The 121896-nt window shown below is 39.9% G+C and overlaps 4 protein-coding genes and 1 long non-coding RNA gene across 10 annotated transcripts; 3 read left to right on the top strand and 2 right to left on the bottom strand.

Moving 5' to 3' along the window:
* Nucleotides 1-5532: 5532 nt before the first annotated feature.
* FAM237A (family with sequence similarity 237 member A) lies at nt 5533-12637 on the top strand. Its single transcript, XM_077885007.1, has 3 exons — nt 5533-5633; nt 7507-7928; nt 11944-12637. Exons 2-3 carry the CDS (start codon nt 7517-7519, stop codon nt 12081-12083), a joined length of 552 nt encoding a protein of 183 aa, XP_077741133.1. The 5' UTR covers nt 5533-5633; nt 7507-7516; the 3' UTR covers nt 12084-12637.
* A 2307-nt stretch (nt 12638-14944) lies between these two features.
* DYTN (dystrotelin) lies at nt 14945-61534 on the bottom strand (the record flags this gene model as incomplete). The annotated part of the gene is made up of 14 exons (XM_077884890.1): nt 14945-15141; nt 21845-22349; nt 24624-24783; nt 27904-27974; nt 35155-35305; nt 41549-41697; nt 43383-43494; nt 48374-48537; nt 48787-48858; nt 54041-54141; nt 54649-54734; nt 56663-56864; nt 59905-59979; nt 61423-61534. Coding segments are annotated over 14 exons (2064 nt in total), but the record flags the coding sequence as incomplete, so codon positions are not given.
* Nucleotides 61535-61563: 29 nt separating this feature from the next.
* Nucleotides 61564-62930, top strand: LOC144305694 (uncharacterized). The gene is made up of 2 exons (XR_013372695.1): nt 61564-61745; nt 62560-62930. It is a non-coding gene; the product is annotated as an uncharacterized LOC144305694 (long non-coding RNA).
* Nucleotides 62931-75586: 12656 nt separating this feature from the next.
* On the bottom strand, nt 75587-100849 carry MDH1B (malate dehydrogenase 1B). 3 transcript variants are annotated; one of them, XM_077885369.1, is made up of 12 exons: nt 100602-100756; nt 96251-96363; nt 92584-92718; nt 92250-92392; nt 89756-90252; nt 86075-86216; nt 84689-84852; nt 81999-82138; nt 81641-81692; nt 79962-80042; nt 77147-77215; nt 75587-76266 (listed from the first exon to the last, which is right to left on the bottom strand). In XM_077885369.1, the coding sequence occupies exons 1-12, from the start codon at nt 100621-100623 to the stop codon at nt 76226-76228; spliced, it is 1599 nt and encodes a 532-aa protein (XP_077741495.1). In that variant the 5' UTR covers nt 100624-100756; the 3' UTR covers nt 75587-76225. The 3 variants fall into 3 exon arrangements, with proteins under 3 accessions (XP_077741495.1, XP_077741496.1, XP_077741494.1); XM_077885370.1 differs by lacking the exon at nt 100602-100756 and adding an exon at nt 97595-97725; XM_077885368.1 differs by lacking the exon at nt 96251-96363 and having other exon boundaries at nt 100602-100849.
* A 68-nt stretch (nt 100850-100917) lies between these two features.
* On the top strand, nt 100918-116268 carry FASTKD2 (FAST kinase domains 2). Of its 4 annotated transcripts, none has more exons than XM_077885366.1 (13): nt 100918-101106; nt 101387-101521; nt 102411-102628; nt 104749-104852; nt 105538-105646; nt 106149-106272; nt 106535-106674; nt 107771-107943; nt 111785-111948; nt 112940-113149; nt 113565-113643; nt 114951-115065; nt 116072-116268. In XM_077885366.1, the coding sequence occupies exons 2-13, from the start codon at nt 101410-101412 to the stop codon at nt 116189-116191; spliced, it is 1668 nt and encodes a 555-aa protein (XP_077741492.1). In that variant the 5' UTR covers nt 100918-101106; nt 101387-101409; the 3' UTR covers nt 116192-116268. The 4 variants fall into 4 exon arrangements, with proteins under 4 accessions (XP_077741492.1, XP_077741493.1, XP_077741491.1 ...); XM_077885367.1 differs by having other exon boundaries at nt 100918-101215; XM_077885365.1 differs by lacking the exon at nt 100918-101106 and having other exon boundaries at nt 101229-101521.
* Nucleotides 116269-121896: the final 5628 nt, after the last annotated feature.

Below are 121896 nucleotides of genomic sequence, written 5' to 3'. Positions count from 1 at the left end.
TATTCCCATTGGCAAGAGCTGTCGTAGGCCATCTCATTGGGATGGCAGTGTCACACACCCTCAGCTCACCCTCAGCTCACCCTCACCCCTCACAAATAGGGGTGACCATTTCAGTTCATTATTTTCAGCTCATTACAGTGGTTTCTATATTCACTCCACTTCAGCCACTCATTTCAGTGACTGTGCTCAGAATTCAGAGCTGTTCCACCTCTAAAATATAAAACATAAATGTCCCTCTCCCTGACTAGAACCTTCCTTCTTTATTCATCTCACATTTGCTCTTTTTCCTCCCTCACTGAGACTTCCAATTTCCTCTACTTCCTTCTAGTCTCTCCTCCTCCACCCCAGCCTCTTCTCTTTTTCTAATTTGCTTTTATGACTTTGAGTTTTTCACATCCTTCTTCATCAGTAGTTACTCAACAAAACTCTAACATTCAATCAATGTAATAATGACCATTTTTTTCTCCTACCTTCAGTTGGATGAACACTGCAGGCGAAAAGTAATAAGTAGCATTTTTCAAGTACTTGCTACGTGCAGTCCCATTCTAAGTATTTTCCATGTATGATCTCATTTTACTTACACTAGCCATAAGAGAGATTTTTGCCCATTAAAAGCAGGAAAACTGTTTCACAGAGGTCAAGTTGCCCAAAACATTACATCAAATCAAAGATGCAGTCAACATCCCATTATTTCAAAAAAGCAAAAGAAAATGCTGTAATTCTAACTGCAAGGTGCTATCAGCTGATAGATACATTCTGATTTCAGTGGTGTTAAGTGTGAAAAAAATGCATCTAAGATTCAATGAAATATGGCAAGTGAGAAAGATATGGTGTAAACCCAGGCAGTTTGGATACAGAGCATAATAATCTTCATTGTTAAGTTATTTTGCCTCGTAAAAACCAGACATGCTTGAAAAATGGTTTGTTACAAACTTATGGTCTCAAACTTTGCCTGGGCTTTTAGTACTTTCTTTAGTCTCTCTTTCTCTCTTATTTCCTCTCTTCTTGTCAATGATTATTCCAAAGTCTTTTCACTCTTCAGTTCCCTCCTTAACACCTCCCCTCAATCATTTCTTGTGGCTGACTATGCATCTTACTTCATTAAGATGAGTGAGACCATCTCTCTCAACTCTTGCACCCCTTCCCATCATACTACCTACAGACATTCCTTATCCAGAGATAGCTCTCCTTCTTCCTTGCTCCTAGAACAAGCTATGCCCCTTCTGTTAACCACTGTTTGTTTTTTTAATTCTCTCATTTCCCTCGTTTCTTGTTTCCTCTGAGATTCCTAGTCATCCTTCTCTCCCGAATTTCAACTTCTCCCTCTCTACTAGTTTCTTCCCTCAGCCTGTGAATATGATAAAGATCCAATCCCTAACCTTCTGTTCCAATCTTTCTCATTTTTCCTTCCTAAACTTCATAGAAAATGCGTCATAGGGGCCGTCCACATTTCTTCCCTTTCCGTTTCCTCTCAGCCCACCACTTCCTCTGCCCCTCACCCAACACTCATTTGAAATTGTCTCCTAATGAGCAACTTGGCAGCCTCTTATTTTTCAGATCCAATGGAAAACTCTGTCTTAATTTTATTGACCCCTTTTCTGAATCTGTGTGATATGCTTTATTTCTTCCTTCTTTGTGAAAATCTCAATTTCATTGATTTCTAAGGCACAACTTTCTAGTTCCTTTAACTCTGTTTCTTAATCGCTTAAGTGTTGGCACTTCTTAGTTTCTATCCTCTGGCTACTATTTTATCCACTTTACATACTTTCCTGTGAGAGTTACCTACAGGTCAACCTAAATCCCAAATCTAGACTTCTTTCCTAAATGTTGTATTTCAAGTGTTTATCATTAGTCCCCAGCTTTGCCTTGTCTATTCAGCATCTCCATTTGGATGATGTTCACCTCGAACTTGACATCTTGAAAACCAAACCCTTGATGTTTCTTTCTCACACTTATTCTTCAAGACATTTTTCCTCTTTTCGCTGATGGTAATTCCAAACTTCCAGTTGCTTAGCCCCCACAACTTGAAGTCATCTTCAATTTCTCTCTTTCTCTTGTACTCTATATCCAGTCCATCAATAAGTCCCATTTTTTCTATCATCAAAATATATTCAGAATCCACTTACTTTCAGCGACTCAACTGCTACACCTTTCTTCAATTTGCCATATCTGATCTGAAGTTTTGTAGCAGCTCCCAACTATACTCCCTGCCTCGGCCCTGCCCTATGCAATCTATTCTCTATTGAGCAGTCAGGATGGGTCTCTGACCACCTCTCTGACCTCATTTCCTACCACTATACCCAGAAAATACTTCTTCCAACATACTTGTTTCATGCTTCCCATATACCCCACATGGAGAATTCATTCCCATGTGACTGTACAGGTCATTATTTCACATAAATAGAATTTACTCAATTTTTCCTCACCAGGAAGTGCTTCTCAGTAATCCATATAGAATAGCTGTTCTCCACATTCTTTTCCAATCTTGCTTTACTTTTTCATGATGATCTTTTGCTTCTTCTTATCATATCTGACCTATTACACATATACTTTTGGGGCACTTCAGAATGATAGACTCTCATTATTGACTCATATGGCAATATTTGTTTAATTAGCTACTTATGTGTGTTTGATATATAACTGTAAACTCAATGTTCAACACAGAAACTGGAAATACAAATCATTGTAAAAATATATAACTTTTAAAAAGATTTATCCACTTATTTTAGAAAGAGAGAGAGAGCAGGAGCAGGGGGAGGGGCAGAAGAAGAGGGTGGGAGAAAAAGAGGGTTGAAGCACTCTCCCTCTGAGCATGGAGCCCCAAGTGGGGCTTGGCCCCAGGATCTAAGACCACCACCTGAGCTTAAATCAAGAGTTCAACACTAGGGGCGCCTGGGTGGCTCAGTTGGTTAAGTGCCAGACTCTTGGTTTCTGCTCAGATCATAGTCTCAGGGTCTTGAGATTGAGCCCCAAGTTGGCCATTTGGCTCTGTGCTGGGTTTGGGGTCTGCCTGGCATCTCCCTCTGCTCCTCCCCACATACCAGCTTGCTCATGCTTACTTGTTCTCTCTCTCACTCAAAAATAAATAAAATCTTTTTTAAAAGGGGGGCTTGGGTGGCTCAGTGGTTAAGTGTCTGCCTTTGGCTCAGGTCATTGATCCTGGAGTCCTGGGATCGAGCCCCACAACAGGCTCATTGCAGGGAGCCTGCTTTTCCCTCTATGTCTCTGCCTCTCTGTCTGTGTCTCTCAGTAATAAATAAATGAAATCTTTTTAAAAAAATAAAATAAAATAAATAAAAAGAGCGGGGGAGAGAGAGAGAGCATAAGCAGAGGAGAGGGAGAAGCAGGCTAGCTGTTGAGCAGGGAGCCTGATGTGGGGCTCAATCCCAGGACCCTAGGATCATGATCTGAGCTGAAGGCAGACGCCTAACCAACTGAGCCACCCAGGTGCCCCCAATTCATAAAATCTTAAAAAAAAAAAGAGTCAGGTGCTCAACCAACTGAGCCACATAGGTGCCTATATATATATATATATATATATATATATATATATATATATATATATAATATATATATAATTTTTAAATTAAAATATAAATGTTCTTTCCCACCCCCTCTACAATGTAAGCCCCATGGGTGGAGGGACTTTGTTTTGTTCCTTCTGCATTCATAGCATCTACAATAGTGCCTGGCACATAGACCCTGGAAAATAAAGTAAGCACTGAAAATCTATATACAAATGTTTTCAAAAGTGATGTCAACACATCCAAAACCAGAATTAAATCCTCACAACCCTACTACTGTCTCCCTTCTCTCTCTAAACTCCTTTTCTTTCATTTTCTCCCCAGAAAATGACAGAACAGCTTTGAGTGCTCCCTCCACGTCTTTGCTCATGCCTACTTCACTTCCTGGAAGAGACTATCCTCTCCCTTTTTGGCCCCAGGACTCTTGTATAACTCCTTCTCCAAGAAGTTTGTCAGTCACCTCCTCAAAGATACCTGCTCTTCTCTCTTCCTTCCCTTTCCACAGGGTTGTCCCTTGTGCTCACACATCTGTATTTTTCTAATGACCTTCTCCAAAAGGCTGAGAGCATCCTGAAATCCAGGAAGTAAGTCCAAGACCTCACCTATTATCTTTCCCGCCATCTTTAGGGCATAATTAAAAGCAGGCATTAGCATGCTCAGTTCACAAATTCACAGACTGAAGTACATTCCATCAGGCTTCAGAGCAGGAGAAAAAGCCCAGAATCCCTCAGGAATCCTCTTTGGAGCTTTCTTTCTTCTTTCTTTCTTTCTTTCTTTCTTTCTTTCTTTCTTTCTTTCTTTTTCTTAAGATTTTATTTATTTATTAATGAGGGACACAGAGAGAGAGCTAGAGACACAAGCAGAGGGAGAAACAGGCTTCCTGCAGGGAACCGATGTGGGACTTGATCCCAGGACCCCAGGGATCAGGCCCTGAGTGGAAGGCAGATGCTCAATCGCTGAGCCACCCAGGCATTTCTGGAGCTGTATTTCTATCTCTTGGGTAGCTGGTCAGTTCTTGTCTTCAGTAAATCTTGCTATAAGCCTGGGTTCCTTTCTGTGCCCCTCTGAAAGGTAACCATGGATACTACTGAGCTGGCACAAAAGCCTTCAGTTAGAGACCACAAGTGGTTTTTAGGACACTTAGAGGGTTTTAAGGTGAGGGGCAAACCTCGGAAACACTTGCAAAGGTAGGACTTTCGCCTTAGGACCCCAGGCTGGGTATGTTTTCAGTTGAGGTTGATGCTAATGCTTAGCAGAGCCCTGGAGTCTTGACAGCCTCACACTGAGATATTAACTAGCTGTGAGTGGAAAACCAAAAGGGATTCCCAGGCAGAAAGCAGGGACCAGCCTGTGAATCTGGAGCAGTGGGCTCCATCACACAAGTGATGCCAGTAACAGTCCAGGCTACTGAGGGGATCCAGGCCAAGAGCCTGGAGGTAATGGGGTTTCCTGTCTCCAGACAGGGGGAACTTCCAGCATCCCCATGTCCCTCCCTCCCTCCATCCTTGCCCCAAGTGCATTCTTCTCCTCCCAGCCCAGGACTGCAGGCAGACCGGAGAAGTTCACACCCAGATCTCTTTAAGAGGCTCCCTATTTCCTCTGAGCCCTGTCCGACCTCTGTCCCAGCGCCCAAGTGCCTCCCGACCCCAAGAGACCCGGGGCTTCCCTCTTTATCCTCAAACAAGGCATGCCTGTGGGGTGGGGATCTGGCAGCCCCACTCGCTCCCAGACTGGCGGAGCTGGGTCCCAACTTTCCAGTTCCTGCGGGCGCGTGGCGGGAAGTCAAACCGCATAGACTCGGTTCCACCGGGTGGAGGGCAGGTGCGCGCCGGGGTCAGTGAGGGCGTGTGGCGCGGAGCCTGCTGGCCACCTGAAGTGAGATCTCCAGGGGAGGGAGCGGGGCGGAGGGGGCCGGAGACGGACTTGGGGGCGAGAGGTGGCGGCAGTTCCCGGCGCTTTGACGTAGACTTGGAGAGGCGCCGAGCACTCCCACTGCTTAAGAGGCACCGTAGCCTTCAGGACGCCGGGGTGGGGACCGTCACTCGCTCGGGGAGCAGCCTGAGCTTTTCCTCCTCACACACTCCAGGGAACCCAGGGAGGGTTGAGCAGGTAAGTGCAAAGGGGTGCTCTCCTGCGACCTGGGAGTTCTGAGGCTCAGGGTAAGGGAAGTACTGGAGCGCAAAGGGCACGCACAGCCGGTCCTCGGCAGCTCCGCACTGAAGAGGGGGAGGCCGTTGAACCAGGTGTGGGATCGGGACGCAGCGAGCCCAACGCTGGGCTCCTAGCAGGGCGCACGGAGAACCCCGGGACCGAGGCACTTGCAGGCTCCGGGAAGAGTGTCCTGCCTGAGAAGGGAACCTATAGGAGCCGACCTGAGTGCTGTGGTGGGAGCAGACGGGGCGTCCTGCACCGCACTGACTTCAGCACCCTGGACAGCGTCCCGCCCTCCGTCTTCCTGTAACTCAGCGCTTGACACTTGGACTTGCCACCTAAGGATAAACAGCCTTTGGGGCAACTCAACTTCGATATTTTAGTTCAGAAGAGGACATATTGAATATAAGTTTGTTCAGGGAGAAATCCTGTGTAAGTGATCTGGAAATTTTTTTAAATAACCTGTATCTCAACATGCCTCTTCCAAATAGGAACCTGCATGCTCAAAGGCGTTTCTGAAATACTGATTTAAGGGTCTCAATATGCTCTGCTGCTGTGCAGAAGAGAAAGATTCAATCTTATGGTGCTATCCTTAAATGTTCCATATAGACGTATTCCCATGAGCTGTGCCTTGCTTGCCTTCGTGATATTCACATCTAAAAGGTTTGGAAATATAAGATAAAACTAAAAGTGAGCTGTATATGACCTCCTGTTTTTTCTTTATGTTAGAATTGTGTGAGTGTGATATATATTTTGTGTAGTTTTAAAGGTCAGATAAGCTTTTTCTCCTGGGATAAAAAGAAAATTCAGATTAGTATTATTTTAAGGACATTATTTCTCATTGCACCTGTCTGAAGTGTAACATAAGAATTTCAAAGTGGTATATAGTTAAATTTTTTAAGATTTGTTTATTTATTTATTTATTTGAAAAAGAGAGAGAGTGGGGGAGAGGGGCAAAGGGAGAAAATCTTCAAGCAGACTCCATGCTGAATGGAGCCCCTGGGGCTTGACCTCATGACTCATGTGATCATGACCTGAGGTGAAACAAAGAGAGGCCCAACCAACCTACTGAGCCACCTAAGTGCTCCTATATGGTTTACTTTTACTGCAGCAGGCTTTGAGAGCCAGAAAAGTTGAATGAGAGGCAAATGTTTTCATTAAAATTCTTAAGATTCATAGCAAGAAGAAAGAAATGGTAAAACATTATCTTTATGAAAGTTATATCAGAATTGTAGAGTAGTTTATGTGCTGACAAAATGTCAATTGACTCTACTCTAATGGATTGAATATATGCTCTTTGGTTCCCATACTTTTAGTATCTAAATAAACATAAACCTTATGTTTATGTTTATTTACATTTTATAATTTTTATGCTTTTTAAAAATTGAAAGTCACCCCAAATAAGAAAACATCTAAGGATGAAATATATTAAAATTCTTAATTGCATGGGAGTCCTGGATTAGAATAGGTAGGCTAAACTATGATATTATAGAATAATTAAAGTCATGCAGTAAGACTTTAAATTTTCACTGTATATTCTTTTAAACTCTGTTCCTCTGTACTAGGGAAAACAAATTCACTTACTCATTTCCTAAAGGAACATGTCTTAGAAATTAATACTTTCTAATCTAAATATCTTGGTTTCATAGTACCTGGTGTGGCAATGACCCATTTTAGGTAGAATGGGACTCATGGGAGATACGGTGTAAGAATTTTCCTAGGGACAATGGCGTATTTCCCTTGCTGGCACAAAGGTTTTTAAAAGCATGATTATTTTCATTATTGAGTGGAGCTCAAGTAAGGATTTGTAAGATATTTCCATTCTATTCAGTTTCAGCCCCATGGCCAATCCTGGGAACAGAAGAGGGATCTACCGCCCCTTGACCCTTACCTGCTCCCTGCTCATTGTGGGAATGTGCTGTGTCTCTCCTTTCTTCTGTCATAGCCAGACAGACCTGCTGGCTCTTAACCAAGCTGATCCTCAGTGCTGGGAATCTTCTTCAGTGCTCCTCCTGGAAATGCGGAAGCCTCGAATTTCTAACACTGTTTCAGGTTTCTGGGATTTTATGATCTACCTGAAGTCATCTGAGAACTTAAAGCATGGAGCACTGTTTTGGGATCTGGCCCAACTCTTCTGGGACATCTATGTGGACTGTGTCCTCTCCAGGAACCATGGCTTAGGAAGGAGGCAATTGGCTGGGAAGGAAGAAAAGATTTCAGCAGTGCATCCACAGCACACAGGGAGAAAACAAGGTGGTCAATTCTAGGTCCCATGTCTTTCAAAATGGTCAATCAAGTATGAATGTGCCCAATTGTGAGGAAGAGGGAAATGGTTTTAGGGGAATTCATTGCCACATATATTCCTCTCAGGGGTGAATTCAAGAGCACAGAAGTCATAGGAAGATAGCACTTCCTTTTGTATTTTATGGTAGCTGTCTATATCATTATATTGTCTTCATTCTCATACTTCATGTAAATACCAGCAAGGAAGAATAAAAAGACAAGTAAGGAAAAGCATGATTCCCAAAATACAACACAAAAGTATAAAGTGATTAGCCTGAATATTAGGGGTCATAACCTGTCTTTAACATGCTATGGACTTGGGAAGATTTGAATGTAAGTCTGGGGAATATTCACAACACACAAGCTTTTATCTCCTTTAAATAGAATAAAATATGGCTTCCATGTAAATGGAGGGGCTCCTTGCAATGTACCTAGCTGGTGAAATAAAAGGCAGAAAAATTGGCTGGCTTGCAGATTCACTCCTTGTTGCTTTTTGAACAAATGTCAAATATGTAATTAACTTTCAGCAAGCTGAGTGATTAATTTTTAGTAATTTGGAAATTCCGACAAATTTAGAGATTCTCAGTGGTGCGAATATTATATTCAAAATCAGTCTTCTCTGGGGGCACTAGAAGAAATATCCTTTATAGAATTAGAATTAGAGCAAATGAGCCCCTGTGAGTAAGCTGAGAAATAGATAACTTAGCTCTATTCATATTGTTTTTATTCCTTTTTAAATGTTGTTTCAACCAATGAGCTTCCAATCCTTGCAACAAAGGCTGTTTAGGTGATAATAACTCTTGGAATTACTTATGCAACAGTGAAAAACTGAGACATAACTAATTTTTACATTTATATCCCTATAATTTCTCTACTGGAATAATACTTAACAGTAATAGTTCTAGATCAACCGTTTCTCAAGATATTGTAGAGCCTTTATATATCTACTTTGTTTTAACCTCAATAGCTAAAAATCCTCATGGTTTGCTGATCCATTAAACCAGATAATCCATTGCTGTTATTTATAGATAAATTTACTATTTTGGCAAGTGTTATTGTAACTTAAACCAATTTCCATTTTTAGAGGAAATATTCTTTTACCAGCTTAGCTACTAAAGAAATACAAAGTAAGTGTCTTTCAATGTTGGTTACCAATATTTAAAAAACTGTTTTAAACAGAGGCTGTTTAGACATCAGTATCAATAGAATTGGATATTTTCTTCACTTGTGGTATAGAACTCTTTCTTCCATTCTTATCATATTTAGTTGTCATTCTCAAATCACTACCCATATTTATTGGGGCTTTTTAAAGGTATTTTGCACTCATTTTAAATTACTAAAGTATCTATAGACTAAATGAAAATAATAATAATTGTGTTCAGGTGAATATGAAAACAATTATATACACACATAAGTCTTTCTCTAAAACAGCTTTCAGTTGGCTTGCTTGCAATGTGGCTATCAGAATAGTCTGAAGCTACATGTAATTTTTTGAGCATATTTAAGCATAGAATTTCTTCTTCTTTTAAAAAAAATAGTAGATTTATTTTCAGTTTTGGAAGGCGCTTTCTTTTTTCTTGCTACAGAGTTGCTGTTGACTCAGCTGGTTTGCAAACTTTAGCCAGAGCAGCTATGTAGCAGGAGGGAATATTTTACTTTATTGAAGTTATTTTAATGTTTGACATAAACAGTTGTTTGCAGATCAGGAAACAAGACTTTCCATTTAGATTGTATAATCACAGTCAGAGAGGGTCTTGGGTCAAGGAGACACCATGTCTAAAAGTTAAATAGTTGCTGGAACACTGAGTTTCATCTCAAGAGGCTTGATTAAATCTCTAGTGGTTCAACTGGGCTCTGGATGTACCTGCACAGAGTCTCCACTAATTTTTTCTATTGTTCATAAGGGATTAATCTACTACCAGGTTGGGATGGGGTGAGGGTGAAGAGATGTTTGTCTCTATAGTTCTTGGGGATATCGAATCACCAGAGCAGAAGGAAAGAACTAATGTGTCTATATAACTTGCAAAAAGATTTTTGTTATTTTTATATCCTCAAATTTAAATAGTTTAAATGCACTTGAGAAATGTTGCTGCGAATCATGCTTTGTTAAAAACATTAAACTCCTATATGTATGTTAATATATCATATTTGTCAATATTGGGCCAACAAATAATGAAAACAAGAGATATCAAATAGCTATGTAACTTAAGTCAACTTAATTAACTGATTTAGCTCTCAGTTTCTTCATCTGAAAAAGAGGGGTGAGGAAAGAATTAGATGGCCCACAAAGTCTCCATTCTCCATTCTCCATTCTAGTTTCTGTGATTCTACAAAAGGGGAATTTATGGAAGGCATGTATTTAACTATGGATAGAGTCTGGAAGAGCTTTACCTCAAGGACAGCTTGAACTGGGTGATGACTTGGATACTGTAGTTGTTTCTAACAATGCTCAGCAGGAACAGAAGGCATCCAGAAAAGAGAATTCCAAAAATTCTGAGGGCTAGAGATATCATCACTTGAGGAAAGACTCAAAAGATCATTGTTATTTAGTCTAAAAAGATATGAGTCAAGGGCTGAATGCTGAAATATCCAGAAAGTGTGAAGATGGTGTAACCCAGCTTAACCAATAAATTACCATGGATCATGTCAAGGCAGAGAGAAATAATGAGTTATTAATTGATTTAGGAAAAGAGTAGGCTGATTAACTTTCAAATAGGAATAATAGAGTTAAGTTTAACTCATGGTTAGTAAGAACTTCAATGCAAATAAAGGGATTTTGATATCCTTGCTTGCATCCAAAAATAATGGCCTTTTTCTGCAACAAACCTTGCTCTGCCAATGAGAAAAACAGAAAAACCTGTCTGCCTGAGACTGGCAGTTTGTGTGTTCTAGGAAGATTGTGAGTCTTTGCATTGCTCATGATGAGGAAATTAAAATTTAGATTTATAATATGATGATATTTGCCGTTGGTGTCTAGCTGGCAAATGTTTGTGCTTATATTTTAAACCCTAAGCATTAGAGAAAACAATGCTTCAGGAATATATATAATTGGTTTTACAAATGCTTGATTTTTTACTTTACTGGTTCCAAGAAATTTCCTAGTAACATCTTCAGAAATTTCTCATCTAGAAATCTATCCTGAGGAAACATTCAGAGATGTGGCCAACAATGCAGGACAAGGATCTTCACTGGAATACTGTTTATAACAACAGAAAACTTGGAAATGATTGAAATGTAATGGTTAATGAAATTATGGTCTGAAGTGTATACTTCAGCTTCATAAAGCTTTAACATAAAAAATTGTATAATGACCATTTTTACTTTTTTAATCAGAAAAACATCTTAGTACATACACATTCATTAACAAGGAAATACATTTATTACAATTTACTTAATTTATGTTATTTAAACTGCAAAGGACACATAAGCACAGATTTGCATACACACTCCTGCAACAAATTTATAGAGACTTTTGATAAGGACAGAAACAACGAACTTTATTTTTTATTTTTAAAGATTTGAGAGAGACAGAAAGGGTGTGAGAGTCGAGGAAGAGGCAGGGGGAGAGAATCTTCAAGCAGATTCCCTGCAGAGTGCAGAGCCCAAGGCAGGGCCCCAGCCCAGGACCCATGAGATCATGACCTGAATGGAAACCAAAAGTCAGATGTTCAACTCATGAGCCACCCAGGAACCCCAACAAACTTTCTTTTAAAACCAATTTATTGGGATCCCTGGGTGGCGCAGTGGTTTGGCGCCTGCCTTTGGCCCGGGTGCGATCCTGGGATCTGGGATTGAATCCCACGTCGGGCTCCCGGTGCATGAAGCCTGCTTCTCCCTCTGCCTGTGTCTCTGCCTCTCTCTCTCTCTCTGTGTGACTATCATAAATAAATAAAAATTAAAAAAAAATAAAACCAATTTATTGACATTTAAGTGACCTGAGAATAATCTGGTGCTCTAACAATGAGTTACTTTTCTCTACTTTCAGGTGCATATTCTCAGCAACTAAGAACACCTTTCCTAAAGAAGAAAGAGTTGATTGAAGGTTTGATAAGCATGCATTTGCACAAGAGTGGGTCTAAGTTCATTGGAAAAGTCACCAGTGGCCTGGAAATAAAGAGAAAATAAATCTAACCTCAGAGCTATCTCACATCTTGGAATTAAAAAAAAAACACACGTTTTTCTTGACTATTGATCATTTGTTTACTTGAAATGATGGGAATGTTCAGAGATAAATCATCAGCCACATTCTGAGTACTTAACTTAAGGTTTCATTCTAACATGTTCCTTCAAATGGTAGCTTTAATGCCCGACCCACTGTCAGAGAGAGTTAAAATAGCTTTCAAAGAGGACCAGGGGATTGGACAAATCAGATTGTTTGTATTCATTCTGATAAATTGTTCTGGGATGCTGGATTTTGTTAATGAACAAAACGGCCATACATTGAACTTGAATACACTGCATGACTTCCAAGCCATTAGCCATTGCTTATGTACAGGCATAAAAGGAACTATACTTATTAATTATCACTTAATAACTGTCTGTAATACCTAAATCTTGTTTGAAAGGATATTTTTGAATACTATATAAAACAGAGAGCAAACAAAAAAATGCACAAAAATAGCAAGTAAAGCATTCTTCTAATGGAAACAAAATTAATAAAAGCTCTGGACCTCAAGTAACATTACTGGAGTCTCTTTATTTCAACCTTTGATGTTACCATCACTGATAATCTAAACTCTAATAAAATAGCAGTAAGTATAAGTATTTTCCAATTAGCATATTTTCTATTTTATTAAATATTAAAGTTCTGTAAGTGGTCAGTTACATTTTGCATGCAAAGCAAACAAAAAGTAAAATGAACAGCATTATAATGAAAGAATCCATTAAAAGTTTTTCCCTGAAAAATGAACAGACCTGATGAGGTTCACAGCAGAGAAATCCATTGAGCAAACATATTTGAGATCCAGACACAATGCGACTTTTTTTATCTCTAATTACTTCATCTTTCCAATTGTTCTATCACAACCAATACTTGACAACCAATTTGAATCTCAGATATGTTGGCAATTCACTTGCTTTTTCCAGACCTAAAGGAAGCGTCAGTAAATGTTTTTTCACTGGAGGTTGAGGGGTCTCCTTAAACTAAAAACCTCATCTAAAGGTTATCAGAAGACACAGCTGCATTTGAGAATTAACCAAGTCCTAAAAACAGGGGAAATGAGTCTGGGGAAGGAACTTGGGAAGGGGAACCAGCCTCAGCTTGGGTAGGAGAAGGGCACATTAAAAGCTGCCACATTACATTTCTACATGGACTCATGGTTCTACTTTCATGCCACTTTCTCTAATATCTTTCATCACATTCTTAAAAAAACATCATGTAAACTTATTATTTCTTATAAATCATGGAAGAAATGCTACTCTTGCCACTCTTGCTTATAGAAAAGCCTGCCCTTTGCTCCTCCCACACCTGGGTAGTATACAACAGGGCCTGCCAATTTTTTCTATAAAGGTTCAGATAGCAAATATCATATGACTATAGGCCATCTGGTCTCTGTTGAAACTAATAATCAATTCTTCTTTTGTAGAATACAAGTCATCATAGACACTATGTGAATGAATGAGCATGGCTGTGTTCTAATAAAACTTTGTTTATGGACAATGAAATTTAAATCCATATCATTTTCAGGTGTCACAACATATTCTCCATTTGACTCTGTCGATCATTTTTTTAAGATGTAATAACCACTCTTAGCTCATAGCTTGGATAAAGCAGGCAGTAAGCAGGATTTGGCTTGTGGGGTGTAGCTTGCTGATCAGTGTTTTAGGGGATGCTTATTAAACTTATAAGGAACAAGCGAGATAAAGTGAGAAAGACAGAGAATAAAATTTTAAAAAATCGTAATAGGCCGAAAAGCAAATATTAGCATGAGATTGAACATGGATAACCTAGTCCTAATCCTATTAAATTGGACATCATTTTCTTCTGGAACAGTACTATAAATTACAGATCATATTAAAAGAATTGGTAGCCTCTCTAAATGCAACATGGATTGCACATCAAGATAATATGCAAAACACTAGAATCAGAGCAATATTTATTGAGAGAAAGTATAGAGTATAGGCTCAGAACCCAGGTTGAAATCTCAACTTCATCAACTACTGGCCATGCAACTTTTGGCAAGTTACTGATGCTCTTTGTGCCATAGTTCCTTCATAAAATGAGATCTCTACTTGCTAGTTTTTTCGTGAGGATTAAATGAGTTAGTACTTGTAAGGTGCTTAGAAACTAAGTGCTCTGATAGTCAAAGAATATTAGCTATTACTTGGATGTTATTAAGTTAAGCATCTATACCCCAATCATACACGCAGAGAAAGGGGGCTGGCGGGTACTTTAGCCAAAGTCATTGGATATAGGATTTTAGCAAGAAATATTCATGTTTTCAAAATAAACTTATTTTGAGATAATTATTGATTCATATATAGTTATAAGAAATAATACAGAGACATCCTGTATACCTTTCATCCAGTTTCCCTCAATGGTAGTAACATCTTGCATAATTATAGTACAATAATACAACCAGGAAATTGACATTAGTACAATCCACAAAGTTTATTCAGATTTCACCAGTTTTGCATACACTCGTGTGTGTGTGTGTGTGTGTGTGTGTGTGTGTTTAGTGCTGTGTCAGCTTGTTCTCCATCAGGAGCATCCAGATAGAAAATTTGGTCATCGATTCAATAATTTAAGTAATACTTGAAGAAAACAGTTGCATGAATTCATGTAAATCACACACTTGAATATTAATATTCAAATTAAGAATAGCCCTCTGTTGGAAACTCAGCATACACAGATTTAACTTGGCCTCTTCTTTCCATTTCCTTCCACCACCCCTTCCTCCCAAGGATTTACTCTGAACTGAAGAACTAAGACACATGAGTAGGGAGATTTAAAAATAAAACTTACTTTCTTCACACTTCACACCAAATTACTGAGAGGTAAAAGGCTTAATTCTTTCAGTATAGATTTTGAAAACATGTTTCATTGTCATCCCAAGGAGCCTTTGAACCTGGACTCTTTATCACTTCAAGTTGGACACGGTGATCTGATCAACGAGAGCAGAGAAGGCCCTGCACACCCGCTCAGCTCCACAATACAGGTCCATGTCTACTGAAGATTGCAGGCCTGAAAACAACAAACAGAAGAGTCCTTCAGAGAAAGTGCCTGTAGGTTTTTAAGCTGATCTTGCTAAAACTCTAGCACAGAAACTCTTCCTCCCCAATTCCTGATGAGAATGTCCTTTTTCTACCAGCTGGCAAATAGGATGGCTATTATTTGTCATGATCAATTGCTAATACCACTTGGTTGTGGGTTCTTAAAAGGCCTTCTTCCACGACTCAGAGCACAAATCTGAGTAGCCAGAAAGCCCACTCTAGAGCAGCGGTATTCAAATTCTGGTGTATGTCAGAATCACCTGGAGAGCGTAAAAACAGATTGCTAGCTCCTACCCTAAGAGCTCTGATTCAGTATATATGATGGTTAATTTTATACCTCAGCTTGACTGGCTACTAATGCCCAGATGTTTGGTCAAACTTTATTCTGAGTGTGCTGTGGGGGTGTTTCTGGATGAGATTGATATTTGAATCTACAGACCGACTACAGCGGATCGCCCTCCCTAATGTGGTCGTGCCTCGTCCAATCAGCTGAAGACCTAAGTTAAGCAGAAAAGCTGAGTGAGAGAATTTCTCCTACCTGACTGCCTTGCAGCTGCAACATCAGTTTTCCTCTGCCTGCAGATTTCAACCGAAATATCTTCCTAGGTCTCCAGCCTGCCAGCTTTTGCAATGGAACCACACCCATACGTTCTTCTAAGTTTCCAATTTATTGACAGTAGATCTGGGGACTTGTCATCCTCCATAATCACATGAGCCAATTCCTGAAAATAATGTTTCTTTCCTATCTCTATATTTATATCCTATTGGTTTGGTTTCTTTGGAGATGCCTCATTGATATAGTGTATCAGGGAGGTAGTCCAAGAATTTGCATTTCTGATATGGTCCCAAGTGATTCTGATGCCATTGGTCTAGGGACCACGCTTTGAAAATCTGCGCTGTACAGCTACTGATGAATGCTTTCAGTAGTTCCCTATGATCTATTATAAGAGAGATAGTGTTGTAGAAAGATCTACAGCGTGGCAGTTATCAACCAAAAGTTTGATATGCATAATATTTAACCTAAGAATTATATTTCTAGAAAATGATGCTACAGGGATCCCTGGGTGGCGCAGCGGTTTAGCGCCTGCCTTTGGCCCAGGGCGCGATCCTGGAGACCCGGGATCGAATCCCACGTCAGGCTCCCGGTGCATGGAGCCTGCTTCTCCCTCTGCCTGTGTCTCTGCCTCTCTCTCTCTCTCTGTGTGTGACTATCATAAATAAATAAAAATAAAAAAAATAAAAAATTAAATTAAATTAAAAAAAAAAGAAAATGATGCTACAAATATATTCATATATGAGTACAAAGATATAGATCATAAAGACATTTACCAAACCATTCTTATGGCAATAAAAAATTGGAAGCAACTTAATTATAGATCAGTAAATAAATTATGTCAATTTATACTCTGTGATATTATGCAGCATTTAAAAAATGAAATTGCTCAATGTCTGAGCTATATTGGCAAGTGAAAAAAATCAAAAGTAAGAACAATCTAACTTATGTGGAGAAAGACATCAAAATATACAGAAAAGAGTTGAAAGAAAAATTCACTAAACTGGTAACAGTCATTATCTTTGAGAAAACTGGTGACAAGGAGTGAATGAATCCATTTTTTAAAAATCCTGTACACTTAGGCATAATACTATGAACATGCAGTATAACATTATTTGTGTGATTAATAAAAAATAAAATTGAGGGAAATGAAAACTTGGAAAGACTTATTTTATTGGTTATATACTTTAGGTTCGTGATTTATATAATGGCTTCCTCTGGGCTGTTTTCTGTTGAACATAAGAGGAGAGGATTCGTGGCATTTTAAATGTATCTATTCTCCAATATTGTTCCAGAACTACAAGAACCTTGAATAAATAATATTTTATTGCCTGAATAAAGAAAACCTTGTCCAGAGGCAAACTTATTTTAGGATATTCTGCTTCTCAGCACACAATGATAAAAACTTAAAATACAGCAATAAAGAAATAGGAAAGCAATAATCCATTTCATTCATAGGAAGTTTTTCTTATTATTTGGCTGTTTTCTTTTTAGCTTCAGTCTCTTGCAATGTTAAAAAAGCCAAAGATATACATTCACCTATAGCTCCTAGCATGATGCCTGGCATACACCTGAGATTCCATTTATATAGAGACTGAATTAAGGTAAAGCACAAGTGGTAGCCTCATGAGATGTTAGAAATACCTGTGCAATCGACAGTCCAAAGGAAATAAAAATGGGAAAATAATTCACTTCAATGTAATTAAAAATCTATCCGAATGAATCTCTGAATGAATCAGGGATGTGAGAGGAAGCTACCAGAATGATGGATATAGTGATTAAAAAGTATTAGGTTATCTAGTCTAGTACTACTCTGCTGGGAAATGGAAAGGCTGAGTCTGTGTCTTCCTTACAACAGTAATTAATTAAGCAAACCCATATGTATTGGATATCTACTGTGTACTAAGGCTTCTCCTGTGAGCTCCAGATTGTGTACGTTGATGGGTGCTCTGATATATTGGATGTTTCTCAGGAAACTCACACTTAATGTGATCAAAACAGAACTCTTGATGTGTCACCCCCTATCTCAGGTCTCCTCATTACAATAAATATATCCCTGTTCCCCGGGGGGCCAAGCCACTACCACATCTTGCCTAGATTACAACAGGCTTTTACCTGGTCTCTTTGCTCACTTCCTTCTCCAAACCATTCTCCACGTGACACTAGAGTATCTTTTTTTTTTTTTTTTAATGCTAGAGTGTCTTAAAAATGTAATGCGCCCCTTTCAAAATGAACACCCAGCATCTAGCACATAATAAGTGCTGGAGAAATATTTGTGGAATTAATAAATGAGTGAATGAATGATGAATCAATTAGAAATTTTTTTCTACCTTCATGGAGCTTAGTTGCTGGACGTCTGTATCTTCTTTCATTGAGAGCAAAGGCTTCTACTTTTTCATACATACTTATTTTTGAGAGAGAAACAGAGACAGAGAAAGATTCAACAAGATTTCAGTACACACCCCCAGGATCCACAGGCAATATTTGAGAAGACTACTTTCTTAAATAAGTGAGCTAAAGAGACACTGTCGCACTTCTCTCTCCTGAGCTTCCACTGCTCTTTATTTTCTTAGAATTTGCTCAAGTTCAAGCTTCATTTTCTGATTATTTATACTAATAATTTTGATGATGGTTTCACGTGAAGAAGAAAGGAACAGGAATAACCCTCCCACATCTACTCTCTGGCCTTCCCTTCTCATCCTTAAAATTGGTGAACAGGTGACCAAGAGTGATGGGAGACAAGCTGGGAAAAGGATTTCAGAGATACACAGGAAATTTCACTTACAAATGGGCTGGAAATAATTTAATGAGAAAATAAAACTAGACAATTATGTCTTTTGTGTGTGTGTCACCACAGAAGAAAATAGTGTTAGACACTTTCAAGTTGACTTCTTTTCCTGCAAGGAAAGCAAATTGTTTGCTACTGATTTGCAACCCAACATTTGGAATTCAAAGAGGTTTGGGGAACCTCTCCTACATACTTTCTATTAAACTCTCATAGTCTCATGAAATCCTGTTTTCTTAGCCTGATACTGAATGACTCTGTTCAGTAAATGTCTACAACGGCCTACAAACTGACCATTAGGCTTGTTATTTTGGTCTAATTAAGCTTTTAATCTAAAGTTCATTTTAATGTCCAAAATGGATTAACTCTTAGCAAAACCCCCATTAGAAAGGATAGTCAGCTACAGTGAGACAGAGAAACCAATGAGACCCTGTGAAGGAAAATGCTTGATTTTTTTTCCCCCTTTGCTTCTTTTCCTGCTTCTCTTCTTGCTAGGATCTGAACCCCCACCCTATACATGCCTTATGATATGTTCTCCTTGTAAGGGACAAAGAGATAATGAAATCTTTAGGGTCTTCCAGCACAATCAATGGTATCTAAGGAATGACAGAGCAAAGCCATCATGTGCTTATTCCAGACCACTGATGCTAGATATCTTGATGCCAAGACCTCCTGGCTCCAGGAGATTAACATAGATCCTATGCTTAAAAGCATTGAGGAGGGGTGCCTGGGTGGCTCAGCCAGTTAAGCATCTGCCGTCAGCTCAAGTCATGATCCCAGGGTCCTGGGATTGAACCCTGAGCCAGGGTTCTGGGATAGAGCCCCAAGCCCTGAAACCCCACAGTGGGCTCCCTGCTAATCAGGAAGTCTGCTTCTCCCACTCCCTGCCCCTACTCATGCTCTCTCTCTCATTCAGTCTCTCTCAAATCAGTAAATAAAAAAATTTTTTAAAAGGCATTATAGAAACAAGGCTGATAAAAAAAATAAGACTGGAAATTTAAATCTTATCAATTAGCTTTTGCTGAGTCATCACAAAGTATACAGTACTATAATAACAAAAAGGGAAAGTATGAACCTTCTTGCTAACATCATAAGCACTTTTGTATAATGCATACTTCAGCAGCAGCATTTCAACAGTTTTATTTAAATTTTAAGTGGAAAATTTAAAGTGGAAATTAAGTAATTTGGGGGGACTTATTTTTTGCATCTTCTACAAGATTGGACAATACTAATTGCATCTTTATACATTATGGCATCATCTAAATGTAGAAATAAGCTTTACCCTTTCATGATTTTCCTTTTAATAATATATTCATGTGTGTATATATAGATATATATTTTTATATATAGATTTTAATAAGGTAATTTAAAATATGTATGAATATTTTAGTTTCAGGTATGCAGCTGCATAAGTGTTAGAACAATGTCTTCCCAATGTATGTAGTAGACCTAGCTTATTAGCAATCCGTAATGTGCAACATAGTCTACTAGATTTGTGAGTGTGGCAAGGGATCAGCAGCTTTTATAAGCTCAGCTGGAGAGACAAATTGAAAAATAAAAATGAAGATGTTAAAGACTAAAAGACTTTTCCAGAATAAAAGTCAAATTTTTATGTGAAATTTTCCTAAGAACTTCAAGTAGATGTTGACTTTGCTTTGAGTACTCATCATGACCTCAAAGAAGTTAAGATAGAAACATGGTGGGTGGAATCTTGTGTCAGTCTCAGAATCAGGCACAAGGAGTCCTGTCTTTGTCTCAGGCAGTTTGAGCGTGCTTCTGGCATCTTTGTGATCTTGTCTTCTCTATTACAAGGATTGTAACTCCAACTCTTCACAGTAGAGATTTTTAGAATCACCAAATAATTACGTCATTGACTCAGCTCTGCCAACTTTAATATATGACTGACGTTATGATGTCCTGATTTTACAGCTCCTCAACTGTTATGGGCTGCATTGTGTTTCCCTCCCTAAATTCACATGTGGAAGTCCTCTCCCCCATACCTCAGAATGTGAATATATTTGGAATAGATTCTTTTAAAAGTTAATTAAATTAAAATGAAGTGCTGTGGGTGGGTCCTAATCCAATGTGAATAGTGTCTATAAAATGAGTAAATTTAATCGCTTCTCAGCTTCTTGGCTAAGATCAAGTGTAAAAAGAGCAAATTTGGATAGGGGAAGCCACAGAGGGACATTTTGATCTTAGACTTCTAGCCTTCAGGAGAAAATTAATGAGAAAATGTGAGAAAGTTAATCTGTGATGTTTAAGCTACCCATCCTATAGTAGGTACTTTGTTACATCAGCTCTAGCAAACTCATCTGTCAATTCAGAAATATTTTGAGAAGGCTTCTAATTCAGAACTACATGAGAATGTTATTCTTTGTTTTATTGCGAATCCTTAGATGATCCCTTGAACATAAAAGATCTTAGGCTTCTAAAAGACATGGATATAGGCATATAGGTATATAAAGGTAACAAAACACTGTAAGACAATGTCAGTCCAAAACAGAAGAAATAACTATAGCTTAAAAATATTTTTAAAAAGAGCCTTCGGAATTTATCAATGAGCCCTAACTTATGAAGAATATGGTGATGATAATGATGGTAGAAACTTACATTACATTATAGAAACTTAATCATTAAAAAAAGAAACTTAATCAATGATCCTCTAGGAAGAGCATCATTTATTATCCTCATTTTTAAGTGGTAATATCAGGTTGCTCAGTTATATCTGTAGTAGTACTATTGATCATAACTGCAATAACAAAATTATCTAATATTTGTTATTTATATTTTATAATTTAAAATTTCATAATGTAAATGCTATATAATTTAGATTTCACATAAATACTTGTTTTTTTAAGTCTTTTAGCTTTGACATCTCATTTTTATTTTTTGTTTTCGTTTCTCCAGTTCAGCTTATAATAGCTGCTGATTTTTAAAATATTTGTAGTTACTTACTATTCTTGAATGCTTGGATTGTGCCAGGTGCTATAGTAAACTCTCTTATGGTCTATCACATTTAATGCTCACAAAAACCCTGTGAATCGGGCATGGCTCTACATCTATTCAGAGATGGCTACTTATGTCCAAAAGGTTCACAACTCTGACTGCTACTCACTAGATGAATTGTAGCTGTTGGGATAATACTGTAAAATTAAGTATTTAGGGGCACTTGGGGCTGAGCCCTGTGTAGGGCTCTGTGCTCACCATGGAATCAGCTTGAGGGTCCTCTCTTTCTCTCCCTCCTTCTGCCCCTTCCCCACCTAAAAACTCAGGGTTTAAATGGCAGCCTGAATCCCAGGCCATCACTCTCTCCATTGATTGGGAAAATCTTACCTGGTGGCATTTCTAGAGTGAAGGCATCTGTAAGTTTTGACAATAGTTCTTGCAGTTCCTCTCCCTCTACCTCATCCTTTCCCTGCTGGATGTTAACCATGTCTTTCATTTCTGTTGCCAGAGCAGGACCATTGATTTCAGCAGGAACAATTTGGGGAGTGTCTTGCAGCAGTCCTCCCTGGGAACCCGGAGGGGAGCTAAAGACTTCCTTTGAGGTCTTTTGTGCTTGGCTTTGTGCCCTGGTGCTTTGTGTTGACTTCAGCTGCAAAACCGCCTCCAGTGATTCTGAGTTTGGTAGACCATGCTCTGCATTTGGTAGACTTTGGTGACTTCTGTCATTCATGGTTGGGTAAGCAAGAGGTTCCCATTCTGAATGATCCTCAGTGGCATTCAAGACCTGTGAAGAATCTCCTCCCCTCCGAAACCTTTCACCCTTTCCATGGTCACCCTTGGAAATCATATTTTGACAGGAAGAAGATGAAGGATGGAGTGGCTGTAACACTGCCTGGATAAAGAAAACTTTATGAAGAAATCAACATTTATCTTACCTTTTTTCATAAATGCATTAAGTTTCCATCTTCTAGTAGGAAATTTTAATGCAAGATTTTTTTCCTTCTCCTTTCTAAATCCATTATTATGACTTTGTTTTATGCTGTGAATTCAATGTCCATATAAAACTATCCACAAAAAGTACAACAGCTCAGATTCTAAAATATCACAGGGAGTAATCATGAGGAATCTGGGGAAATTCTAGGTCCTAAAGGTTCAAGTTCTAAAAATATCACAAGGCATTTCTGAGAACATCAGCATATATTGAATTGGTAGCTAAATTGTATTACAATAAACATGTTCATAATGATCCACTTAGGTAGGAATGTTGGGGATGGCTTTTATAATAATTCATAGGTATAAAGTCTAGGGGGTATGCTCCCCACAAAGCACAATTCCTGAAGTGTGGTCCACAGACTCCTGGAAATCCCTAAGACCTTTTTAGAGGTCTGCAAGGTCAATTATTTTCGCAATGATACTTAGATGTTATTCGTCTGCTCACTGTGTTGACATTTGTCTGGATTGGGACAAAGTCAAAAATAAGTAAGGCTAAAGCTATTGGTGTCTTAGTATAAATCAAGGCAGCACCGGACAGGGCTAGTAGCCATGGTATTCTCTACCATCATGTCCTCGCAGCTCAAAGCACCAACCAAGCAAATGACAACAAAAAACAGTTCCACTTAAGAATATCCTTGATGGTGTAACAAAAACTCTTAATTTGCCTAATTATAACATATCTTTTCAACATTGTGTATGATGAAAGGGGAGGTGTGTAAAGTACTTCTAATGTCATTGAAACAGAAAAGTTGCCTTTTGCGTGAAAGAACCACTTGCAGAATGTTATTCAGATGTGGTTGTTTGGCAAATATTTTCTCAAAAACGAGTGAAGTGAGACTGTCACAGTAAGGAAACAATTAACGATATGTATTGCCAGTTTTAACAGTTGAGCTTTTGACCAAACATCAGAATTTTTAAAAACTTGCGTCCACTACCATGTACATAGTCTTAAAGACTTACCCAATGAGGTTAATGGTGATATTAATGAATGTGATTTTTGCGGGGGGGGATGGATATTTTATAATGAGCTTTAGGAAGTCTGGCATAGCTCAGTGAACTTCCAAATTACCGGTGTATCATGTTGCAAAATCATGCAGGGATAGAAGATTCAAAGAGCACAACAGAACATTGTATTTTAATGAAACAGAGTGTGAGGTAGATGTCAGATACAATGCTGCAACTACCTTTTAAGGAACAAGCACCTATTATGTTTTGGTGTACTACCAAAAAAAAAAAAAAAAAAAAAAAGATGCCACTCTTCTTTTTTTTAGAAATATATACTTACTGGGGCAGTCCGGGTGGCCCAGCGGTTTAGTGCTGCCTTCAGCCCAGGGCCTGATCCTGGAGACCCAGGATCGAGTCCCATGTCAGGCTCCCTGCATGGAACCTGCTTCTCCCTCTGCCTGTGTCTCTGCCTCTCTCTCTCTCTCTCTCTCTCTCTCTCTTTTACTCCTTCTCTGTGTGTCTCTCATGAATAAATAAATAAAATATTTTTTAAAAAAATATATAGTTACTGCTTAAAATTGTTTCATATATAGTGTGTTGATTCCATTTTTAAATTAATAAACTTTTGAGCCTCTTCTCACTTTTAATTTTGACCATGGTAAAGAGGAATAGATATAAACTTCAAAAGCTCCTTGGGATCCTCAAAATTTTTTAAGAATGTAAAAAAAGATGTAGAGACCAAGAGGCTAAGAATCAATGTTATAAAGGACTGCTTGGCTCTAGGTCTATAGTTTCTATTTTTTTTTTTTTAAGATTTCTGTATTTATTCATGAGAGACACACACACACAGAGGCAGAGACATAGGCAGAGGGAGAAGCAGGCTCCTCAGGAGCCCGAAGTAGTACTCGATCCCAGATCCCGGGATCACGACCTGAGCCAAGGCAGCCGCCCAACCGCTGAGCCACCCAGTCATCCCACAGATCTATAGTTTCTAAATGGCACCAAATCTGTGCCATCAATTCTTCTAACAGCGCTGCCTTCAGGAAGGGGAAGGGTGTAGTCTGCAGGATGAAAGGGAGAGGTGAAGAGGGTAAAGAGAGAAGAGGGAAAGAGAAGAGGCTGATGTATGTGAGACGAGAAGCTTCAGGATGAAGTCCTCTCACAGCCAGAGGATTTGCGGTCAGATTTCTGGATGGCCCAGGTGGCCAGGGTCCCCCACATTTCATACCTGGAGATCCTGCCCCATCTGCTGTAGCTGGGTCCACAGGCTCTCCTGGTTGGCTGTGAGTTTGTGAATCTTTGTTTCAAATCTGCAACTCTTTTCTTCCTGGGAGGCATATATGGCTCGCAACTTGTCTTTGTATCGGCTTAACTGTTTTTTAAGGAATCTGCAAAGAGGACAGGTTTGAATGAGTTGGAAGGACAAGACGCCAGCACACTAACTGGAGCCCTAGCGAGATGTGCTGTGAGTCCTTTCTGTGGGAGAAGATGCTGGAGAAGCCTGGGCATCCTCTATTATTTAACATTGATCAACACTGCTTGACCGTTCACTGGGCACCGCTGCCCTTCATGTCTCTTACGTATATGATTCCACCAAGAACTTCATTGGCATTAGAGGTGTTCCAGAAAACTCATCATGCATGTTTTGGATTACCTTCACTAGCGACTTAAATTTGAATATTGACTTTATTTAGTATCCTTTTGTCTGGAATCGTTCCATTTAGAATGACGGGATACATGTCATGACTAAACACCTAACACCTGACCAGGATAGGAAAGGAACAATGAAGTGGGCAGTACATGAATTGTGAGTCTGTTTTGGCTTCTCTTCCTAAGTCTAGTTGTTTATTGGTTTAAGAATGAACCAAGCAGTCAGAGCAATTCTTTTAAAACATAAATTTTAAAAAACTCAGCCAACCAACCAACTAAATAAAAATAAATAAAAAAATAAAACATAAACCAAATATAAATAAATATAATAAAACATAAACCCGATCATGTCACTCCGCTGCTCAAAATTCTCCAACGGTCTCCCACCTTGTGTAGAATAAGCCAAAGTTCTTCAGAGGCAGACGTGGCCCAACAGTTGGCCAAGACTCCCTTTCCTCTTTCACTTGCTGTCTGCCTCCTCTTGCTCACTCACTGCCCTGCAGCCACACAGAGCTCTTGGCTACTCTGAACACACCAGGCCTGTCCTCTCCTGGGAGTCTGCTTTTTTGGCACCTCTGCCTGAAATGCTCTTTCCCCAGGTTGTTGCTCTCCTTACCTCTCACATCCTTCAAGTCGTCTCTCACTATCATATTTATTTTGTTTATTTTTAAAAGATTTTATTTATTTATCCATGAGAGACAGAGAGAGAGAGGCAGAGACATAGACAGAGGGAGAAGCGGGCTCCATGCAGGGAGCCCAATGTGGGTCTCAATCCCAGGACCCTGGGATCATCACTTTAGACAAAGGCAGACACTCAACCACTGAGCCACAGAGGCCCCCACACTATCTTATTTTCAACGAGGCCATCTCTGATTGCTCTACTTAAAACTGCAAACCAGGACCCCCAACCTCGCCTCCAGCACCTCCCTTTTCCTTCCCTACTTTGTTTTAGTCTCCATGGCTTTTTGCCATGTCTAATTGCTACAGAGTTTGATATGATCTGAGATTTTGGATTTGGTCTCCAGCCTTCAAACCTCTGGACAGTCACATTATATGACATATGACATATTTTACTTAGTATTTTACTTACATGTTACTTACTCTATCACTTAATAATGGCTTATTGCCTCTTTATTCTGGCAACTTTTTCCTTCTATTTTGCCTGTTGCCAAATGCCCTCAGGCCCAGGCCTAAAATAGTCCTTGTTATAGAGTATGCATACAATTAAAATTGGCTGAGTAAATTGTTACTTATTCTTTAGTCAGTGTGGTTAGCATATTTGTGGATTTGTGGAAATTAGGTCGTTGGTGGGAAGTGCAACAAGATTTATCAGTATTAGAACCTTTGAAATTCTTCCATTGAAAGTGACGGTCGCTTCAGGGACTATTGACATTTTAACAAGATGAAGGCTCCCACCCCATAAGCCCCGATGTCTTCCCAAAGTCTTGCAGTTTTCAGTGTACAAGCCTTTCTCCTCCTTGGTGCAGTCTCATTATTTTGTTCTTTTTGATGCTACTGAGAATGGAGTCATTTTCTTAATTTCCTTTCTGAGTGTTCATTGTTGGTACACAGAAAGGCTACCAATCTTTCTATGTTCATTTTGTGTCCCCAAGTGATGTCCCTCATTAGCTCTAACAGTTCTGGTGGAGCCTCTAGGGTTTCCTGTTTCTAGAACCGTGTCTTCTGCAAATAGGGACAGTTTGACTTTCCCCTTACATGTGTGGATGCCTTTTCTTTTCCTTGTCTGTTTCCTACCATAGGACTTCCAGGGCTAAGAGGGGACTTCCTTGTCTTGTTCCTGCTCTTAGGGGAGACAATTTCAGGTCTTCATCACAGAGTACGATGTCAGCGACAGGCCTTCCTACACGGACTTTATTCTGTTGATGGATATTTCCTCAAAACCCAGTATGCTTTTTATGTTGTGTTTTTTCAAATGCTTTTTCTGCCACTATTGAGATGACCATAGGGTTTTTGTCCTTTCTCTTGTCAATGTGATGGATCACGTTGACTGATTGCCAGAGAGGAAGAGGGTGGGAGATGGGCAAAATAGATGAATATTAGGAGCTATAAGCATGTGGTTCTCAAATCTATAAGCCACAGAAATTGAGAAAGTACAGCCTAGACAATGGAGTCAGTACTACTGTAACTTTGTATGGGAACAGAAGGTGACTACACTTCTCATGGGGAGAGCTGAGTAACGTACAAAATGGAGTCACTAAGTTGTAGCCCTGTAACTAGTGTAACATTGTATGTTGACTATACTTCAATAAATATTAATAGGGTTTTCTGATAGAAAAAAAAAAAGAACCTTTGAAATTCCTAAATCACTTTTGAAGAGGTCTTGGAATTTAGTTTGGGCTCCCTCCCAAAGTGGGCATCTCTGAAGGAGAGCCCACAAAATTCCAGGCAGTCATACTCAAGTGAAATGAGAGTCTGACTCTAAAATCCTTGATCATAATTGCAGTTTCAAATATATCTTTATGATGGATTTTTCAGAAAGGAGTCAGCCCAGGGATTTGATAGCAGACTGCAAAGATATATTCTCAGATAGTTTTCTAGACAGTGTTGTGCTTATCATGACCACCAGTGATGTATCAGTTTCTTTTTCCCATGCTGTCCCCCAACCTTAATATAATTAACCAGATGATTTATTTATGTCATGCTTAACTACTCAAATAGAGCCAAAGCCCCCTTTTACCACCCTATCAGGCTTACAATTTCTCTGTTTAAGGAATTTCTTCTAAAAAAAAAAAAAAGCATGGTGTTATCTTTGCAGAGATTGTTCCCATAAAAGCAAAGGGAAATGCTTTTGGTTTGTCTCTGCTGTCAGTGTTGGTGCAGTCACACATGGGGCCCACCTTCTTTCCTTCTGGAGCGCATTAATGGACTCATGAGTTCTCCACGGGACATTCCTGATGCTGACCACAGTCTAAAGCAAGAAATACAGAAAATAAGGCTTTGGCTTTTGATGTGAATTTAAGCCACATTCCTAAAAATTCACCATAGGACCATGATAATTCCATATATAAATTACATATGTAATATATATTAGTTACATATATATTATATATATAATACAATATTTCAAAAAGTGAGTAGTGTTTGGATTTAGGCTCAGATACAAGGATGCAGATGTTCACATTCTCACCATACGGTTTCATGATCTCATTTCTACATGACGCTCTTCTTTAAAAGGATTTCAACATAAACAAGATTTTTAGGTTTAAAAACTAAGTTACAATGTCCTTTGCCTGAGTTAGGTTGCTGCCCCGAAAACCTCCCTCCCCAAAGGCATCTATGAAAAGCAGCAGGATCACTTTCTTCTCCTTGGTTCAAGAAATCTTTCCCTTCAAGGTGCCTGGGTGGCTCAGTCGGTTGAGCTTCCACCTTTGGCTCAGGTCTTGATCCCAGGGCCCTGGGACTGAGCCTGCTATCAAACCCCGTGTCAGGCTCCCTGATCAATGGGGAATCTGTTTCTCCCTCTCCCTCTGCTCCTCTCCCTGCTTGTGCACTCTTTCTCTCTCAAATAAATAAATAAATAAATAAATAAATAAATAAATAAATCTCCCCCCCCCCTTTTTTAAAGAAATCTTTCCCTTCTGTCCACCACCTTCTACTTAAAACTTTCTCAGCTTTCCATTGCTTTCCATGTGGATGTGTACTGAGAGTCATAGCTTCTCTTTGAATTCAGCAAGGCTCTTTAAATCAATAGTGATCAGCTCAGCTCTCACTTAGGGTTTTCCCACTGAACCTTGACTCTCTCCTCATATCACATTCTGCTCCCTACATGGCACCCTAGTGCAAGTCCTGACCTGACCCAGCCTGGCCCAGCTCCTGGGGCACCGTGTACTGGCCCTTGGCTCCCACATGTCTGAATAGGAGATTGGATCTCATTACTCTACATTTATAAGCAGCTGCGGCTACACTCTGTGGCCTTATCTCCTTCCTACAAAAGATCTGAAGAGGGGCTGGCCACCTTGGAAACATTCGCCTGCAGGAACAGCCTGAAAAAGGAAGAGGGAAGGGCAGGAAGAAGATAGTGAACTACAAAGTCACACTCGATGTGTGTGTGTGAGTGTGTGTGTGTGTGTGTATGTGCTCTGTGGCCCTTTGGAATTACCTGGGCCTGCCTGCCTCTTCACTCAAATGCTCAAACAGCTTCCAATGCCTAGCATAGTCTTTGAATGAGTGAACTTTTTTAAAAAAATTTATTTAAATTCAATTAATTGAGACGCCTGGGTGGCTCAGTGGTTGAGCATCTACCTTCAGTATGGGTGTGATCCCGGGGTCCTGGGATCAAGTCCCACATTGGGCTCCTGCGAGGAGCCTGCTTCTCCCTCTGTCTGTGTCTCTACCTCTCTCTCTCTGTGTCTCATGAATAAATAAATAAAATCTTTTAAAAACCCTCAATTAATTAATATATAATGTATCATTGGTTTCCGGGGTAGAGGTCAGTGATTCATCAGGCTTATTTAACACTCAGTGCTCATTATATCATATGCCCTCCTTAATGTCCATCACCCAGTTATTCATAGGAAACAAACAGGATTGCTGGAAGGGATGGGGTAACTGGGTGATAAATATTATATTATTATGTGGCACCTATTGTTCTGCAGTTGAGAAGCATTTCAGGTTAGACGTATGGTCCTGCCTGGTGCATCCATATAATAGGTCCTATGGTTCATTTTGTCATTTTCAAATGAAGGATGTTAGGCTGTTTCCAGTTTTTCAAAAGTACAGGCAATGCTACAGCGGACAAAGCTGTACATGCCTCCTTAAGCAGGAATGTGTGTGCAAAGTTCTCAGGTATCAAGTTTATTTTTTTTAAAGATTTTATTTATTTATTCATAAGAGACACAGAGAGAGAGAGAGAGAGAGAGAGAGAGAGAGGCAGAGACACAGGCAGAGGGAGAAGCAGGCTCCATGGAGGGAGCCAACGTGGGACTCCATCCGGGGACTCCAGGACCAGGCCCTGGACTGAAGGCAAGTGCTAAACGCTGAGCCACCCAGGGATCCCCAGGTGTCAAGTTTAATAGATACTAGCCGTTTGCCCAGTTTGGGCCTACACACGCACACATGTGCACGCACACATACGCATATATGAAAATGCACAGATACATCTCAAACCAACGCGAAGATCTCCCCCAAACAGATTACCTCCGAGGAAGTAGGAACCCGACCTGGGTTGGGAATCATTGTTGAAAAGACTTTTTACCTTTACCTGCAACATTTTAACTGTTTAAAAGGCAAACAGATTCAGGTCTTATTTGCATAATTAAAAAAATTTTTTTAAATCAAAGGAAGAAATGTACTGCATGAATAAGATAGGTGTAGCAATTAACAAACACCAAAGAGGTGAGATAGAATGAAAGGAGAGTGGGGTAAAGGAGAGAAACCCAAACAGCAGAACCTCTGTTAAATTTCCTCCTTGGAAAAGTAGAAACGTTAAGGTGGAAAAATGGGTGAATTGTGGAAAGGCTTTTCTTCCTCTTTTATTGGAAGCAGGAGCTTGAGAAACTAAGGTGGATTGGAGCACGTGCAAGCGCCGCGTTCCTCCCGGCGCCCACCAGGGGGCGTGCGAGGTCCGCGCGCGGGCGCTGCGGGTTAGCGCGCGCTGGCTCCCGGGGTGCAGGGGTGCAGGGGTGCGCGGGGGTGCGCAGGGGTGGGGTGTTGGCAGGACCAGCTCCTCTCACGCTTCTAGACCAGCACCGCTGCAGCATGAGATCTTTACTTTTCCTTGGGGGATTGAAAAGCATTACAGCTACTATTTGGAAGACCTTGCTTAGGATCAGAATGTACTGATTACCCTGATTGGGGGAAAGGCCTGCAAGTGCAGTTGCACCCCGGAGGGCAAATAAAGAACCGATGGAAAAGGTGATGAAGTATTTGCAGACCACACACACACACACACACACACACACACACACACACACAAGATGGCATTTCTAATTCCTCTGATGGAAAAATTTCATTGAGTTTTTTTGTTGCGTTTTTTCCTTTCCCCCCTCTCTCATCTCTTCCCTTCCAAATTCCCTAACATTTTCCTTACGTGTGGATGTGCTGGTTCTCCTGTCCCCCCTAGTTTTGAATACCATCACGTTGTGTGATACTCAGTTGCCATTGTAAGGCCCCTATGGGCAGAAGGAATCTTTATCTGTAAGTTATATGGGCACATTTTGGGGCAGAGACTTCGTATCTATGGACACTGGAGTCTTTAAAGACATCAAAGTTGAATGCAGCTCACCTTTAGGACGTAGATTTAGCAACAGTTCCCTCAAAACTGAACTTTGTCTACTAAGTGGACAATCCAGGTCAGTGGCTGCAAAGGGGTCTTATAGTGTTGGGGTGACAACTGCCCACTTTGGGAGCAATGGGTAAGAGAAAATTCATGTTGCTCAGGTATATGTAAATGAGGATAGGTTTTGTGTCTTCTTAAGGGTATTAATATTGAGGCTTCTAAAACATGCCACAGAGAACAATACAAATTACGTTACAATTATTTGTGTGTACCACTTGTACCCATTAATTCACAGGTTTTTTTTTTTTTTTTTTTTTTTTTTTTTTTTTTTAGCTGGAGAGAATATTTACAATGAACTTTATGCTTGCAAACATCAGATTAACCTTATACATGCTACTCTTTGGGAAAAACTACATATGCAATTAATTGTCCGTGTTAGATAGGCCAAAGACTGACCAGTAGTTATATATTTTGAGAATGTAGGTTTTCTTAACAAATATTGATTTGATCCTTCAGATAGAAATGTGACTTTATTCTTTTGAGGTTAAAGTTGAGCATATTTGAGTTGAATTAGAGTAGAATGGGAAGATTTGAAAAAGAAATAAAATGACAAGTTTAAAATACCTTACTTAACCTGAAACTTTGAAATCTTGTTGAAGTAAATAATGTTCTCAAGAAAATTAAATTATCAAAGTTACCTGAAGAAAACATTAATAGACTTAATTTTGAAGAAAGAAAAATTTGTCTAAATATTATAAAGGCTTCAGTGTACTAGGGTTTTACTCTTACATTCCAGCAATTGTTAAGAAATAAATAGTTCTGGGGCTCCTGGGTGGCTCAGTCAGTTGAGTGTCCCATTCTTGATTTCAGCTCAGGTCATGATCTCAGGGTCCTGGGATCCAACCTAGCATTGGACTCTGTGATCAGCGGGGAGTCTGGTTGTGGATTTTCTCTCTCTTCCTGTCCCTTTGTTCCTCCCCTTGCTTGAACGCTCTCTCTCTCTCTTTCTATCTATCTAAAATAAGTAAATAAATCTGTTTAAAAAATAAAATAAATAATTCTTATCTTAGATAAATTGCTTCAAACATAAGATGAAAAATGACGAGCTTCTGAATTAACCACTAAAACTCAAATGCTCAGAACTGACAAAGACAGCATTGAGAAAGAGACAGAAAGAGAGACTATTTTGACTCATAAATGTTGCAATTCTAAATAAAAAATAAGTAAAACAAATTTAAGTTATATTTAAAGAATAGTCCACTATGAACAAATACAGCTTTTAGTTTCAGCAATGACAGGAATGTTTACTCTCAGGGACTACTTCTGCAATGCTTCCAATAAGAGAAAACATGGATCATTTCAAATGAGGCTAAAAAAGAGATTTAAAATAAATTCAAAATCACTTCTGATTGCCTACCTCCATAAAAAAACATAAAAGGAATAGGGAAAGAAAATGACTTCCGTCACATTAAAAGGAATTTCAATCCAACAACTAACACCATCATATTTAATGGAGAAGCATGAGAGAAATGCCCTCATGAAATCTCCCTTTAAAGTAAAAGAAATTGTTCCATCATCTCTTGCATTATTTAGTATTGTTCTGGAAGATCTGGATTCTCTCAGGAATGAAGACATGCAGTAGACATGAGAGGTTTAAATACTGGAAAGAAAGAGACCAAAATGTCTCCCCTTCCCCCAGATTGTATGATTGTTTACTTAGAAGCGAGAAATTCAAACTAAACCAGTATTTGAAATTATCAAGAGAGTTCAGAAGGGTTTCTTTTTATAAGAAAATGATTTAAAAAATCCGTAACTTTCCAGTATACCATCATCAATAATTAAGAAAAAGGTACAATGGGAAAGTTGTTTATTCAAAATAAGAACAAGAAGCATGAAAGAGCCAAGTGCCCTCAGTGAGAAACCTAGAATGATAAGAAGTAAGCTACATAACAACCATTACTGACAGACATTTGCACCACAAAATACAGTTTTAATGCAACTCAAGCCAAAAGAATAAGATTAATTTGGCATTTTAGAAATGATTTTAAAGTTCTTCTAGAAGAACAATTGTTTAACAATAGCTAACATTTAAAAAGTAAAAAATAACAATGATGCCAGCAAAGTATCAGAAGAAGAAGCCCTAGACCCTCCCATCCACTGCGCCTCCACCAGACACACCGATTAAACATCATTTCAGTTCTGCCTCTGTCTGGGGAAGTTAGGGAAAGACTGGGCTACATGTCAAAGTTCTGATTTTACTGCGGGTTGCCTGAAGAATTGGCTATTAAAGCAAAAAAGTAGGAGTAGGGGAATATCCTCACCTTCTAACATGCATCAAAATAAAAGCCAGGTAGATTTAAACCTTAAATGTCTGACAAAAGTCAAGCCATGTTGTATGAATGAATGAATGAATGAATGAATCAATCAATCAATCAATCAGTCCATGTTACGACAATATAGCTGAAGGGTCATTTGATTTTTTAATGCAGAAAATTTTCCAAGCATAAGACAGAAAGGAAAAGATTAATAATGTTTTCACAGGAATTAAAATGTCTATATAGTAAGTCACATTATACATAAGACTAAAAGGAAATAGCTATGAAGAAAGGTTTCCTACAGCTAAAGTTTTAAAAGTTCAAATACATTAATAAAACAAACTGATGCATCGGTAAAACTGGGCAAAGGACACCGGCAAAAAAGTAAATACAATTGCCTTCTAAATTAAGAAGAAAGGGACATTAAGGCAACTAAAATATATTTTGCTCATAAAAGTAACAAAATTTAAAATTTGGTGACAGTAACAAGTTATAAGTAACAGTAAGAAGCATCAAGAGAGAGAATTACTTGAATTCACTGGGAGTGCAGTTTCGTGTATCTTTTCTAAACAGTATTTTTGCAGTAAGTATGAAGAGTCTTAAAAATAATCCCACTTCTCATTCTCATAATCCCATTTTAAGAAATATACCCTACTGGGGCCGCTGGGTGGCTCAGGTCATGATCCCAGGGTCCTAGGATTGCGTCCCACGTCGGATCTGTGCTGGGCAGGGAGTCTGCTTCTCCCCCCCACCACCCCCTCGCCTCTCCCTTCCACTTATGCCCTCTTCTCTCTCTCTCAAATAAATAAATAAAAATCTTAAAATATATATAACCTATTGAAATATTTGGGGTGCCATGTACAAAGAATAACGTACAAGGATTTCAATAGTAAACTTTTAAATTCTAGCAAAAATGGAAAATAACTCAAATATCCAACAACAGAAGAGGTGTTAGGTAAATAATGTTACATCCATTTAAATAAAAACTGCAACAATGTTTTCTGAAGAATTGTAATGGCAATGGAAAATGCTCCCAATATAACTTATTACACTGATACAGAAGTATATAAATAATACATTCCACAGTATGATGTAAACTATTTTTAAAACAGGGGAAGGAGTACACCAAAATATTAACATATTAATATTAAAATATTAATATTAGTAAAGAGTGCATTTACCACGATGGCCACTGAGTAATGTATAAAATTATTGAATCACCATATTGTACGCTATATTGCACACCCGAAACTAATATGACTCTATGTGTTAACTATACTGGAATTAAAAGAAAAAATTTAATTAAAAATACTAAAATAGTGGTTATATCACGGTTTGTAGTCATAATATTGTTTTTTGCTCTTTGCCGGCTTTTCCAAATTTTCTGTAATAAATATATAACACCTTATGATTGGAGATAAAAAGTTATTTTAAACAATATTTTCTTTGATCACATTAACATCTTGAAAATAGTCCCCACACCACACTGAATCTCACTGAATCCTTACAAACTGGTCCAGATTGACTGCACTGATTCTTTTCCCTTTTGGACTCACCTGATGTTGTGGGTTGCTGTTATCAGTTTGCTGAGCCCGAGATATCATTGGAGATACTTTTTTGGAAGCCACTGTGGCTGCTGTTTCCACTGGTCTAGTTGGACTTCCATATACTGGTTCTTCGGAGCTACTATACTGAATGGAAATCCTGCTATAAAGCAGAGTTTTATAAGAAATTGTAATAATATTTAATTATCAGGCATGATATTGAGGAAAGTCTTTTTAGAAATTGTTAAATCAGATATTCAATTCGATATTCAAAATAGCATTAAAGTAGCATGACTTCCCCTCCTCCCCCCGCCCGTGCTTTTTCCCATCCAACTACTTAGGTGATAGAGAACAATCAGCCAATGATGGAAATGGGGATTTTATTTCCTGCCCGCCTTCTTGACAATCTAGAAATGAGAATGCAAAGAAATTTAGGGATGACTGCATAATATCCCCCAGGTCATCCTGTTCAGGTCAGATACTAAGGGTTCTAAGTGCGAGTGTGTGTTTTATTGTGTCATATTGGAAAGAACGTAGAATAGAGCAGATTAGTTTAAGGTCAGGCATATTCCATTTTATAGAGTTCCACTCAGTTTCATTCCTCTATTCAAAAACTATTTTATAGCATCGCACCATCTTGAGTTATGGCAGATAAAAGATGAAAAATAAAAGCAGAGAACTCCCTGCTCACAGAGACTTCACATTTCATGAACAGATGAATATACGATCATTATTGACATAATGCGATTATCTCTGCAGAATGTGATGAGAGCACAGGGAGAGAAGGGATTGTTCTGTGGTACACCTAATTACATGTTTAAGCAGTGGGGCATGGGAAAAACCCATAACTTCTTTGTCACACAACTTTGAGTGATGACATACTCTCTTCTTACCCCATGTGAGATCATTTTGATACCTTTGGGTTGTTCCATACCACTTTCTGTATTTGATGTACAAACATCAAATATATCTTGAGTTTGTTTTTGGAAGAAAAATGGCATCAGTTTATACACACTGTTCTGCCCCTTGCTCTTTTCACTAATGCATGATGATAAATGGCCTCCAGTATAATAGATAAGTGCTTAAATTTGTTCATTTAAGTGGATTTATGAAGTTCTGTTGTATGTCTGGATCATGTGTGTTCCACCATTTTTTCTGCAATTGGATCCTTAAATTCTTTCTGGTTTATTGTCCGGCCCTCCAGGGCTATAACCTGTGTTCTTATTTACTATGTTGCTTTTATTCCCATAGGATCATTCCCTTTAGTATTCAAACATGCTGCTATTTCCCCCAAATATTTCCAAAAATAGCATGTTTGAGTACTGAAGGGAATGATCCTATGGGACTACAAGCAACACTACATAGTAAATGTAGTGTTTACTATGTAAACATGTAGTGGATCACACACATGATCCAGGCATACAACAGAACATCATAAGTCCACTTAAAGAACAAATTTAAGCACCTACCTATTATACTCGAGGACATTTATCATCATGTGTTAGTGAAAAGAGCAAGGGACAGAACAGTGTGTATAAAATGATGCCATTTTTCTTCCAAAAACAAACTCAATATATATTTGATGCTTGTACATCAAATACAGAAAGTGGTATGGAACAACCCAAAGGTATCAAAATGATCTCACATGGGGTAAGAAGTAAATGTAGTGTTTATACATTACTCAGAGTGGAACACAATAACGAAACTTTCTCTTCACTTGAGGCAAACTACCACCTACACCATCCCTTTGCTCCCTCTACTGTAACAAATCCTGGAAAGAATTTTATTCGGTATCTTCAATTCCTTAGCTCCCATTCTTTCTTAAACTGCCTCCAGTCTGATTTTTCCTACTACGGCTGTCCTACACTGCTCTTTCTGAGGACAGCAATGATTCCCTCATTGCAAAATCCAAAGGCCAATTCTTACTTGCCCTCGCCCCAGCATTTGACAGACTAGACCATGCCCTGCTCCTTAAAACGCTGTATTTACCTACCTTCCACAATTCCTTATTTCCTTGGTTTTCCTCCCAGATCATTCATCTTTCTCAGTCTCCCCTGCCAGCTCTTCTTCTGCTCTCTAATTTTGCAAGTGGACTGTTGTAGGGCTCAATTTGTTCTCCTTCCTTCCCTGTCTACACTCTCCTTGGTGATCTCATACAATCTCATGGCTTGAGAGCCATTGCCTAAATGAAGGTTATTTAACATATGTATTTTCTTATTAAGACACATCATAGCCTTCTTGTGCTTAGGAACAGCAGATAGCATTCAGCACAATGTTTGGGGGGGCAATTTGCAATAGTGAAATCGCCATCAAAAAGCACAAAAAAGTGAAAAGAATGTGTTTATGGTATAACAGCTGAAACAAGAAGGCAGAGTGACTCTCAGTTCAATCAGCTGTGGATCAGCCAATTCAAATTTTTTGCCATTCTGTGCATGTCTGCAAATGACTTGGAAAATATTGCAAGTATTGATTTTAGAGCTATAAATAAATTTTCATGAGTAAGTACATTCATAAATACAGAATCTATGAATAATGAGGGTCAACTATAGTAATTTTTGGAAAATGTACAATTCTTATACAAAGCCTTATCTTTGAGGAATTTGGTATATTTATCCTTTTGTTCAGGTCTTATTTTCTATACTCTTAAATATTATAATTTTTATGTGGCTTTTGTATCTTTTTTGCTAAGCTTTTTTTTTTTTTTTTTTTTTACCCAAGTTTCTCTTTAAAATTATATTTACAGGTACTATAAAGGGGATCTTAATAAAATTTCTAGCTGGCTGTTGCTATCATAGTGAAGAGCTATTAATTTGTGCATATGTATTTTATTTCTCATCACTCAAAGCCTATTAATTCTAAGTTTTTGCTAGACTTACTAGAACTTTCTTGGTATGTATAATGATGTTGACTGCAAATGAAAGTTATTTTGTTTGTTTCACCATTTTAATTTCCTTTTTATTATATTTGCAAGAATTTCCCAAAATATTTAATAACAATGATGATATTTGGCACCTGACTTTCAGTTATGTTTTTCGTAAGTGAAAATGTTCTCAGTGTAAACCATTATATGTAAAGTGAGTAAATTCACATTATAAGGAGGAGGCTTATTTTCTGAGTTGAACGAATTCAGTGTCATCACTTGGCAAAATCATTAATCCCTTGGAAGATGGTTAATTCAAATGTGTCAACTTAATAGATATCAGCGATGTGTTTTTGCCTCTTACTACATTGTTAGACGCGAATGTTCCACATTCATTTCTCCTAGATCAGCCACTAATCAGAATTTCTGAACTCGTTAATATCTAGGTGAAACTGAAAATTATTACATAAGAATTTTACTTTGGGGAACACTCTGTTGTACTCAGGTGGACAGAGTGGAACACATTGACATTTAAAAAACCTTTAGCTTTGCATAGTGCTTGCAATTTCCCTTCCTCCTCTTATCTCCACTGATACTACTCTGGGAGTAGGAAGGAGAGGTTATCTCTAGTATCGGGTGAAGAAACTGAGTCACAGAAATATGAAGTGACTTCCCCAAGACTATACCGCTGACTGAGCACAAAGCTCAATCAAATTTCACTACCTTCTCCCAACACCGTGTCATCAATCACTCTTGTGACACTTTCTCATACTCCATTCTAAAAGAATTCATGACCTAACTTATTATCCCATCAATTCCTTCATCATGCATCCATCATCGTATTATTCAGTCCATCAGCCAATCATTCAACAAACATTTATTGAGTATTTATCAAATTCAGATGTTGTTATAGATTCTGGAAATACAGCTGGAAACAATAAAAGGTCCTCAACCCCCCGCCGCTGAGCTTACATTATAGAAAACAAACAAAAAGTAAAAGTAAAATATATAGGGTGTCAGGTGCTGATGACATGCTCTGAAGAAAAATAAAGCAAGGGAGGATGATTGGGAGTGCTAGTGTGGGGACAGGGCCTGAAATGTTAAGTGGTCAAGAATGGCCTTATGGATGAGATGGCATTTGGGCAAAGACCTCTGTGGGCCTTTATTATTGTTATTATTTTTATTATTATTATTAATTATTATTACTTTGAGAGGAGAGAGGGAATGTGTATGTATGCTTGTGTGTGGGGAGGCAGGGATGGGTAAAAGAAGAAGAAGGAGAGAATCTTAAGCAGGCTCCACACCAAGCGTGGAGCCCAATGCAGGGCTCGATCCCATGACCTTAAGATCATAACCTAAACTGAAACCAAGAGTCAGATGCTTAGCCAACTGAGCCACCCAGGCACCCCTCTCTGTAGGTCTTTAGGAGTGAGCCTCAAGCCATGCAGTTGGGTGGGCTAGGGTAAAGTAAAGGTTTAATTCTTCAGTGGGGAAGGATCTGGCCTAGTCTTCTGGGGTGGGGGAAAGGAGTGAAGGCTGGAGCACAGACAATGTGGGATTAGGGAGATGAAACCAGAGAGATATGCGGGGGGGCCCAAAATATGCAGAACTTTTCTAAGTCATTACAACTCTTAGTTTTTAGCTTAAAAACAATGGGAATATAATGGGAGGATTTAAGGCATGGGAGTTTGGGGGAGGTGGGCACAAGAGGAATGCCATCATATTTGTGCTTTTAAAACATCAGCCTGGCTTCAGCAGCCAAAGAAATCAAATTAAAAGCAAGTATGGATCTTTGTGTTCTAACTATGAGAATGTAGGAATTTAAATAAGATTTCAAGTGTTCAATAAATCCAGATGACTAATTGACACATTGTATTGTTCCTTTGTTAGGGAAAGAACTGTCTTCTTGAAGAAGACAGATGAATTGGTACTTGATATCTTTGTTCTTATTTTTAAATTCTTTGTACTATATTAAAGATATGCATCAAGATGATACTCGAATTTTCTTACTTTAAAGATATATTGATAACAGCCTGCGAGGTAAATGTGACACAGGCAAGACATAAAAAACATCTAATTGCAATGTCAACGTATACTTTTTCTTTTAAAGAGCTATACAAACATATTTATATTGGAAAATGACAAAATGGCCATAAAAATAGGGTCTGGGATTGAGGTTGAAATAAGCTGGTGGGTATGTGAGGAAAGATCAGAAATTACAAAAGAAATTAGTAAATGGATACCATTCTGATTTAAATTTTTGATCTCTTCTACTCTCAGTAGATAAAATGGGAGTGAATTAATAATTCTGTTTTTCTTTCCTCCCCCAAAGTTTGATGATCATAAGCCCATAGAAACACTATCTTCTTTGTTTTAGTTTCTACAATTTTAAATTTTGAAGAAGTGATTACATCAAAATTAGCATCACAAATACTTTTTAAGAAAAGATTTTATTTTTAAATAATCTCTGCACCCAATGTGGCACTCGAACTCACAACCCTCAAGATCAAGAGTTGTATGCTCCACTGACCAAGCCAGCCAAATATCCCCATCACAAAGACTTTTTAAAGTTGTCTTCAGGGTGATGATCTTTAGGTAAGTGATGGGACCTCCTAAATCAGTGTTGGGATAACCCTCTGGAGCACAGTTTGGTATTCTGAATTTTGAGAGTTAACAAAGTTCACAATTTTTGACCCAATGATTTTATTTTAGTAAATTTATCTTAGTAAAATATTAAAAATATAGGAAGATGCTTATGTAGGGATATTGACTAAAGAATTTCAGGGGACAATTTTTTTTAATTTATTTATTTTATTTTTTTAAGATTATTTATTTATTTATTCAGAGAGAGAGAGAGGCAGGCACGGAGACACAGGCAGAGGGAGAAGCAGGCTCCATGCAGGGAGCCCGATGCGGGACTCGATCCCAGGTCTCCAGGATCACACCCTGGGCTGCAGGCGGCGCTAAACCGCTGCACCACCAGGGCTGCCCTCAGGGGACAAATTTTAAAAAATAACCAAAATCTTCAATGATATAAGGGATTGCTTCTATATTATGATGCTCTCTTATAAGGATGACAGTCAGGCCATTAAAAAGCATATTTTGGAGACTAATGACATGGGAAATACTCTCCATTTAGAGGAAGAAAAGAAGAATGAAAAATTGGAACGCTGCATAGTTCCTATTTTGGTAATACTAAAATGTGACTAGCACGCATCTGTGAGTGATGGGAATCTGAGTGTTTTTCTTCTACTTTTTCAATAAGAATAAAGTATTGATTCTGAATTAGGCTTTCAAAAGCAAACCACCAAAAACTATATATTAAAAAAACCTAGGGATGTAAAGCAAAGTTATTCAAATACTTTAATATTATAAGCCTTCTGGGTCTAATGCTTTAATTGGAATAATTCTAAATGATAGGATGGGCCATTTGGAAGTATTTTTGCCTCTTGTTCTATTTTAAAATTAAAGATCATTTTTAGAAGGGAAATGCATCTTAAGCCCTCTGCCACCTGTTTGGCAGAGCTGTCACTCACAGAAACTCACCTGGCCTGTGTGTGGTTAGCCAAGTCCTTTGGAGTCACCTGGTCCAGCAGCCACTGCCTTCTTGAAGTTTCTTTTTTCCTACCACGCCCTTGGAGCAGGTTGTTTCTGAGGGTCCTGACGAGAAATTTTGTATTCTCCTTTGCTGATGTCTGCTGGAAGGGCCAACATTAAAAAGGACTCCTATCAGTCTAAATGGGGTCCTTTTCCCCCACTTGGATGGACTGGCCACCATGAAAATTTTTGGAAATATTTCACTTCACTTATATGTCCTTAGAAAAATCATCTTCCTTCCTTACTACCTGAATTTCTTCACATCCTACTTGTCCATATAGTGGACGTTTCAAATTAAATACCCCCCAGCTTACATAATAACCCTTCTTCCACGAGAGCAATCCAGTAACATGGGATTCTAAAGCTCAAAGGGCTACGGAGCAGAGCTAAGTCCAGGGCTGCTAACATTGAGGGTGGGTGCTCTTCACAATTGGCCGATCCCCTGTAGATTTAGCTCCAGAAAAAAATGCTCACGCATTTAATTCCATAGGAAACCTCAGTGGATTCACAGACCGCCTGAAGTTCATCCAGCAACCCCACATTAAGAACTTCTGCTCAAAGGAACAAAGGAACCAGATGCCTTATTAAAAGATTTGCAGCAAAAAAAAAAAAAAAAAATTAAAGATTTGCAGCACTTGGAATCTAAAGTGTAATAACAAAGGGACCACACGGTGTCAGTCTAACATCAACGAGCCCTATTCCTCCCCAGGCTTTTAGAAATAGGGAGGGGTGGGCAACCGCTGGGTTATTTATTTAGTAGATCAGTGCCCGCTGGAATTCTTTGGCAACACTAAGCACTTGACTTTTGTAGACCACTCATGTTAAAGAGAACCAGGGAACGCTGTCCTTGGGGAGGTGAGCCAATCAACATCCCTCGCTACTGTGGTGTTTGAGGGGGATACCATCTATGGGGAAAATGATTCATAGGAACTCAGTGATGAGAAGTGAGTGTTCCTTCTGGGAAAATGAAAATGCTCTCTGCTTAAAATTGACCATCCTATTTCTCTTTTTTCTTCAAAAGCTCTGAATTCTCTTGCTGAGTATTTAGAATTTTCTTAAAAAATATTTGAAAGGCAGCTATGAAGTCTTAGTTTTATATTCTTTCAGTCAAAACTCAAAAAAGTGATCTTTCTCTTTCATTTTTCCTAAAGAAAAAATACTGGTAGTTTAGGGCTCAGGAAAAGACATGTTTAAAAGACAAAAGTGGGCAGCCCGGGTGGCTCAGAGGTTTAGCGCCACCTTTGGCCCAGGGTGTCATCCTGGAGACCCGGGATCGAGTCCCACATCAGGCTCCCTGCATGGAGCCTGCTTCTCCCTCTGCTTGTGTCTCTGCCTCTCTCTCTCTCATGAATAAATTTAAAAAAATCTTAAAAAAAAAAAAAAGACAAAAGTTTCTCTGACAGGTACTAGTAACTAGAAACCTGATTTCATCCTTTTTACCAAACCAAAACCTTTTCTTTGAATCTGTACCCATTTCCAGTGCTTCTCCTCTCTTATTCTTCAGATATTTTCTGCTATATCATGTGGGACCAGTGGCTTCAGATTGAACGCTGTTTGGCTTCTTCTTGTCCCAAAAGGTTTTACTAAAATCTATGATATAGAGAAAGTATACTTATATTGAGAGATATTTATTTAAGGCTGAGTTTGCCACTTCCTTAGTCTTAAATATTATCTCGAGTGAAAGGAGGAGAATCTGTGGTTTTACTGGAGGGAGAGTTTTTAAGCTGCTGTAGCTGGTACTGATTGGATTCATGAATCATTGGTACGTGGGGTTAGATGTTACCTGGACGCAGTGCTCAGTCACAGGATGGGCCTTCTGGTGAGACCTGCCGTGAAGCCCAGCGAAGAAGCACGCCTGGCAGATGTCAAAGTTGAGACACTTCAGACAACGGTATCTGCCAATTTCAATGGAAATGTGGCTAATGTCACAACTAGTACGTAAGCAAAGAACATAACATTCAGGTGGAGAATGAGCACCTCCAAACATACAAGAGACGTCTAAGCTATCAAGGAAGTGTAAAATCTCTCCCAAACTTTGTAGGGATATTAAATGACTCTGACATGTTTCTTTACTCAAAGAAATCTTTTGATAGTACTTTTTATAATATGGCATTATAGTAACATAGTTTTATCCAACAAACCATAGTACAGAAGTCTGATTCATGGCCCCACAAATATACCAAGCATTTTATATAGGTAGGGTACAGTGCACAACCCTTTGGATAGACTCCCAAGTCTGTAGCCACATTTTGTGTGGCACCACAATGCACTCAAATCTTTTGAATTTAGTTGCCAACCTAAATAAAATAAACTGGGAGATTTTTCAGTAAATTCCAACTTTTGACTTCTCTTGGAAATTCTCAAGATATGATAATACCAGACCTGCATTCCCACATGGTATTGGGGAAAATAAAACCATAGACAAAGAATTTAAAATAAACTTTTGTGATTTTCTAGAAGTCCATCTATAGGAAAGAAATGCAGTAGAGGAGAGGTAGTTCCTCCAGCCAGGGTGTGGGGGAGTGACCCCCACATCCGAGTTTCTTAATACATCCACATTGCAGTCCTTCTCATATGAACAGCTGCACCCTTAAATCTCCCTTGGTTACGGATGAGGAGGTTATCTGGAGACACCAGGGGAAGGAGGGGTGTCTCATACTACTCAGGGAAAATATGGTGATACCAGCGGAGGGCTGGGGAGACCTCATAGTTAGGATTTAATGACTTTTAATGATATTTAAGTGGAATCATACTGTTTGTCTGGTAAAGCTCAGGGATCTATACTTTTTTCCTGCTATTTTTTAAAAAAGATTTTATTCGTTTATTCATGAGAGACACAGACAGAGAGAGGCAGAGACACAGGCAGAGGGAGAAGCAGGCTCCATGCAGGGAGCCCGACGTGGGACTCAATCCCAGGACTCCAGGATCACGCCCTGGGCCAAAGGCAGGCGCTGAACTGCTGAGCCATCCAGGGATCCCTTTTCCTGCTATTTTAATTCTCTTCTCCAACTGCAGTGTAGGCGGTATAAAATACTGCCTTCTTCATCAATGACAAGAATTGGTGACGGCAAAGTAGCAGCTACTCCTTCTAGACTGGAGATGACACTTCCACTCACCACTGTCCCTTCTGGGCCTACTTCCCACATACAGACCACATGCCGAGCTTCCTGTAAAGTTTTCAACCACTGCCTTGAAAGTTACAGAAAAAGAAATACAATAAGATGCCTGTGCTCTTCAAATTTCATGTCTTGCTGTGGAAAGATGACAGGGAAGCTTGTGGTACTAACTAGCAAAGTTAAGCAATATGTGATTGTGTGCCAAGTCTGAGGCATGGAAGGCAAGTACTGTAGGAAGGAGAGAGGGGGAGACCCCGGTGGGCTGCTGAAAAGTTTTCATGGAGGAAGTATGTCTTTGGGCTGGAGATCTATGAGGACGAAACCCCAGAGAGAAAGAAGAGTGAGGGAAGGAGATTGGAGCCAAGAAGGAGGGTTTGGAGCACATCAAATCTATCAGACCTGCTGATTATTCTAAAAAACAGAGGAATCAAAACTTGGAATGCTCCTGAGGCCAGATGGTAGAAGGTCTTCTGACCAAAGTTGTTTGAAGGCAGAGCAAGAGGATGCAAGTTCTTTGAGGTCAACCATCAGCTGCCCTTGTCCATTGCCATGCCTGGGCACCTCGTTCCAATGCAGGGTCTTAACAAATTGTGTCGAGTGGCTAGAATGGTAGCTAATGTTTTGGAACAGTCACTGAAGGGCAGGCAATACACATGGGTTGACACAATCCCCATGAAAGTTATTTAAGGTAAGGCCTTCTTATCATTTTTTTCAGATGAAGAAACTGAATCAATCAGAGTTTAAGTAACTTGTACAAAGTTACACAACTTCTTGGTCAATGGTAAAAGTTGACTTTGACCCCAGGGATACCACCTAAGTGGAGAATCAGCTATTTTAACCACTGGAATAGACCAACAGTGCAGGAGGCTTGAGTTGAATGCACCGTTACTGGGGACCTTGAAGTGGAAACATAAGGCCAGATGTTTGGAGGATACTTAGTACCTTGCAGGTTTTCAATGACCATTAGCTGAATGAAGTTAAATGAATGACTTAGTTTATTCACAAGGAAAATGGGACTGGTAAATCCTGCCTTCTTGGCTTTGCAAAGTTTTACAGTGTTTTGAAAATTATTCAACATGCATAATTGGGAAGACAATTGCTCTTTGCATGAAATGCATAGCAATATTTTATTTTTATTTTATTTAAAGATTTTATTTATTTATTCATAGAGACGCAGAGAGAGAGAGAGAGAGAGAGAGGCAGAGACACAGGCAGAGGGAGAAGCAGGCTCCATGCAGGGAGCCTGATGTGGGACTCGATCCCGGTTCTCCAGGATCACACCCCAGGCTGCAGGCAGCGCCAAACTGCTGTGCCACCAGGGCTGCCCTCATAACAATATTTTAAATAAGGATTATTTATAAGTACTGGCTACATTATCCAGCATTACCATATGGTTGCAGTTGATTCATCTAGGACAATACACTGATCCCTAACCTTGCATTAATTCCTTTATGCTCAGAAACTAGCTACAGGTAATATGAGGAAAGGTATACTGTGAATAATGAGATTGGTCTGTTGATGTCTTTACCAAGAATGAATGAAGTTGTTTTTTTTTTTTTTTTTTTTCCCAATCTCATCTCAACTTTCCATGGTTATTACAGAGCATAAATGTGACATGTCCTGCTAAAATATAACACCGGCTTAGGAACAATCTCTGGTCTTTGTACTTTCTCTTACTTTAGAAGGTTAAGCCTTTGCCTTATTCCTGTTACCTCTAGGTCTTCAAACACTTCTGCTCTAAAATGACTTTATTAATCTCACTAAAACTTAAAGCCTTGAGGCTATTGCTGGAGTTTATGAGAGCCAAAAACACAAGTTTAAGGTTAGGACTGTAATAAATTCTAACAATTTCTAATAGACGCAGAAGGTTACAGCTAAAAGAAATCTAGCACTCCATGGGACCCAGCCTTCCTTATTTTACTTACAAAGAAACCGAGGTCCAGAGAGGTTAATGGCCTTGCGCAGGTCACCCAGCTATCCGCATATCTGAGAACCTACATTGCCTTGGAGGAAAGAGGGTTTGCTTGGAGGCATTGCTAAGAGGAAGGTGAATTTCATTCTCAGAAAGGGATGTAATCTGAAACTTAAAGAATGGCACTTCTTGCCCTTGCCTTGGTGTGACCGGAGTCATTCAAACTCTTTGAGACCCCTTTATAAAATAGGAATAGTAATATCTGTTTTATGTTATACATGATCATTTTGAAAAAACATTTCAACGTGAAAGTTGTGTTTTGTATGATTGCAAAGTGAATTCTGTACCTGGTCCAGTGCATGACATGTAGTAACTACTTAATGAATTACTTGTTTACTGGGTAAATGATTATAATATGCATATAACATGATATCATATTCATGTTCCTCCACTGTCCAATATAAAAAGAGTTTATTTTTCATCATAGTGTAGAGATTTCTTTGGTTCGGTCTGTTTGGTTTCCAATGGTCCTTCTCATTTATATGTTATATTGTTTAAAGTATAGTTATTTGCAAAGAGGCTTTCATGAGTGAAATTTCACCATGTCCTCAGAATTCTCTGCAAACCCAGTTCATTTTCTTGGTAAAATTAAAATAAGATTTTCAGCTTATTACTGGATCTAGCAGACATATTTTATATCCACAGGGAGCATGTTTACCATCTGGGCTAGTTAAGATCTGGAAGCATAGGATGTGAAGAGGAACAGAGTCCATAAGTGTTCACTCTGGCCCTTCTGGGCACCCCTTTCTTTGACTTGTTTTTAGCAACTCGGTCTGCCTTCAGCCCCTACCTGCATTCATTCACCTTGATAATGGTGTCCCTGTGCTTGGCTTAGACCTGCTGGTTTCCTTCTTTCCTCCCTAAGTCTTTAATGACTGCAATTTCACTTCCTTATTGTTTTATTTATGAGAGACCAACAACACCTTTTCCTAAGATGAGGTTCTGACCATCATCCTCAGAGCTATGGAAACAGCTGAATCTCCCACCTCCAAACCCAGCTTCTGAATCTACCCTTTCCTCTGGGCAGAGTGAAGATCCGGTATGAGCTGCTCCCACAAAACCTGATTATTCGTTTGGATCCTGAGACCTTGTTCCAAGTTGTCTACACTGGGAGGCAGCATAACATCATGGTTGCAAAGCAGGGAGTCAGTGATTCAGACTGCCCGCATCTACTTGCTAACCATGTGCAAGTTATTTCGCTTCTCTTAAGCAAGTTATTTAGCTTCTCTGCAAATAATACCACCTTTTATAGAGGCTATAACAAGTCTGTAAATGAAATTATCCATGTGAATCACTCAGCCTACTACTTAATGCTAAATAAACTATTATTATTACTGCCATTCCCTTATGAATGATTCTAAAATATCTAAAAGGTCTGTTTGCAAAAACAGCAAAAACATTTTCCATGAAAATGTTGCATGAAGCAAAAACATGTTCCTCTTAGAGGCATAAAAATGTCTATTGATTAGACCACATGTCACCTGAAGAATTTAATATTCCATTAATTGTAAAAGATAAAATATAACTCATTGTCCACCAAGATCCCTCATGCAGAAAATTATTGACCCCAAAATATCAACTGAGTTCCAAGTGTGTGAGAAGGACTGAGAATCTGGAGAGATGCAGCTCCACCCCCAGACCCATTTGGAGAATGACTGTCCATGAAATATTGATGAGTGACTGTACCTCAGTCCTGTGATTGGAAAGTTCCTGCAGATTCTACACCGAACAGGGTGAGTGATCATTTCAGTGGCAGACAACTGGTAGCAGGTTGGGAGCCACAGGAGGATGGGAGGCTCAGATTGTAGCCAAGACAAGAATTTTTCTTCTTTGATTGTTGAGCTTAACACCTGAAAAACAATGGCTCACTCAGATGTGTTTTTTAGGCATGACTTTGTTCTCTAGTGTAGATGAAAATGTATTTTCATCTTCTTTTCTGGCTGTTTCTGCCAAAGAAGTTTATCACATGGAAAGTCAGAGGCAAGTCTGTATCTTAGATTAGGTTGTCTGGGATGCTGTGAAGAGTAACAGTTCCCTAATTTGAACTGGTCAGCATGTGTGTCTGCCCCAACTCCTGGGGACATTTATGTGGCACTCACCCCTTGGAAACAGCTGCGGGTAGCACTTTCCACAGAGCACAGAGCGCGACTTTCCCCCACGACAGTTGGGATCTACAAGAGGCAGGAAACCCCCTGTCAGTTGTGAGAAGCTGGAGAAATATGTGACCCCTGGAATCAGCACACCTGAGTAGTGGCACTTGCAGCCATGGAGTCACAAGTACTTGGTGTCTGAGACGGGATGAACTGCCGCCATCCAAGCAGACAAGAAATATATGGGTTTAGTGCAATGCCTGAATGGGGACAATGAACAAATGGAAAAGAAGTGGGGCTGTAAGGAAGGGGGTGGCTGAGAAGAGAGTCTAGCCATCATGGCAGTATGGGGACAGTTTCCATCGTTTCACTCCTCAAGATCCCAGCAATATTATTTTCACCTTGCTTTGCCCTCACTTGTGAACTACATATAACAATAATATTATGCTTATGTTCAGAGCACTTTTAAGAAAAACCTTTCTGAACACTTTCATATCATCTCATTTTAACAAACACCAATTTCTGAGCTGTCATCATTATCCCTGTTTAAAACAAGGGGCGCTTGAGATTTAACATTTTGCTCTGGGCAAAAATGAAAAGTAATTTAGCTGCAGAATTGAGATCTCACTTCAAGACTGCTTACTCTGTTGAGGGGGGCTCACAAAGCTTTGTCCTTTTGACGCATGTTGTAGGTATTGTGATGGCTCACGCGATGGTTTCCACCTTTCAATCACTGTCACCAAAGGAGTTTCACTCAGGGACTAAGATCCCCTTGTGACTGCCAAGATGGCCAGGAACTTGGCTCTGACATTATCTAGATGCACAGATACGTGTACCTGTCACCTCCATTTATGCCCATGTGGTCACAAGTCCTAATTTCACGTCTGATGTCTTGTACAGCACAGGCTGTCAGGAGGCATTGCCTGCAAGCTCAAAAGTAATTTCGAAGACCCCCCTGCTGAGTCCATCAACTCGAATAAACATTCTTCTAATCAGGAAAGTGGCACTTAGAACCACTTTGCTGACAATTAGCCAGGCAGGAGTCAACAAACATTTGCGTAATAGTGACAAGACGGCTGTACTTTAAACTGATAATAACCTCGTCACCAGCTGAACATAAGTAACTACTCCCTACGTCATTTGTCCTTCGTCTGAAAAACTAATTCATTACCCATACTTTGGCCTGTGAGTGCTGATGAACTAACTGAATACTTAGTTAGAGGGTGTTCTTGAGCCCTTTGAAAGGGGGTTAACCTCATGTAAAATAAGGGAAGGGGATCAGGTGGGGTTGACTTGCTAACTCTGCAATTCTGATATTACTGGTAAGAAAACTCACTTCTGTAGTGGGTTTTAACCTCCATTTTGGCTTTAAGTATGTGCACAAAGATTTTGTGGATTAATTGCCCATTTGACTAATTTCTTGCAGGTGTGCTCTGGAAGATTGCGTGTGGCTAGATGGCATGCCAGCACAGGCAAGAAAGCTACTTGAAGTGATAATTTGGATTCTTTGGGGAGTGGTTTGAATCACACAGTGGGGCCTGGAATTTTCTATGGGAATCCATTTCTGAGTTCTTAATGGAAGTCAATGGGATGATAATTTGCTATGCAAATCTCCACCATCCTAAGAATTTTCTCAGGAGTGTACTAATGCATGGGTGGGAGACAGAGCATTTCTAGAGCTGCCATTTCAGCAGCCCATTGACCTCAGTTGAGCCTGGAACAAGGGCAGATTTGTAGGGCTTGTTGGATGGGGTGCTAGTCTGGGGCTACAGTAGTTAGTAAGCACAAGGAAAAGGAACATGCCCCCCAGACTACCCATTTTCATAATATTCACCTAAGCCCTCCAGTCTTATAAGTCTGACTGCATAAATGGGTGGACAGACTTTTCCACTCTCTCTGGCTCTCCACCTGTTTGAGTCTTAAGATGTGAGGAATGTTGGGGTAGTATCTCTGCTATGGCAGATATGCCAGAGAGTCAGCAGAAAGCTGGCAACGGGATTTATTTGCTGCCACCACCACCAGAACAGCTCTGAAGTAACTATACCTGATGTTTAACTTTCCAAATTTTTTAAAAATCATCACTCCATTTAAGAAATATGAACATATTGAATGTTATTTGGGGTTTATAGAATAAATATTAATTATTATGATCAATAAGAACATAAAATATTAAGATCAAATCAAAGACAGGTAATTTTGGACAGGTTTTTCTTTCTCTTTCTCTCTTTTAAAGATTTATTTATTTATTTATTTATTTATTTATTTATTTATTTATTTTGGAGAGAGAGAGAGAGCAAGTGCAGGGGGACGGGACAGAGGGAAAAGGAGAGAGTAAGAATCTCAAGCAGACTCTCTGCCGAGTGTGGAACCTGACTTGGGGTTCAATTTCATGACCCTGAGATCATGATCTGAGCTGAAATCAAGAGTCAGATGCTTAGACTGAGTTACCCAGGTGCCCCTGGATAGGTTTTTCTAAACTATACTCCGTGTCCTAGTGTTCTGATAATCTTCCTCTTTACCCGCTCCTTCATGACTATCTTCAGCTCAGAATTCTTGGTCCTGAAGAGTACCAGAATATGCCACGCCCAAATGTGCCTCTTTGGCATATGGATTATTTTAAGTTAACAGCTAATGAAAACCAGCAGATGCGGGAAAATCTCAAAAAGTAGGATACAAGTTTTCCTTTTGTCAAGAAAATGTACACTTATGAGGGAAATTTACATTTTCCAAAGGTATCTCTCTCTCCCTACAAGGAAGAGGAGGACTCTTAACAACTCTTATTAATGGAGAAGGTACCAACTTAAATCCTCACAACAAACTTTACTAAACAACCCTTGTTCACCATAGTTTTCCTGGTCACCTTCTCATTACTTTCCTTCCCCATTGGGAAGTCCAGAACCCCTTTTCCCTTTCTTTAGTTTAGATTGTATTTAAGCCTGAGTTTTAGTCAGCCCTTTGAGTTACTCATCATTGGGTGCTCCGATGTGTATGTGCCATCTACATGTTAATAAATTTCTGTTTGTTCTCCTCTTGTTAATCTGTCTTTCGTCAGTCCAATTGACAGGGTCCCAGCCAGAGAACCTTACAATGAGCAGAACAAAAGATTATTCTTTTCCTCCTTATAGCCTAGACCCAGGAGAAAAATGACAGAAAGTTATAGCTTCACAGCACAGAAAATCTAGTGTGGGGATTTTACTCTGAAGAACAGCAGAAGGCAGCCTGGGTGGCTCAGTGGTTTAATGCCACCTTTGGCCCCAAGCGTGATCCTGGAGACCCAGGATCAAGTCCCACATTGGTCTCCCTGCATGGAGCCTGCTTCTCCCTCTGCCTGTGTCTCTGCCTCTCTCTCTCTCTCTCTCTGTGTGTGTCTCTCACGAATTAAAAAAAAAAAAATCTTAAAAAAAAAAAAAAGAACAGCAGAGACATCTTTGAAGCAGGGGTAAAGGTATACTGGGACAGCAACCCCTTCTACATAAGACAAACTGGAGTGTGCTTCACCCATATGTAGTTCTTGCTCAGATACATAGTTTAATGGCATTGTAACATTTAAGTAATGTATTTACTTTAAGGAGGCTAAATTCAAGCATAAAAACAATATTAAATTTGTACATTCTTAAAGCATAGGAAATGATGGAAATCTTAACTATTTGAGTCTTCAGCACTGCATTTAATTTATTCGTTCATTAAGGTTTGGTCGAAGGTCTTACTACACACTTTTTAAGCCCTTGGAGACATAAACATGAGTGCAATATAGTCTTTCCCCTTGAGAAGTAGTCTAGTGTTGGGGGATCCCTGGGTGGCGCAGCGGTTTGGCGCCTGCCTTTGGCCCAGGGCGCGATCCTGGAGACCCGGGATCGAATCCCACATCGGGCTCCTGGTGCATGGGGCCTGCTTCTCCCTCTGCCTGTGTCTCTGCCTCTCTCTCTCTCACTGTGTGCCTATCATAAATAAATAAAAAAAAATTAAAAAAAAAAAAGAAGTAGTCTAGTGTTGAAGGCATATATCTGATAATAATGGTAACAAAATTCAACAAGTGCTCTAACAAAGCTATGCATAAGGATTTAAAGAGCTCTTGGTGACAAGGTGACTAATAATCTGAATGACTTGAAAGATGGACAGTATTTGCCAGGTTATTGGCAGTGGTGCTGCTGATAGATGAACTGTAGGTCGCTGCGGAGAACTTGGCACATGTTGGTCAGAGTAAAGATTTTGATATATAGGAGTGAAATTGGCATAAAAAATGCAAGGAAAAATTAAACACTATGGAATAAGCAAAAGAAACCACTAGAGAAAAAAAAAAAAAAAAAGAAACCACTAGAGATCTTTTCAATGGTGATACCTGACCATATAGAGATATGCATCATTGCCATTGGCTAGGCTATTTTACAACTCTGCAAGATAATTAAAGTTAACTTGTAGAAAATGGATTGAAATGTAAATAATTCTCATCATAGACATGCAAATAAATTTCAGCCTGTTTGAGGACCCACTGCCAACTTTCCCCAAAAGTCAGTCTTTCATCCACCTTGCAAGTTCATTTTAATATTCCTTATCCAACAGTTTGCCTATTCTTTGGTTATTTCTTTCTTTCCTTTTTTTTTTAAAGATTTTATTTATTTATTCATGAGAGGCACAGAGAGAGAGAGAGAGGGAGAGAGAGAGGCAGAGAGAGAAGCAGGCTACATGCAGGGAGCCTGATGTGGGACTTGATCCCGGGTCTCCAGGATCACTCCCTGGGCCAAAGGTAGGCGCTCAACTGCTGAGCCACCCAGGCATCCCTGGTTATTTCTTTCAACTCGTTGTAACACCTTACAGATACCCTCTTTCAATTAATAAATTAAATACACATTTGGACTCATGTTCATCTTATATTCCTATAAAAATTATGATTTTACCTCTTTTTGAAAAGATAAGGATTGGGTCAAATCATGAAAGCTTTTCATATGATGCTAAGGAGTTTAGATTTTGTTCTATAGACATGCATGGCCAATGATGAATTTTGGGCATGAGGCTGACACTTACATTTTGGAAAGGTCACTGACTATAGCATGGAGGCAAAGTTGGAGGGAAGAGAAGCTTGAGTTAGGAAGTGGTTGTAATAGCTCAGACCTATGCTCCCGTAACAGCAGTGGCTAGAGAGGGGAGGAATGACATGGAGAACTGTATTAAGGGAGAAGTGACACTCTAAAAATCAGATTCTTTAATAACAAAGGTGGCTAATATAATGGAACAAATTGAAAATTCTTAAGTATTAGAGATTTACCTGCTGTAGATCTGTTAGTAGGTTTCTCAAAGTGCTTCGAGTCATGCGTGCCCCAGAATCATAACCTCCCCTGTTATTTTCTGCATAGAGCTGAAAAAGAGCTAGACATACAAAGCGGAAAAGAAATCTTTAAACCGAATACGTGTAATATGTCTTGGAAGAATATGTGCCTTGAATTCTAAACAGTTTATTTGTAGGTATGAAGGGAAAAGGAAGAGAAAGTTACATTTCTTGCTAGTATGTAGGCTTCCCAAATGAGGTGATTTGATAACTAATGAAAACCAATTCACATTTCAACCCCTTGATAATTCAGCACATCAGTGAGGAAGACCACAAGGTTGGTAAATGGCATTGTGAGGAGAGTCCCAGTCTTTAAAGGAATAATAACTACTTGTGTGTCTGAATAATTCCCACACAAATAAAGAGCAAGGGTGACCAAGTTATGAATAATTCGAAAGCAGAGATCCACATTTTGAAAACTTCCGTCATGCTGAGTACATATCAAACAAGAGCCATGTGGCAGGGGAATAAGAATGAGTGAAGAAGATAGTGCATTGGAGATTTGGAGGTCACTGCACTTGATACACTCAAACTGCTCCGCGTGTTACCTCTGTATTTTGTAAGAGGGCTGTCCCCGGACAGAGCAATCAGGGCAGCAGCTGCAGGTGCAAGCTTGAGCAAACCCGTTCCTGTGCTACACGGCCACAAAACACAGAGACAAGAATAGGAAAGGCAGGGTGATTCTGGGTGAAGTGCTTTATAAAAACTATGTTAGTGAATACTTCTGACATCATTCTCCAAGGTCACGCTTTTCTTTATTATTATTGTTTTTCAAGTTCACGTTTTTCCATGGCCTGTTTTCCAATAACTAGATTTAGACAGATGACAAGTTGAATTAAAATATTTCATCATTCAGTCATTCATGTGCCCAACAAATATTTACTGGGGGCCTCCTCTGTGTTAAGCACTGCACGGCCCTAGGGAAAGAGAGACGCATCTTGTCTTCCTGGAGCAAGCAGTGTCACTTCCTGAGGATGCACACACCTGGAAACCAAAGAAAGATACAAGCACAAAAGGAAGGCAAAAAGAGCAAACATCTGTATAAAAGATCCACCAGGTCACAGGCCCTTACTTAGAGCCTAATCATCCTTTGCTCACTGGCTGGGTAGATCCAAACCCGCAAAACAATGTGTCAAAGGCAAGAGGATTGTTAGAGGCAGGCATTGATATTAGAAATGATAGTCAAAAGCTTAATATTATAGGGGTTTTTTTTTTTGCAAAAAAAAAAATGTTTTCTGTGGGGGCGAGGTGCTGGAGGACAGAAAGAGAGAGAATCTTATTACAGGCTACACGCCCCGTAATAACAACCTCATGACCTTGAGATCCTGACCTGAGCTGAAATCAAGCTTAACCGACTGAGCCCCTCAGGTACCCCTTCAAAAGTATGATGCTTAAGGAGTCTGAAATAATGAAAAAAACCTTGAGAGCATATTTATATATTATTTGTGCAATAAAAAAATAATAAACTAGAAAAGGAAACACTGTAGAAATTTGCCAGATTGCTAAACTGTGCTTGCCTCTGAGAGTCAGGATTTGGGGTGACATTTCTTCTTCTTTATTCTTTCCTGCACTTTTCAAATGTCTTGTATTTACTACGGTTTTTTAAAAACTGCATTCTAAAAGATGAAGCCTACTGAGTCAAAGCCACATTAGGTAAACAGAATGAAAAGGGATAAAAGAATGGTAGACCCCAGAGCCAGGGAAACACGCAGACACGCACACATCATTTACTCCATGGCATGCATAACCAAACTTCTGACGTGGTCTAAATTGGCTTATGGGTGCAGTGCACCGAATGTTTGGATCCTCCTGAAACTCCTATGTCGAAATTCTCACCAACAAGGTGATTAAATTTGGGGGATGATTAGGTCATGAGATGGCGCCCTCGTGAACTGCGTTAGTGCTCTTATAGGAGGGAACTCCGAGAACTCCCTCACCCCTTCCACCACATGAAGACACAACGAGGAGAAGATCGTCCTCTGCAAGTCAAGAAGCTGGTGCTCAGCAAACACCGAAATGGGAGGCCCCTTGACCTTGGACTTCCCAGCCAGCAGAACTGTGAGAAATAAATGTTTGTGGTTTGAGCCACCGTCTCTACAGTATTTTTGTTGTAGCAGCCCAAACAGATTAAGACAATAGGTTAGCCACTCACACATAGGTTCATCAACCTTACTGCACCTGAGGAACAAAACAAAAACTGATAATTGGTTACAAAGAAATGAGCAAAGAAATAAGCTACTGAGGACACAAGAGAAAAGTGTAGTTTTTCTGTATGCACACCCTAGCAAGGGGTGTGTGTGTGTGTCCAGGGTGGAAATGAGTTTGCACGAGACAAAAGTAATGAGGATTTGTTTTTCCCTTTTTGCTATCCACCGGTCATTTATATTAGTGAAGCTGATAAACATGTACTTCTTCATCCTCATCCTGAATGAATAATACATTTGTGGAAAACAGAGAAGCCTTCTTATGTATCAAACCTCAAGTAGACCTTAGATGGTGGCCAATGACCAATGGTGACTAAGCACTGTCCTTGAGGTCACAGCATGACCTTCACACCCTCACCTGTCATACATCGTTGTGAGAAGGCTCAGAGTGAGTTCTGAAGCTCTGGGATGCACCTGTCCTGGTTTTTCCACCCCGACTCTCTGAAACAGCTCCTGAAGAGCCGGTAAGAGCTGCTGCACAGGGAGGGGCCTCTCTCTCACTTCCCAGAAGTTGTGACGTAGGAGGACATGCTGAATCAGAGAGCTGTCCATCAGGTCCACTGTGGGAAGCAAACAAGAAATTGTCTAGTTTTCCAATGGGAGCAAAGGCTTCATAGAAAGACTTCAAATAAAGCAAATGTCTTCTAGTGTTTAATTGAGACTTTTTTTAATGGCAGGTGTTTTCTTTAGAGGGAGTTGGATATGACCACTATTGGGATGTGTAGAATTCAGACCTTATCAATCTGATAGCAGACTTGATTTTGGAAAAGCACATCTGTTAGTAAAGCCTAGTTATAACATTATTCCCGGGGGAATCTCTAGGATGTTGCCTTATTGAATGAAATTGAAAGGGGAAAAAAGTGAGAATATTGAAAAACAGCCTTCCAGGAAAGTTAGGGCACTGTGCTGAGAAGTGGTGAAAACATTTTTTTATATTCTTTATTAAGCAATTTGAGTAAATTTACCTTTTGTGCTCAAATATAGTTTTCCCTGTCCACAGCCTTGCTTCAGAAGGAATATTGTGTTACGATGCAATTGCCTAAGTTAAAAAGCCCAGTGTTTTTTATATAAAGAGCAGTTGCTGAATTATCAGACTCTTCAGGTCCTGTCCTTGCCTCAACGATATTTCTTTTTGTTGATCTTGGTTCCATCGATATTATTATCTAGGGAAGGCACTTAATAAAGCCAAAGTTGCTTACAAAAAAATAATGGTTTATTTCTTGTTTGTTTGTTTTTACCACCTCCTAAAATTTTTACAAGGCAATGAATACAAGGAAGAATGAAATAGAGCTAACCCTATGGTTTCTTGCAGACAGAGGATAACAGACAAAATTAATAAACACCCACTTGTACCGTCTGAGAGATGAGGATGTCAGTGGCACCCAGCGCTGCTGGCATTGAAAATGCTTCAGTCTGTGGAATGATAAAACCCTGCGCTTTCCTCTACTTCGTAAATCAGCCTCACAGATAAGAAATCTAGCAAGTATAATAAAATTTTTTATTTGTTCTCTGATCCTGCTTTCAAGGGGTGAGTCTACAGACGTGAGGAGTAGGTTTTAGGATGTGACTTTAATAAAAACCTGGCTGCAGGTGGCGGGGCCTGCAACCTGTTTTATCGTTATTCAATCGCAGAACTCATCACCTTGGCCGGCGGGCTGTACACAGGGCGTTCTTGTCTTCTGCTGCGAGTGCTGTGTTACAGCACAACAGATAACGGTGGTGTGCGTGCATCTCAAGATTTATGTGGTGCTCGGAGATCCTGCTGTCTGGAGCTCACGCTGTGCTTTATCTAGGGTTTGGGGACTTTTTTGTTTTCAGATTATTGTTTGGATATCTTTTCTAGGTAGACCTTTGAACTACCGGTTTTGTGTATTGTTAATATTCCCCATGAGTATCAGTTTCTAATTCTAGGGGTAATATTAAAAAAGGTAGATCCTGAAAATTGACTGTTGGTCCACAGCCAGGCATTAACGATGGAGGCGTCCACGAACGTTTGCTGTTAACTTTCTTTAATGGGAGAAATTCCCCCCGGAAAATGGCATAGTTGAGGATAAATTCTTGGTGAGTATGTTTTGCCTTATGTTGATCCCTGGAATACTAAATAATAGCTAGAAGTGAGTTTGTCTGCCTCGCAAACTACAACCCCCCCACCCTTTCTTTAAAGCCGAGGATCCCTTCTTCATAGGACCCTTTTACAGACTGCAATAGGGAAAATAGAGAAAACGAGTCACATTGGTTGAAGAGATGGTCTTTTGGGTTTCCCTCACTTGCCTCTACTTCTTTTCCTGCCCTACTCCCCCTCCTAGGCACTTTGTGAAGCACAATTTGAAAGCCACCCTCTATATAACCTATGAGGCAGAAGGCAAACTATGAACAAAATTCCAAACTTCAGGAGAAATGTCCTTGGAAAACACAACTTCTTTAAAGTTGGATCTGATAAATGTCATAAACCACTTCACGTGAAGTGCTTTTCTTAATGCAATACAGAACTTATTAGAAATCAATAACTTTAGATAGGTTGAAACCCTGTTGTTTTTGTTTTGTTTTGTTTTGTTTAGATTAAAGATTTTATTTATTCATGAGAGACACAGAGAAAAAGGCAGAGACACAGGCAGAGGGAGGAGAAGCAGGCTCCATGCAGGGAGCCCGATGTAGGACTCAATCCCAGGACTCTAGGAACGTGCCCTGAGCCAAAGGCAGAGGCTCAACCACTGAGCCACCCAGGTGCCCCCAGTTGTTTTTCATACATAGGACTCATTTTATTTCATTTTGGAGAATTTTTTCACTAAATAAACGCTTTTTACCAAATTTTATCTTCTTTTGCCCATCATACCAGTATAGGAAAAGAAAATCATAGCATTCAACCAGATACAAATTTAATGCAAAAAAAAAAAAAAGTAGTTCTCAAAGAATTATTGAGATAGTTTTGAGATTTGTGGCCTAAGGACTATTCATCTGAACGTACTTTTGCATATTTAGAGAGAGGGGCTCAATTTCAAAATGCAAATCTTATGTAGTAGAAGGGATTTTAGACTTTCATGGTTAAGTCTACAAGTGTAGATTCTAAACTAACTTATTTTATAATTTTATTTTGCATCGATGTTGGTATACTGAAAAGGAAACAGACAAAAAAATATCCAGAAACCAAGTAGGAAAAGTTAAAAAAAAAATGTAGGGGCAGCCTGGGTGGCTCAGCGGTTTAGCGCTGCCATCAGCCCAGGGTATGATCCTGGAGACCCCAGATGGAGTCCCATGTCGGGCTCCCTGTGTGGAGCCTGCTTCTTCCTCTTCCTGTGTCTCTGCCTCTCTCTCTCTCTCTCTGCGTCTCTCATGAATAAATAAAAATCTTTAAAAAAAATTAAATGCTCATTCACAAATTATTTTCTCTCTCTGGGCAGCAAAGCTACAGGTGGATGGCACATACAGGATGTACCAGCCCCCATTCCACCCCCATCTGCTCTGTTAATGAGGTAAACACATAGATCCAAACTTCTGGATCCAGCAGTCACTTGCCTGGGGGAGTTTCTGTTTTCTCTGCGAATTTTACATCACACATCAAGATCAGATTACTTCAAGTTTTTAAAGAGATTCTGTACTTACGTTGGCACAGAGTTTGCACTGAACGTAATTTGAAGGCTGTTCTGTAAATGGAATTCTCAATACTGTGAAGAACATCTGTAAAGAAAACATGAAACATTATGGATAAAGGACCATCTCATTAGATAAATCCCATATCAGAGAAGGAAATCCTAGAGATCATGTAGCCCTGTGTCATTCTGTACGTGAGGAAATCAAAGTGTAGAGCTCTCTTTCCTACCTGGGAACCAAAAATAATGGATTACAGTGTCCTAAGCTGCAAATGACCCTACAGGACATCCTCTGAGTCTACTAAGCTTTTAAACAGTCTTGGGGCACCTGGGTCACTCAGTTAAGTCTCTGCTTTCGGCTCAGGTCATGATCTCAGGGTACTGTGATCGGCCCTATTCTGGGGCTCCCTCTCCAGTGAGGAGTTTGCTTCTCCCTTTCCCTCTGCCCGACACTACCAGCCCTCCGCCTCCCCTGCAATGTGCATGCTCTCTCTCTCTCTTTCTCTCTCTCTCTCTCAAATAAATAAATAAAATAAAATATTTTTAAAAAGGAAATAGCCTTATGAAGTAAGTAGGATAAAAACCTCTGTGTAGAATATAAACTCAATTTTGTTAATATATTCTAGTCAGATGTACACACTTGTATACATGAAAATGACGCAAAAGCTCTCCATCCATTCATTCCTTCAGCAAATATTTATTGAACTCTTACTAAATGGCCCCAGCATGATTCCAGGCCCTTGAAATATAGCAGTAAACAAAATAGATACAAATTTCTGCCATGTGGAGCTTAATTTCTAGGGGCATTTGTCAAATTGTTAATAGAGGGTATCTCTGGTTGTTTGAATTCTTAGTATAGTTATTTTCATTTTACCTGTTGATATCACCTCAATTTGTTTATAATGAGCATATGTTACTTCTCTAATCAGAAAAGAATTATTTATATACCTTCTTTTGAGAGTTACCACCACCACCATCACTACAACAAGGTCTAACATTTCTGAGCCCTTACCAGGCTCTCAGCCCATTTCACAGTGCGGTGGAGAAGAGAAAGCTCTGCAGCCATGATTAGTTCTTTTTTCTTTTGGGGGAAATTAGTTTCCTTTTTGATCTTCACTTTCTTCATCAGATAAATAGGTACGTGTGCTGGAGACGTGTTTGTGACTAGAAACACAGGGAGCCCTTTAGCTACTACCAAGTAGATAGACCACAAAGCAAAACAAAACAAGAGGCTGCTCAGTGGATTTCATCGATTCAAGTGTATGTGGCAGGATAATTTATGGTGACATTGATTTCTTTTTTATTTTTGCAGAAGTGGGAAAATTTGAAGGATGAAAAGGCAGTTTTTCCATGTCCATTCCTGTGTGTGTTCCAAGGTCTAAACTCTTTTTACTCCTTTGGAAGATTTAACAGCTTCTTTGTGTTTAAGGGGCCACCCTGATGTCAGCCCACGCAGGTGTTCATATGATAGGCCCATCAGAGAACTAAAGCCACTCATGGAATTGGGAGATACTAGTAAAATTTCACAGACCAAGATCAAAGGTGAGTTGTTCTTCCAAAGCAGAACAGGTGTGCTGGTCCACCAGAAGAAAGCTGAAGGGGTGCTGGGTGGCCAGGGGAACAGGTTTTCGTGGAGAGGCATTTTGTTATGTCACATACCAGTGGGATCCCCCACTTTCTGAACCCTCAATCTCATCCTCTCTCCTAGCTCCAACTCCTTGATCCATACACACATTCTGGACTCTCCCTTGCCTTAAAACCAATCTTGATTTCAGTGTTGCTCTAGCTACGGCTCCCTTTTACTTGAAGGGGGACAGAGGCTGATGACTGGACAGGAAGTTCTGAATACTTCAGGTCAGATGTTCAACATAAGAACCTTAAGTTTTTTTATCTGTCTTTAAGGGATGGCTCCTCCCCAAACTTAACTGAGTTTATATTTCATACCAAACTACAATGACTTGGTTTTGGCTTAGAAAACAATATTTCTTGCCCTGGAGTGTAGTGAGGGAAAGTCCTAGCTGTTACACATATGGATATTGAGTGCCAGGCACTATGCTAAACTACTGAGGGGTATATGGTGCTAAACCAGCTCAGATCCACCTTTGGAAAGTTAGAGCACACCTAAAGCTTCTCCTGGAACATACACTAATTCAGTGATGGATATATGACCATGAATGGAAGACACTTACTTCAGGTGAATGTGCCTAAAATGTCATCAAACAAATGCTTTTAAGAACCCTCCCTCCATGTCCTTCCCCCCCCTTTTTTGAACAGGTGCAACCATATCAAAGAAGGTACATTTTGCCCTAAATCTTTTGTTATTTAATATTTCCCAATGTTTTGAAAATGCTTTTCAGTTTTTAGCTGAGTCCAGTGTTAAGAGTATGAAGAAGACAGAAACACCTCTGCCTTATATCAGGAAAACAAATTGAGAGTAGTCATTATGGTGTGGAAATAGTTTACAAAAATATAATGCCCAACATTTTCTTTCCTTCTGGAAATTGGCCAGTTTTTGTGCCCTGGTTCCTCTCAGACGCACCAAATGAATGCAGAGAATCAGCAAACTAGGAGCTCTGCAGGTTCCCAGATGCTGCCGTTGGTGGAAGAAAGATTCTGTAGCTGCTCCACCATCTGGCCCATTGCACTCCTGTCAAATTATGTTTTGCAGTGTCATCTGATGAAGTTATGCAGCATAACATGGCAAGCTGTGATAGAGTACAACGTGGAAAATGAATGAGTATCCCAGGTGATTCACTACCAGCTATGCTTCCTAAAGGCCTTTTTCTCCCCCTCTCCTGCTGGTGGGAGAAAACTCAAGAAAGGAAGAAACTGCGTGATGTATGAGGCCCAAAGCTATGAAGAAAATAGTTTTAGATACTTAAAGAAATAATAATACAAGCTACATATGGTCTTGTTCATGGAGCCAATTTGACTACAAAACATGTTTTGGTTTAAAGGATTCTTATTTTTGCTTAGCCACATCAATATATGTCACTTTCTATAGATTCTAAGAATGTAATAAACTGTGTTTCGACTGTCCATCATCTCTAGTGGGATGATCCAGAAATAGATATTTTTGGCTAGTTGTCCTCAAAGTGTGGCTCCAGGTGAGTGGCATCAGTATCACCTGGTAACTTGTTATAAATGCATGTTCTCAGATATTATGCTGAGTGAAGTAAGTCAATCAGAGAAAGGCAATTATCATATGATTTCAACCATATGTGGAATGTAAGAAACAGTGTAGAGGAGTATAGGGGAAGGGAGGGAAAGCTGAATGGGAAGTCGTCAGAGAGGGAGAAAACCTAGGAGACATTCTTAACTACAGGAAAAAACTGAGGGTTGCTAGAGGGGAGGTGGGTAGGGGATGGGGTACTTCAGTGTTGGGCATTAAGGAGGGCATGTGATGTGATGAGTCCTGGGTATTATACACAACTGATGAATTATTGAACTCTACATTTCAAACTAATGATGTACTACTGTATGTTGGCCAGTTGAATTAAAAAAAAAAAAAAAAAAAGAAATGCATCTTCTCAGACGCCAGCCCAGACCTACTGAGTCACAAACTCTGGAGGTGGAACTTGGCATTTTGTTAAAATGCCAACTCTCCAGGTGACTCTGAGGCTCACAAAACTTGGGAAACGTTGCTTTAGGGAAAGTTGGGCTTTGAATGGATTATCTACTGCTTTGTATGACACTTAGTACAATAAGGGCTTAAATTTCGGAAACCCAAAGATGATCTGAATCATTCGTAATGCTGCTTTTAGGTAAATAACTTGAGATAGTACATAATTTTATATAAAACAAGTGAAGTTAACAATCTAGATTTCAGGTAGCAGAATAAGGCTGAAACTAGATTCAGTAATAAAAATGTCAGAAGCCAGTGTGGTTCAGTCGGTTAAGAATCTGCCTTTGGCTCAGGTCGTGATCCAGGGTCCTGGGATCGAGGCCTGCATCGGGTTCCCTGATCAGCGGGGAGCCTGCTTCTCCCTCTTCCTCCCCATGCTCGTGTTTCTCTTTCAAATGAATAAATAAAATCTTAAAAAAAAAAAAAAGTCAAGCCAATCCTGGGCTTATCTTGGCATTCAGTGGTATTGATAGAAAGGGGAATTAGTGTCTTCATACTCATTTATCAAATCACCCAACTTTGGCTTCACATAGCACTGTGAACTTGTCCCTGACATTAAAATATCTACAGTGATTTTTAAAAAGATTTTATTTATTTATTAGTGAGAGAGAGAGAGAGAGAGAGGCAGAGAGGCAGAGAGGCAGAGACCAGGCAGAGGGAGAAGCAGACTCCATGCAGGGAGCCCGATGTGGGACTCGATCCCCGGAATCCAGGATGACGCCCTGGGCCAAAGGCAGGCGCTAAACCGCTGAGCCACCCAGGGATCCCCTACAGTGATGTTTTAATAATAAAATATGAAAATACATAAAAATAGGATAAGCCATTTTTTGTATATTTGATTAGTAATTTAAAGTGTAATTATATTGAGAACAAGTCTTTTGTTAAATTACTTTTGGTGCTTGGGGACAATAGACCAAATACTCTTCCATACACTAGGAATTTTTGCTTAGAAAAAAAAGAAAATCTCTTTAATCACCCACTAGTTTCTTTTTCTGCCAGATACCAAATGTCTACTCTTCTGCAGCTCAGAAGTCTGAAAATACAACATCTGTGCCTCATTTTCTTGTTTACAAACTGTGCTCACAAACTTGAAAATAATACTCACCTTGTTTATCTGGGTCCATTTCAGGAATTTCTTAGAATGGCAGATGGTAAAAGGGTCTCTGTAACTGGAAATAAATCAATATTTTAAGCAGAAGGTTTTTGCAGTAGAAGGGTAAGGATGGAAGAACAATAAGACAACTAGGCAAAGTCATTTCACCTGTGGAACAAAGAATAAAAGGTGTTCACGGAGTAATTTTTTGGGAGGATACAAAAAGGAATGTTAGGGTAGAGGCTTCATATACTGGCCACCCTAATGGAGATTTGGAGCTGTATCTCAGCAACTGAGAACAGCTCCTGAAACTAATACAGTGAATACTTGGAACTGTTGAGCATTATAATTTTAATCTCACCTCAAGAAAATGTAAATTTACTTGAATTTTTAAGGACAAAGTTTGAAGCTCTCAATGCTTAAATTTCTAATACTACTATGTTAAATAATCTTCATATTAAATTTCTGACAGACACTATCCATTTGAACACCTTATCATACATATGTGTGTGTGTGTGTATGTGTGTGTATACACAGAATTCAATTAATGTTTTATTTTAAGAAGAATAGTCAAGGTCACCTGGGTGGCTCAGTCAGTAAGTGTCTGACTTCCACTCAGGTCATGATCCTAGGATCCTGGGATTGGATTGAGCCCTAAATTGGGTTCCCAGCTCAGTGGGATCCTGTTTCTCTCTCTCCCTCTGCCCGTCCCTCTGCTTGTGCTCTCTCTCTTTCTCAAATAAATAAATAAATAAATAAATAAATAAATAATCTCTCTCTCTTCTTTTAAAAAAAATATTCAATTAGCCACCTGTTGTTTCATGTTGCAACTATTGTTAAACTACACACACACACACACACACACACACATTTTTTAACTGACCAAAAAGAATGGGTAAATGGGTTTCTTAGAACCTTATATGGTTCTAAGAAAATAATTTTTTAAAATATAAGTGGTTGAGAACTATTCTTAAAAGTTGCATGATAAGTAAATTTAAATAGTACTTTCCTCCTCTTCTAATGTATTAATTAATCAATGGTACAAAGAGTTTTACAAACAAAAACTGACTGCACTAGTTACATAAAAATATGATGGCAGTAGTGATAATCCCAGACTTGCCCCAAACTAGGAAGTTTCCAAATATATTCAGGTAAGATTTATTTTGAAAAGTTATAGCAATCAGATCAGAACTCTTTTTGGTGTAGAACTGCTCCCCCGAGCTCTTCCTAAAGCTCCTAGGTAGGTGCAGAAGGGTCTAGCCTCCCGTTCCATCAGCAATGCAGCTAGAGATGAAAGTGATCTGCTTCCTCGCCAGCTCCTTACCTTTCTTACTTTATTGGGAACCAGTTTAGCCAAACAGTCTGTATCGGTTACTCAGCAGTTTTGGAAGAAGGAAGAGCTGAGTAGTAACAGATTTCCAGATGTGGCATTTCCATGGAGAGTTGATGTCTTATTTTGACTGCCCAGCAATTTCATGCAAAGCAGTGACATTGAAGCTACAACCCTTTTTAAGGCCTTACAAAAGTGCATTCATTAGTAATAAAGATCTTGAATAATTTAAAGCTACTCCTACATCTCTGTTACAGCAGGCTATTTCTGTATTACTTTCATGTGTAGGAGAGGCAGGTAAAGCATCTTCTGGGTGTGGAGAGCAGGGGTTGACATAGAGATTAGAATATGGTAAGAAGGGCTCCATATCCCAGGTAAGGCCACCTTACTAGCCAACTTAGATAAGAGCGACCCAGAAATGGGATCTAATTCATCTGATTAATTCTGTTATAAACACAGAGGTACCGCTACACATTTTTAAAAGGCACCAAATACAAGGCAAGTGTTCAAAATGATCATAATTTGGGACAAGTGCACATTTCCTCCAGTGTTAAGCATCATCTGAAAATGTCTTTATTTTTTAAGAAATCCAATTAAAAATAAACCTGTTGGAATCCTAATAAGGTTTATAAATTAAGAAATGATGTTTCATGAACCAAACATATCAGAACTTTACCACTAATATTTTCAGACTGCTGGGGAAGTAAGGAGTAGATTTCAATGTCTTTCAAAAGGGTTAGAACCCAAGGCGTGGGTATATGAGAATATTACTTCTCTGTGCCCTGGAGAGCCAGAATGTCTGGGAGTCTATGGTCCGAATTAAAGCACTTAAAACAATTATGATAAGTGGTCACTAATCCACTCTGGAATGTCTCATAATAAAAATCAGTTTTCAAAAGTATGATATCCAAAGATAGCCAATACTTTATGTAAAGCATTAGTATCACACTACTGGTTTCTTAAAAACAAACTTAGGACATTTTAAGGAATGAAAAATAGATTAATAATGGGGTTAGAATGGAGCAAGAAGAGGGGAGAAAACAGTCCATCATTTGCCTTTTCCTATATAAATTATATGGATTTTCTGGGAACAGATGTGGAAAGAAAGTAAGTTTATCTCACATGAAGTCTTTTGGGTGCTGGAGACTGAAAGTTGAAATCATATTTACAATTTGATGTTCCATTATACCTTGGCAATAGAAGGAGTTGGGATGTTTTATGAATGCTGCCTTGCGGAGACCTGAGCAACCCCCTGGTGTTGATTAATTATGTGCCTCAAGAATCTTAACATCAAAAAAAAAAAAAGAAGAAGAAGAAGAAGAAAGTCTGAAGTTCTAGTCAAAAGGACATAATTAGATAGACCGATATTTAAGTACATACAAATGAACAAGGGTTGGTTGGGAAGAAATTTAAGCAAATGGGCAATTGATAGTCTGAGCTCTCAGTCTGGCTGTTTAGACAGGCTGGGATAAAAGCTCCCAGGACGATTTTGGTTTCACTCACTTCTGTTAATGGAAAGTTTTTAGTTACTTTTGTACCTCCTGGTTCAAGCTCAAGTAGACTTAGCCACATTAAGACTTTTCTTTTTCATAGAATATTTTGGGTTGTAAATCAAAACCAGCTACTGCAACTTTACCACATTACAGGTAACCAACTGGCATTTTTTTACTGATATGGCAGTAAGTTTCATAAATCATCATTTGTAATTGACACTCTTTACCTTCTGAAACAGAGCAGCCCTGCCCTGAGGAAGCAGGTAGGAAGAGGGTTCAAACTTTCTACACAGCGTGTCCTGAGTTGGACATAACAGGCTCCACACCAACCAGAAACTGGGTGACCATTGCTTATTGTGTACAAGTGCTATTTTTTAAGGCAGCCAGTGTTCTGTTCACCCTCTATCTGATAGCTCTTTACATATACTTTTGAAGACTCCAACTCCCAAGAGAGAAAGAAGAGTCTTGACACATCGCACTCTAAAATGTGTAGGTAGCCCCTTATATAATTTACAGAATAATTTTATATACATATTTACATACGTATGAACATTCTCAAGGAAAAATTAAGTTACTAAAATTGACTCAAGATAAAATAGAAAATAGGGAACATTTGTGCACTATTGGCAGGAATGTAAATTGGTACAGCCATTATGGAAAACAATGTGGAGGGCAGCCTGGGTGGCTCAGTGGTTTAGCGCCTGCCTTCGGCCCAGGGCGTGATCCTGGAGACCCGGGATCGAGTCCCACGTCGGGCTCCCTGCATGGAGCCAGTTTCTCCCTCTGCCTGTGTCTCTGCCTCTCTCTCTCTGTGTATGTGTGTGTGTCTCATGAATAAATAAATAAAATCTTAAAAAAAAAGGAAAACAATGTAGAGATCCCTCAAAAAAATTAAAAATAGATCTACCACATGATCCAGCAATTGTATTTCTGGGTATATAGCTGAAGAAAACAAAATCAATATCTCAAAGAGATCTCTGCACTCATATGTCCATTGCAGCATTATTCACAGTAGCCAAGATATGGAAATAACTTAAGTATTCATCAATGAATAAATGGGTAAAGAATATGTGGTATGTATATACAATGGAGTGTTATCAGTGTTAAAAAAAGAAGGAAATCCTGCCATTTGCAATGATATGGATGAATCTGGAGGACATTTTGCTAAGTGAAATAAGCCAGACACAGAGACAAATATCACACAATCTCTCTTATAGGTGGATTTTTTTTTTTTTAAAGAAGAAAAAAGGTTGACCTCATAGTAACAAAGAGTAGAATAGTGTTTACCAGAGATGGGGGTGGAAGGTAGGATGGGAGACACTGATCAAAGGTACAAACTCATCCTTTAGGCTTCATTAAGGTCTTCTATGACCACCCTATCTGAAGTAGCTTCTATACATCACTCTACTTTATCCACAGCTATAAGCACAAACTGTGGTCATCTTGGTTTTTTATATTATTTTTCTTCTCTACTAGAAAGCAAGCTCCTCAAAGGCAAGAATAAGACCTCTTTTCTCTTGTTTGTCTTTCTGTAACACTGTGATTTATAATGAGCAACAGATGTTTGGTTTTTGTCTTTCTGGCACAGCTCTTAAAACCTTTGGAATTTTCTGGGACACCTGGGTGGCTCAGTTGGTTAAATGATTCTTGATTTTGGCTAAGGTCATGATCTCAGGGTCATGAGATTGAGGCCCTCATTGGGCTCTGTACTCAGTGTGGAGTCTGCTTGAGATTTTTTTCTCTCCTTCTACCTCGACTCCTCCCCCTGCTTGCACTCTCTCTCTTTTTTTTTATAATAAATTTATTTTTTATCGGTGTTCAATTTGCCAACATACAGAATAACACCCAGTGCTCATCCCGTCAAGTGCCCCTCTTAGTGTCCGTCACCCATTCACCCCCACCCCCCCTCCCCTTCCACCACCCCTAGTTCACTTCCCAGAGTTAGGAGTCTTTATGTTCTGGCTCCCTTTCTGATATTTCCCACAAAGAGTTAAAAATAGATCTGCCCTATGACCCAGCAATTGCACTGTTGGGGATTTACCCCAAAGATACAGATGCAATGAAATGCCGGGACACCTGCACCCCGATGTTTCTTGCACTCTCTCTCAAATAAATAAACAGATAACCCTTGGAATTACCTAAGGGTTGGGAGAGCTAACATCTTTTGTTATGCAAATGAGGCAACTTTTGGCCCCATCTAAGGAAGGGAGCTAGTTACCAGGTTAACCAACCCCATGATTAGAAGATTGGAACTTTTAAAGTCTGTTCCTGATTTCCAGGGAGGGGAGAGGAGTTACAGGTCAAATCAATCACCAGTGGCCAGTGATTTAATCATTCATTCCAATGCGATGACACTTCTGTAAAAACCCAAAATGGTGGGGTTCAGAGAGCTTCTGGGTTGGTGAACATGTGCAGATTTGGGGTGAGTGGTACACTGTAGAGGGTATGGAAGCTTTGTGCCCTTTCCCCATACCCTGCCTTATGCACCTCTTCCACCTAATAGATAAAATGTTTCTCTGAATTCTGTGAGCCCCTTTAGCAAATTAATTGAAACCAAGGAGAGGGCTGTTGTGACTTTTGATCTGTAAACTGGTGGGTCAGAAATCAATCTGGTCTTTTGATTGATATCTGAAGTGTGGTGGTGGTGGGGAGAGCAGTCTTGTAGGACCCAGCCCCTAACCTATGAAATCTGATCTTATATCTGGGTAGATAGTGTCAGAATTGAGTTGAATTGGAGGACACCCAGATGGTGTTGGAGCCTTGCTTGGTGGTGAGGAAACCCCTACATCTCAGGATTAGGGAGTAGAATTATGCTTTGTATTCTCAGTGCTTGCTTCCCACACAGCATGACCTGTCATAAGCACTCAAAAATGTGTTGAAAAAATGAATCAGGGAGACTAATTGGCATGAAGCAGGAAGAGAATGCCCTGCCCCTCTCAACCAGTCTATATTGTATATGACTTTATTACAGAGATGAAAATTAGAGTCTGAGGCCATCAGATTTCCAAATCATCTAAATACTTTTCCTCGTTCTGATTCTAAGCCTTCTCATGATAATTTTGTCTTTATCTAGCTTGCACAGGAAGTGAATTCACTGTTAGGGCTGTGGACATCTGGTATCCTCAGAAGTGCTATTTTAAATCTAAGATTTATAAATTGTCATTGTTGTTCCATCATTAGTCTTGTTGTCTTGGTTGTGTGAAGATCACTAATGGTGCCTGCAAACTATATTCCTAATCCTGTAAAGATGGATAGGCTCTGGTGGTGGATCCCACCAAGGAAGTGTCACCCCAGCAGTAACCTTCCCACTTTCTTGGAGACTCACTGGTTTTCCTTTTCTTTTATGCTTCAGAAACTAATAATAAATATTATCAGAATTTAGAAGAGAGGGATCAAAAACATTGATCAGAGTTGTGTGTCAGGCATTGTTGTAAGTGCTTAGGAAACATCAGAAGGGATGAAGATCCCTTCATTCTAGTTTGGGAGATGGACAGTATAGCATGTGAATGAACAATATAATTTTAGACTCTATAAGTGCTATGGAATAAACAAAGTATAGGCTTGAGATTGCTAAGAAGGGCTGATTACAGTGTTAAATAGCATAGTGCATGCAGGCTTCATTAAGAAAGAGTAATTTGAGCAAAGGCTTGAAAGAAGTGAAGGCTTTACGTAGGGAAAGAATGTTCCAACTAGAGGATCCCAGGTGGAAGGGGGCCTGGCAGATGTAAGATACAGGCAAGAGGTCAGGGTGGCCAGAGCAGAATGGGATGAGAATGGGGGAGAGCTGTAGAAGAGAGACACAAAGGTAGGGGTAGCAACAGATTACATAGGGTCTTTTGAGCCACTATAAGGACTTTGGCTTTTACTCTGAAGTAAATGGACAGCCTCAATGGGCTTTTAACACAGAGGAGGTACAATATGATTCATATTTTAAAAGAAAGCATCATTTTGGCTACCATCCTGAGAATAGTTTGTAGGAGGTCAAAGATAGAAAGGGGCCAATCAGGACGCTCTACATTAATCCAGAAGACAGATAGTAGTGGCTTAGACCAGGGTGGAAATGGTGGAGAATGGCTTCTGGCAAATTTAGAAGAATATTTTGAAGATAGAGCCAACAGAATTTTCTAAGAGACTGAGTGTAGAATGTGAGAGAAAGTCAAGGATTACTCCAGGGGATTTGGTTTGAGCAAGTGGAAGGATAAAGCTTCCCTTTAATGAGATTCTGTGGGAAGAGTATGTTTGGGGTGGGAGACGTTGGAGTTAAAAGACAGGCTTGGAACTTGTTAATTTCTTTGCCTGTTAGCCAGTTGACTGGAAATATATTGACCCAGCATAGATCAGTCTGAGGTTTGGAATAGATGACTGCCTGGTGATACAAGTTTGGGAGTTACTTATGTATCGATGACATATAAAGTCATGGGACAGGTTGGGATCATGAACAGATGAGTGTAAATCAAGCAGATAGCCAAGGACAGATCCTTGGGGTCTCTCTAACATTATGACTGGATAAAAAGAACCAGCAAAGGATACTGAGAAAAAAATGGCGGCGGGGGGGGGGGGCACTTTATGGACATTAAATAAGAAGAAAACCATGAGAGTGTCATGACCTGGAAGGCAAGTGAAGTGTATCAGAGAGAAGTAAATAATCAACCATGTCCAGCACTGATGATAGGTCAAGTCAGCATGGAGACTGAGAGCTCATAAGGGTATTTTTCAAACACTGAGTTAGTTCTTAGGAAATAAGGATGAAAACTTGCTTGGTGGCATTACTTGAGTGTGACCATTGCATGTTGTTCTTGAGCAAGACAAACTCCAGTTTATGGCCACTGTCTCAGAGACAAGTAGTATACCCACGAGAAAGGAAGACACTGTGTGTATTCTGTAAAACCCATGCTTTGTGTAAAAATCATACTTCTTTGTATCAATAGTGAGAAAGTAGTGATTAGATGTCTCTATGGGCTCATAATTTCTACCCAGGAGAAATTAATGTGAAGGACAGAGCAGCTGCTCACTCTTAGGAGGGTTACTAGTTTTGCTTCCAGCAGCTCAGCTATAAGCTTAGGTAACCTTTCTGTGTCCTCTGCAGAATGAGTGAGCATTAAGCTCTGGGCCAAGGAAATTTTAAAGATGCTTATGCTAAGGCCAGCAAAGGAGCAAAGAACAGTTATATAGGACATTATCCCCCACTTGTACTTGGTAGGGAGTAGAAGGAAGAAAAAGGCTCTTGAACCAAGTAGGTTATATGTTGGAGTTCCATGATTTTCATCTCTCTGAGATAGAAAGAAATAGTGACTTGGTCAAGAGAGGGAAGGCCACCCACTGTGTCAGACCTAAGGAGTCTTCAGTGAGATAAAGTTTGGGGACACTCTAGGCAGGGCAACTCGTGTGTGTAAAAGCAAGGCAGGTTGCAGACCTAAGGCTCATAGGATTGTGATGGACCAGTTTGGATAGCATTGAGGTGGCATAAAACAATTTACTGGTAAGCATGGAGAGAAATCCTGTGGTCAGGAAGTGAAATTCAGACTGAACTATCTGGGGTGTAGGTGTGAGTAGAGGGCACTGGGCATGTGGGCTGATTTAGGGCATGACTGCCCACAGAGTAGGCAGTGCTTGTCGAAGTTTGGTCCCCAGATCAGAAGCATCAGCATAACCTGAGAACTTGCTAAAAATTCAAATTCCCAGGCTCTACCTAAAACCTACTCGATCAGAAACTCTGGAGGTGGGGCCCAGCGATCTGTATTAACAGATGATTTTGATTCATGCTAATGTTGAAAAACACTGGTCTAGGACTGAACTAGGCATATACAAACTGGAATTGGGGAGAATATTACAGAAATAGGAGTCCATAAAGGTTTTGAGCCTGGCTGCAGAGTCAATTGTTTAAAATATCTAAATATATTTCCTATTTATTCCTCTGAAACAAGTAAGAACAAGTTGATAGTTCTCTATCAAGTTATATACCTGTTGACTGTAAGTGTATATAGTCATACACACACACACACACACACACACACACACACACACACACAGACAGAAATTCTGAAGTTGGTCCAGAGTTGGTTCAGAGGCTCTTTTAGTTCATCAAGGTCTCAGTTCCCAGGTGCCAGGCTTTTCTTCTTTCCACACTGCCACCCTCTTGGTGGCACTGTACTGGTGATATGTCTCCTCATGGCCACAGAATAGCTGCCTAAGCTGCAAGCATCATATCCTGGTAGAAGAGCATTTTCCACAGGAAGGAAGTAGGTGGAAGCCAGAGTGCTTTCTTTTCCTATGCTGTTCATTCATCTTCAACCCTGTCTGCTCCCTACACACCTCCAGAAGACTTCTTATGTGTTATTGTACAAAACCACATCACATGCCTACCCCCAGACCCAGTCATTGGCACATGGAACTAGACTAGATCTAGCAAGATCCATGCCCTAGTTTTGGGCCTATTGTACATCCTAATAAAATCAGAGTTCTCTTAGTCAAGGTAATGGGGATAGGGCTGTAGGGAGAGCAAGTAACAGTGCTTTCTATAGTTGTAAGGAAATATATACTTAACCTATATTTCTGTGACCAGTTGTTGCTTTATTCACCCATTGCTTCTGAGTAATATTGTAAATTTTCTACTGAATATTTCTCCCTCATGCCTTTGTCATGACAGTTTTAATAACAGAGAGAAATTATTTTTATTTATTTATTTTTTTTTTAATTTTTTTTAAATTTTATTTATGATAGTCACAGAGAGAGAGAGAGAGGCAGAGACACAGGCAGAGGGAGAAGCAGGCTCCATGCACTGGGAGCCCGATGTGGGATTCGATCCCGGGTCTCCAGGATCGCGCCCTGAGCCAAAGGCAGGCACCAAACTGCTGCGCCACCCAGGGATCCCAGAAATTATTTTTAATAATCTCATATTAAAGTTACTTCTGATGGGAAGACCAGATTTGAGGTTTCCCAAGTTGATCTATGATACACATCAGGGTACCATGATAGCTAGTGCATTAGCTGAAACAAAACTCTCCGAGAGATGTTTTTGAAATGGTACCAGCATTATTTTAAACAAAGAGCAAACACTAATACTCTCCTTCTGGTGTAATTCCGTATCTTATATTAATTTGGGTCAAATATGTGATATAATGTGTGACAATTAATATCAATTTGATGTGTGCTCCTATAGGAGTCTATCCTAGAGTATCCTGGTCATCCTATAATGGTTCAAACACACAACAGCTCATATTCATGCTGGAAAGAATAGCCTGCTGGGGATGGGGCTGAGTGTTTCCTATAGTGTCTTTAAAAAGGAGAAACTCTGCTTCTGTCTCTCTCTAGGTCCCTCTAGATGTCCACCTGGAGAAGCAGCTGATTATCTGAATGGTCAGGGCTTCTTTCACTGGAAAGTATATCACTGCCTTGAAAGGTGATAGATTTTCATAGTTATATTCTCTATTCCAGCTTTTCCATCTGGTTCCTGCTGATAAGTGACCGGTATACCCGATTCAAGGGGAATGGAACAGGAAGCTTTGCTTGGGGTTCTTGGTCTGAGTTTTATTTTCCAATCTAGCTTAGTTTTGCCATGAAGAAGCCGGGTGTGTTGAGGAATGACTACCACATGCGCATCTCTGTGTAGAGCATCATGTGACTTCCCATCCAGCTATTGTTCTTTGTGGTCACACTCCTTTGTGAGAGTATCACAAGGAGAGGCAGGGGAAATGGTGGGATTAGGGCACAAAACCTCACCCAAATTCCTTAACACTGACAGACATGAAGTTTTCTTTACAATAACATCAAATGAGACGCTGACTTTGGATACAAGCAAAAGTTAGTCACCGTTTTGAATCATAATGGTGCAGAAGCAATGAAGGAGCATCTGACATTTTCCTGAATTTTCAGAAAGTAATTTGTACTGTAAGAGCTATTTAAACTACAGAGAAAGCACAGATATCAGCAGTTTTTAAAGTGACTCCTGGGCTCTCAAAAGTTCCTAATTGGCATTTGTAAAGGGTTCTGTTAGCTTGAAAATATATGAGCATGTTGTTTGACTATTACTGCTTTAATAAAGACTGTAATTTTTACTTAAACCATGTAATTATATGGTAAAAATATTATGCTTTCCTTTCAAAATTCATTTATTCAGGCCACATCTGGTGTCAAGAAACAGAAACCTATTCCATCTGAGCTAAAGCAAAAGTGTGATTTATTGTAAAGATAATTATCCCAAGCAAATCCAAGGAGAAAAAATACACAGCCAGACCTTATGAAGGTGCTGAACCTGACTAGCTCTGAAGACCTGACAGCAGAATTGTGTGGCCTTTTCTAGGTTACTACCTTTGCCCTCATCCAGACACCAACTTACTTGTCCATTTTTCTCAGTGAAAATGTTTTGATGGAGTGAGAGATAATCTAATTGATTCTAATCCAATCAGTTGAAGTCAAGGATGGTGAGGACAGCTGAGCAAACATGGCCACTTTTGTGTGTGACTTAGGTATGGCATGTGGGGGAAGCAGGCTCTCCTAGAAGCATGTTTAGTCAAGGATGCCATGACTGACAACTATCTTTTAATGTAGCTTAAAAAACAGCAATTGACACTAAACTGTATGAGACAATGGGACAATAAGTAAACCTATGAGTCGATTCAGGTCACACAACGTGATCAAATTCACTTTTTTTGTGTGTGTGTGTGCTGCAATTGTTATTGTCTAGCATAACATTATCTAAGATGGAAGTTAACCTTTCAAACTATTCTCCCCTAAATACAGACATTCATGGGTCTCTCCATATTTATTACACTACCAAATAACTTTATAGTTGGTCTAATTTATTTGTCGCTCTTCCACAGTTTTGTCTCCAGAATCTGTAAAAGGAGAATGAAAGGTATATTAAAAATTCATTAGTAACCTATGTTTTTATTAGCTTTTCATTTGTGCACTTTCTTCTGTTTCTTGGATGCCTGTATTCAATCTGATTCAATTGAGGGAGTGTGTGTGTGAGAGGGGTTCTATCTACAAGGGACATCAAACCACAAGACCATTGTTAGATCTTTGTATACAGCAAAACTAAATTCTGGCCTCCCTCTTGACCTTAATCTATTTCTATGTGCAGTGTTGCTTGGTTCCTTTGTTTCCCATTCTGAATTTTGTCTGTAGCTACATTGTCAGTTCCATTTCTACTCGTGGCCCTGCTTCTCATCTATGTATCAATTCTAATTCCCTGTGGCTACTCTACTCCAAAGCCCATCATCTTATACATTTCCAGAATGGAAGATACCATGCATTTGTTCATTTTACTGGACATCCAAATAAAAATGTGGAGCTGTGGGTGGATATCCTGACTGGTCAACCCCAAAGAAGTCTAGCATAACATTATCTAAGATGGAAGTTAACCTTTCAAACTATTCTTCCATAAATACAGACATTCATGGGTCTTGTTTTCTTAAAATATGACAACTAAGTTATAGACCTTGAAAAATCTGGACGTGCAGATCTATCTGTGTCAATTTCCTTACTTATTCATTCTCAGGGAAGGATTCAGTTGCCATTGACATAGCCCTGGTCATAAATGTAGGAAGGGAGGCTCCAGAAGCAACAGCAAGTAAAGCTGGGGATGTGAGATGGGGGGGGGGGGCGGATTTGCAAAGAACTATATCTGGGGGACACTTGATCTCTTCTACCCAGCTACCCAGTTTTATTTATAGAATAAGAACAGACTAGTTAATATTTGGTTTCCCCGCTTACCATTTATGAGTTCTTGACTATGTGGCTTTTCAGAGATGGTTTGTGGAATCGGATCTAAAAAATCCACTGCTGTAAACAGAGAATGGATAGAATAGAGATTTTAGTATCTAAAGAACACTGATTTTTGAAGTTAGTCTCATTTTCTCCTATCCTGTTCTTTCCACTCTAAGTTTCTCTGAGTGCTTGCTCTTGGGGAGCTGCAAGGTGCCTGATCAACTTTTATATGGAGTCTTGAGAAGTGTGCTGTGTTCTTCTGACCAAAACGTCATTCTCCAGACAATGTGAGTTATGACTATTAGTGCTACAGAGATTGTTTGTGACTTGTTTGGCTTAACATTTGACATAGCTAGGTCTTTTTCCTCATCTTGGAGTAGATCAGAATACATTTTATCTTTATATTCTGAAACAAAAATTAAACACATTGGATTTAGAATATAACTAACAACCTATGAAATGTTCTACGTCAGTGTTTTTCAAACTTTGTTGACTACGACTCACAGTAGAAAATGCATTTTATATTATAGTGTACTATATGCACTTGTGTGCTTACAATGAAACAAAAAAGTTACATGAAACAGGATTTATATTTTTCTTCTATTTTCTATTCATCTTTTTCTATTCTATTCTAGTGCGTTGGGAAAAATTCTGGTCTTCTCACTCACCCTTTTCTTATTACTTTTATTGCAGTTCAAGGGGGGAACAAAGGCAGTTCTTAAATTGATTTCATCACCCATGAATTTTTTTTTTTAGTAGCTTCCAGATGCAGCATAGAGCCCAGTGTGGGGCTTGAACTCACGACCCAGAGATCAAGAGCTGAGCTGAGATCAAGAGTTAGACACTGGGATCCCTAGGTGGCGCAGCGGTTTGGTGCCTGCCTTTGGCCTAGGGCGCGATCCTGGAGACCCAGGATCTCGAATCCCACATCGGGCTCCCGGTGCATGGAGCCTGCTTCTCCCTCTGCCTGTGTCTCTGCCTCTCTCTCTCTCTCTCTCTCTCTCTCTCTGTGACTATCATAAATAAATTAAAAAAATTAAAAAAAAAAGAGTTAGACACTTAACCAACTGAGCCACCCGCTGCCTCACTCACAAAATTCTTTTACCACCCACCAAACCCACACTGTGGAAAGCACTATCAAGTGATATTTGATTCTAATGCTCATTCAACAAATAGCCCCCCAAACACCTGAAATCAGCCCTATTTTCTCTACTTTCTCTACTTTATCACCACTAACATTCTTCAGTCTATGTAAGATTATAACTTATTAGAGGATCTAAGAATCTAACATTTTAATTAACAATTTGGATCATTCTGATGCCTAAACTCTGGAATACATATTCTACAACTTGCCTTTTCTCTAATCATTCTGGAAAGCTGCCAGTCACCTTGGTCATGACAGATCCGACAGTTTTTTTTTTTTTTTTTTTTTCATTTCACAAAGGCCTTGGAGCCCTCAGTTCTTGCCTTGAGTATTGCTCAATACCCGCTGGGCCAACTGGAGTCTCTTAAAATACCTATTCTATCTCGGACTGAGCTCACCATGGTCCTCTGGACAGTGATTTGGGTGGCTCCATCATCCTCTAGGGGGCCAATGAGAAAGCCAGATTAATTCTCTAAGCCTGACCCCATCCATTTCATGCTTGTCTTGCCACCCATCAGACATTTTGCTGAGCTCTCAACTAATCATTCCACCAAACTAGAGATGACCTCCACCTGCCTCTTCCAGTTCAACCCATCCTTTCGGAATCCTCTGCTGTAGCTCAGTTACTCTGTATATTGTCTTCTGAATACAACTTTAGACCGCCTTGAGTTCACAACTCTGGTCACACCTTGGGCACCTGAAATGCCTCCTTTGGCCATGTATCTCCTTCTGGTGGGGCACCTTCCACAGCTTTTCTGACTCCTCCACTTGCAGGCTTCTTTTTCACTACATGACAGTAATTCTATTCATCCTTCCAGACTCAGCTTCCATGTCATTTCTACTTGAAAGCCTTTCCTAACACTCCTGTCCCTGTCAGAACACTCCCAGTGTAGTTCTATTATACCTGGGCCGCTCTCTACATACCACTTCCTTCTCAACAGGTAGCTTTTGATTGGCTTTGCTGTGTCCCATATTAGATGGGAGAGCAAGAACAACATTTGATTCATGTTCATGTCCCTAGAACCTAGTGTGGTTTCTTTCTTCCTTCCTTTTTTTATTGTGCTAAAAACATATAACATGAAATCTACCTTTTTAACTTGTTTTTCAGTGTACAGTACTAACTATGTATGCATTGTTGTATAATAGATCTCTAGAATATTTTCACCTTGTGTGACAGAAGCAGCAGTTTCTGAATAAATGACTATTTGACTACCTTTAGCCATCTTAAGTCCCAACTGGATTTGAAGATATGAGTGTCTTCTACTTCACATATTACAAGGAACTCTCTTTCACTTGTGAGTTTCTAGATTAGTTATTATATACTCTCTTTCCTTTTGGCTTATCTTGTTTTATTGAGCTTTTTAATTCACTGTGCATCTTGGCATTTACTTCTTCATATTCTCAAGGCTCCTTTCCCCACACATGTCTGTGTGGCTATAACTCTGTCATTGTGTCCCCAGTGTCTCTCACAGTGACCAGTATAGAGAAGGTGCTCAATGAACATCTGGTAATTTCCTTTAAAATTTTAAATATGATCTGATTTTTGAATATAGGATGAGGGTGATAAAAGACGTAATTCCTACTTTGTGGCTAATAGATAAACAAATTCCTTTCTTTGAAATTTAGTGTTAAGCCTTGGATAAAAAGAACATTTTTTTTTTCAATTGATATACCTACCATCTGAGACTCTTTGGTTTTCCTGGTTGTTGTATGTGGTAGGTAAGGTGGTCTTTTCATATCCTTTGGCTAAGTCAGTCTCTAAAATTCAAGAAATTAAGTATTAAATTAATCAAAAGATTAAACAAACCTCATGCATGAATCATCTCATTGATATGCTGATAAGCAGAGATCTCCAAAGTGTGCAAAATTCTTATTATTTTCAATAATCTGATCTTGGAATCTCTGGAATAGTTTTTTGGGCAAGGTCTGAAGTTGACAGAGTCAAATATATATCTCTATCTATCTATCTATCTATCTATCTATCATCTATCTCTTGGTCTTGTTAATGAAAATAGCATAAAATCAGGTTATTCCTTTTCACAAAATCTTCTATAATGCAAGTATTATGGAAAATTTAGGACTAACAACCAGTCAAAGCAGTCAAATTTAGAATGACTGCTTTATAGCCTATTCTCAGAAAAGGAATTTGCAGCTCTATTCTGCAAAAGCAGGGAATAAAAGGGTTTCAGGGAAAACCAACTGCTCTTTGGACTTCTATGTTTGTGTCCTTGGATTCTGTGCTGCCTTTGGGCTTTATTTGCTTTTGCCCATACCTGGTGACTTGATCTCTAGGCAGAACCAGGTCTGAATTCCAAAGCCCATCCTTTGCCCTGAATGTCTCTCTCTCTCTCTCTTTTTTTTTTTTGGGGGGGGGGGGTGTCTGTCTCTCGCTGCCCACACTGCCATACTTTGACCTCACTAAACCCTCTTGTCTGGACCAAGGACAGCCTTCTGTACCCTGTCAGGTTCTTTTCACCAGTTAATTCATTCTGAGAGGCAGCAACTATTTTGATTGGGTGCAATCTATACCATACTGGTTATTAAATATTTTCAATATTTAGAAGATTAAAGAAAAGATAATAGCACTTCCTTGTAAGTTTAGGATAAGAGAAACTGGCAGTGAGAAAAATAGCTTACTACAATTTATTGTGTGTGTGTGTGTGTGTGTGTGTGTGTTTTAAGTGATCTAAAAGTAAAAGGAACATTGTGAGTTGGGTTGTGTTTCCAAAAAGATGTGTTGAAGTGCCAATCTCTGCTACCTGTGAATGTGGCCTTATTTGGAAATAGGGTTTTAGCAGATTTAGTCAAGTTAAGAAAGGGTCTTACCGGATTGCCATGACTGGTGTCCATTTAAGAAGAAGAAACCAGACACACAGAGAGAGAAGACCAGCATGTGAAGACAGAGGAAGAGATTGGAGGGATGCAGCCATAGCCCAGAATGCCAAACACTGCCAGTAGGAGAGGCAGGAAAGGGTACTTCCTTAGAGCCATCAGAGGGTCCATGACCCTGCCAACACTTTGATTTAGGTCGGCTAGTCTCATTTATTTACTAGAGAGTAAGTTTCTGTTGTTGAAGCCACCCCGTTTGTGATCATTTGTTACGGCGGGCTTGGGACATGAATACATATGTTATACACAGTGTTTATAAGGTCTTCATGTTTTTAAGATGTGATTTCTTTAGCATTCTCTTGAAATGTTCTATTTTGAAGGACATGCTGAACTTGGCATTTTATTTTGTCAACAATTTCATTTAAAAGTGATAACATGTGCATTATAGTTATCAATATTCAATAGTGATTCAGTTTTAACAAATATTTCAATAGCAGCTCAATCAAACATCACATTGAAAATATTACCTGATTGATAGGGCTGAAAACTGACCAAATCTCCAAGTGCAATAAGTTTTTCCTGTAGAAAAATTTTATAATTAGAGAAGTAGATGACCGCGATTGCTAACTTAATCAATCTTCAATAGAAAAATAATTTGGGTCTTGATTTTTAAGTAACCAACAAATATTTTTAACATGCCAGAAATTATGTAATCTAATGAATAGTGTTCTTCTATTGATTTCTTCAAACTCTTATTGCCTCCTGATTATTTTTAGGAAGAGGATGCAAATTGAACCCACAGAAAATAAGTGTATGCCTTGGCCTAGAGGAATCAATTTATGGTCATTAGCAGAGTCAGCATTTTTGTATCTATTCAGACATTACCTGAATTAGATCACTTGTCATTCTGGTCATTATTTGTTCACTGATTTCAATATCTGTGAGATCTGTAAGAACTACCCAAGTTCCATTCTCAAATTTTACAGGCATAGAAAAGACGATCCCTTCAGGAATACCAAACTGGCCTGTAGTGAGCAAACACAAAGCAAAGCAAAACAAAAGTGCTCAGAACAATAAACTCTTCATGTTAAGCATTGTAGAAAAGGACAGAGATGGTACATGATTTTTTTTTTTTAAGATTTTATTTATTCAAGAGAGACAAAGAGAGAGGCAGAGACATAGAAGAGGGAGATGGCTCTCATAGAAGAGGGAGAGGCTCCTCTGGGGAGCCTGAGGCAGAACTCCATCCCGGGGCCCCAGGATCACAACATGAGCCAAAGGCAGATACTCAACCACTGAGCCACGCAGGTGCCCCACACAGAATTTTTAGTAGTAATGGTGAACCAAATTTCTGGGAATTCCTCTCCCAGGAGGATTGAAACACTTACTCTAGAAGTATTGACTGAGCATCTCTCCAAGTTCTGGCAACTCTCTCTTCCGTGTTTCTCTCCCAAGGAAAAGCTATTGTTCCCTAGTGTTACCCCTTCAGTCTCCTCTGGCTTGGTTCAGAATCCCTGCCTCTGCCTCAGGGGCTCACACAGTCTTTCTCTTCTATTTTGTCTGGACTCCTTTTGTCTGCTCCCTGTGGCCTTTCCTTGCCTCTTTGGTAGCCCAAGGCATTTGTCCAACTGGCCTTGCGCTCTTCTAAACTCCTGTGGTGGTCCCATAGCCACAGTGGGAGGACTAGGGTGAAAGAGACAGGGGGTGGGGAAGTTGGTGATTTCCTGGCAGCTCCCAGGGCCTAGTTTGGATGTGTGCCAAATAAAAAGATTGGCAATACTTACTATTATCTACGAAACACTCAAATAAAACTCCCCCACCCCTTGTGCCTCAATCAAATGAGAAAATGATCCTTGCCATTCTAGTCATCAAAAATGGTCTTAGTAGAATAAAAATGTGAGGATAGTCAAGAAACCAGGACCTAAAGGGCCTTTCCGTAAAGGGCATGGAAGGTTCTCTGTTTAGTCTTTTTTATCTGTAAAGAGCCAGCCTATTGGGGTGCCTGGGTGGCTCAGTCAGTTAAGCTTTTGCCTCTGCCTCAGGTCATGATTCAAGGGTCCTGGATTCAACCCTGCATTACATCTGGCTCCTTGTTCAGCAGGGGGTCTGCTTCTTTCTCTCCCTCTGCTCCTCCTCCCTGCTTGTGTTCTATCTCAAATTAATCAATCAATCAATCTTAGAAAAAAAAAAAAAAAGAGCCAGCCTTATGGGTAGACAACATATGGTTTCAGGACATAGTGATTACATGCTCTTCACTTCTAATATTGCACTGTTTATTGGTGAACTCCTACAGAGATTAATTAAGCTGTTTACAAATAAAGATAAGGTTTAAATGCCTATTACACTAAAAGGTAACATACTGATTTGAATTCACCTTATTCATTAAAAGAGCACTCATGCACCTTACTGCAATTGAAAGAAGATTCACTGAGTATCTAACCCTAAAGTAGCAACAGGAAGACCCAGCAAAGCCCTGCTCTCGGTGTACAAACTCCAATGGAGGGGACTTATGCAATTAACTGCACCACCAATGAGGGCAGGCTGTGAGATGCTCTCTGACGGAGGAACAGATGCTATCTGTGTACAGAGGAGAGACAGATAAATCTGGACTTGGGGGATTTGGGGAGATTTCCTGGAAGAATAGGGAGGATGGTGGTTCCACTAACAATAACATAAGAAATATAAGAAGTAGCTCAAATTGGAGAGGAAGACAGTAAGTTCAGTTTGGTGTAGGTTGGTTTCAGGTGACAGCATTATGTCCAGGGGACAGCGTTTCCTAGGCTGCAGCTCAGCAGAGAGGCCGAGGTGGGAAGCTTTAGCAGTGAATGAGTTTGCCCAGGGAGAGAGTAAAACACAAAGGGAAGAGATGCATTAGATAGAACCCATAAGACACAGAATATCACCTGCTTGCTCTTTCCTATTTTCAAAAATGATAGAATTCTTCTGAAATAGTTTTTAGCAGATTAAAGCAGTAAGGTCGTAAAAATGCATATACAGTATTTGTGGCTGGGGAGCAAGCTTCCCCGTTCCCACTGGTGTGGTGCTCTATGATCTGCATCTTGATGTGCCCTTTGTATCCTGACCCTGCGCCTTTGCCCCTCTGGCTCCTGCGGGATGTTCTTCCCACACTAGTCTGCCAGGTGAACACTACTCCACCTTGAAGGCTTCCTGGAGGGTCACCTCCTCATTGAAGTCCGATCTGATTCTTCCTGCCATCTGCCAAAATCAACCTATTTCCCTTCCTCAGCGTGGATACAGTGAGAACAACTCAACAGAACTATGCAGTGTTTGTAGCTGGCGCTTCTTCACTTGGCTCTAGGTCTCCTGAAGGCAGCGGCCTGGTCTAATCCCTGTGTGGAACCCCCTGTGCATTCACATAAAACACAGCAGCATTTCTGATGGTTAACTGAGTGAGTGCATGAACAAATAAGTGAGTATGGAACTGTGGAGGTCTAGAAGGCTTATAGACCATGTAGGCAGAAGGCAGGGACACAGAAGCAGAAGCACGAAGCATACATGGAGGTTTTAAAATAATACAAGATAAACAAACAAACAAACAAACAAACCAGGTTTACCTTCACTTAGTACTCCTAAAGACACGATCTCCCCCGGTGGTGAGCCATGGTACCAGTATTTCAATGTAGTAGCTATACTGTGCGCAGCTAAGATGGGTCTGAATTGTTTTCCTGTGGCGGTCAGCTTTCTAAGAGTTGCCACATATTGTCTGTTTACCCACTCACTATAAGCAGAGAAAGAAAATTTTATTTTACAAAGGAGGGAGGAATGGGAATGAAGAAGAATGTTCCTTGGGTCAATGGATCCAAGTGTAAGAAATCATCTCCAAAAAAGAGAAACATGACTTCCCGTGCACCTTCCTTCTTCAAGCTTCTTCAGTCCTGTAAAAAGTCAATCAAAGAGTAATGAAATATTGCAGAAAGGAATCCCAAAGTATCAATTGAAAAACATGATAATATAAATATGGAACACAGCAAAGTGGTCAGACTGCAAGAAGAGTTGTTCCCATTATGAAGAATTTATACTATGTAGATATTATCCTGGAACCAGTGGTATCCTTCATTCTAAAGAAAATGACATCAAAAGACACTGAATTATTCACATTGAGAACTGAGGAAATAACTAAGTTGTTATCATCTAAAGTTTAAATTCAGGGAATAGTCCAGCAGGACTAGAACAGGCATTAGAGGGCTGACTCTGCTAAGTCAGTGTGTACAGTTCCAGGAGACACTGTCCCTACCCAGAGGTAGCACACTCCAGGAGGGTGGGCTCAAGAGTGCATCATTTTTGGGCATGGATGAAGTGCTCCTGACCTGAGGAAGGGATGAGGGAAAGGAAATGCGACAGCTGGAACGCCTCCGGGGCCAGCAAAGCTTAGGAAGATGCTTCAGAGTGGCTCCTCCTTCTCTCCCCTCCCTGGCCCTGTCATAAAGACAGTGCTGACTGCAGTGATGGGGTTCTTGGGGCCTTGCCTGTACTAAGCCATTTCATTTTCCCAGTGACCCTGTAGGGCCCATGCTGTGGGACCATTTCCACTTTGCAGGTGAAAAACTAAGGCAATGAGTGGTTAAGGAACGTTTCCACCCATTTCAATTTGGATACCTCTCTCTCTCTCTCTCTCTCTCTGTGTGTGTGTGTTAAATAAGACTCACTTTACATATGCTTGCTTTAGAGATAGATTTAAAGGAATATGTTAGGTACTTTAAGGATAGTCTGAAATATAAAAATTTGTAATTGCAAAATCAAATAAACTGGGCATGGGGATTGACAAGTTGCTATTCTGTATTTCTGTATCTTCAATAGAGTGCATAAACAAAGATGAGTGTGAACAATGCCAATGACAAGTTATTTTTGTACAAGGATTTCTAAGATGATTAAAGGATTATAACTACTATTATACATTTATCCAACATTGTTAGTATACCTCACTTAAAAATACACCGTACCTATCAAAAATCAAGCTCAAAACAGGACGTGAATAGTTAGGAGGTCCCCAAATAGCACTCTCATATCTGTAAACCTTGGCTTTTCTCAGATCAATGTAGTTATTTCCACTAATATTACCCCAGATGATCACATTTTTGATGCCTGTGAAGAAAAAGAAATTTAAAGTTAACATAATAATAAGCGTTAATATAAAAAATTGTCTGCAGTCTGTTTTTTGTCTGAGAGTTTTAGGATTGATCTTTTTGCTATAAAATGATCTAAGTTTATGTTCCCCCCAAATGTATAAATGACGTGGATGATTTTCTGAATCATCAGGACTTGGCAATTCCTAATCATGCTCATATGTAGGGCATATGAGTGAATTCAAGAAATACTGAAGTTGCTACTGAAAATCATACCACTGGTGTGGTCCTAACTTAACCACTCTGCTTGCTATTAGGAGAACTTTTTGTCTGCTTCAGTGCTGACAAAAAGTTCTTAATTCTGGACTGGAATAGAAATTTGGGCAAATCCTTTAACTCCTAGATGGGTTTCGTTTCCTGTAGAAGGAGGGTGTTATAATAAGAGGACCCCCAGGAACATCTAATCAACAAATAATTAGCTTCTATGTGTGAGGCATTTTTCGGTAGAAGGACGTGTTTAGAAGGAAACACATCAACCCAAATCCTTGCAACATTCTGGGGGGTTGAGGGGAGCGAGTAAGAAAGCAACTACTATAAAAAATAATATATACTGTGAAGGAAAATAAGAGGACAGGGGTTAGAGAGAAATAGAGATTAAAATTTAATATAGTTCTAAAACTGTGGATCTTCTAGGAATGTTGTACTTGAAGTGAAAATAAGTGATTTTATTAATTTATTTTTTTACCTTATTTATTTACTTAAAGACTTAATTCTCTTATAAGGTCATATCATTTCCTACGGTGGAGATTAAATTCTCTACTGTTGTGCATGAGGTTAAGATTGCTGTTTGGTTTCAAGTAACGGAACACCCTTCTGACTTGGCTTAACTAGGAGGAGTTCACTTTTCTCAGACAATAACAAGTTGAGGTAGGCAGTGACACTGGTGCTTGCTCAGCAGCTCAAAGATGCCATTCTCTTGGCTGCCCCTCATGGTCCTAAAATAGCTGCAGCAGCTCCAAGTATCACACTCTCACATGGTTGTGTCCAAAGGCAGGCAGTAGGGGAAATAATTTTTCTTATCAGACTTAAGGCTCTATATAGCTCTGCTAGAGAAATTTATAGTGGACATCTGCTGTTTTTCCTCCTAACACTTCTAACTACTGTTTTTCTATAACAGCATGCTGGTTTTCCTTTAAATAACTACCCTTTCTCAATTTCAGTCCATATGGTTTGGGTGGAGCTTTCCTCACCCCTTGGGTCTATCAATAGGCATGAGTCCCAGATTCCAGACTTCTGGCCACAATGATTGATTTGGAGATGGGCAAATGGCCCAAGCCTGGCCAATGAGATATTATCCTGCTACTTTTGTACATTTGAGAGAGCAAGCCCTCTTTCTACGGGAGTAAGCTAAGCTATGAATGCATGAGTCTGGAGACACCAGTGGCCACTTTGCCATTTGTACAGAGAGCCTGCCTGAGAATCTAGCCAATGCTGAGGAGAGCAGGACCAAGCCATAGGTCAAGAGAGAGCACAAGCCAGTCCTGACATCGTTGTCTGAGCCCCAGCATCCATCTATGCCTGGAAAAAAGCTCTCTTTGATTTCAGTCGCTTTGAGTGGACTTTCTGTCATTTGCAACAGAAAGAGTTCTAACCAAGCCAATACGCATGGTCTGAGAAGCAGGGCTCTGCATGAACTGAACTCAAGGGATATCCTGAAAAGGTCCTCTACCCTCTTGGCATCTGGACTGTTCCCTGAACGATTCTCCTTGATGGTTTCAGGTGCCTTTGCTTAGCTGTCTTTGTTGGTGTGAAGTTTCTCGTTGCTACTCTGTTGACAGTTTCGGTTGACTGCTGTCCCTCTAATGTCTCTCTCTCTCCTTTACCCAACCTATCTCAATTTCTCTTTCTTCTGCTTCTCATATGCTTATTGGCTTTGGGTACAGGAGAGCTTACAATTTGTGGCACCAGCAGACCCACATGAGAGCAGCTTTCTGGTTGAAAGCCCTCACCTTGTTTTGTTTTGTTTTTTTAAAGATTTTATTTATTTATTCATGAGAGACACAGAGAGAGATGCAGAGGGAGAAGCAGGTTCCCCTCAGGGAGCCCAATATGGGACTCGATCCCAGGACCCCGGGATCACGATCTGAGCCAAAGGCAGACGCTCAACCACGGAGCCACCCAGGTGACCACCTCTGTCTTGTTTTAAACTTCATAACACTGCCTCTTCTTGGCACTTTGCTCAGTTTATTGGAAATCTTTTGTATAAAGCAGTGTCTACATATCTGTATGCAAGGTTGGCAAACAGATAAAAGGATCAGAAAATGTTTTCCTTTCCTACTGAATAATTTTATAGCAATTTGGCTAAGGTAATTACTGAAGTTGGGGTGAGGCACTTAAGATTTGTATGCAGGAGTACCAGACATGATGCCTCTAGGGCTTCACTGTAAAGAAATGGGTGATACGGCCCTTGCTCTAAGTGTTAGGGGCTCACCGAAGCCCTTTATAGCTCCACTTTACAGCATGCTAGGCTCACATTTCATTGTCTCCCCATTGTCTTGAGGGAACGCCATGAACCAACCTGTGTTCTCAATGGGCTTTGTTGCACCTCCTCCATCTAAAGGTACCGACAGCTAAAACGTGTCAAAGATGATAAATAGTTTTAAATACAGCACTCCCCTTTTAAATACAACAATCCATTTTCTGATCCTCATGTGCCTCAGATGTCTTCTCGTTCAAAGACTAATTTCGGGGCAGAAGCCAATCAGATATCACAATCCCATGGACAAGTTTAATACCCTTGCAAATGTTTACTGGGCACCGGGCACTTTTCTAAGCACTTTCAAAATAGTATTTCTTTGAATCTTCATGCCAGGGCTAGGAGGTAAGTGCTATTAACATCCTCATTTTACAGGAGGAAACGGAAGCACAGCAAGGTTAGGTGATTGCCCCAGTCACATGGGTGGGGAAGTGGGGTGGAGCCACTTAAACACACCCCTGATGACTTTTTTTTTAATAAAAGAAGTGATTACCTTAGTTGACTATCATTATGGAAAATTGAAATATTAGGTTTCAAATTATAACTTGAAATACAGAAATCTTATTAAACATTTGTTTATTCATTTTTAAAGTGATGGACAAAGTTAGCCAGTCATGAAAAACGGTAAGAAAAAGATGTTCAGGGTAGCCCCGGTGGCCCAGGGGTTTAGCACCACCTTCAGCCCAGGGCCTTATCCTGGAGACTGGGGATCGAGTCCCACATTGGGCTCCCTGCAGGGAGCCTGCTTTTTCCTCTGCCTGTGTCTCTGCCTCTCTCTCTTTCTCTCTCTCTCTCTCTCTCTCTGTGTGTGTGTGTCTCTCATGAATAAATAAAATAAAATCTTTAAAATAAAAAAAAAGATGTTCACATGGTAGTCAAATCACACAATAAGAAGTTCTTTATATCTGCTTCATACTTTCTATTCCAGGCATCTGGAATAATCCTAAAGGTCGTGGTGTTTTTCCTAGCTGCTTTGAAATCATGTTGTTTAAAAACAGAAACAGAAACAGAAGCTCACTCACACGAGGGGGTTGTTCTCAGTTTTCTGGCCAGCACAGCTTTGGCTTGGCCTTCCACGCCCAGTGCCACAGCGACGATGTTGTGTGCCAGGTTTGGGGCGTATCTCATAAGCAAAACCGTTTTTAGATTCACAAACGTTTTTCCTCCCACAATAACTCTAACAGAATTGTGAGCATTTTTCTCGATCAGGTATCCATAGAGTCTACACAGAGGCAGCCTGCTTCGGATGCAGCCTTCTAGAGTGTACACCTCCTGGTCGGTGCTGTCATCCAGGATGATGACCACGTGGGCCTGGCGGAAGGCATCCTCCACTCGGGTGCAGATGGAGATGCTCTGGAGCAAGGGTGCCACCAGGTCCTGAGTCTCTGCCACAACACTGCGGAGATTTTCTTCTGCCTCCTTATTGTCAAATAGATTTAGGCTGATTTCTGTGTGCATCCCAAACACTTCGCCACTTGTCAAGATGGGAATTAGGTTGTAGCAGGCAGGAACAGAGGCACTAGTAAAAATGCAAAGCCAGATTATGAATGGTTAAATCTTTTGTTCCTGGCAAGCCTTTATTCTTAATAGATATTTCTGTGTGTGCATTAATAGGGTGATCTAATATCTCAAATAGGCATAACAACTGCATAGATTTTTTAAGGTGAGAGAGCAAAAATTGAGAGAAAAAATTCTTACTACTCATCTCTTGCTCTGGCCATCTGAAAACAATCCCAAAATAAGACATGTACCTGCTTAAATGACTTTTCCAATAAGATAGAATATGAAGAAAGCAAAATTCAAAAGAATGGTGTCATATTACTCTAATTACCTGTTTACACTTTCTTTTAAAAAGGTAAAGAAGTAACAAGTTTTATTTAACCATAGCGCTTTTCTACTTTATACCCTCACCTACAAAGTAATGACATTTTTTTGGGAAAGGATTATCTTCTCTAAATCCTTGCAAAGAATCCTGAGAGCAGCATGGGTTAGGTATTATGTACCTATACCCACAATTTGGCAAGTACCTGGGTACTTTATAGCTTGGCTACCAATCAAGAGAGGTAAGACCCTGATGGGAGCTTGGAAATGCATCTGGGCAGTTTCGATTTTCACAGTGCGTTTGGGGAGGGGTTCAAAGATGGTTTTGACAGTATCTGTACCATTTTAATCCTTTAAAAAATATCTAAGGGAGAGATCATATTTATTAAATCTGGGTGTGAAGTTCATACTTATGCTTATTATGTCATTCTTAATTCTTTTTTGAATTGAAATATTTCATAACAAATAATCTTCCAAAGGAGCATGTATATTAGGACACGTGCATGCGTAGTAAGAAAGAAGGGCAGTGTGAGAGACACAGTGAGGGCTGGGGAGGGAGAGATGGAGCAAGAAGAATAGGAAGAGACACACAGAGAGAGATGAGATGGAATGCAGAGACAGACAAAGGGTGTGAACAAAGACTGCTGTGCCCAACACTGAACTCAGTGAGGAGTGAGAGAGGAGGAAAAGTAAAGAGCAAAACTGAGGTATCGTATAAATCCCCAATGGGTCTTTTTTCTTCTTTTTATAAGTTTTCATTACCAAGGAGGTATCCACTTCAAAGATGGCTGTCTGGAATAAACACACTGCCAACCACACTGCTAAAGAGCCAGGAGCCTTCCCGACACTGAAGCTTGGGTGTTTTAGAGATCTCTGAGGTCAATAACTGGCTGTCTGGGCCACTTCTTTTTTTCTCTTTCCAAGCTTTACATTTCCACTCTTAGGTTTTAAATTCAGCAGTAGAGGGTGAGCCCACAAAACCCAAGACCCCCACTCTCAACCCCAATAAAAGCAGAGCCCTAGGCCCACGTGTGCTCACATGTTCTCTCTCTCTTCCCACCGGTGACTTCATTGTGTGGCTTCAGGGGTGCTGTGTAATTTCCAGGATGTGTAAGTAACAGACCCCCTTTCCCCATGTTTCCTGATGGTTATTGCTGAGGGTGTCTTGTAATTGTAATAAGAACCACAGGCTGGTCCAGCCACAACATTGGTCATTGAGGTGGGCACACAACATGAGGTTACAGAGGAAGAGCTAAGGTCAGCTGTAGCAGGTGGGAGAGAGCAGGAGGGTAGCAGTGAGACTGGAGTGGGAAGAGGAGAAAAAAAGGGAGAGAATGGGAAGGAAGGGTGGCAAGGCAAAGAGTAAGAAGGCCAGCAGCAGACAACATGAGAGACACAGAATGAGGGGATAAGAGATGCAGACAGGGTTACCAAAGTAATGATATTTGCAATACAGTTGCTCTTAGATTTCACACATGTGTGTGCATACATACACCCATAATCTAAAACTTAAACATGAAGCTATATTGGGGGATATATATGTACAGATACATGTATCCACACATGTACATATATATGCATGTGAATCTCAAACTTGACATTCAGCTGTTCTTCCATCATGGACTTAACCCCACATTGTTATCCTTTCCAAATGGAACACCCAATCTCATGAATCCTGGAGTTCAGCTGTCCTACCTGGTGATCCAGACCTGCAAAGGGTTGATGAGGTCTTTCCTGGCTTCTTCCTCCAGTTCTTTTTCTATATGTGTCTCCAGGTTTTCTTGAGCAATTATCTTCATCAGCTCAGTAGTCATGCTAGAGGTGACACCATGGTAAAGCTAAATATTAGGAAAGAAAAAGTCAACACTGAGAATAATCAGCTGACAAGGATTATAATGGGAAGTTCTTGTTGAAAGCCAGAATAGAATAAAAAGAAAGCTAGGAGAATACTTTGGAATGCAAGACAGTTGAAGAACAACGTAAGAGAATGGTAATGTTTTGAGCAGAAAAACCAACTTAATCCACACACCTGGGCGTATTCCAGGAACTCGTTATATCCTCCCAAAAGCAACCCCTCTCCTCCACGGTCCAACAGCTCTCTCCAGATGATGGGGGAGTTTTTGTGACTCCACTTATTCTTTTCACACAGATCTTTTAACCACTCCTATTGAATGATATTCCAAGATAAGTCATCCATTGAATCTCTCTCAGAATTCAGTTCGATACTTCAGAATTCAGACATGAACTAGCTTGTTTGTTTTTTTTACTACCACTGAGTATACATAATAAAATTTAGATATCTTTACACTGTAAAATGTAAATAGAGAAAATAGTGGTGAGTTAAGTAACAAATTAATCAAATACGAAAGACTAGTCTTCAAATTTGCTGACCAAATAAAGGTACTGAAAGTTGCTCTCTTTGCCAAGGAGACCGGGAATCCAAGTGGTCAACTTGAAAGAGAAGCTGAATTTTCCAACTCATCTGATTTCAAAAAAATTCAACTGGTTCTTCCCTTGCCCTTATATATTTCCAGTCTTAGGGCCACATAAATTTGATATTGCTTTCCAAAGATGTGGGTATAGTTTATCATTCAGACTGAATTAATGAGCTAAAAGTTATCTGTGGGTTTCTAATAATACTCATCAGAGAAAGTTTAAATCATCATTATCTGGTTTGTGTGGCCCAGGCCTTCCAATGAAAAGAGCTGAATAGAGACAAAAGCAACATTCTTGTAAATTAAGTACAGGCCAGAATTCTTATCATTGGAGGCATGTGAAATGAAGTTTCCTTACACATAAAATCTTAGAAACCAATTTCTCTTCATGATGTTAAAGATCTCTCTGCCTTTATCTTTCCTTGAAGTAAATGCTATTGTAAGGATTCCAGCATGGTCCCCCTGGTCATTACATAGCCTGACCAGTGAAGTGCCAGGCCCCTGGAGAAAGGACCTTCAGCACCAAGTGGGGCATGTCGATGTCTTGGTAGGAGCTGGGGGCATATGTATGGGGCTGGAATGTGAGGGTGCAGAATCAAGAGTGGACCGTCAAGTTGGACAAGGGAAAATTTATCAATATAAATCACTCTCCCGCAACTCAAGGGTACATATCCTGGCAAGAACCTCAGAAGACAGAGGTAACATGTTGCTAGGATGGCTCTTCAAAGCTTGGAGAAGGTGATGGTTCATGTGAAATGAAACAAATGCTAGAATGTCCATGGAAAATGATGGAAGAAGGAATCAAAACGCTTAGAAAAATGAGTATGCTGGAGTGGCTATGCTACTATGGAAGGCTGGAAACCTACTAGTCCATTATGTTCTCCACAAGCGCCCAGAGGACACTCCATTCATCAAAATGGTAAGTACTGTACTGGTGATAGGTTCTCAGCATCCTGAGATGCTGTACTGGTGCATCCTCAGCATCCTGAGATGCTGTACTGGACTGGACTGGTGATAGGTTCTCAGCATCCTGAGAAGCCTGGTGTGGCTGCCCATGCTAGGCCATGGCTATTAAAGAACATTCTGTCATAGAGCTAGACTCCCTGATGGAATCAGTGTTGACAGAATCCTGAAATAAAAGAGGCCGGGGGTGGGGGCAGTGCCCACTAGAGAACATCTATTTTGATAAGAGCACAAAACAACCCAGCAGATAAGGTAACTTAGCTGAAGGCACAACGGGCTTACAAAAGAGACAGAGGTGATGCTACAGCCCTAGAAAACAAGCCACTACTCACCAAAGCTGATTGAGCCGTTGTTGCTGCTGCATGTCCAATGTGCTGGCAGCAAAGACCAACACTCACCCCTTGATAATGGCACTATCCCTCAAAGATGTTAACCAGCCTCTCAGTGGCAATTTGATAACACTGCACCCCCTCCATCCTAGAAAGGGCAGTGATTCATCTTGGCTAGAATCAACATATACTCTGGGTAAAGAAATGCCTTTTCTGCTTGTAGGGCTTTGGCCAGTACCCTGCCCAAGAGCTTATAAAATGTTCAACCCAGCAATATGGGATTCTGCATAACATCACTTTGAACCACTTTGGAGTAAAGCATGTGTGGAATTGGGCACGTCACCATGGGATGCACTGGCCCTATCATATATCATGTCATCTAGCAGCCTGATAGACAGGACAGTCCACTGAAGGTGCTTGGGTTGCTATATTGTAAGGATAAAGCACTGTCTTTCCGGATGCAAAATATACTATGAACCAATAGAGTGCTTTTCCCCACTAGGTGCAATACATGAATCCAGGAACCAACAGATGGAGTTAAGAGTGATCTCATTTACCGTCTCTCCCAGTGACCCACTTGGAGAATTTGTGCTTCCCCAAGTCCATTTAACTCTGGATTCTATGTGTCTGGAGGTTCTAAATTCCAGAAGTGCAAGAGTGTTTCTATTAGGAAGAGTTCCATTAAACTTTAAGCTATGGCTACTGCTTGGTCACTTTTAGCCCCCGTGCTAAGAGTCAAAGAAAGGAGTTACCATCCTGGAAGGAGTAACTGCCCTGTTGATCAGGGGTATGTGGGCAAGAAAGAATATTTGGTATCTGGGTGATCCACTGGGGCATTGTTGGTACTGCCATGCTCAATTTTGACAGCAACTGTACATGTGCTGCAGTCACATCCTGACAAGGGAGTGGAGACAAGGACTCAGACCCCTAAAGATACAGGTCTAGGTCATCATGTCTCATAAATCACCTAGACCAGCAGAGGGTGAGGAGGATGGACATCAGATCATAGCCAAGAAAGGTGATGTGTGTCAGTTACAGCCCTAAAATGATACGCATTAGAAACTATCGTCTTTTTGATTGGCCATACTCTTGTAAAGTTTCCTCAGGGAAAGATGCCAACCAGAGCCCCATAATTGGGGCTCCTGGATGGTATGAACTTATATGGAGCATACAGATTCATATCATCTGGTGAATTGTAGCAGATCCTGTTATATGTCGTTCAGATTCCCCCTTCATGACCAAGACACTCATTCCCTGGGCCACCAGGTGTACTGGCTGCTGATAGCTCAGTGCTGAGTCTCTCTCTCCAGGAACCGACCTCATAGAAGTTCTCTTGCCCAGAGTTAAGTCCCCTGTCCAAGGTAGCCTGCATCCAAGGACTATTAGTTGTACAAGTACAAGAGCCCTTTGCCTGTATTTGGGGTATCTCTCCAGGGCCACCACAGCTTCAGAGGTCAGGGCTGGCTGAGCAGCATGGTGGTTCATCTTCGCCCGTTGCACAACACTGCTATCCTCATTCTTTCCCAGAGCATTGTTCTCAAGAGCACCCCCAGTAAAGGAATCTCCTTCCCCCAAACCTCTGTCTGTTTGTGGGGAACGCAGTTTGGAACGCAGTTCCAAAGAAGGGTATTTCGAATAAGAAAGTGCCTTGTGTCGTTAAAAATCAAATGAAGGAGAATGAAAAGTTAAGAAGGATAACATAGATAACCTGGATTCTTGGGAGAAAAAAAACAGCTAAATTTATTCTACTGATTGGTTAGGACCTCATTTGTTTTATTAGGTACAAGGAAGAAAAAACATATAATGTTCTGAGACTGCTAAGTAAGAATTAATTTTATTAGTGTTAAAATGTCAGTAGTACATGAACATTCATTATTAGAAGCCCATCTGATACATTGGTTAATATTTCATTAAATTAGACCACAGTTTTGTGAGTGTGTGAGTTTAACAAACAATAAAAGTTTCTTACCTCCCAAACATGAGGATGTTGTGTAATTTTATGTATGTGAAAATCAGGAAGATTCTTTTGTAAGTAGTCTGCTAGAAGTTCTGCTTTGGCATAATATGGGCAATCTGCTCTACCTAAAAGAGTTCAAATTTGTAATATTTTTTGATATCATACAGAAATTATGTAGTTACAAGTATTTGTCATATAATAACAGAAACATACAGTTATATTTTATAATATAGAATTATCATATGCACTGCCACCATATAAACTTCTGATTTTTATAACAGTAGCAAAAATAAAATTATTTCATAGGAGGTGAGAATCTTAATGTGGAAAGAAGCAAAGTCTATAGGATATTTACTCTCCTCCAGTATTGTGCTAGACCTCACTTTCTCTAAGGGGCTGTCATGCTACTAACTGAGCATGAACTACTAGGAATGAACTGACTACTCATTAGTAGCCACTAAAAGGCAAAATGTGAAGGGAGGAGTGGTGGTAAAATCACATGTAGATTTGATATGTGCTGCTGGGAATGATACTAGTGAAGCTGAGGGAGAGAGAAGAATCTGGGATAACTTCTATTTTCTGGCTTGGGTAAATGATCCTGCACTTACTAAAAAGAAACCACACATAAGACATTTAACTACAGACAAGTGCAGTTGGAAGTACGTGCAGTGTGTCTAAGTGGATACGACCCGCAGGTGGCTGTTCCTGTAGGTCTGAAGTGCAGGCCCTGTGTAAGGGCTTAAGATACAGACTTTGTAGCCTCAACACCCAGGAAGTTAAAACCACCAGAGTAGATGGATTGGGCGTCTGATGGAGTAGGAGGGCCAGAGGCCAAGGGCAGAGCATCTTCTGCAACAATCTTCCCCAGTTACTCCCAACCAAGAGATCTTAACTCATGGCAACTTCTAAGACATCAACCATCTCAACCACTCCCTGTTAGCCTCTCTGTTTAGTTCAAATCCATGGTTCATGATTCAAACCACACTCTGTGGCTCACGTTTTAAATTGTCTTGCCCCACTATGCCTCTGGCAAATCGGCCTGGTAAAAAGCCTCACCCTGGATGAACTGTTACCTGCCTTTTTTGTTTCTGGGTTCCATCTACTAGGCACCCCTGGAGAAACATGTTAGAAGCAAGCAGAGGGGCACCCTTATAAATTCATGGTCTCTAGCCTCAACTGGACTTCAACTCTGCCTGGAGATCCTTCCATTTTCCTTATCAGCATTCTCTTCTGTTCTCCACAATTACTGTTCCAAATATGACCATTTCCCGCAAACCTCTTCCTTCTCTTCGTTTTCCCACACTGCCAGTAGAGATAACCTTGCTTTTTACTTTACAAAAACAAAAACAGGGGCACCTGGGTGGCTCAGTAGTTGAGCATCTCCCTTTGGCTCAGTTCGTGTTCCTGGGGTCCTGGGATCGAGTTCCGCATCGGGCTCCCTGCAAGGCGCCAGCTTCACCTTCTGCCTATGTCTCTGGCTCCCTCTCTGTGTCTCTCATGAATAAATAAAATCTTAAAAAAGAAAACCCAAATCATACAAAATGGCATCATCTGGGAAATCCCCTAATCCCTACCATCATACTTACAGGCTGTCTGCATCGGGATTCATCCTTTCCTTTTTTTTCTCCTATTCATGGAAGACAGCTCCTACCTCCTGTCCAGCTCTAATCTCACCACTTATGCTCTGAACACCACCCTCTCCCTCCTCAGAACTGCCACCAACTCTGCTTCATTGGTTAACCTCTCTTTCAGCATCTTATCTCTGTTCTTAATGGTCCTTTTCCATCCTATTTAAATATAGCCAAGTTATATTTGTTTCTCCTGTCTTGAGAAACAAAAACCTATGTCCCTCTCTAGCTGTTGCATTCTACTTGTATTTTTCTATTATAACTTCTTAAAAGAGTTCTCTACACTTGCCATCCCCAGTTCTTCACTTCCATTTATTTCCCATCCCACTGCAAACTGGCTTTAACCATAATTCTCTATCAAGGACCTCCAAGTCTTTACACTCAGTGTATACCTTTTGATCCTTTTCTTGTAGATATTTTCTTGTTGGCACTTGCCCTCTTCTGTCCTTCTGAAACACTGACTAGGATGGGGTCATTTTTCAGGTTTTTGTCCTACTTCTCTGGCCATTCTGACTTTACTTCGTAGGTTCTTATTCCTTTATCAATCCACTAAATGTTAGTATTCTTCAAGGCATCTTCATACTCTATGCATTCTTCCTGGATAATCTCTTCCACTCCCTTGGTTTCAAGTAGCAATCTGCACATCCGGTTCAGAACTATGGTTTTATCTAGATGTTTATGCCTTCCTGCATTTTTCCATTTCCCTCTGAATGTCTCATAGACACTCAGCGCGTCTAAGACAATTTTGCCACAACTCCCCCACTGAATCTGCTCCTTCTCTTTTGTTCTTTATGTTCATCTATGCAGAGATGAGAATTGAGAGTATCCACAGTATTAAGCCTACTTTTCCACTTTTTTTTTTTTTTTCAGTGACTCGTCATCTACCCATTTTTCCAAACTACTGTTTGGAAATAACTTTAACTTTTTCTTCTCCTTTGCCTTCCTCCACCCAATTAGACATCTAGCTCTATGAATTATGCCCCCCTAATATCTCTCCCGCCCACTCACTTCCATTTCCATTGCCTGCCATCCTAGGCTAAGCCACCGCCACCTCCTTCTTGGACTATTGCACCTAACTGAGGTCTTGGGATCTACTCTTTCTATTCTCATAGAGAATATCATTAGAATAAAATGTAAATTTGATTATGTGTCTCCTTCCAAAAGCCTTCCATGTATTTTGGATAAAATTTTAAATACTGACCATGGCTCATAAGAATATATATCTAATTCTGGCTCAGTGTATGATACTCTCTTTCTTGTACCCTTTGCTACAATCCTACTAAATCTATTTCCATTTTCTGTTTATTGTGCATTCTCAATCTTTACCAAACTAGCTTTCCTCATTCCAACCCCAGTCCTATCATCTCTGCATTAATTACTCTTTTCTTCCCTACTTTCTTTCTGCTTGGTAACTCTCTATTTAAAGATCTCTGCTTTAAAAAACCACTCCCTCTGGGAAGCCTCACTCAAGGCTCCTGCCACTGCTCCTACAGAACCCACCCTGCCTCTGGCACACATGCAACATTCTTTGCAAGTTCACTGCCTTCTCAGCATATAGTCAGTAAGTACTCAAAAATGTTCTTCTGGATGAATAAAGAAGCAAAGGAGGGATCCCTGGGTGGCTCAGCGGTTTAGCGCCGCCTTCAGCCCAGGGCCTGATCCTGGAGACCCAGGGTGGAGTCCCGCGTCCGGCTCCCTGCATGGAGCCTGCTTCTCCCTCTGCCTGTGTCTCTGCCTCTCTCTCTGTCTGTCTCTATGTCTCTCATGAAATCTTTAAAAAAGAAGAAGGAGAAGGAGAAGGAGAAGGAAAAGGAGAAGCAGCAGCAACAGAAATAGACTTCCAGGCAAATGGGAAATGTCAATTGTGTTAATACATCCGAAAGTTCAAATAAGGATGAACAGCTTCTGTAAAAGTCTTTGGTGACTTTGGTGAAGGCCATTCCTGAAAGGAGGCCGAAGTAGAAGGCAGACGGAGTCCAAGAAGGGCCTGAAGATACAAAAGCCGCCTACTCTTTCAGGAAACTTGCTGAGAAGCGTTGGGGGCAAGGACAATAATAGCCTGTTGCTTTTACTAAGACCCTTTAGTGACATTCTGGATGTCAGGGCCCATTTTCAATCCTTCTCCTCCGTTGCTGACAAGGGTGGGCTTCCTAAATGCAAACCCGTTAAGGATGCTCTCCTGCTTAAAACATTCTTAAGACGCCTCACTGCTCCCAGTTCAAACACCTTTGTCGGGCGCACTTCAGGTGCAAGGATCTGGTTGCTTCTCCCATTGTAGCCCCAGGTCCATATCTTCCTCCATATCTAGTTCCTCCATTAGGCCACGAGACTTCCAGCCTCTGTTCCTTAATCTGGAATGGCCTCCCTATCCCAAACCTTCACAAATCAGCTCCTGCAACACCTCCCAGAGCCCTGCGCACATCTCCCTCAGTCCATTAATTAGGGCGGATCAAAATTACTTGTTTACGTGCTTCTGTATTCCGTGACACTGAAAGGTCTCGAAGGCCCGGGTGTATCCTTTCCCCCACTCTCTCCCCAGCGTCGGGGTGCTTTGCACAGGACCCTGCTCAATAAACATCTTTGAATGGATGCATAAGAAGCCTGGGGTGGTCCATATAAGGGGCTGGAATTGCTAGAACAAAAGGCAGTTACGAAGATCACCGCCCAGCGTCCACAGGAGGCGAGTAGTCGTCGGTGTTTCGAGCGATCTGCGGGAGGACGTGGGGCTCACTCACCCGCAAGCACGAACTTGGCCATGTTAAAGCCTCCCCTCGGGCAGGAATCGCGGCGGGGCGGTTTCCTGGCAACCACGGCGTGGCGCAGGCGCACTGTGAACTGAGCGCGGGGTCCGGGGTCCCGGACGGAGAGCTTAGGTCTTGGGGAACACGATCACACACTATCTTGAAAAGCTTTATGCGCTCCCCTGTCCCCCCCATCCCTGAACCCAAGGAAACCAGTCGTTCTCTTCGGTAGGCTTTCCTTTTGCCGAGCAAGCCTCTCCTACCGCCGGGAACGTAAGCTTTTTGACCTCGGAAGGATCCGTAAAATCTCGCGATACGCGCGGCTCGCGGGGGGAGCTGTCATGGCTGCGCCGGTATAGAACCACGGGGTTCTGACCTCAGGAGAGTGGGCTTCGAGCCCAGGCGGAGCAGTTTGGTGGTGCTACGCGCTGTAGATTCTTGACTTCTGGAGGAGGGTCGAACGAGTTGCTTGGGGCTTGACTTTAGCGGTGGGTTAATGGTAGGTGGCCCAGCTGCGAAAAGACTGGCTCCTAACCCTTGAGGAGCTCTGGCGATACTGGCTGAGTGTGTCCCCTCCCCAGCGCAGGCCGCATGCGACTGTCCCTTTGGTGAGTCGCTTCCTCTCCTCAGCGTTCTACTTGTCTCAGTCCCTGTCCTTTACAGTCCGGGGTCGGCCGTTGCTAAGTCTTCGTGTTAGAGTATCCGTCAGCCGTCCGAACTTTTTCATGGACGACATCACCAAAGCGGTGGTACCATGAAATCCCTCCCTTTCTTCATAGGAAACCGTGTGGGAACACTTTTCATGAGAAATTTCACTTACTTATTTTTTAAACTCCCGACGGTCGACCGCAAACTTACCTGGCTTCTCAAAGACAGTTTCTACATTGTGGGAGAAGTGGAGGAGGCCCGCATTGGTAAAGTAGTTTTACCGTTTTCATCTTTATTATTTTAAATATTTTGTTCATTTATTCCTGAGAGAGAGAGAGAGGGAGGGAGGCAGAGGGGCAGGCTCCACGCAGGGATCCCGACGTGGGTGGGACTCGATCCCAGGTCTCCAGGATCACGCCCTGGGCCAAAGGCAGGCGTTAAACCGCTGAGCCCCCCAGGGATGCCCCCGTTTTAATCTTTAATGTCGCCATAGGTTCCCACTTTTGTGTGCGTTAAATTGATTTCGTTTCTTAAAATAAAAGTCTTGCTTTGATTTCTTATGTCTTTTATAACTCCTTCCCCTACAGGAAAACAGCGGGCATGCCTTCTCTTTCACTCCTACAAGTGTCATTTGTGTTAGGTAGACTACTTTAAAGGGATTTGAAAGTACTGGAGTGGATAGCACAATGACTAACAGAGCGGGTTCCTTTTTACGGAACCTCAGTAAGTTAGTTCCAACAAGCAGAACTAGGAGGCTGGGATTTTCCAGACCAAAAATTGTCCATTCAAACTGGAACCCAAGAAACCTTCTCTTCGGTGACTTCGATAATAGAGTGCAGTCATCTGTTAGATACCTCTTTCAGGACGCCTTGTCAGGAGATAATTTTCAGGGCATAGGCCCTGAAATAGTCCATACAGTCAACAGACTGCTTTGTCCCAGAAGACTGTCCTTTGATTCAAAACATTCTGTCTCTGATAACGAATTGAAGAAGATAAACTTTCGTCATGAGGCCTCCAATGAAGATGTGCTCACCAAGGAAACAAAACCATCCCCTGTCAGCCTTAGAAAACTGTCTCAGGAGTGTAGTTCTCTGAGTGATGTGCTAGACATATTTTCAGAAGGACCTACTTTCCCCAGTAGTAACTATTTTTCAGCAATGTGGACAGTCGCCAAAAGGATGTCTGAGGACCAGAGGCGCGTTGAAAAGCAGCTGATGTTTAACCACCCTGCGTTTCATCAGCTGTGTGAACATACGTTGAGGGAAGCCAAGATCATGCACTATGATCACGTACTGTTCAGTCTTCATGCCATAGTGAAGCTTGGAATTCCTCAGAACACTCTGCTGGTACAGACTTTGCTGAGGGTGGCCCAGGTAAAATCCGAAGGAGACTTAAATGTCGTTTTACTCAGTTTGGCACACCTTGAACCAGTGAGGGGAAATAAAGATATATCTCCTCCTTGGAAGAGATGATCAGGGGAGTGGGTAGTTTATATTTATTTCTGCATATAGATGATTTAAGGACCCTAAGTTAACTGGGTCTTTCCTTTCCTTTGCTATGGAAATTGATGAAAGCTCACACCATTTTTCTTTGCCAGAGTTGACTAATAGTAATATACTAACATGAGGAGAGATACAAAATATATAAGGAAAGGTTGGTTAGTTGAAGGTAGGAGAGGAGGGTAGTGGAGAGAACTAATATTTATTGAGTACCTACACTTACTTAGTCCTCTCCATAGCCCTGCAAGGTCGAAGTTTATCTCAGTTTGGCAGATGAAGAAACAGACTTAGTGATGTTAAACAACTTGGCTAAGGTCAAACAGTTAGTGGATTCATTTATTCATACACAAAATGTATATTTGGTGTCAGTTATGTATCAGTTACTACATTTGTCACTAGAGACATATAGGAGACATGATTCTTATAATGTAGTGGGAAGGACAGGTATTTTGTAGGCAATTACAAAAATAACCAACATTCACTTAATAAGTCATATATTTACCATATAGGCACTGAGCAGAGCCCAAGGGAATATAATTATGAACAAAATAATGGCCACCGAGTGCTTTCGATGCATGAAAGAAAAATAGAGTCTTGTAAGAGTGTATTAACAGACTTCCAACTTAGGAGAAGGCCTTCATGATGAGAAGAGACCGGAGTAGGATACAGGATTAGTGTTTGAGGCAGAGATAATATGTATATAGTTTGAAAACAGAATTGGTCATATAATCCTCAGTGTAGCCTTTAAAACAGATACTGCTTTCATCTTACTAATTAGGAAATTGAGGCTTAAATAACCTGCCCAAGGTTACCTTTCTGTTAACGTCACTATTTGTAGTGATGTCAATGGGCTGGGTGAATTAACAAATGCCCAGTTTATGGAAGAACAAGGATTCAAGCTCAGCAGGAGATAATATCTAAGTTGAATCCAGGCAGTGAGTAGCAGTTTGTGAGTTGCAAGATCGATAGTGAAGGGAATAATATCTGAGGCAGAGGATTTGCCCGTTTATCCAGAAGAAAAGTTTGGCAAGTTTAGGGAACGGAAAGTAGTTCAGTGGTGCTGAAGTATATAGACTGTTGTGGGTTGTGTTTGAGGGAGTAGGGAGGAAATTGTGTAATTATGGTTGGGGAGCAGGGGTTATGGGTATAGTGTGGCAAGACATGAGGCTGGAAATGGGGGGATTAAATCATAAAGAACCTTTTATACCTGCATAAGGAGTTTGGAATTTCCTATTGGCAATGGGGATCTATTGAGGTATTATAAGCAAAGGATTGACATGTTCAAATTTATATTTTAGATCACTGTATGAGTGGAAAATGGACTGGAAGAAAGATGAAATTGGGTAGAGGAGCCACTTTTGGTTTCAAACAAGGGAGTCAGGGTCCTGTTTGATCTCACTAAAGTACCAGATATGATGAAGAAATGATAGCTCATTGAAGTAATTATTTACTTTTTAAGTGTGGACATCTCAGACTTCTAAACTCAGTGATCAGAATTAAATAATTTTTAGATTTCTTGAGAGGGATCTCACATATAGTTCTATCCTATTATAGAATTCAAGAATTATGTTATTAAGTATATGAGAGTTTTTAACTTTTTATGTTATTGTGATTTCTAAATGTCACAATTCATTAAGAATGAATTTTTATTTGTGTGGGTGTTTAAACCACATAATATATTCATGTTTATTTGGTAGATTTTGTTCCCTATGTAGTTAAAAGTGATAGTAATGGGGGAAAAAAGTGATGGTAATGGTAAATTGTAAAAAAAAAAAAAAAGTGTTGATAACGTAAAAGTATATATTGGTTATTTGGAAAATTCACTGCATATGACGTTTTATTTCTCAAAGATGTTGTTTATTGTGGGCTGACTATGAATTACTGGTTTGATATTTAGTCATTTAATTGAGAGCTTCAGTTCAGTGTTTTGCTTAGGTGAGGTGGTCTACCACGGGCTTGTCATCTGCAGTGTTTTTGTAATTATATTTCAATAGGAACGTATCAATGAGTGTGATGAGAAATGTCTTTCAGTTTTGTCAGCCGTTTTAGAGGCAATGAAGCCATGTAAGAATGTGGACGTTCTTCGAGCAGGCTTGCGGTGAGTACTGTCTCTGCTTTCTTCATGTGGCATTCTCTATTCCTTTTATATCTCAAATCAAAAACCAATATGAAAGCCGGCCTGCCTTATTTGGATGGGGAGAGACTGTTGGTTGTTATAGTCTTTGATGCCTTATTAAACTTAAAACCTTGCTTCTAGATCAAGTAAAGTTAGAAATAATGCTTCTTTTATACTCTACCATAAAAAAAAAGTGTGGGTAACATTGAATTCAAAATTGATCTTATAACATAGAACCGATGGGGGCTGGGAGAGAATTGGCATGTATTCAGCTCATAATAGTTATTTGGGCATCTGAGGAGGAAACATTCTGCTGACCGGGCCCAAAAAGGAGCTTAAATTTTGTAATTTATAAAATTGATGCAACCGATCTAATGTCATAAGTCAGTGAGAATAATATTTAATTTCCTTGTTCATTGACTGTACATTGGGATATTTTATTATAATGTCTTGATGTGTTTTGTTTATTCATGATGGCAAAATAATGTGAGAGGAAATAGTGCTAGACTGGTCCTAGTTCTTTAACTACTTATGCTCCCTTGGGCAGGTAGGTTATTTCTGTCGGCTTCATCTGCCTTGCCTCAAAGTAGGAGCTGGACCAAATAACTTCTAAAATAATTTTTCTGGTTTTTGGATCCTGGGATTGTGGTATTGTATCTAATTACAGATTACTTGTTGATCAGAAAGTCTGGAAAATAGAACGTGTCTTTACATTACAAGCTGTGATAAAATGTGTTGGAAAAGATGCGCCAGTTGGTCTTAAAAGGAAACTGGAGGTAAACAGATTTTGAATTTTCTCTAGTGGGTAAGATTTGAAAAAAAAAATTCTTATGACCTGCTATCAGTTCCTAAAGTCAGGTTTTAGAAAGATGTTGCGTTTTGGGGTTCAGTTTTGCTAAAGAGAAGTAAGAGAAGTAGACTTATATCTATTTGTATATATAAACATATATATATATATATGTATATATATATATATATTTTTTTTAAGATTGGTTTATTTGTTTGAGAGAGCTCATGCACGTGCAAGTGAGAGGAAGGGCAGAGGGAGAGGATCTTGAAGCAGACTCCCCACTGGGCATGGAGCACCACATGGGGCTTGGGATCATGACCTGATCCCACACCAAGAGCTGGACACTTAACCCACTGAGACACTCAGGCGCTCCTATTTATATTAATATGTATATTCAACTTGGTATCTATTTGAGTCATTTTGCTCAAACTTTATCCCTTTTAATTTACTTCGCCACAAATTATAAATTAAACTTTGTTTTTCTTTAGATGAAAGCCTTGAGAGAATTAGACAGATTTTCTGATTTGAATAGCCAGAACATGTTTGAGGCATTAGCTGCCATGAATCACCGCTCTGTTATACTTCTGAATGAATGCAGTAAGACGGTCATAGGTAAGGGGAATTTTTAGCATCCCACCTACTGTTCTGGACTATATTTGTTTTGTTTGTTAAAAGCTTCACTGTTATACAAACAAAAACTAATGATATGATTAGATCTAAATGTTATTTTTGCCTATATTTTTTGTTTTTGTCTTTTACAAAATATAGTGCAATATTTCTCTCAAGAAACAAACATATTGAGTGTAGATATCTTGGATTTTACATTCAAAGCCATCTGGTAATTTTTGTTTGTTTATTTAATTCATTCTTAAAGGTAATATCCATGGATGTCCTGTTAAAGTATTGATCACCATATTGCAGTCTTGCAGAGACCTCCAGTACCGTAATTTAAATCTTTTTAAGGCAATAGCAGATTATGTGGCTACAACTATTGATATCTGGAAGTTAAAACAAGTAAGTTTGTTAACAGGTTAGAATAAGCCCCAGAAGCTTTCAAGAAGCATATCAATTCATTTAACATTCTGGGTATTTCTCTATCAGCTTTAGAGCAGTTAAAGAGACCAAAATATTCCAATGTTGAATTGACTTTTGAAAAATTAGCTCCTTATCACATCTTTCTGAAAGAAAAATAAAGTTGTCTGAAGTTTGTACTGTTTTGCAAAGTATTTTTTGGTACTTTTGATAGTTAAGATTATTTCTGTCTTTCTACTTTTTCTTTTTTAGACTTAGAATAATAAAAATGCATGATGACAGGCTTATGCTTTTTGAAGAATAATATGTCATTGCTTAATGATCATGTCTATCTTCTACTTGTGGAAGTTGTCTTGTTTCTTCCGGAGTAAGAATCTTTAAATATGGGGCTGTGTTAGTAATATAATCATCTAATGAAGCCTGTGGTTAAAAACTACTTTTTGTAATGAGGCAGTAGTAATTGTGTTCGATCACTAGGTTCCCTTTACTTTGGAGGGTAAGGGGCTTATTGAATTTGTTGTGGAAATCGGCTTTGGAAAGAGAAATACTAATAGTGAGAAGTTCCAAGAAGGAAATGAGAAGTGAACGGGAAATTTTAATTTAATCATAGTATATTTCATCTCTGTTCTCATTTGTACAACTACATATTGAATAGAGAAAATTTTGAGTTCTCTCTTAACACGTTGCAAATGTAGGAAGTGTCTAGGTTTGGAAGAGGGAATAGTTCAAAACTGAGTTGGTCATTTTGAAAAACCTCAGAAAGGGTATATTTAAAGTAATTTTCAGATCTGTTGCATGAAAAGCATTATAGGAAAGGATTTATTTTTTAAATGAAATGGAAATATGGAAACCATTGTATGCTCTGTTTCTCAGTTTATAAAAAGAGATTGCTTATTAACTTAATGACTGATTCAAGATTTACTGGAACAGATTTTGTGAGGAAAAGAGAATTATTTCTTTTTAGGGAATATTCATCTGGACAATTCTATTGTTGTTTCAATTTTTTGAGATCTAAGAAAATTACTGGTAGCATTCCATAATTTTAAAAAGTTTTCTGTCCCCTCATTCTTTTTTAAAGGTTCTCTTTCTCCTCATTTTATTTGAAAACCTTGGCTATCGACATACTGATTTGATGGACTTGTTCATGAAGAAAGTGATAGATGATCCTGGCTCTCTAAACATGAGGAGCATTCTTTCTATTCTTCATGTGTATTCTTCTCTCAATCACTTCTACAAAAGCCAGACCCCAAAGTATGTACCTCTTCTTTTTTAATTTTTTTAATTGCCATATAACATACTTCAAAAAAAAGGTTACATACCATCATAAGCTTAGTGCATTATTACAAGTGAACACACCTATGGCCATCATCAGTATCGAGAAATAAGATGTAATATTCTTAATTTGTGAAGTTATTATTGGTGATTTTTTTTTGTCTTGCTTGTTTCTTTGTTCTTTATGATGTATTTGTTAATTCAGCATAGGAATCTTCATCTCAAACTCTCCTAGCTTATTCCTTCAGTTCCTGAGTTCATAGTTCAGTTTTGACCATGACTATTCATTTGGTCCCAAGCTACTGCTTTCTATCATTTTCATTTTTAACCACACCCATGCATTTCTGTTATTAAATACAGCAGTTCCTCAGACATACTGAGCTCTTCATACCTCTGCTTCCCACCCAGAACATCAATTCTCCCTCTGTAAATCAGTTTGGGTTCACTAAAAAAAAAATGTATATAATATGTCTTTTTTTTAGAGGAGTGATTAAAAGCACAGACTTTGGAGACACATTGCTTAGGTTTGAATCCCAGCTCTGCCATTCATTAGCTACTTAACTTTTGGCAAGTTACTAATTTGGGCTTCAGTTTCTTCATCTGTTAAATTGGGATAAGAAATAAGAGTTATTTCAAAAAAAAAAAAAGAAAGAAAGAAGAGTTGTTTCTAATCACAGTGAGTTGTTATGAGGATTAAATGGGTTGATATGTGTAAAAGAATTCCAAAAAAAAAAAAAAAAAAATTCCAATGTAGGCCACAGGGTGCCAGGCACAATGTAGGCCAGTTCCAAGGGTCTAGGTGGCAAGAGTTGCAGGCCATCCATTTGCCATCAGGTAAGTGACTTGACCCAGCGGCTTTCTGTCCATGTGGTTTTCTGTCAGGATTCAGATTTCCAAAACAGGAAATCCGAATGGCTGAGTTTGGGTCACCCGCCCGTCCCTCTGGAGCACATAACCCCAGAAATGGTGCTGGGCCAACTGGAAGGCAGCTGCCCACTGGACCCTCTGTTGTACTGAAAAACTCAGTTCGTGCTACATTTCCTGTGCCTTTCCTGCTTATCGCCGTCAGAGCTTCTGTGCTTGTCACATCTTATATGAAGCTCTGGTGGGGCCCTGACACAGAGCTGTGATTATTCGTCAGGAAGCCTGGCTCTGCTTCTCAGTTGGAAAGCTCTCTAGAGTTAGACCTAGGTTCTTGTGATTCTGAACTTAGCCTAAGACCTGGCATAGAATAAAGAGTGAAAAGTATTCCCCAAAGTCTGTCTTCCTCTACTCCCTTGAATTGGTTTTCTTAAGAGGCTGCCTCCTATGTATCTCCGGCACCTCGTGGACACTGTCAAGCTGAGTGGTAACTAAAACTCCAGAAACAGCTGCACGTGTTCCATGGTATTAGGAGATCAAACGCTGGGTGGTTAGGGAGTTTTCCAGCTCACTGTGGGCATCCCAAGAGACTACCTGTTCCACCTTGTTACACCATGTTCCCTGTTTGTCTAGTCTACTTAAGGAGGTACATCTTGGACTTCCAGAGGAAGGCAATCAATGGAGGTACCAAATGAATGCTCTAGGGAAGAGAAAGGATGATGGTGTCTTTGGCTGCAGTGGCAGAGATTTGAGAAGTGGGCTAACTTAGAGCATTTGGGAAGTTGACTAGAAGAGAGTGGTAGAAAATTTGGCTTAGCACATTGTATATCCACATGTGGTACATTCATCATTTTATTTATGTGGTGGCCTCTGAGAAAGAGAGTGTGTTAAATCCAGAGTGCATTCCTGGGTTTGAAACCCAAGAAAGAAAACATTTAACATTTAAGCTGTCATTTTAGGCCTTTGGTTTCTTCTTGATCTATACTTATCACCATATAGATAATTGCAGATTTGCATTTCTGGTCCTCAGTGTGCTCCTAAACTCCCGAATTTCTGTGGCTTGCATGGGGTCACCATACATCTTCCTTTTCCTCTCTTCTTGCTGCTTCTCCTCCCTCCCCTCCTCCATCATTTATTTACCATTTACTGAAAACTATGTGAAATGAGTTTTTAAACCACCTTATTAAGGTATGATAAACATATAAAAAGCTGTATATGTTTAATGTACTCAACTTAGTGTGCATCATTATTCTTGATTAATCCTTTTCTACTAACATTCTCCTCTTTGAGTCTTCCTTATGTAAGTTTGTTTTTAAACATTCTGTACACCCAACATAGGACTTGAACTCAGAACCCCGAGATCAAGTCACACACCCCACCAGCTGAGCCAGCCAGGCACCCCACCACACTATCCTTTTTACCAGGATTCTGTGTAATGGATAAGGTAGACATGAATTTTGGCAAAGACAGCATGAAAATTGGAGTGATAGATTTTATACAGCATGTATGGCAATAGAGGATGTGCCAGGATGCAAGCCTGGTGATGAGGAGTTTCAGGATGAACACCAAGCAGTGCTGCCTGGAGGAGGTGGTACCTAAGCAGATCTTAAAAGGTGGAGAAATAGGAGGTAATCTTAGGAAGCTAAGCAGGAAAGAAGATTGTGAGCAGAAGGGACACTATATTCAAGTCAGGGAGGAAAGAAACAGAACATGTGCAGGTAAGGACACACAATTGGGTGTGCAAAAGCATGACATACAGGAGTGGGATGAGATCGGAGAGGTGATTACCACCCACTCAGGTTCCAGATGTGGTCATCTGCAGCCCATCCTTTCTTGCCTCACTGCTGTCCCTTGGACCTGTTCCCTTCTCCCCACCCCATAGTAACCCCTGCAGTCCTGCTTAGCCTGCCACAGCCTCCCACTCCCTCCCTCCCCCATCTGCTGCTGCCCCTGGGACCTCCCAGCTGATCTGAGGCCCTTTTCTGTACAGCCGCATTGTGCATAAGGCTTGCTCCAGGGCATACTTGCCTTCTCTGTAAGAATCACTGCTTTGTGCCTTAGCCTCGCCAGCTGCTGACAACAGCACAGATAGTGTCCGTTTGCAAGCCTCCCCTTTCTTTGCTCAGTTTCAGATAATCTTCCCTTTTCCCATCTTTTCCACTCAGTGAAATTCTCCTTGTCCCCAAAGCTGCTCTATCTACCTCCTTTCCTATGTGCTATCGCAGTACTTTGTATATCGTCATTTTTTTTCTTACATAATGATCAATAGCTTATGTCCTAAGACTGACTGACCTGGGTTCAGAACCTGTCTGTGCCATTTATTACCAGTGTCACCCTGGTAAAATGACCCCGCCTAATTTGATTTTTCCTCTCTTCATGCTTAACTGCTTTGCCATAATGTATAACATTAGTTTTTTGTGGTAGGATTAACTTTGCGGTTCTTTTAACTCAGTGTTGATAGCTAGATTATTTTTATTGGTTATAAAACTGTGGTAGTGTTCCAGACCTTATAGACATACTCATGGTAAAAGTCAAGAGAATGGTTAAAAGGCTCTGGAGCCTGACAACTTGGATTCCAGCACTGTCTCTGTTATTTCATGGTAGTTTGTTTTTGGAGAAGTTCCTCAACTTCTCTGAACCTGTTTATTCATTTTTATTATGAGATTAATAATACCTACCCCATCAAGTTTTAATAGTAACTAAATGAGTTAAAGCCTATGAAATATTTACTCTGTGCAAGACATGTAGTGGTAGCTAAGTAACATTTATTGAGCATATATATTTATTCTGAGGTAGCCACCTGACCTGACAGACATGCGAGTACTCACTGCCAGCCTGATTTTCTTACTTCCTTTCTTTGGGCTCCTTAAAGCCATTGCTTCTCTGGTACTTTATCTCCCTACCACAGCCTTGTCTTCTGTTTATATTTGAAAGCTGACTTTTCTTTGTTTCCCTGAAGGTTCCAAGAAGTTATGACTAGCTCTCTGACTGGTTATCTTCACCACATCTCTTCTGAAAATCTACTGAACGCTGTGTGTTCGTTTTGCTTGATGAACCATTTTCCCATGGCCCTTATTAACCCACTTCTCCAAAAGGACGTCATCAATGAGCTGCTGGTATCAGGTACAGTGTCAGTGTACAGTGGTGCCCAAAATAAGGCAGTCCTGCTAGCTAGCTACCTTGTGATTCGGAACGGGGTCATAGTCGAAGTAGAGTTAGTTAAAATGTGCAGAGCAGATGCTACTCAGGAAAGGATGCAAAATGATGAAGTTAGAGGTCAGTGCCTCAAACAGGAAACCTACACAGCCTCCTTTAATGACAGACCTTAGGTGTAGAAGGCAAGGATCAGAAACACATCTCCGTTGTTCCTTTTATTTACACTGTCTGCACCTGTGGAAAGGCTACATATTCACGGTGTTCTGTATGCCTTGATCAGAGGTGTTTGTACTTCCTAATCCTTATATGTCACGTTTGGAGCCCAGTTCAGTCAGCTTTTGCAGCCCTAATCACTTTGTGACTCTTGGCCTATGGGGAGGACACAAGCTCTTAGATCAAGCAGTCAAATAGTTCCCAAAGTAGTTAACTTATTTACTCCTGGGACGAAGTTAATTGTTGATTTTTGGTCTTTAGTATTAAAGAAAAGCAATATTCAGCTAGATATACAAAATTCAGTAATGTGTCTGAGAATAGAGAAGTTTAAATTCCTTTAAAAACAATGTTAGGAAATTCCAAAATCAAATTGTGAAAAAGAAACAGTAACACATCCTGATTTTTTAAGCAGTCACAGTGGGGGAATCAGTCTTAATCCCAGAAAACATGGATTCGAGTCCCAACTTTGCCTTTGTTTAATCATGAGGCATTTGAACTTTCCTGGGCATTGCTCATCATTCAGTGAAGAGTTTAGACTATAAATCTCCTCAAAAGATCTTTTAAACTGTAAAACATTTTCAAATACCAGGCACCAATTTAGATACTGTGGGAACTAGGGGGACACAGAGAGATTTCTCCTGATAAACAGATCATCAGGAATTTAGGTGCATTAATAACAGTGTTTTAAGTGTGGCGTTAATGTTTCTTCTTAACTCTATGTGTATTTTCTTTCTCCTTTTTTTAGATGACACTGAGAGGAATGCTCACAAGCTTCGTATTTTGGCTGCTTGCCTAAAACTTGATATTTCTTGTCACATGGACATAGACTTAGAACTGTTACCGCCACCGTCCACACCATTATATCCACATGAGAAGGTGACAGATGCGCTAAGAAGCCTTCTGGGAGAAGGATGCTTTTCAAAAAATACACAGTTGCCACATAATTATTGTATCGGTATGGGACTTTATGTGATTTTCCTCTATGGTATTTTATTTATTTTCATTTATTTCAGACAAATATGAGTCCATGGTAGGTTAGTGGAGCGTTATGGCTCTGAAGCTGGACTGCCAGGTTTGGATTCTTGCTCTGTACGTACTAGTGCTGTGTTTGCAAGGCTCTTGCCTCCATCCCCTTGACCCTAAAATAGCAGTAAACATAGTGTCCACCTCCTAGGGTTTCTGTGATGAATAAGTGAGATGATGCATATAAATGATATAAATGATGCATATAAAATCCAGATTGGAGTCTGGCACATGGTAAGCTCATCATATGTTTTGTCTGATGCCATTATCATTATTGGTAGTGATAGTTACATTTTGAAACAAAATCACTTTGAGGGGTGTTTGAAAAATTAATTTTTTTCTTTCAGATTTTGAAGTCAGAATGGATATTAACAGAAGTCAAGTGCTTCCATTTTCCAGCGTGGTAACTTCTGCAGATATTCGAAGGTTACTGACATATATTCATTTGCTGAGTTTCTGAATTTAATTCTCATAGACTTCGTGTTAGATAGCAGTAACAGTACTAAGACCTTCTATTTGTGTAGAGCTTGTGATGTACCAAGGGACTTTGCAACCATTAATCTACTGCTTAGGTGTAAACACAAGCATTCGTTAGACAGTGGACTGGAGTTGAGCCATGTAATGAAATAGGCAATTTTTACAAATTAGGTTTTAAAGCCGAGTAGTACAATAAAGCAACGTTAACATAATTGAAACTCTCAGTGCAGATGCTTCGGGTCACGTTGCACACACCCTGTGTTTAGTCAGTCTTTGTGGAAAGGCCCTGCTAGGCCCTTCAGGGCACACAAAGATGAGGAAGACATGGATCGTGACCCCAAGGAACTTCTATCCCCATTGCTTCATAGGACATGCACATAAATACAGTAGTGTGAGGTAGAGAAAGGAAATCTGTAGGGATTCACACTTTATCTGCTCATCCTTGCCCTTTCTCTTCCAACTCTGTACCCTTTACCCTTTTCTGAGTCCATCCAGCTTGTTCCTTGGCCATCTTCTTCACTGTTTTTTCCCTATACTTGTTAGCCATCTTCCCTGAGAGAAAGGCTTTTTCTCTGACCTCTGTGAAAGAGAATGTTTCTTTTTTGGGTACTCCACTGTTTGAGCCTAATAATACAGTAGCTCTCAGCCTAAAGTACTGAGAAGAAGTAAGGAATAGGAGCATTCCTTAAAAAAATAAAATTTCTTTTATGTTATCTCACATAACAGCCAAAGTATATGGGAAGACAGGAAGAATACAAATGCCTTTTTTTTTCTCCAACCGGCTTAATCTTTCCAAAAGGTCAAGAACAATGAAAAAAACGAATTACACCTTCCAAGTTGTGGTACACATACAGATGTTATCTTTTTAACAGTCTGGCCTTTCTCTTAGTGTTTTTTTTTCTTTGTATTTGTTCTCTTCATTCTGGTTTTTAAATGCTTCTCTCTCCAGGAGACAATATGTAGAAGGAGAGCATTTGCTATTTGGTTTATCTACATCAGTACTTCTAGTAGCATAAATAATTATATTTATAGCAGAGACTAACACTGCATAGGAAAGCCTTAAAATGCTTACAGTGCTGTACTGGAGTATTTGCAGAGGTAAGTAATGAAGTAGAGGATGGTGACAACTGTGGTCAGCAGAGAACTTGAATTTGAAATCTCCAAAGAACAGGAAACGCAGCATGAGTGTAGATGTAATCTCACTCCTTTTGTGCACTTTCGGTAACGGGTCTCCTTTTGTGCACTTTCATTTTCAGGGTAGCTATACTGTGTGTTCCTAGATCTGCATACTGCTTGGATTTAGGCCACCCCAAAGGATTCCTTGCCATGAAAATGCGACATTTGAAAATAATGGGTTTTCATGTAATCTTGGTAAGAAAAAAATGCAAACAAAATACTTTTCAGTTACTGATGTCCATTCTGCTGGGGATATTGTGGTTGAGCTTGGTTACTAGGACCCTAGAGGAATTGTCAGCAGTACTGGAATAAGTACTTTAGTTATTTCTTATTTAGAAAAGAACATTTCTGTGCATGATGTGGTTTCTACTCAACTGGTAACTATTATTTACCAGGAATTTTATAAACACTATGTTTGATCAACTTTATTCTTTTTTGTTAAGAGGAAAAATATAAAAAATACATTTTCTTATTTAATTTAAGACCTATGACATCATATTCAATTTCCAGAGTTTCTTGAACAAAGGAAGAAAAGATGTGAATTTAAGCGTTGTTTTCATGGACCGATGTGAGGCTCGTAGGATGTTTGTCTCCAGGAAAAGCTGGATGGGCATGAGAGGAGACAGCTTCCTCTTCCCTCCCACAGCTCATTTTGATTCTGAGCTCCACAGTTTTGCTTGGCCAGCCTCTTCACATGTCTCTCCTGTATGGAGCAAGAACCTTATGAATAAGCTTATATATATTAATGTTGGAAACTATCTAAATGCCACTCAGTTGGTCCTGCACATAATGTGAAGCATAAACATTCTCATCTTCATTTGGTGCTTTTGTATCCAAGCATGGATTATGTACAAATTACTGAGGTTAAGATGGCATGTTTTTCTTAATGGGCTGCTACTTAAGACTTTTTTCCCCATAATGGATATCATATAAATTCTCAGGAAGATTATCCCAAGAAATGAGTTTTTGTGCCCTTTAGAAAACCTTTAAAGTTTTTAGAATTTTCACTGGTAGAGCTTTCTTCAACCCTAGCATATAGTCTTCCTAAGCCTTTAAAATATGAGTAATTACAAGATAACGCTTGTGTAAAAAAAAAAACATTTGCCTCGATGTTACTTTGATATGCGTGGATCTCAAAACTAGTTTTTATTTTACATGTCGTCTTCTTGCAAACTGATAATTTTCCCCTTTCTTTGGCAAGGTCCCTAATTGGGAGGTGGAAAGGCTGGAGATGAAGGATGTAGTCACATTTTTGAAGACCAAACTCTACTCAACCGAAGCCTTTTTTACTGCTGGTGTAAATCTACAAAGCACGTGTTAAAGTGAAAGCAGCCTTTTCGTATTAGCAGACATAAGTTTGTAAAATAAGTTTAATAAAGACTACAATTCAGTTGTCAATAGACTTTACCTGACTGCTCACCATGGCGGAAAGTGTCACTTTAGTTCACTGTTAAAATAAATTTTAAGAGTGGAAGAAATATTGTTATTGGCATTTTAGAAAGTGACTCCAAAAGGGTCACTTTTCCAACGATACCTGTTCCCTCTAGGGCCCAGATACTTGACAGATTCATGGGCTGTACGTTTTACTTTTGCTTCTTAGCCTTGATCCATTGAACACTGGCTTCTCAGTTGTGTGGGCTGCAGCTAAGTTGGCTTGGGTGGTCCTTGTCTTCAGAACCTGCACATCTGCACTCTTGCTTTAAGCCGTTCTAGGACTCAAGCATTTGCCACATGGCACTTGGACTGGGTGCTCAAATGGCAGAATGTGTAAGAAATAATGAGGTAGCATGTGCAAAGTGGCTGTGGGTCAGATGCCTGCGTTTGTAACAGGCATTCTAGGTGGAAGTGGTTCGTGGGCCACACTGAGAGATACATGGAGGAGACTGTGCAGAGATGGCAAGGAGTCCAAATTTACTAAACCTGATAGGCTGTGGGCTGCTTACACATAACTCTTGCCATTGCTAAGTTCATTCCTTTCCCATTCTTCCCCTCTCCCCCACCACCATTTCTTGAAGTCTTTTAGATTAAATATATAGCTGAACTATGTTGTGAGCCAGACCTGAGGAATATTTTTCAATTACATTTGCTCATTCTTTTGTTAAAATATTTGTTCAAACTTGTGGTATACCTATCCACCTAGTTTGACTCACTGTGGATACTATGAGTTTCACCTGTGAATCCCGAGTGCCCTGGAAATTGGTAAGATTTTACCTCCATGCAAGGGACTGCATGTTTTTGTCTCCTCTGAATTCATTTGTTGAAACCTATCCCGCACTGTGATGATATTTGAGGTAGAGCATAGGGAGGTGATTGGTCCATGAAGGTGGAGCCCTTGTGAACTGTATTAGTACTCTTTTATAAAAGAGACTCCAGAGAGCCCCTTGCTGCTTCTGCCATGTAAGGACACAATGAGAAGACCACCTATGAGCCAGGAAGAGGCCCCTACCAGACACTGACAGAGCCTTGAATTTGGACTTTCCAGCCTCTAGAACTGAGAAATAAATTGTTTATAAGCCGCCTGGTTGATGGCATTCTGTTAACATCAGCCCGGATGAACGAAGATACCCCAAATACACAGATCTGCAATTCCTGGACTTCTTGCTCTGTGCCAGACCCAGCTAAGTACTCACACATATGCTCTCTTCATTATTTTAACTCTGAGGTGTAGCTGCTATTAGGATCCTCTTTGGGCCCTCACGTCCTCCTCTAATACGAGGATAGATTATTTGCCAGCACTATGCAGGTAATAGGGCAGTGCTGGAGTGAGCCTGAGCTAACACCGGCTTAAGTTGAACCCTTTGTTAGTGATAAAAAAGCTCCAGAATGGGACTTCATCTGTCAGAGATTTTATCCACTTGTCCAGCCTGCATTTAGAAAAGGTTAGGGCTGAAAGGAAATTTAGCCGTCATTTAACTCACCTACCTCATTTTAGGTTTGAAGAAGTTATAGCTCAAAGAACTTGATTTTCCGGGAGTCTCAGCCCCATCACTGATCCCCACGTCATTCCATCCTCTACTACCCTTTGGCTTGCATCTCAAGAAATCTAGATTCTGGTTCTAGATTGGACAGCACTTAGCTTTGTGTCCTTGGCCAAATGATTTAACTCTTAAAAGCTTCAGCATGAGAGTTGAAGATACTTTATTAAGGAAACTAAGATTCATTCTTTAAATGTTATGTGTGTATCTTTTGCTTCTAGTGGCTAATTATAACTCCTGTTCAAAGGGTTGGACAATTTTATAGATACTTTTGGGGGAGTACTTTCCTTGCATTTGGACCAATTGGCATGGCAGATTTACCCTCACTCCAGGAGAATATTTACATATTTATTCAATTGGCTCAACAAAAAACAAACCGGAAAAACCACGCCAAACCACACAACCCAGTGTGATTTCATGGACGCATTTCTCATGCAGTGAGAGAGTATGAATAAATGGGAATTTATAAATCCAAATTCTAACTACTCTTGAGCAAGTCACAGAATATTTTATATCAGTACCACTATTTCCACTGTATAAAGGATGCAACTAACCTATTTTACATATCAACCAACCATAAGAATGAATGTGAAAGGTAGAAGTTGATGTGTTTATATACATGGCTTGCTTCTGATGTAATCTGTGGTTATAAGTCAGCCACGTTGTGAAAGAAATTAGGTGGTTGGAAAAGACTTCAGTTTTACTTCTGTCTAATTCTGTATTTTGGATTTGAGTTTTGTGTGTGGAGCAGCGTTAAGATTATTCTTTTTATTCCTGAACTTCTTTAAAATGTCTTCTTACAATTACGTCAAGTATACACACAGGTAAACATCAAGCTGAGGGAAAAAATTGGTGATATATTTTTGACAAATATCTAAAGAGCTCCTATAAGTTAAAAGAAACACTAACATAACAAAAGAGCTGGTCAACAAAAAAAATTTCAGCCTACTACTAATCAAAGACATGCATATTCGAACAAATGGGATATGTTTGCCTTTTAAATTAGCAGGGTTTTTTCTCTCTATTAAGAATTACAGTATTGCCAAAGGTGTGATGAAGCAGGCACTTGCCTATGCTGCTGGTGGAAAGTAAATGCCTTTCTGGAATACATTTTGTGGCTTCCCCTTCCCCATATTTAAAAAAAAAATTGCTTTATTGTGTAATTGGCAATGGACTGCACTATTTAAAGTGTACAATTTAATACATTGCAACAGATTTTACATATAAAATATCCATGAAAATTTCACCGTAATCCAGATATGAACATACCTCCACCCATAAAAGTTTCCTCCCTTTTTTGCCTTTCTCCCTTGTTCGCTGGAAACCACTGATCTGTTTTTTGTCACTATGAAATGTCTTTTGGCTGTTTGCATCCAGAGTGTTGGAAATATTGATACCTATTGACATGGACCAGTAATTAGATTTTTAATGATCTTTGTGCCTATACGCATAGGTAGTACACACTTGATAAATATTTGTATTACTCCTGCATTGTGTGTAAGGATTCTCATCACTCCATTGATGTGGTATTTCACTGCTTATGAGCCGGGCATTGAAAATTACGTGTGTTCATCATTACTGGAATATTTTTTTTTTCTAAGCTGTTGCTACTCAGAGTAGACTAGTAGTGTTGCCATCATCTGGGAGGTTGTTAAAAATGCAGAATCTTGGGACTCATCTCAAGACCTATTCTGGTTCAGATTCTGAACCAGAATCTGTATTGTAACAATCCCAGATGATTTGTATGCTCATTAAAGTTTGAGAAGCACTGTTTTAAGACATCATTTTAATATTTGTAAAATATCTGCATGTGCCATAATTTATTTGACATGGGGAAAAATCTTACAATTATGTTAAATGGAAACAACTCCATACAGTAGGATTCAAGTTTTATTTTTTAAAAATGCATAAAGTGTACAAAAAGAAGGAAAGGAATAAAGATGGAGAGAGTGATATTTCTTTTTTTTTGAGAGTGATATTTCTGAATAGAATTATGATTTTTATCTTATTTTTCATATTTTCAAGAATGAGTATATATTAACACTTAAAACCAGAAAAAAACTCATTAGTTGATGTCAATCCATTCCTAATGTTTGATACTCCAAAAGCATTTTAGTAATTAGTGGTAACCATTAAGAGCTTACTTAGTGTGTACCCCGAGTGATGGGGGGTATAAAGAAGTTAAGACAGGGATCCTCTCAAGTTGCTTATGAGATAAGATGCTATTAGTATTTGTCAAAAGATAACCTGATGTTTGAAAAGGCCCAAAGCAGAAGGGAAGAGTTGGTCAGAGGGGAAAGAGTCACTGGGTTGGGTTTTCAGAGCTAGCTGTAGAGAATGAGCAAGATTTGGTAACATACAAAAGGAGGACATATATAATCTGAACATTTCTTGCAGGTTTTTTATGAGATGGAGCAATAGTGGTGGTGATGGTGCATGTGATAAATTCTGATAACTAAATTTTAAAAGGAAAAGGAGCCAAGAACATTATCCTCTGCGTAGAATGTTAATGTAGCAAGTAAATAATCTTAAATTTACTGTGAAATCTTGTTCTCTATGTGAGAACATGGCTCACTCTATTCCATTCCAAGCCCTACCTTTTTTTTTTTTTACATCATAGTGCACATAGAAAACAAAGTGTTTTTATAGCACTAAGCTAGAGTTTTTTGAGTGTTTATTTGGCGCTTAGTAGGACAAAGTATTATATTTTCTTCATATGCTATAATAAGAACGAAAATCAGTAAAACCCAAAGTATTAGGGAAGATTTTAAATATTGATTTTGTGCAAAATCCCCAAATACATTTTTTAAAACACCTTAATGAGAAACTTGATCTTGCTGTCTAGACACAACTTAAATATCAAACGTTCTGCTTAAAACGACTATATCTAATTCTCGATTATTTTATTTTAATGACGAGGTCTTCAGATTCTTGGTGGTCATCATTGACAAGAAACTCTGTTTACCTGAGTTGCTGATGAAACAATTTCAAGCCATTTTTAAAACCACTCAAAAGTTAAAAATTCTAACAGCTCTTCTTGTTCTGTCATTGACAAACGCAATGTTGATTTTTTGTGTGTGTGATAATGCAAATGAATTTGAAATGAATTTTTTCATATTGAGTATTTCCAAATAATAATGAAGTTCTTACTCGTGTGTGTTAGAGCAGTCACCCTGCAACTAGTTTGAACATCTCTAAGCAAATACATGTAAGTAAACAGAAGAGATTTGGGGCATCTACCTGGAGCTATACTTGTGAGGAGCTGGCCTTCCCCAAGCCCAGTTGTCCACACTTCACCACTGAAACTATCCAGCAGCCAAGAGTGTCCCTCGTCGGTGATGCTTAGCAGCTCAGCCAGCAGCGGGCTTCTTAAGTAGCTGTCTGGCTAACTGGACACACTCTTGGCTTCACATGACACATCACAGCACAGCAGGGAGAGCCAATGTTCCTCATAGTCTTTATCCATAGAAATCGAGGCATGAGCCATCAGGCCCCGCTCGGTCCACACTACCCCTTTGAAGGAGGGCTAGGTGAGGTTACTGGCCAAAAGTTGCTTTGGCTGCCCGGCCCTTTGTGGCTACCCAAAAGGCTTAGGAGATAGAGATCTCTTGATACACTTTTAACACATTTGTGGCACATGGGTGTGCTGTGGCTCACTGATGAGCCCAGGGAACTGAAGTCTGTACCTTTCCCAATCTTCCTTACAGCTTGAATTCCACCCGTGACCTGCTTTCCTCCTGCTTGAGATTAAGAAGACACGATAAGGTGGAAATTTTCTGCCAACGATTGCGGAGCATTTGATTTTTCTGGAATAGTAGCAGAAGTCCTCGGGAGTGTGGGGCAGCCGGTTTGCTGGTGGGCCTTGTGGCGAAGATGCTATGTCTCCGGAACTAACATCCAGGCAGGTGTCTGCATGATTTCCCAGCTTCCATGCTGTCCACAGAGGTAGGGGCTCTTCTGGACGGCCAGTTTTGTGCTGGTGGCCTCAGTGTCACACCTGGATGTCAGACTACAGGCTGTGCTTTTAGTCCTTCCGATCGCCCAGGAAGAG

Source organism: Canis aureus, chromosome 36, assembly GCF_053574225.1.
Source record: "Canis aureus isolate CA01 chromosome 36, VMU_Caureus_v.1.0, whole genome shotgun sequence".
Lineage (NCBI taxonomy): Eukaryota > Metazoa > Chordata > Mammalia > Carnivora > Canidae > Canis > Canis aureus.
Note: the sequence above shows the minus strand (reverse complement) of the source record. Positions and strands in the feature narration are given on the sequence as shown.

What these genes read in the sequence shown, in the direction of transcription:
- FAM237A (XM_077885007.1), top strand. Translation starts at nt 7,517, where the DNA reads ATGGCCAATCCTGGGAACAGAAGAGGGATCTACCGCCCCTTGACCCTT. An exon ending in GCACACAGGGAGAAAACAAG is followed by an intron (nt 7,929 to 11,943) that starts GTGGTCAATTCT and finishes CTCTACTTTCAG; the next exon opens with GTGCATATTCTCAGCAACTA.
- MDH1B (XM_077885368.1), bottom strand. Translation starts at nt 100,802, where the DNA reads ATGGGGGGGACAGGGGAGCGCATAAAGCTTTTCAAGATAGTGTGTGAT. An exon ending in ACTGAGAACAACCCCCTCGT is followed by an intron (nt 86,217 to 89,755) that starts GTGAGTGAGCTT and finishes TTTTCTTCACAG; the next exon opens with GCATCAAAAATGTGATCATC. An exon ending in TTTAGGAGTACTAAGTGAAG is followed by an intron (nt 82,139 to 84,688) that starts GTAAACCTGGTT and finishes TGCTCACTACAG; the next exon opens with GCCAGTTTGGTATTCCTGAA.
- FASTKD2 (XM_077885364.1), top strand. Translation starts at nt 101,942, where the DNA reads ATGACTAACAGAGCGGGTTCCTTTTTACGGAACCTCAGTAAGTTAGTT. An exon ending in ATGCAGTAAGACGGTCATAG is followed by an intron (nt 106,273 to 106,534) that starts GTAAGGGGAATT and finishes TCATTCTTAAAG; the next exon opens with GTAATATCCATGGATGTCCT. An exon ending in TACAAAAGCCAGACCCCAAA is followed by an intron (nt 107,944 to 111,784) that starts GTATGTACCTCT and finishes GTTTCCCTGAAG; the next exon opens with GTTCCAAGAAGTTATGACTA.